The sequence below is a fragment of the Nothobranchius furzeri genome, chromosome 14 (assembly GCF_043380555.1).
Source record: "Nothobranchius furzeri strain GRZ-AD chromosome 14, NfurGRZ-RIMD1, whole genome shotgun sequence".
Classification (NCBI taxonomy): domain Eukaryota; kingdom Metazoa; phylum Chordata; class Actinopteri; order Cyprinodontiformes; family Nothobranchiidae; genus Nothobranchius; species Nothobranchius furzeri.
This window is the reverse complement of record NC_091754.1, coordinates 59,151,026-59,266,025: the sequence shown is the minus strand read 5'-3', so window position 1 is coordinate 59,266,025 and position 115,000 is coordinate 59,151,026. Positions and strand designations below refer to the sequence as shown.

At 43.4% G+C, this 115,000-nt stretch overlaps 1 protein-coding gene across 1 annotated transcript; it reads left to right on the top strand.

The window, feature by feature from the left end:
* Positions 1-33,362: 33,362 nt before the first annotated feature.
* Positions 33,363-84,039, top strand: LOC107380960 (fidgetin). Its single transcript, XM_054743249.2, has 3 exons — positions 33,363-33,653; positions 34,135-34,165; positions 78,014-84,039. Exons 2-3 carry the CDS (start codon positions 34,141-34,143, stop codon positions 80,281-80,283), a joined length of 2,295 nt encoding a protein of 764 aa, XP_054599224.2. The 5' UTR covers positions 33,363-33,653; positions 34,135-34,140; the 3' UTR covers positions 80,284-84,039.
* The last annotated feature ends 30,961 nt before the right edge of the window (positions 84,040-115,000 follow it).

Below are 115,000 nucleotides of genomic sequence, written 5' to 3'. Positions count from 1 at the left end.
CCTCTGCTCTTCGCCCTGTACACCAACGGCTGCGCCTCCAACCGCGAGTCTGTCAATCTCATCAAGTTTGCAGACGACACCACCGTCATCGTACTCATGTCTGACGGGGATGAGTCTGCCTACAGAATGGAGGTCGAACGGCTGAAGTCCATGTGCAGCCACAACAACCTGGTGCTAACTGCACAGAAGACAGCAGAGGTCAGTCTGAGGCAGCTGAAGGCATTCAACCTGCCAGCACAGTGGATGAGGTAGTTCTACACCGCAGTCATCGAGTCCATCCTCACCTCTTCAGTCACTGTGTGGTATGCTGGAGCTACCAGCAGGGACAAGAAGAAGCTGCAGCGTGTTGTACGTTCTGCTGAGAAGGTCACCGGCTGCAAACTCCCCTCCACACAGGACCCGAACACCTCCAGGACATCGAGGCGTGCAGGTCGGATCAGTGGCATGTCCAGATCTTTTAAAATGGGGTGGCCCAGGTGAGGCACAACTTTGTGCATGGGTGGCACCAATGGTTATGCTTTTTTTGTTTTACCCCCAAGCCTTTTGTGGACAATGAAAAGCCTATTTAAAGGTAAATTAGTGTGGTGGCACCTGGGGTGGCCAATCAGATTCCAAGGGTGGCATGTGCTACCCCAGGCCACTCCCTGGACACGCCCCTGGGTCGGATCACAGCTGACCCGTCTCACCCTGGACACAGTCTCTTCGACTCGCTCCCATCTGGCAGGAGGCTCCGATGCATTCGGACCAGAACCTCTCGCCACAAAAACACATTCTTCCCCTCTGCGGTCGGACTCATGAGTGACAACCATAGACCTGCCCACAGTTGTTTCAGTCACATGACCCAGTGTTGTGTTTGCACCTGAACTGACAGTACCTACCCTGACTTGTATAAAGTAGCTGCTTCTCTAATTATTGATTCCCTATATTATTATCATTTCATTGTTTATTTCTTAATTCTAATTTTGCTCATCATTTATCTTTTCTTGCACCAAGTACCGCAGCAATGCTCTAATGCTGCGATTCTCGCACATATGCTAATAAAACCTCCTGATTCTGATTCTGACGATGTAAAAAAGAAGGTCCAACCCACTACTAGTAAGGTGGACCTAATAAAGTGGCCGCTGAGTCTATTTTGACGGATAACGAGTAGAAGAAACTAAGGAAGCACAACTCCACCACCGAGCACGTGCGTTAGCCCACAAAGCCAACATGCTTTAATCTTCTTTGCCACTTAATGTCCCATTTAAACGTCGCACCGCCCTCAAGAATGAATCATGAACAGCCGTACCCAGAGGTTGGCCAGAACAGTCTATTAGAATACATCACTGCCCTACCAGGGGACCACTTGGTGCATATCTCTAAAATGTATCATATCTCCACTGTAGAGCGGGAGACATGACTTCATGTGTCTTGTGATGTAAGTATTATTACAATTCATGAAATTCAAACACTTATGGCAGGGCCATTAATTTGAACCATAAGCCATTGGGGAGAGATTTACAGTGGAGTTAAGGGCGATCACACCATTAAAGGACTCGGGAGGAAGACGGAGAGAGATAGCCGGTAGGGGCTACCGCACAGCAGCAGCAGATGTTTGAATTTCTTCCAGCAATTAATATTTCTGTTTTCTTCGCTCTGGGGTCGGCTTTGCTGAGATTTCTGTCCAGATTGGAGCAGAAATCTCTGACTCGTGAAGGTTTACTAGTTAAAACATAACCCCTGCCTCCTGCCTTGGCTTCTTATCAGTGTACATACAAAAGTGCTGAATTTTGCATGAGCGCCGGAGCATATAGCAACTGGAACCCTATAGTGTTGTTTACTGATGCTTCCTTGAGGCGTCTGACTCCACGCAGCCCATTCTGATGAGTGTGAGCAGCTGAGGCCCGCATCCCGTCGGTGCCGTGCGATGGTCTTGTTATACAGCAGAGCATGAAGAAACAGTGGGCAGAGGTCAGAACATGGAGACGTACTCCTCTGCTTCAAAATGACCAATCAGGAAGTGTGCTGTTTATTTTTCCCATAGAACCGGTACAAACTGACATGTGACTCACAGCAGAAATAGACTGGGCAGTCTTTCAAGCCCAGTTACTGCAACTAAATGTGTTCCTCTAGTCCAGGAACTCGATGAGGGCTCAGTGTGGTATGATGGAAACGTTTTAATTTTGTGTGACAAATAAATCCTTTCCATTCGCTAGATTTACAACTTGTGTTGCTAGGCCCAAGAAAAGAAATGGAGAAACCTTTTGGTCAGGACGTCGATGCCATGGCTGAGAATTTCTGCCAAGACATCCGAAAGTACGCAAGTTCTTCAGGACATCCATCCATCCATCATGACTGATCCATCCGTCCATCCGTCCGTCCATCCATCCATCCATCCATCCATCATGACTGATCCATCCGTCCATCCGTCCGTCCATCCATCCATCATGACTGATCCATCCATCCGTCCGTCCATCCGTCCATCCGTGCATCCATCCATCCATCCATCCATCATGACTGATCCATCCATCCGTCCGTCCATCCGTGCATCCATCCATCCATCCATCCATCTATCCATCTATCCATCCATCCATCCATCATGACTGATCCATCCGTCCATCCGTCCATCTGTCCATCCGTCCGTCCATCCATCCATCCATCCATCCATCTATCTATCCATCAATCCATCTATCCATCCATCCATCCATCCATCCATCATGACTGATCCATCCGTCCATCCGTCCGTCCATCCATCCATCCATCCATCCATCCATCCATCCATCCATCATGACTGATCCATCCATCCGTCCGTCCATCCGTGCATCCATCTGTGCATCCATCCATCCATCCATCTATCCATCCATCCATCCATCTATCCATCCATCCATCCATCCATCCATCCATCCATCATGACTGATCCATCCATCCATCCATCCATCCATCCATCATCACTGATCCATCCATCCATCCATCATGACTGATCCATCTATCCATCCATCCATCCATCCATCCATCCATCCATCCATCCATCCATCCATCCATCCATCCATCATGACTGATCCATCCATCCGTCCGTCCATCCATCCATCCATCATCACTGATCCATCCATCCATCCATCATGACTGATCCATCCATCTATCCATCCATCCATCCATCCATCCATCCATCCATCCATCATGACTGATCCATCCATTCATCATGACTGATCCATACGTCCGTCCATCCATCCATCCATCCATCCATCCATCCATCCATCCATCATGACTGATCCATCCATCATGACTGATCCATCCATCCATCCATCCATCCATCCATCCATCCATCATGACTGATCCGTCCGTCCGTCCATCCATCCATCCATCCATCCATCATGACTGATCCATCCATCCATCATGACTGATCCATCCATCCATCCGTCCATCCGTGCATCCATCCATCCATCCATCTATCCATCCATCCATCCATCCATCCATCCATCCATCCATCCATCCATCATGACTGATCCATCCATCCATCCATCAACACTGATCCATCCATGCATCCATCATGACTGATCCATCCATCCATCCATCCATCCATCCATCATGACTGATCCATCCATCCGTCCATCCATCCATCATGACTGATCCATCCATTCATCATGACTGATCCATCCGTCCGTCCATCCATCCATCCATCCATCCATCATGACTGATCCATCCATCATGACTGATCCATCCATCCATCCATCCATCCATCCATCCATCCATCCATCCATCCATCCATCATGACTGATCCATCCGTCCGTCCGTCCATCCATCCATCATGACTGATCCATCCATCCATCATGACTGATCCATCCATCCGTCCATCCATCCATCCACCCATCCATCCATACATCCATCCATCATGACTGATCCATCCATCCGTCCATCCGTCCATCCATCCATCCATCCACCCATCCATCCATCCATCCATCATGACTGATCCATCCATCCATCCATCATTGCTAGGTCCAAGGAAAGAAATGGAGAAACCTTTTGGTCAGAACATTGATGCCATGGCTGAGAATTTCTGCTAAGACATCCGACAGTACCCAAGTTCTTCAGGACATTCATTCGTTCGTTTGTTCGTTCGTTCGTTCGTTCATTCTCATCCGCTTTTTCTGAGTCAGGTCACGGGGGCAGTAGATTTAAGTCGAGAGGCCTAGACATCCCTCTGCCCAGCCACTTGGGCCAGCTCTTTCGGGGGAATCCCAAAGTGTTCCCTGGCCAGGTGAGAGACGTACTCCCTCTAACGTGTCCTGGGTCTCCCTTTAGGCCTCCTCCCAGTTGGACATGCCCGGAAAACCTCATCAGGGAGGCGTCCAGGAGGCATCCTGACCAGATGCCCGAGCCATCTCAACTGGCATAAGACTGTAACGTGATGAAGGAGCTATTCCTCCAAGGTATTTAATCTTTATCCACAGTTCCCTTTGACACAGCGCCAGAGTGCAAGAAACAGCCTCAAGGTCATGCATTCGCTCATTACAAGATGTAGGGAAACAAAACTCATTACATATTTTGTAGGAATTTATTGCTAGTTATTAGAAATGTTCTGCTTTTCAATGCAAAGCTAGCATGTTCTTCCCATGAACATGTAAATTATCTCTGGGTAAGAAATAAACAAGGAAAATAAAAAGATTTTTTATAGCGCATCTCAAGTTGAAACCACGTATCCAGGTATCTTCCCACAAGCCTTAAACCTGGGGGTTCTAGGGGTGAGGCCACACAAGCATTGGCTCCTGCTTAAATCTGATTGGTCCTTGAAATGCTGCAATCCTGTCACTCATCTGCCTTTTGCAATGATCAGATTTTAGGTGGATGCAAATCCAAGTCCAAACACTAGTAGTGCTAATGAGCAAATTCAAATTTGTGTTTTTTCTTTCACCAACAAATCAACTTTAAACTGTTACTATTTTTAGCTTTAAAAATGAATACAATGCTGACACTTCTCAGATGCTGTGTGTTTGTAAGGTCAACTTCACTGAAAAAACATTTTTTTAAATATTATTTCTGATTATCATCGGCCACTCTGGGTGTAAGAACACCAAATCTCCTGCACTAGCTTATGAAAGAAAATAGATGACAAAACTCTAAACTTTGAAAGACATGACAGATCTATGTCACATTGTCACTGAATGTTCATGGACTCACCCATCTTGACTCGTGACGAGGAAGGCTGTTGTTGGTCAAGGAAACAGCAGAGAACTTCTCGATTAACAAAAGCTAACTGCTAGCATTAGCAACTCCACTAACATGGTGAGAGTGGTGATAAGTATCTAACTTATCAAAACCGAAGATTGTGTGTAAGTAAGTTGGACCAACACTTGGCCTCTCAATAAATATTTTGGTCCTTTGGTGGCTCCATAGTCAGAAAAATCCTACATCTGCCACTGCCCAAAACATGCACGCTAATTTAATTGAAGACTCTTTATCATCGCTAGGTATGAGTGACTCTGTGATGGACTGGATGGACCTCTCACCGTGTGACTAACTAACTGTAACTGTTAAACCTCATCTGTGTTGATCCAGTAGAGCTTTCAGAGTTATGAAAAATATTAGCTTCATCTTAACCTTCAACTTGGATTTTAGATCCAATCCCAACCAAATTATTTAAAGATGCATTTCATTTGACCACCGTCCCCATTTTAGATATAATCAATCTATCCTTAGTAAATGGATACGTACCACAGGATTTTAAGGTTGCTGTAATCAAACTTCTACTTAAAAAACCTTCTCTGGATCCAGATGACCCAATGAATTATAGACCAATATCTAACCTTCCATTTTTATCTAAAGTCCTGGAGAAAATAGTGGCCAACCAAGGATGTGAACATTTAAACACTAATGCTCTGTCTGAGGAATTTCAGTCTGGTTTTAGAGAGTATCACAGCACTGACACTGCATTAGTGAGAGTTACAAATGATATTCTCATGGCCTCAGATAAGAATCTTGTGTCTGTTCTAGTCTTGTTAGATCTCAGTGCTGCCTTTGACACAGTTGATCACAATGTTCTTTTAGAAAGACTTGAACATGTTGTAAGGATCAAAAGAACAGCGCTAGGCTGGTTTAAATCCTACCTGTCTGATAGATTTCATTTTGTAAATGTACATGACAAATCCTCTTCATACTCCAGGGTTACTTGTGGAGTACCACAAGGTTCAGTGCTTGAACCTGTTCTTTTTACTATATATATATGCTCCCAATTGGTAAAATCATTAGACAGCATGGGATAAACTTCCACTGTTATGCTGACAATACTCAGTTATATTTATTCATTAACCCTGCTGACCCTAATAGGTAGATTACAGGCTTGTCTTGAATACATAAAATATTGGAGGACTGTAAACTTTCGGCTGGTAAATCAAGGCAAGACTGAAGTTATCAGAGAACTCAGAAAAGGAAACTGCTTAGTTAATCACCTGATCTGAACGACATTAAATTATAGGGATGCAAGAAAATATCGATATGGCAATATATCGTGATATTTTTTCCAGCAATATTTTATCGATATTCAAAAGCCGTGTATCGGAAATATCGATATGGCAATATATCGTGATATTTTTCCAGCAATAATATATCGATATTCAAAAGCCGTGTATCGGAAATATCGATATGGCAATATATCGTGATATTTTTCCTGCGATTATTACATCGATTTTCAAAAGCCGTGTATCTAATTCTTGAAAGAATTTACATGCAAACATTTGTGTATTTTCTTTTCGTTTTGTGCAATTCAATCGCCACCCGCTAGTTGGCAGCAGTGTGCAACGAGTTTTGTTTCCACCATTGAAATGTAAATCCCTCCATCATGGTTAAGATACCTTATGTTAAACATGTTACGTATCAGTTTGGACTGTTTATTGAACATTCTTACAATAAATTCAGTAAAAAAAATTGCTTGTAACGTCTAACTGAATGTATCACAATATATCGTATCGTCTCCCCTGTATCGTGATATATATCGTATCGCCAGAATTTCAAAAATACACATCTGTTCAATTAGTCTCTGAGAACAAAGTAAGGAACCTTTGTGTTATCTTTGACCAGGACATGTTATTCAAATCCCACATTAAACAGGTTTGCAGGATTTCTTTCTTCCACCTCCAGAATATTGCTAAAATTAGAAGCATCCTGTCCAGGGGTGATGGTGAAAAACTAGTTCATGCATTTATTACATCAAGACTGGATTACTGTAATTCATTACTCTCAGGAAGTCCACAGAATGTAGTTAAAAGTCTTCAGCTTGTCCAAAATGCTGCAGCTAGAGTTCTGGTGAGAATTAAAAAGAGAGATCATATCTCTCCTGTCTTAGCTTCCCTACATTGGCTACCTGTTAAATTCAGAATAGATTTTAAGATCCTTCTTCTCACATATAAAGCTCTTAATAATCAAGGTCCATCATACATCAGTAATCTGATTGTTCCATGCGTTCCTAACCGAGCACTTTGCTTTCAGACTGCAGGTCTACTGGTGGTTCCCAGAATATCTAAAATTAGGATAGGAGGCAGATCTTTTAGCTGTCAGGCTCCTCTCTTGTGGAACCAGTTCCCAGCTTTAGTCCGTGAGGTGGACACTTTGTCTACTTTTAAGACTAGGCTTAAAACATTTTTATTTGATAGGGTCTATGGTTAAAATCTGATGTTAGCCTAGATCTGGACAAGTGGGGGAGTACAGGGAGGTGGAGTGTACAGCGGGGAATACAGTCACTAAAGATTATTCTCCCTTGCTCTGCCTACAACATGCTTCCATCTAAAAGGCTAGGTTATCCAGAGTAATCTCTGTAGTTATGCTGCTATAGGCTTAGACTGCTGGAGGACACACTGACCACTTTCCTTACTCTACTACTTTCTTCTACAGCTACTCTCTAATTGCATTATTTCTTGTTATTTCTGTTGTCAACTTTATTTTCTCTCTAAGGGGTTTTCTCCTCAGAAGTTACAATGGTGTTCTGATGAGCTGTGGTAGCCTCATGGAGGAGGTCATCAGCTGGCCCCCTCCTAATAATAACATTTTACTTTCTTTGACGTGGAATGTGCTACTACTAGTTCACCTTTTGAGCTAGTTACAGTAAATATTCACTAAGATAGACAATTAAGTTTCTTACCAAATAAAATATCTACTAAGAAATCACAATTTAGCCATACAACAAACAAGAACCAGAAGTTTTATTTGCCAGTATACCAGCATCCCAGTTCAACAGGAGGACTGTTTCAGAACAACCCATCCACGATTTGACATACAATAACAAAAACAAGACATAACATAAAAGAATCAGGATGAACTGTGACCATGCACTTTCATGGTGCTCCCATATGCAGGAGTGAAAAAAGTTACATGAGGAAAGTAAAGGTTGGTTTATGCTTGACGCATCCGCGATATCCGCACGGCTCCGCGCGGAAAAGTTCCGTCATTTTGCGTAATTTTAACAACCACGCCCCTCCACCGCGCCTCTGCACGGCCCAGAATTTCTGCAACGCGCACCTCGGAAATTTTCTAACCACGCGGACGGACGGACGGACGGACGTGGAAAAACATGGCGGACCGGCAAGAACTAGTATGGCAGAGGTTCGTAAATACAGACTTTTGTATGATTCAGCTTTCAGAGATCACCGTGATCAACATGCTGTAAATAATTCTTGGAGAGAAATAGCTCGCACTGTCGGAAAAGACGGGGACGCTGTTAAAAATGCTGAAATGCCATGTTGTAAACAGTAATTTCTACTTCTACTATGGTGTAGTGTTGGGTGCATGCCATAGAGCTCCATGCTGCCCCCTACAGTTTGGGAGAATAATGGCTCACCGCAGAGACGAGCCGCATGAACCATAAACGCTGCGAGTTGTGAAGCGCGTTCCATCCGCGAGCCACATCACCGCGCGGAAAGTGAATGTGTCAAGCATAAACCAAGTTTAAGTGGAGGAGGGGGGGGGGGGGGGCATTCTAGAGTTACCCCTGACTAGTGGTAGCTTTGCTATGCAAAAATCCCTCTCAACATATAAGCACAAAAACATCAGACACATGAGTTCACCTCAGAGAGATCTCAGCAACTCATTGCACATGCTCTATCCCTGTAGTTCACACACTTTTCATTATCCAGAGCTACTGCTTCCCTGCGTTACAATCACTAAATATTACAATACATTTTTTTGTTCAATGCCCAAACATTTTGATATCAATACATTTTATCCAAAAGAAATGTGAAATATCTTAAAGAAACTAAATATCTCACTGTGGGGTACCTACATACACTCACCCAAAGGATTATCAGGAACAGCATACTAATATGGTGTTCGACCCCATTTCGCCTTCACAACTGCCTTAATTCTTCGTGGCAGTGATTCAACAAGGTGCTGAAAGCGTTCTTTAGAAATGTTGGCCCATATTGATAGGATAGCATCTTGCAGTTAAAAGAGATTTGTGGGATGCACATCCAGGGCATGAGACTTGATGCCCAATTGGCACTAAGGGACCTAAAGTGTACCATGAAAACATCCCCCACACCATTACACCACCACCACCAGCCTGCACAGTGGTAACAAGGCATGATGGATCCATGTTCTCATTCTGTTTACGCCAAATTCCGACTCTACCGTTTGAACGTCTCAACAGAAATCGTGATTCATCAGATTAGGCAACATTTTTCCAGTCTTCAACTCTCCACTGTTTGTGAGCTGGTGCAAACTCTAGCCTCTTGTTCCTGTTTGTAGTGGAGATGAGTGGTACCCGGTGGGGTCTTCTGCTGTTGTAGCCCCTCCGCCTCAAGACTGTGCGTGTTGTGGCTTCACAAACGTTTTGCTGCATTCCTCGGTTGTAACAAGTGCTTATTTCAGTCAAAGTTGCTCTTCTATCAGCTTGAATCAGTCGGCCCATTCTCCTCTGACCTCTAGCAACAACAAGGCATTTTTGCCCACAGGACTGCTGCATACTGGATGTTTTCCCTTTTCACACCATTCTTTGTAAACCCTAGAAATGGTTGTGGGTGAAGATCCCAGTAACTGAGCAGATTGTGAAATACTCAGACCGGCCCGTCTGGCACCAACAACCATTCCACGCTCAAAATAGCTTAAATCACCTTTCTTTCCCATTCTGACCTTCAGTTTGGAGTTCAGGAGATGGTCTTGACCAGGACCACACCCCTAAATGCATCAAAGCGACCGCCATGTGATTGGTTGATGAGATAATTGCATTAAAGAGAAGTTGAACAGGCGTTCCTAATAATCCTTTAGGTGAGGAATTGAACTGGGCAAACCCCTGGATTCCCCACATGAGCTGACACTCTCATGGCCACTGTGGGTAGTTTTTGGGTAGGTCCTACTGAAGAATGCCCAAAGAAACAATGAAAGGTAATGCACAAGGGCAAACATCCATTAGGCGGGTCCAGGGCAACCCACAAGGATGGACTTGGGCAGATTCATTTGTGGGTTGCCCTTAAATAAATCTAAAAGGGGCCTATGTGGGAAAACGTATATGGGCCCCATTCGTGAAAATGTGCGCAAGATCCTTGCGGGTGATCTCTGGAGTAATTGTGGGTTTGCCCTGCCCACACTACCCCAGAAACAGCCCGCAAAGCCCATCCACGGTGGGCCCAACTGGGTAGGTTTGCCTTCATTGCTCCTGCTTGTAGCTCACTCATCACTGCCTGCCGTTATCCACGGAGCGCCGCGGCCTAGGCAGCAACCAGCACCTAGCTGCGGGCTGCCACATGCGGCAGTCAGCTACGGGCCACCGCTGCCACCGCCCGCGAGTCACGAGCGACAAGCTAAAAGCAGCCCATTACTTCCAAATTTGAATTTTTCTCCATTTCCTCTTTTTTCCTTAACAGACCAGATGGAGCGGAATCACATGACTCCATGTGACTAGCTGTGACACGGGCTCCACCGGTCTGTGCCACAGCTTCTTAAAGGGACACGAACATCAGTAACCTATTCACGTCTTTTAATTTTTTTATTACCAAATTTACCAACATGGGAAAAATGTCATCTGTTAAGCTTGGTTTATGCTTGACGCATTCACTTTCCGTGCGGTGATGCGGCTCGCGGCTGGAACGCGCTTCACAACTCGCAGCGTTTATGGTTTGTGCGGCTTGTCTCTGCAGTGAGCCAATATTCTCCCAAACTGTAGGGGGCAGCATGGAGCTCTACAGCATGCACCCAACACTACACCATAGTAGAAGTAGAAATCACTGTTTACAACATGGCATTTCAGCATTTTTAACAGCGTTCTCGTCTTTTCCGACAGTGCGAGCTATTTCTCTCCAAGAATTATTAACAACACGTTGATCACGGTGACCTCTGAGAGCTGAATCATACAAATGTCTGTATTTACGAACCTCTGCCGTGCCGGTCCGCCATGTTTTTCCGCGTCCGTCCGTCCGCGTGGTTAGAAATTTTCCGAGGTGCGCGTTGCGGAAATCTTGAGCCGTGCGGAGACGCGGTGGAGGGGTGTGGTTGTTAAAATGACGCAAAATGACGCAACTTTTCCGCGCGGAGCCGTGCGGACCTCGCGGACGCGTCAAGCATAAACCAACCTTAAGAGTCATACCTTTTGGTAATGATACATTTTTGGTTTATTGCCCAGCTCTACTGCAAATACTCACCTGCTATACAGTTTTTGAAAGTTGTACTTGTATCCAGATGGTTACTCTGATGGCTTTGTGAAAAAACACACATTAATATTCAGGTTGTGACTCTAAAGGACCTACACTGGTTCAAGGATCTTGTTCCTCATAAAATTATTTTTTTAAATACATGCTACTGACTTTATCTTCACTTATAGAGACTCCTGTAAACACTCCAGAACACAAAAAGGTTGGCCGATTAACACGAGGATCATCACAAGGACATTCACGAGTCACTTCCACCATGACAATCAGCCTTGGTAGCTTCTCTGTTTACGCTCAAAGACTAACTTTATATTGTGCAAATTCTCATTTCAGCTGTCACAAAAGCGTCACTTATGGCATGTGATGGAAAATACATCAGGTTGAAATAAACTGAAATTATCCCTGAAGGTTACCTGACTTGATGGGTTGTTGCAGAAATACAAATAGACTCTGGTCAGCTGAACAGGAGCTGGAAAGTAATTGGAAACATGAACAGTGAAAACCTCAAACTGGAGAAAGAAAGCACCTTTATGAAGGTGTGTGTGTGCGTGCGTGTGTGTGTGTGTTGGAGGAGGGGGGGTCAGTTTGAGTCCAGCTGACTATAATCTTCCTCGAATGGCTCAGGCTCTGTGTTTGCTATCATTTGTCACATGGGCCCGGTGTTATGGGTTCAAACAGAAATTTGCAATGGCTGAGTGCACTCCAACAGCACGGTTTTCCATCTCCGCTCTCCTCTGGCCCAGTTTCATTATCTTCAAGGTATTCACGCAGTAATGGCTTCTAGGGGTACAAACCTATTGGCCATTTCAAGTTCTTTTGGCCAGACCTTCAAAGTCGTTGTTCAGTACCGGCACGCGAGTCTCTGGACGGGCCGGCTAACTACAGCTGGACATTGCTGGAACCTTTCAGAGCTTTGGAGGTAAATAAGGTTGCTCTTTAATCAGCCACTTTCCGGTCTGTGTGAAACGTGTAATTATGCAACTAATCTTCCACGTCCACTAGCAACACTCCAACTACACAACAATAAGTACGGTTTTGTGTCCGGTAAAACCTTTTGATGTGGCTGCTGCTGTGTCTTTCCATGCAAACGTCGTCAGAGAACAAGTCTGTCTTTTCCTCCGAGGAGCTGCTGTGGAGTACCTTCAGCTCCAATGAACAGCACCCTTCACTGGGTCCTCGGCATCTGATTGAGTCCATCCGTCTGGAGCACTATTGAATCAAAAGAGTAAACCTCGAGTGCATGGTCCAACTCACACACATAAACTGTGGGAGGGAGAGAAAAAGTTATTTGCTCGTGCAGCTAAGAGCCCACAAGACGCTGTGTATGTAACAGGTACAGCGCAGAGAGACCGGGATCCGGAGCAGCTTTGATGGTTTTTACTATCAGAAAACCACTGAAGTGTAGGAGTTGTGTCCACAGATGTCGTTTTACCAGTTTGATTGCAGATTTTAGAGTTTTACAATATATTACGTGCAGCCACCTGTAATGGAAACTCATTTAGTCCACCAACGTTTTGATCTGTCATTCATTGGCTGGAGGGACTGGTGGGTGACTGGTTGTGTTGTGAAGCACCTTGGGGAGGTTGTACAACCCTGGTCGGCGCTGTGCAAATATAGGCAAATTACTACTCATTCATTCGGCCAGCGCACACTAATGAACATCTGTTCAAACATCAACAAACACAAATACACCTGATCATAGAAGAAATGCTAGTTAACATCCTAGGCAAGTCCAGTACTACACTGCAGGACGCAGAACAAGGCAGCGGTTACAACAGCACCCGTCACATTTTATACATCATGACACCATCCAAAGCTCATGGCCATAAGCAGTGGCAGTTCTACATGGAATTACTCCCCGGGCGAGGCCCCCTTTGAGCCCCCACCCCCCCACCCACCCACCTGCACGCACACACGCATGTTTTCTACAAACAGTCATGTTTTATTGGAACGACTATTGAACATTCATTTTTCTAAGTTGCACATATTTACATTAATTACCATTAAGTTGTCAGAATGTAAAGCAATACACATTATATACTGTATCAAAATATATAGAATCAAATATACAAAAACAAACAATAACTAAATATTAACAATATATGAACATAATATATAATAAATATTCTAAATAGCAAAAAATATTTCACACATGACAAACTAAAGATAATCACTACAGCAGTGGTTCCTAACCTGGGGGTCCGGACCCCCACAAGGGGGCGCCAAAGCCTCTCAGTGGGTCGCCAGGACCTCTCCACTTTAAGGGGTTAAAACTTCATTTATTACTTGTTTATAGCCTACATTGTGCTCACATTTTTTTCATGAGTGAAAAGTTTACTTATATTAAGACAGGAAATAATTAGTACAGAAAGAGTAACACACTTTTAAGAACATTTTGCTCAGCTCACTGTTTTATTTTCAAGTGTCAAAAGTTCATTAAAGATAGGACTGGTTGATTAATCACAGCCTTTACAGTAAATAATCTAGTATAAACAGTAATATACACATTTAAGTACATTTTGCTCAGTGTATTTTGTCTCTGGCTGGGCATTTCTGTTAAGTTATATTATTAATATTCTCCATCCAGTCTGTCTAAATATTAAATAACCCAAAAAGGCCACTAGATGATGTATCACAATACAAAGAAAGAAGGTTCCAGACTTTTGCTGAACAGTTTAATTATTTACTGTTTACGATTTCCTTTTGGTAGCACAAAGCTGGAGTTTAAAGTAACCTTAACCCTAACCCAAGCAAGCAGTATTTTTGTGTTGGAGTAAGACCTTACCACCGGATGGCCATTAGGGTGAAAAATCTCCGGGAGCCAAGTGCAGAGGTAAATGTGTAAAACGATGTTTATGAATGGAGAAAGTTTTGTAACCATTTGTTACAAATCAGTAAATGCATTATGTCCTCATGGGCTCCCGTAGAAGGAAACATGGTTTCTAATATGGTGTCGCCCATGTCAAGGAGCCTTGCCTTGATGTCTTGGCCCCGCCCCGGTGGCCTAGGAGATACGTCATCAGGAACCGCCAAGACGTGTTCCAATGTTTATGTTCTACAGAGGCGTGTTTCTGTTTGTTAGCTGTTTAGCTAGCTGAGCGAGGATACACGGGAGGTGTCTTGTAGCCTAGCCTTGGCCAAAAATTACCCAGAATACACCGCTGTATTTACAAAAGGACGGCGGATCAGAAGCCGGCAGCTACTTCGGGGGTAAATTTCAGTCAACTAATTTAAAATGTTTTTTTTTTTAGATCCAAAGAAGTTATGGTTGGTTAGTTGCTTAGTAGTTGCAGCTTCGGTGGCTAGCGGGTAGTAACTCACTTACATATTTAATTCAACAAATATACACAATTTAAAAAGTAAAAGGCTCGTTATATATTTATATTGACACTAATACGTATAAAATATAACCTGATCTCCCGTGTCACGTGACGTGATGCAAGTCTGTTCAATTTAACAGTTTTCTTTGACCGAGGAAGGACCGTGTCCTCGTAAGACATCGCCTTGACATCGAGAAACAGCTTAAGACCCGCTCCCATGCATTTTAGACCCGATTTTTATGGTTTTATGTTCCGAAGCCGCTGATATTTTTCAACAACTGGGTATCATTTAATTCCTTTTAAACATTTCAATGGATATTTCCAGAGAATAATGGTAAGAACTACACATTGTCTCTTTAATGGCAACAAACTCAGCGAGAAAAAAAAACTCTTTTTCACACGAGGAATCTAAAATGTAGGTTTTTAAAATTCATTCTCTCACCAAAAACTTGATTTGCATATTAACAGGAGGTCAAAACAGTCTTCCATGCAGGCCTGCGTTGGCTGAATATAAACCTTATTCTAAATCTTTTTGTCTCTTGCTCTTAAAACAGTAAATAAATAGAGAGGCAAGTGATTTATCATTTAATCCCAGCATGTCTAATCTGCTCCTCTGTAACCCTGGTGTGATGAATTTATGATAATTACATTACCCTTGATTGTCACATGTTGGTTCGCGTTAGTGGCAGGAAAGGCATGTTCCTGCCCGGAGAGGGATTTGTCTCATCTCAAAGAGCCTGCGGAGCGAGATGCTGAGAGATGGAGCGGTCAGCAACAACAACCCTGCTCTCGCCACTGCAGGACGCAAAGCCGGACCGCCGCAGACTGGGCTACACCTCTCCAGTGGTTAATTAAACGAGTCCACGCACAGAGCCGGCGCACTACGCTTGGTTCACCATAAACAATGTGATTAAAGCGTCCGTGGGCCAGCCAGAATGTAGAGTTGGTGGAAAAAAGGAATTCAGATCACCATGGAGATGTGTGAGAAAGAGAGGTATGAATGCAGGCGGCGATGCCATTATTACTTTTTCTTCATTATTCTCATAATGACTGTCATTATGCGGAGGCTCTGATTGAATTCTATTCTGTTAGTCAGGTTTGTGGCGGGCAGAATAATTATCACTTAAGTGATATTAAGAAACATGCAGCACATTTTCATAGTCGGAGACGGCAGAAACTGTTTTTTTATCAGTCGGGAAAGAAAAAATAACCACTGGTTATAGCTAGTCTGACATCACAGATGACTCCAAATGGATGTAAATTTGACTTTAACGTCTTAATATAAGTTCATGTGCAAAACTAAATACAGTCAATCACTTTCAATTGGAGGATGACATCATTGGGGATGGAATCATCAGTGGACTGATTCGGTTAGAGCGTGTAAAATATAACGATTGATTAAATCTGAGCAACCGTAAAATTCACCAATAACACCTTCCAGCCACCAAGAGCCTGGGTCTAAGAATTGGAAACAGTTATTTATGAACTTCTTACATGTGGATTATATCACCGTACGATAATGTTTGCTCAACTTTGTTAAAGCAGCAATTGATTAAATCAGGGAAGCCATGAAAAAAGATCAATAAGGCCCCTTGAGCCTCGAAGAAACTTGGTTTTAAGAACAATCCAATGAAAACAGTTATTTATGAGCTTCTTATGTGCAGATTATAACAGATTATAAATTTAACTTAATCCAAAAAGCTGTTGGATAAATCTGTGCAGCCATAAAGCAGAACAAGACTGTTGGCCCTGAGAAGAACGTTGGGGAAGGCTGGTTTAGTGTTCACGAAACAGCAGAGAATGTCCCGGCTAAGCTAACTGTTAGCATTAGCAACTCCACCACACAGCAGAACTCCTCCAGGCTAGTGATACTTGTGGAGATAAACATCAGTCACGCTCCGTGTCCTTGTCTCCTGTTTCATGTCTCCCCTCTTTATCATTGAGGTGGCCCGCGGCCTTTGGTTCCTGTCTCTTTAGTTAATCAGCCGAGTGTCTCTAGTTTCTTATCCTAGAGTTTCAGTTGTCATTTAGATATATCAGGTATTTATTCTATCCCCTGTCCTTCGGTCTCTTTAGCTCTGTAATTTTTCAGGTCCATTAGTTTATTGATCTTCCATCCTCCATTGTTGTCTGTGGTTTTGTTCTTAGTTTTCAGTTCTCTTGGACTTACATTCAGTAGCAGCTCCGAAACTTTGCAACAACTCACCACTTCACCTACACATGACTACTGATTTTAATGTATTTAAGTCTGGATTAAAAGCGTACCTCCTTCATCTGGCTTTTAAAAATCCATGGGTGTTTCAATCTGCATTGAGATGTGTGTTTTGCTCGTACATCTTGATTGTTATTTAAAATAGAGATGATTTGATTAGGTTTGTTTCAATGACTCAGATTCTATTTTCTTTTATACCAGCTTTACATTTTATGATTCATTCTATTGTCGATTTATTGTTTCTACTTTTAATGTTGAGCACTTTGGTCACCCTCTGGGTAGTGTAAAGCGCTAAATACTGTAAATAAACGTTGGTTGGTTGGTTGGTTGGTTGGTTGATTACTTCCAAACACTCCAGTTGATGTTGTTCAGTGGGTTTTGATTTCCACATCTACTTAGTTCCTTCTTTAGCTTTCTGATTTGCTTCCCCACTCGGTTGCAAAGGTGTGACCAAGTCACTGCTTTGCAAGTCACAAGTAAGTCACAAGTCTTTCCAGGCAAGTTAAGTACAAGTCAGAGACAACCAAGTCCAAGTTGAGTCCAAAGTCAATGATGTGGAAGTCCAAGTCCTTAACTTAGAATTTTCAAGTCATAATCAAGTCAACGGTCCAACTTCAAGTTAATGATGATGAGAATAAATAAATTCCAGAAGTAAGGCTTCATAGAGTTTAATTTATTTGCTCAAACCAGCAGAAAGTGCGACTGAAATGTCGTGCACTTTGTCCTAAAATATTAAATATGTTCAAGTCACCATCAAGTCAACAGATGCAAGTTGATTCAAGTCGCAAGTCTTCGGTATTCAAGTCCGAGTCAAGTTGTAAGTCTTTATAGATTTTATCAAGTCAAGTCAGAAGTCATTGAAATAATGACTCGAGTCTAACTCGAGTCCAAGTCATGTGACTCGCGTCTACACCTCTATTCAGTTGATTAGTCCCACCTGCCTCCCATCAGCAATCACTTCCTCACACACCTGCTTGTGTCTTGATCACCCCTTCTGGTCATTTACACCCCACCTTGTCTCTGTGTTTTTTGGTTCATTGTCTCTTGTCAGCATTGCTAGTCGTCTCCTGAGTTTTCTTCCAATCAGTTTTCTAGTTTGCGTCCTGTGTTTTGGGATTGTTTGAATATCAGGAAAAAGACTCCAAAGCCTGCCATCTTTTGCCACTTTCTCCTCCAGCTGATTTCTACTCCTCAAACAGGAGCGTCTGAGCTTTTGTCGCCTCCAGTATGGCCTATAAGGCATTCATTCCTACTAGAGACCACCGCAAATGTTCTTTTAACCCTCCCACTGTCCTAATGGGTGTGACCCCACGAGGAAGGTTGACCATTGAGCAGGGTTGATGGTTTATCCCTTGAGGTCCATGAGGCAGGGGTGAGGAGTGAGCACCGCCTCACCCCTGCCACGTGGACCTCAAGGGATAAACCATCAACCCTGCTCAATGGTCAACCTTCCTCGCGGGTTCACCCATAAAGACAGTGGGAGGGTTAATTTAATCAAAATAATGTTAAATGAAACCTGGGCATCAATAAAAAGTCACAAACAATGGAATACAGTTATTAATCAACCTCTTCTTTGTGGATTTTCTCACAATATTTTCATTCAACTTTGTTTAGACAGCAACTGATTAAATGGTCAATAAAGTTTTGAGTGGAAACAAGAATAATCGAATGTAAAACCGTTATTTATAAACTTTTTATTTGTGGATTAGATCACATTCAGAATTTCATTTAGAAATAACTCAAATAACAACTAATGAAGTCTGGTCAGCCACAAAAACACCCGAATGTCAATGAGAGAGTGGTTTTTCACCTTTAGCCACAAAGAGACTTGGTATTCATGAACTCTATAAATGTGGATTATCTCACCTTGTAATTAGGTCTTATCAACTAACGTGGAAAGCATTTAGCTTCGAGCGCAGATTATTTTTTATATCATTTCCTTTTTATTGGTTGAAGCGAGGTACAAATTATTACATTTGTCACGCTCTATTACCTTTTGGGATTTAGGTGGAGCTTTCATGGCAGTGAGAACGGGAAATCCTTAAAGTCTGCGTTATCACCCGGACTTTAAGGGATGTTTTCTGTCGGGCAGCAGTGAGTGTGCTCTTAGTTTAGAAAAGCAGCAAGGCTTTGTGATGTGGGCTCCAAGTTTACTGCTGCCTAGAACACAAATATGAAGGAGTGAACCTTTCCAACCATCTAAATACAAAAACGACGTTGGGATGCTGTTAGCTTACCCGTTAGCTCCTTAAACAACATCTGCTCGGAGAAACTGAATTTGACAAGCTAGCCATTATGAGATCTGACAGTTTCAAAACATCTTTAAGCATTTTCATCACCATCAGTTTGTCAATAAATTATTATTGTTATAAATTATTATTGTTATTGAAGAAGCTAGTTGTTGCTATTCTCTTTAGCGCTTGCACATGGCCACAACATCTGTGTGAGCGAGCAGGGGCGGGCTAGCTGTGGGGCGTTTCTGTTTGAGCTACAAAAACGCCTCTGTGGGGGTTAATGTACAGTGTAGTATGTCACCAACCAATCAGAATGGGCATCAAAATACTTCATTTTTGCTGCTGGACATGTGTCAAAGTAAAATTCTACACAATACGTCCATAATATCCACATCACACTGTCCGATTTTTGGCCGTCGCACACGATTGTTCACGTCGCACTGTGAGAACTCCAGAAAGGTGGCACACGGTGAGGCAGGACACGCTACTTCATGAGCGCATCTCCCGAAAACGTACGTCACTAGCAGACCACCACTAACCAAAACTGAGCTGAAAAGACAAAATAAAGCGCCGTGGTTAACACTTCTTTTTAGAGTGAGCTCGTGATCCAGCTCATCTTCCTCAAAGAGGAGGGATCCTTTTCAAAACCGCTTTGGCCTCAGTCTCCAGCTGCGAGCTTCTTTTTCACGTCTTGCAGCTAAACAGCTGAGCTGTCTGCTGGACATTCATGCTTCTCATCCTCCTTTATACGTAAAACCCAGTAAACCACAGAGGAGTAACAGCCCGTCACAGATCGCTCCAACATCTGAGGTTTTACCGTGAGTTCGGTCTCACTGTTTACTCCACAGCTCCGTGACATCTCATCACATCTGCTGTCACGGATGGAGCTTCCTCTGTCCCTCTGCAACAAAACGCCATCTTTATCAGAGATTTCCACCCACAGCAAAGGTACGTTTAAACATTGTTAATCTATTCAAAATTATTACAATATTTTTTAAATAAAAAATTTTCAACATCCATCCTTTTCTTCCACTTGTCCGGAGTCGGGTCACCGGGGCAGTAGCCTAAGGCGAGAGGCCCAGACTTCCCTCTCCCCAGCCACTTGGGCCAGCTCCTCCGGGGGAATCCCAAGGCGTTCCCTGGCCAGACGAGAGACATAGTCCCTCCACTGTGTCCTGGGTCTACCTTTACGTCTCCTCCCGGTTGGATGTGCCCAGAAAACCTCACCAGGGAGGCGTCCTGGAGGCATCCTGACCAGATGCCCGAGCCACCTTAACTGGCTCCTCTCGATGTGGAGGAGCAGCAGGTCTACTCCGAGCCCCTCCCAGATGACCGAGCTTCTCACCCTATCTCTAAGGGAGAGCCCAGATACTCTGCAAAGAAAACTCATTTCGGCCGCTTGTATCTGCGATCTCGTTCTTTCGGTCACTACCCAAAGCTCGTGACCATAGGTGAGGGTAGGAACGTAGATCGACCGGTAAATTGAGAGCTTCGCCTTCTGACTCACCTCTCTCCTCACCACGACAGACCGGTACAACGCCCGCATCACTGCAGACGCAGCACCAATCCACCTATCGATCTCACTCTCCAGTTTTCCCTCGCTCGTGAACAAGACCCCGAGATACTTAAACTCCTCTGCTTGGGGCAGGACCTCATCCCTGACCCGGAGAAGGCATTCTACCCTTTTCTGAATTAAGACCATGGTCTCAGATTTGGAGGAGCTGATTCTCATATTTTCAATATTTTTTAAAATAATCTAAATGATCACTATCGTCATCGTCGTCGTCTTCCTCCGCTTATCCGGGTCCGGGTCGCGGGGGCCGCATCCCAACTAGGGAGCTCCAGACTGTCCTCTCCCCGGCCACCTCCACCAGCTCCTCCGGCAGGACCCCAAGGCGTTCCCGGACCAGATTGGAGATGTAACCTCTCCAACGTGTCCTGGGTCGACCCGGGGGCCTCCTGCCGGCAGGACATGCCCAAAACACCTCCCCAGGGAGGCGTCCAGGAGGCATACTGACCAGATGCCCAAACCACCTCAACTGACTCCTTTCGATCCGGAGGAGCAGCGGTTCTACTCCGAGTCCCTCCCGAATGTCCGAGCTCCTCACCCTATCTCTAAGGCCGAGCCCGGCCACCCTACGGAGGAAACCCATTTTGGCCGCTTGTATCCGCGATCTCGTTCTTTCAAATTATCACTATCTTATTTTGAAATGTCGACTGAGACCGGATGTGAAGTAACAATTCAGGAGCGAATAGGAAGAAGGGGGCGTTCCCGTTTACAAACCAAAACGCCCCTTTCAGCTGCTGGCTGGATAATATTGATGTAAACAACAGTGAGAGAAACCGCTGTTTAACTGCCTAGAGCCCTTTGAGACTGGAGTTGTTTTAGGAAGGAATTAGTTTACTTCGGCCACATCCAGACTAGCTGTTAGCATGTCAGTCATTTCATCCTTAAATATACACATTAGCAAAATAAAGCAAAGGGAGGTTTTCCTTTAAACACTTCTTAAAACATTGTGGTTAAAAATGGCCAGAATTGTGTTTATTGAAACATACCAAGAGCTTTTAGGTTCTTGTTTCCAGTTATAGTATCTGACTTGTTAGGTAACTAAAACAGCTTGTGTTTGGAGCTAGTCTAACACAGCAGCTAATCTTAAATCTTAACACTGCAGTAAACTGTAAAATCAGAAATCTGTGATAGAAGTGACTTTTTTCACAAACTTTTACAAAACCATAAAAGTTACAAAATATTCTGTGGTTATTTGTAGCAGACATTAGCTTTGTAGCTAACTCCTACTGCGTTTCTGGATTTTTATCTCATAATCTACTGGAAAATCTTTCAAATGTGAAACATAAAGGCATTTAAAGCTGATTAAAAACACATGAAGGGTTGCAAAGCATAAGAGATTAGACTTGTTTTAAGGCCTGATTTTGACTAGCCGTTAGCTTGTCAATCTGATTAAAGCTAATCTATATTTCTCCAAACTAAGTCTGTACAGAGCAAACTTAACCTTTTTTGATTGTGAACAAGCATCTTGGAACTTTTCCACTTAAAAAGATAAACACAAATCATTCCATTCTTCACTCATCTTAGTGAGCTTAGCTTAGTTTAGCTTAGCTTAGCTTAGCTAAATCACCTGTTGATCCTGAAGTAAACACTGTTATGTGTCATTTCTGCCACAGTTACTGTCTTTTACATGCACATGTTAGACATTTACACAACGTTTCGTGTGTTTTGTGGGAGCCCTTATTTATTTATTTGCTTGGTTTAATTTCTTTTTTTGCCAAATAAGCCATAAAAACGAATCACCTTTTAAATTTATAATACAAGATTGTAAGTGTTCTGGGTGTAAAACCGTAGAAAAGATTAATAATTTAATTTTCCATGATGTTTATTAACCTTACAGTCTTTATTCAGTTATTTCTGGTCTTTTTTGTTGTCTGTCTTGCACGGTGACAGCAGCTAGCGGGCCTGTAGCCTACCAACGCTTCCCGACTGGGAGGGGTATTGGGCCGGACTCTAATCAATCACTGACAGATTACCTCCAAAGCCACTTCCACGGCCATTAAAGCAGGACAAATGCAGAATTGCAGCTGAACAAGTTGGAGTTTTAAGCCAATACCAGGACTTCCTGGTTATTTGTCAAAGTCAGTGCCGCTGAGCCGCATGAGTGGCCGCGAGAGAGAGAGAGAGTGAGTGTGTGTGTGTGTGTGTGTGTTTGGGGTGGTGAATCGAGCTGGCCGACCGTTCGCACTGAGCGTCAGGGAGAATGAAGGAGAGAGCACAAGACAGTAACAAAGTGAGGGAGTTATTGTTAGTGCGTGTTTTCATGCACTCAGGTGTGTGTGTGTGTGTGTGTGTGTGTGTGTGTGTGTGTGTGTGTGTGTGTGTGTGTGTGTGAGAGAGAGAGAGAGAGAGACTTGGCCCACTGGAGCTTACAGTAAATCACATTCCCCGTCATCGCCAAATTTAGCAGCTTACGCTCAATAGGCTCTGCTCAAATCTACGCCGTGTCCCATCAGGGCGCTAGTCTCGGCTCATAAAGGAGGATTGGCCACACTTGAGCCTCTGAACACAGCCGACTCACCCCTCCTCTTCTATTTTCTTACATTACTCCTTCTCTTCTTCATCTAAACCACTGGAAACACCGTCCAAGCTTTTCTAATCCCTCCTTTTTTCTCCCCGTGGAATTCCCGGCTTAGAGATTCCTCCTCCATTGTCCCCCCTAATTCACAAGGGGCTTTGTTTACATCGGGGTATATTTGATAGAGGACGCTATGAAATTGGATCTCATCATTTTCATTGGCCATATTACCAAGGGAACACAGTCAATTTCAAATGGAAAGCAGAGAATGTAAGCTTTTCCCTCTTTATCCAAATGGATTCTGGCATTTCGACGTCTTGCCAGACATGGCAGGTTAAGTGCTGATAATTATTGGGAAGATGAATAGAAAAGATGAAAGAAAAAAAAACAGAGAAGAGGTTAGATCAAAGCAGTGGGTTTTGTTGCATGTTCTGCCTCTCATACGTGCGGTCTGGTGGTATGGGTTTGATTAGCGGGACGTTCGGGGATTAGACGTTTAGTTTCTGCCTCCTGTTAAAGAACCAGCCCCGTTCTCCGTTTAAAGCACTGATTTCATAAATAGGAAATTAGCTTTGCTGGTATCTCTGCTTCTTTAGATAATCTTCAGCAGTCACGTGGCTCAACCCCCTCCCCTCTTTCATGTGACCCCAGTCTGAAAGGAGGTAGAGGAAGGATAAAGAAAAAAAAACACCACAGGAGTCTGGATTGTATCTGTAGGTGTGTGTGTTTTTGTGGGGGTGTCCATGCTGTGTTCAGTTATGTCTAAATATATCTGTGTGTGTGTGTGTGTTCCTCTACCCCCCCCCCCCCCCCCGTCCTATTCAATTAAGAGCTTAAGCTCATTAGTGGCAGACTTACATCATTACCTCTCCAATGGCTAATGAGTTAAAATCTATTTAGATTTATGTTGCTGTTAAATCACATACACACACACACACACACCTACACACACACACACACACACACCTACACACACACACACACACACACACCTGAACATCTTGCACTAGGTTGTGTTTTTCATATACCTGTGTGGGAGCCTTTCGTGGCATAAATGCATATTCAACACTCTTGAATTACCTTTTACCTTCTGTATGGAAATCAGAGGGATGTACTCTGTAGTACAACACAAAGAAGCTGCTTTTCCTCTCACTTAAACATTTCAGACCCATCACATTGAACACTGGCTAATATTTAGCTACGCTGAACAAAAAAACCACCCCTCCCACCCCCGTCTTCCTGAAGCTATTACACGGCCATTAACTGGGTTTTCAATCACCTTTAATTACAAACAAATCTTTGTTTACGTTGTCAGCCTGGCTAATTTAAATATACTTGTAGAAAAGTAATGATATAAAAGCTTAGTGGAAGACAGACCTGAATGGACTAGAAGACCATAGAAAACAGATGAATGAAAACACTTAACGTCTACTGATGGGTACCTTGAGCTTCTGACCGCTTCAGTCCTGTCGGTGTTTTAGTACGACTTTGTAGCCTGGTAACTTTTATGTTTTCAGACCAAACTCATGCTGACGTTAACCAACCCAACACACAGGAACAAAAAGGATAGTTTGATTTCATCAGTATTTAATATGTTAGCTGGTAAGCTCTGACTGGACAGATGAGCTAACGGCTAGCTCAAAGGAAAACAAGGCTGTTTGAATTCAGAGGCAGCATCCTAGTACTCATCCAGCCAATCCGGTCTACGTAGGCCAGGTCCTTCATCAACCACAAAGGCGAAGTGGAAGTGAGTGGCTGTGAATTTGGTTGGTCAAGCCCATTCCCATCCTCACCTCAGCATATATCCCGTCACCCATCAACCGTGACGACGCTAAAGGTAAAGCTAAACTTAGCACCAATAAGGGACCTGTCGAACACACTTCTCCGTGATGATTTCTCTTATGACATTAGACAAAATTATTTAGAAAAACAACAATATAGATGACCAAAGCCTACAACACAACTGCTATAAGCCTTTGAGATTTTCCATGGCAAGATATCAATACACCTACACTTAAAACTGCAGTCTTCGTCCACCATTAATGCAACAACAAAAATCTCCTGTTTGACCTGCAATGAGTCTTCGGAGAGGTTGGCCAGTGAGGATACACTGGACCTTTCCATCAAACTCAGGGAGAATAGCAGCTTGAGGAGCCTTCAAAATTTGATAGCCTTGTTTTGCTGTGGCCTAATCTGCGTTAAGGTCTTCTTTTTTGTTGATTTCATTCATGTCGTGGCTTTTAGTATGAATGGGTGATTTGTGAGTCGTTTTCTGTGAAAATGAAGCTCTTGTCCTCCTGTTTCACGGGCAGAACTTTGTCAGAATGGTAGGTGGGTAGAAAACACGTTTTGCAGGTCTTATTTGTTAAACAATGCCCTCAATTAGTTGCTACGCCGATGTCGGCATCGGTTTTATTGCGATAAAACCCATGCTCATTACATTGTTTAACAAGGTGTCTGTCCTCCACAGTCTCTGGTGATCTGACATCCAGCTCCAACGGAGAGAAGCTCCTGGAGTGCTGGATTGCTCCAAATTATCATCAAAGCTGGTTCTGTTTACAAAACCAAAACTTACAGCCCATTCCATTTCCAATATAGTGGCCGGCTGGGGCTCGATAGTAGCTCCCCACGTGATCAAGACACCTCGCTCTGTTGCACCAAGGCATAATCGTAACCCTCCCCCATGCCGTTTATAAGACAGACAGTTACCGCAATATTACTGCCAAGCAAGACAAAACGAATGCCGCAAAATTTGTGCATCGCCATGCTGGCATGGTGCGTTTATAAGACCCACCGTTGCTGTAATATTATAGCCTCGCTTGCCGGACTCGTCCTCTGATTCTGCACAGAGATCAAGTCTGGTTACTCACAGGCAGAGGCACATGAGAGGCGGGACAAGCCAGCTCAAAAATAACCAAAATAGTCAGAAAAAAGACGGAAATGCCGACTGTACCGCGTGATGCTGTAGTTTTTTTAGCTGTAGTCAAAAATGGCGTCTGGCAACAAACATCTTCCTTTAGAAGAAAGGCTTTTAGCGCTTCTACTTGTTGTTTTAAAGACGTGTCCAAGTCATTCAGAACAAAGGAAAGAGCCACAGTGAACTCTGCTTCACTCGGCATGTTTATGACAAACTCGGCGTTGTGGTGTGTGACGTACACTGCTCAGCGCTGATTGGCTCGGTTGGATTTCTCAGGGGGCGGGGTTATTTGAATAGGAGAGTTCCCAGATCCTTTCTCTGTGCAAAATCAAACAGAGGAGGAGTCTAGCGGCCAGGCTAGTAATATTTCGCTAATTTGCCGGTAAGGTGTGTCTTTTAAAAAGGGCTTAACCCGTTTAGCCCCACTGGCAACTACTGTTGCCAAAGTGTATCACTGTCATTTTTGACTCACAATAAAAATTACACTGTTACTAATCCAACATTTTCCACTTATTTGCTAGTAAACAACTTAGACGAAAGTTTTGTTTAAAAAAATTTTGTTTCCAAGTGCTTCCTATCGTATGACAGCATCTGCTTCCCGCTGAAGACATGGTGACTGCAAATCATCCTGGAAACAGGTCATTTTTAGACATTTCTGATGAACTGCCCCAAAATATATTTGTAATAATTTACTCATTCAAGTCTCTAGAGTAACCCTCCATCCAAAAGTTATACCAAAAATAAATATTTTTTTCTTAATAAGCTTAGTTCTGTGAGTGGCAACAATAGTTGCCAGTGGACACAAAGCATGTCGCTAACGAAAGGAAAACTCTCTGCAGGATCGCTCCTAATTTGCTTATTTGAAATATTAGAATGATGTACAATGGCTCATTTTAGTCCTCTCAGAACACTTTTCCAAGCTAAATAACTTCGCAGGTATTCAAGGCCTGTGTGTCTAGGATTTTTATACGTTACCATACATCATTTTCTTGCTAGCAAACATTAGCTTGTATCTCACAGTCTAATGACAGCTAGCTAGCTGAAAAGCTAGTGAAGATGTTGATGTACAGCTGGGGGTGCACTTTCCTTTGCACATAAGAGCTTACATAACCAGTACACACACCTACCCCCCCCCCCACCCCACCCCACCCCGTGGTGATATCCATCATCACAAACTCAAGTGTGATATTGCTTTTACAGAACGTTCTACATATGGAACATGACCATGTACAAGGGATGATATTGAAGATTGAGTAATAGCATAATATGCATGTTTTGACATTGATTTAGGTCCTGGAAAAACGGGCAGATGGGTCTCCTCTCATTCCAGAGGCTGATAGCCCAGACCCTCCTCCAGCGCCATGGAACACAGCCAAGTAGGCAAGGCAGAAAATCTGCAATGGCGGTGGCGATACGTGATGTCACCAGGTGTGACAGGTTGAATCGCTGGTCCAGCAACATTGGTAGCAGGTACAAGTGGTGCAAGAACTGTGGTGGACGCACACCATTTGCGTGCGAAAATGTGATGTGCCACTACATGTGGAGTGCTTCACAAAGTACCACAATGAGTAGTACATCCATACCAAATGATGGATTGTGTGGGAACTATGTCATATACGTAAATATGTGTTAGATGTTCTAAAAAACATGTTTGTTGTAATTTTGAGTTTTAAAAATGTGAGTAAAGGAAACAGTTCAAATTGTGTCTTGTTTTGAATTTCATACAGGGGAACCTGAGTCCTTCCTTATTTTTATGACATACTACTAGGCTATTACTTTGTTATGACCAGGGCTGGGCCTTGAACAGCCATTGGGGGAGGTATTGCTGCAGTGAGGTGCGCCAAAATAACAGAGCAGTGTTCTGTTTGTGGGATGCATGGGTGAGGTTACAGGTGTGTGTGTGTGTGTGTGTGTGTGTGTGTGTGGGGGGGGGGGGGGGTTGCAGGGGTGTGAGGAAAAATTTTGCCCAGTGAAAATAATGCCCCAGGGTCGGCCCTGGTTATAACGATATTATTATTACTTCTCTACTCCTATGATTAGGTGACATTTCACCTACTGACAAGCTGTGTGTGACAATAGTTGCCAGTGATAAATATGCCATTTTCTTCCTAAAAACAGTATATGATTGAAAAAAAAATTATGTAACATGATTCAGAGGGACTTAACTGATAAAATGATATGCATTACGACTCTGAAAAAAATTGGGCACAAATGGGTTAATATTAGTGATGCACTGATATGAAATTTTTTGGCCGATACCAATATTAAGATCAGTGTTATGGCCGATAACCGATATTTGCCGATACTGATATACTGACGTTAATGCTTAAAAAATCAGCAATTTTGTATCAAATGAAAACTATTAAAGCCAAATTTATTATGTACACACACATTCATGGTTCTCAGATGATTTCATTCCTTGTTCACATGATGAAACAATTACACATCACCCCCCTTACCCTCTGAAACAGGCAAAAAAAATGGAGACGAGATGGAAAAAATAGTAGTTGTTAATACTGGCCCAGTTTTATTTATCGGACCGATACCGATATTTAAAAAAAACGACTAACAATGGCCGATACTGATATTGATGCCAATATATTGTCCATCCCTACTTAATATTCGAAATATGGAAATATCTCACTGCTGACTGGCTAATAATAAAGCAACGCCCCTGTCTTCATTCACTCTTTTCTTTGGTGAAAAATGCAACATTCATGTGTTATCTCACAACTGGCAGAACCCTGAACACGTTTTGCCATGTTGTAGAAATTCTAACTGTTAGCTTCTATTAGCCAAGATGCACCCTGCTCTGTCCTGGCCACTAAATCAACACAGCCCTCAGCGGTCGCAAGTGTAACGGAATTGAAGTGATGTAACTATCTAAAGTTGTATTTTAATACACTGTTAGTAGTTCACTTTTTATAAACAGAAGAATAGGCAGTTTTTATCATCAGGGAGTTTAATTAAACACTCTGTATTGACTTTGAGACAAGAAAAGAGAGAGAGTTGGGATCGTTTGGGAATCTTTAATTTCTTAATTATAAATTCTAAACAATCTACCAGGACTAACTCTGTGATGGATGAAAATGGATTCGGATGTTGTGTTGGTGCGTGTGTGTGTGTGTGTGTGCGTGTGCGTGTGTGTGGTTCAGACTCCTTAGGCTGACGTCAAAGAATCTGGTCGTCTTTGTTATGACTAGATATCACGAGGCTTATAAAGTGATGACATGAGCCGCTATTTTGCCGTGTACGTACCCAGTGGGGGTCTCCCAGGTAGATCAGGAAATGCCAGGTCTGGAGGCCTCGGATGTACGATGGAGCTGTCGGTGCAGCGATCACAACGTTTCAAAGCCCGTCTGGAGGGTCGACCCCGGTACCGTTCGTCGGCGTCAGCAGGTGCTCTTATTTTGAAAGGACGTCGTCTGGTTGTTAAACGACGAAAATCTCCCGCTTCACAGTTCTTAGTTTAAAGAAGAAAACACATCTGGCCAGGCTGCGCTTTTCTTTAGGATGATGGTGAATAGAACTGAAGTCAAAATGGAACTGACTTAAAATGGCGTTGCCTTGTTTTATATCTCTGAATTGTTGATAAGTTGGAGTAAAGTGGATTGGACACTTGAAGTCAACACCAGATTCTCCTGCGGCAGCCGAAAGCTCTGATTGGTTGGAACAATGTGTCATGCATTTCTATGGAGATGAGAATCAGTCTGTCTGTGTAATAGTCCTGTTTTCATTAAACATAACTCATGACATATTTATTTCACAGATCATTCACTTGATTATTATTGATCAACATCTGTTTTGCTTAATAATTTTAATCACAAATAAAGTACTTTGATTAAGTAAAGCTTCTTCTTCTCCTTCGGACTCTTCTCCTGGAATGTAAACAGTCTGAGGAACACCCGACCTTGGTTTTTCTACACGGTGTTGTTGTGCACAGGGGGCAGCTGTGTGGAGTTGAAAACCATGAACTTCATAACCTTACATATCCCCCCTTTTCAAGGTCAATGTGGTCCTTCAAGAGACCACTTGGTCGTTGAACAAACCCAAGTTATGAAGAATCTTGACAACCGAACCGGAAGCGATCCCAAGGGAACAGCCGTCTGTGGTGAGGCACGAACCACACGCCGGAGAACAGTCTCGCATACTCCTCAGGAAGAACACAAGTCAGCAGGTTATTAATCATTCCCCATGGAAGCCATAAACGAAGCAACAGCAAAGTCATATCCCCACGGGCAATAAAGCAAAGCAAGAGCAAATCTTGAACGTATCCACGAACAGGGTAGTATTCCAATTAAAAATTGAACTTTGAAGGAGTACTTATCGTAATCCACAAAAAGGGAAGAGCAGTTGACAGTAATCCCAACGAATGAGGTGTCCCAGCAGCCATGCCGGAATCACAGTTGTCCAAGGCCAACGAGCCGGAGCACCACCCAGGAGTAGTCGATGCAGATGACGAGTCACGGATCCACCCCCAGGACGCAGGATCCTCACCAGCTCAGCAGAGGAGAGAGAGCACAGTGTAGGCACTTCAATGTAGACACGACAAAAGTGCATTTCATGTCATCAAAGAAATAAAAATAATAAAAACCTAACTCTATGAGTGCCTTTTGTACTATGTGTTAGTTTTAAGTGTAATTACCCATTAAGTGAAGAAATGGATGCAGCCCTGACTGTGTAAGATGCAAAAAGGGATGATGCGAGAAGCAGAAAAATGAAAGAAACCTTACACAAGCCAAGGTGGTCAAGGCCACAAATACAAATTTTACATGTTACATAGTTTATTTCTGGCGCAAATGCTGTCCCATCTATTTTGTTTTCTGCGGTTAATGCAGGCAATGGGGTTGAAGAAAATGTTCATCGTGAATGAAACCTTTAAGAAGCCACCTTTGAGAATGTCCCCCTGAATTTGAGGATGATTGGCACTACTTTAAAAAAATGTTGATTTACCTGAACATTTCATAAACCAGTACATCTTCCAGTGTCAACTATTTAAAAACAATTACGGCTAACTAGAAGTGCTACAGCTAGCTGCTGCAATGTGTAAACAGCCACAGAATTCATTGTCAATAACAGGTTTGTGAAAATAACTTATTAATTTTAAGTCAGCAGCAAACCAAATTGCCACTCAAACTAGCCATTAGCTTATCAACCTCACCACTAATCCTTTCTCCAGAGGTGTGACCAAGTCACTGCTTTGCAAGTCCCAAGTAGGTCACAAGTCTTTCCAGTCAAGTCTCGAATCAAGTCCAAGTCAATGTTGTGGAAATCCAAGTCAAGTCCAAGTCCTTCACTTTGAATTTTCAAGTCATAATCAAGTCATCTGTCCAACTTCAATTTAATGACAATGATGATAATAAATTCCAGAAATAAAGCTTCTTAAAGCTTCGTTTATTTGCTCAAACAAGCAGAAAGTGCAACTGAAACTGATTATAAACAAAGTGCTGCTGCATTTAGCAGAAAATCAAACCCAAAACGAATAATTATTCATGATTTTTGTCCATGTCGTGCCAGTTTTGTGCTGAAATATCAAATATGTTCAAGTCATCATCAAGTCAACAGATGCAAGTTGATTCAAGTCGCAAGTCATTGGTGTTCAAGTCCGAGTCAAGTTGGCAGTCTTTCTAGATTTTATCAAGTCATGTCAATAGCCATTAAAATAATGACTCGAGTCAAGTCATGTGACTCGATTCCGCACTTCCGCCTTTCTCCCATCTGAGTTTGTTCACAAACTTATTTGCAACCGGTGAAACATGAATTACTTGCTGCTGCTTTAGTGAGATGAAGTTTACTATACTATAGTAAAGAATACTACAGAAAGGTAATTGCTACTTTAAACCTGCGGTCAACAGCCCAGTCAGCTTTCCCACTGACTGGTGGGGGAGGGGCCAACCAAGCACACGACAAATCATAACAAAGTGCACATTATGCTAACTTTTACAGTTACTGAACTGTGAAGATCATGCCCTTCAGTATTACTATTGTTTTCTAGTAATGTGAATAATAACTGTAAAAGTAAATAACCTGAAGGGATTTTTAAAAATACAAAGCCCCACACACAGACTAATGTGTAAAAAAATGCTTGTATCAAATGAAATGAACATTTGCAACCAGCTACGTGAATTAGCGTGTCGGTCACCAAGCTAACACACGTGAACTTTCTACTTAGGCTAACAACAGGGCTAATTTAGCCGCTAACGTCGACGAATCAACCCCTGGAGATCTGCCTCGACAAAAAGATAGCAGAAACCTTAGAAGAGAAAAACACTTAGCTGGTACTGTGTTTAGTAGAATATTAATAATAAATCTGTGTAAGATTTGTGTGTGTGTGTGGATAAATGTTATGTGTGTCAAACAGTTGTAATAAACAGTGCCACTGCCCAAGTCTGAATGCTTGTATGAACCAAACCACAGACGATGGAGGATGAAAGCAGGAGGAAAACGTCCACCAGTGGTAATTCAAGGACATCGTGGAGAGGTGAGCCTGTATGAATGCTGACCTCAGCATGGATACACAGTTGGCCTGGTGGTGTGTGTTTTATCTCACTGTACAGTTTTAGCTGTTTTCTTCACCCTTACTTTTAGAATTTGCAACTCCTTTTCTCTCAGCACCCACGTGTCGCCCTAATGGAGGTGTTACTCCCACCAATGAACTGACAGCTCCTCCGTCTTTGATATCTTGTTCAAACCTGATCTCCCTGCTGATGCTTTGATAAGACACTAACTGGGACATTTCCATTCTAATTAGAGCCTCATTTGCTAATTTCATATTGCCGGGCCGTTAATTATCGCAGCTAAATATAAGAATCCAGGCGATTTTTGTCACTCTGATTAAAGGTAAGCGCTTTAGGTGATCACTTTTCGCAGAAACGTGCTTTAAATTGAGGGAAATTTTAAGTTAAAGTCAGATTATTTGTTTATTCTCGGGTTTTGGACACAAACCAGCTGGTTCACCCACCCCTTTGCACCTTTCTCTCTCCCCCCACCTCGCTCCTTGGCGTGAGCGCATGCGCAGTGGGGGGATCGAACTGGTCAGCGAGAGAAGCAGCTGTTCGGGGGGCTGCTGCTGAAATTCCAACATGGCAGTGGCTGTGGTCAGTGTTTCCGGCGTTAACTTGGGATGGTTTCAGCTCGCGCGCAGCCCGGCTTAACCTCGAGACCGACAGAACCCCCTTCATCATCGGGATCGATGCGACCCTAAATCCCCCCAGCCCCCCCTCCCTACGTGAGGGGTCAACCTGTCGCTAACTAAAACAAAAAGAAGAGGAAACAAATCCAGGTAAGGGATGAAGGAAGGGAGAGGAGAGTCCGGCGGGGCATCCGCAGCTGCGGATGCAATTAGCGAGCGCGCGCGCCAGGGGCAACACATGAGCTCGGAGCAGCACGCGGCTTTTAGAAACGCACGCGCGGGTTGAGAAGTTTCCTCTCGCTGTCGGATATTTTATTATCATCACGCTTCCCGTGCTGCTTTCAACCCGGCGCACCTGCGCGGCGGCCGAATAAGCTCGGCTCTGTGTTGTGGTTCGGCCGTCTCGCGCACGGACCGAAAACATTCAAATAAATACGCAACTTGTAGCGGGCGCGGAGGTTTCACCGGCGGCGGGCGGCGACAAGTTGTCCCGGTGTCCCCGCCGCAGCGAGGCTGGAGCACCGGCGTCACGAGCCGCGTTACCTCCACCAGCTGATGGTCGACCGCTGCTCGGCCAGCGGCCACATGCCTGCTGTTATTGTGATTTAATTCTAGTTTTCTCCTCCTGCAGCACGACATGATCAGCAGCAGCAGCGTCTATGGTAAGCCATTATTCATTATAAGATTATATTCACCTGCACACTTTATTCACGCTATTTAATTTTCTGCTGTTGGCTTTAAAATGATGTCACCTCACCAGCCGGTGCCACTTTTTAAATTCATTTATGGCGTAATTATCAACAATTAGTTGTGGTTTATTATTTCTCATTTGTTAGACATATTTTTGGCCATACACCAAAAAAACGTCAATCTGCCCCACACAATCTGGTGATTAATATTTCAGTAAACGTGCTGCTCTTAAATTACAGATGGCTTCGTTTTCACGAATCCTAATTAGGTTTTGTAATTCCCAAATATATTAAATAATGTTCTTGAACTTTAATGATCCACACACCTGTGCAAAAGTGTTTTTGTTTCTTTTCTTTTTTTTAATCAGGAAAATTAGATTAATTATTTTATTAGGAGTGAAAGGCCTCAGTCAGATCTGGAGTTGTATAGATGTGATGATTTATTGCATAGACACACCGGCTCAGTGATGATTCCTGATTGGAGGATTGATGATGGAGACGGAGACATTTACAAACAGCTCGAGACAACAAAATTATAAAATATCTTAAAGCTTTTAATTGCAGGTTTTAGAGTCTTCGCTGGAGCTATTAGCAAGAACTCGACCTTTCACCTTTTGATCTCTCCATACCTTCACACACACACACACTTTCATTTATTTACACTCTTCTGTTTTTATTTGCACGCTTTCATCCGTGTCTTGCACTAACGTTAAACTCGGATCTTTTTTTAACAACATGGCAGGTTTGTGTTTTATTATAAAAACACAGTTAGGATCTGCCGGTTTAAACGGTGCAGCTTCGTCTAGCAAACAGGTGAGATGGAGCCGAGGATGATGAGCCAATATTGGTGTTTTTGCAGCTTTACGTAAATAATCTTGCATTAATTCTCTAACTCTCTTATCGACCAAATTATACACACAACGTGTTGCCTCACGCCTCTCCGGGACCCCCATTCGGTGCCCATACAGCTAATGGGGACAGATAGAGGAGAGATAATAGGGGTGGAAGAAAAAGTGCTTTACGAGTCGGCTCCCCTTTACTCGGCCTGTATTTATCTAAATGCAGACCTTCAAATGAACACCGAGAGAGCCGGGGAGCAGCGAGGGTGGCTTGGCTACTCCCAACGGGGCTGTATAAATAAATTATCCTGACACTTTCCATCACTCCGTAATGTTTACCATTAAAAGCTGTTTTACTGTTGCGGAGCCGGTGGCGTGCCATCTAGCTCGCGCCCTGTGGGACTTGTGCTAGTCCCGGAGAAATGCTGTTTGGGTTTTCGACACGCAGAGGAAGTATTATTACAAAAACAACATTTGTTAGTTCGCAGCACGTCCACATCAGTGGATCCCTCCTGTCGGAGCGTCCTGACAAAGGCCCTCTTCAAACGAGACCCAGGCAGGGTTGTCATCTTTTAGCAAATATGTTAAGTGTTATCTTTTGTGCTCCCGGCTCGCCGAGCCGGACCCCCATGGGAGCCCCGGCACATGCAAATGGAACAAATCCCTCTCGGAGCTGTCTGTCTGTTTCACTCTCCTCCACACTCCCCCCTCCTCCCCCTCTTTCCTCCATGTTTGCTCGACAGCGCATCAGCCTGTCTTGTCTCCTCGCTCTCCGTCCACTCTCCCCTTCCCTCTGTCCATCCCAGAAGACGGCGCTGGGGCTTTTGTGTCAGCTAACTGCACCGAGCCCGTGTAGTCTTTGTGCGTTGTTCCCTGCATCTTGCGGTTACCTCCCCCCCCCCCCCCCCCACCACCCCCACCCCACCACCTCCCATTCCTCCTCCTCCTCCTCGCTGATCTAAGTTCTTCTTCCCAGAGATGGCAAGCAGCTGTCGGTAGCGCCGCTGCCTGCGTTTCTCCGCAGATGAGCGGGCGCCAATTCCTGAAAATCCTTGACACCGTGATCCTCTCTCCCTGCTACACTGGCTGCATTTGATTTAGTTTCCTGTGGGGGTTTGTTTGTCACAGCAGTCGCTGGTTGATGAAATCCTTTTTTTTTCTTCTTCGTGCTGCAACTAAAACCTTTTTCAGTGGTCCTTTCCCTGCGCGCCGATCCCTGCCGTCCTCACGCCTCGTTCTCTCAGGTCAAAGTCTGATGGAAGTACTTAAATCAGAGGCCTCTCCACAAGTCAAACACCAGGATTAAATAATACTGTCATGGTGGCGTCAGACTGACCGTGACCCTAAATGGATAACAGAGACTTGGTTGGGCTTTTGTGAAAGTCGGACTAAATAACACGTGCGCCGTACCGTTGGTGCTCCCGTGACCTCCTACAGACGTACCTGGAGAAACCGCGTCCCGACAGAAATATTCTGATATTTAAAAATCCGTTTCAGACGAGTTGTTGAACGCGAGAGAGCAGGATGAAAACAAGCGAACAGAAATCAGCAGCTGGGAGGTCAGCTAAGGTTCCCGCAACAGCTGAGATCCCATTGAGCCAGAACTGATCTAAGATCAGTGTCACGAGATTTTTTTAAGCTTTTTTTTTTTTTTTTCTTAAGTACAAGATTTATTTCCATGTTAATTTCCAGCATTAAAAGCCTTATCTCCCTTTCTTTGAACTCCGGATCCCTCTGAAATATTTGAAGTCTGATGTTTTATGTAATGCTTCATTCCGGCTGTTTTTTTTTTAATCAAATCAAAGCTGTGGATATTTTATACTTTTACTCCCTCCTACCTTCGTTTGCAATCTGCTGCCCTCTTCTCTGCATTTTAAACAGACCCCTGCTCACCTCTCTGTACTCTGTACCAGCAATCTGCACCACCCAGGGCCCGGGTTCTCCGGCAGATATTAAACGCTCGGCTCGTGTTAAATATGCTAAGGACTTATTAAAAAAGAGGGAAAAAGTCTTGCACATTAGAATATTTCACGCTATTAGTCTTCAATAGACATGGCGGCCTACAGCTTCATCCTTTACATTGTGCCTTCAAATGACAAGGAGCCGTTTCTAATTAGGTTATTGCCATGGAAGTCTTAAGTTAAATTGCCCATTGATATGCGTAAGAGCTCGCCGGTCATCTTTCTCAGCGGCGGAGGAGGCCGTGGAGAGGAATTTTTATTTTATTTCATATTTTTGAAACCGAGGGCCCCACAGGAAGAGACTAGAAGAAGGGAGATGGCTGTAATATCCGCTGCGCTTCTTTGCGGCTCTGGCTCGACGGCTGAGTGATCTGATGAGCAGCGAGCCTCGGAGAGATGGTGGCCGTCTGGTGCCCCCCCCTTTCCCTCCACCCCCCCCACCCCCCATTGCCAGTGTAACGTCTTGATTAGCGAGGACTCTAACAGTAAAGTAAGTTGGGGCTCTTTTTCTTTCTCGCCCGCAAAACGGCAAAGGTGTGCGTGAATCCTAATGAACATTGGCTCATTGGGTGTGGGAGTGAATTTGCGTTTGCTCTTGGACGGCTGCCAGCGGTTGGACACAAAGGATGTTGAGTGGCTGGGCGTGTGCCACCGGTGGCCCTGCAGATGTAGGCGAAACTGGGAGTAGAAGGACACCACTGGTTTTCTGATCGACTCCCATGTGTTCAGTTTAAAGGTTTCCAAGAAGTCCACTGTAGGGTGATCACTATTATATATATGTAATGTGTGTGTGTGTGTGTGTGTGTGTGTGTGTGTTTATAAAATTATTTGTTTTGGTCAAGAGCTTGACCACCCAATTCCGTAACCTCAGATTTTTACTATTTGTTTAATTTTTACAAGAAAAGGAAAAAAAAGGCAGCAAATCTGCCTCATTTCCACGATCAACGCTGGATAAGAACTCAACATTCCCCCTAAACCGTTAGATTATTATTATTATTATTAGAACTACTTCAGCTGTCCCCTATAGGCGGGCGATATGGCGATCTTAGACCACGAACGATCTTTAGAGCATTTATAGGGTACTTACTGAAAAATTATGGTTTAAAATCTGTTCAAAAAATGTTATTAGTGTCTAATAAGTGATATATTTTTAATTAGTTTGCCCTAAATGAAAATCCTTGAGCACAGGATCACTGAAGCAGAGAAACATCCAACCGCCATACGGAGTTGAGATGATCACGGTTCTCGTCACCCTTTGACCGTTGTGCATGTCATCCGTCTGAAGTCTGCACACATCGACGACGAGTTGCACCTAAAACCACTTTAAAACCTTAGTTTTATTATTATTATTTATTATGTTTGTGCAGCTTTTTACGCCTAAACCGCGTTTTTCAGTTCACTTCGCCTCATCTTGAACTGCAGCCGCAACAAAAAATTCAGGATCAACTTTTTAATCGCTTTGTCTGACAAAGAAACGTGAACTTAAAGTTTTTAGCAGAAAACATCCTAAACATTCTCCTTGTTTTCAAGTTTGAACATTTTATGATTTTCTGGGAGAGTGATGTGTGTGTGTGTGTGTGTGTATACGTGTGATTAGGTTGTGTGTGTTGGCCAAGTTTCCCCACAGGAAGCAGGCAAGAGCATCAGGATGTTGCTTGCATGGCTCTGCTGGCAGGACGGACACATGTGGTACATAGCTAATGATAGCACGCAGCGCATAATGAGATCCTGTTCTCCGTCTGTCTCCCCTACCTGGCATCATGCATTAACCATACAAGAGGAAGAGGAGGCACGCATGGTATTGACTTTTGAGTGGGCGTCTGCTTGTCCGTTGTTGGTTTTTTGTTCGGCGCTCGGAGGTCAGCATGGCTGCAAGCGCCGCACATTTATAACAAGTTTGTATTTTTTCTTCTTTTGCTTTTATTTATGTGTTTTTCTTTTTTTTGTTGTTTTGTGAGGCGAGAACCTCTCCTCATCTGCACCCCCCTGAGCTCAGTTAAATGGTTGTAAATTGATTTTGGATGTGTACACTTAACAAGCCAAATGGGTTCAGTTTGTGGGTTAGTTTGTGTGGTCGGAAGATTATTCCATTAATGTATTCCGCGTACTGTAATCCACAATATGTTGTGTGAAGGAGGGAGGCTCTGGCAGCGGGCCACCTCCTTGCCCAGTAACATATATTTATCCTCTTCACTACACAATCCTCTAGGCTGCTGAAATCCCCCAGGGGGTCCCGATGACATGCCTTCTAATGTGTGCTTTGGAAACAGAGGGCTATTGTATCCCCTAAATCTCACAAAGCACTGTATGATTTGCCCATTGTCGTTAAATCGCCTCGCTTGTGCCAAGTACTTGCATCTCACAAAGGCTTAATGCTTTGAGGGTTTCAGGGACAGTTTTCGAGTTCCTCTTTTGTCGGTTTCGGGGAAAAGTGCCAAGACTGCTGCGCTGAATATTGTTTCGAGTACGGAGGAGGGAGGGGGAAGGAAGGGCCACTGCCAAGAGACGGCATTGAGTCCCCGTGAATGGGCCATTCATATTTAGGAGAATCACCCAGATGCCATATTGTTGGCTCAACAACGCTAAATGTCCTCCAACAAGGATGGGGTTGTAACTGGTCTTCGACGGCGAAAACGGAAAAGAGACGCGGAGAAGCTGGGAAGGAGAAGTTGCTCAAGGTGTTTCCGAGCTTCTTGTGAAGTGCTCGTCTTCCAGAACGTCGGCTACTTTTGGTTTTAGGAGGTTTCTGCAACTTTTGATCTTAAAGCCTTTCCTCTTGAATACAAGAGTTTTTTTTTATTTCTGTTAGAAAGTTACAGCCTTATAATGGACCGCTCTTTTCTTTAACAAGCTGACGATGGCATGTAGCCAAAACATGTTCATTTATCCCACATTAGATAATATGAAACCCCACAGAAGGTGTGTAGATATTCAGACCCCTGCATCTATCTCTGTTTTTTACCTTGCAGCTGCGTGCGTCGGCCCATCTTATGTTGAAGCTCAAATGCTCTAAAATCTGGGCGTGTCTCTACTCTTGAAATCCAGTGGCGTGTCTAGATCTATTAAAATGGGGTGGCCCAGGTGAGGCACAACTTTGTGCATGGGTGGCACCAATGGTTATGCTTTTTTTGTTTTATCCTCAAGCCTTTTGTAGACAATGAAAAGCCTATTCAAAGGGAAATTAGTGTGGTGGCACCTGAGGTGGCCAATCAGATTCCAAGGGTGGCATGTGCTACCCCAGGCCACCCCCTGGACACGCCCCTGTTGAAATCTGACCCCAAACCACCCGGAATGAGCAACATGAAGCCCGCTAATTCCTCCTCGCAGCTCCTAAAAAACAAGGCAACCTTGAAACAACCATCTTTTGTCCCCACATCGTTCCACGGGTCTCAAACGAGTCTCGGCAAAATGTCATTGTGGACTTTTTACGTCCTGCATGCACCGGGTATTAATCACGGCTGGATCTGCGCCTGAGAGGCTGATCAAATTTATTGTTGGGCTGCACGGGACAGTAATGGGTGTTTAATTACTCAATAAAAGCCCTTTTATAGATTCCCAGGCCTCCTGTGTGTTGAGCAAATGGTATTGATCCGTCTCCGGGCTGCAACACGATAGCCTGTGAAGGAGAATTAGAGCCGTTAGCCTGCTAGCATTTTCTCATTCATTAGTTGCATTAGCCAGAGGGTGGTTAAGACGTAGCATCGTTGTTAATGCCCGCGTCTCGAGGGTTTTTTTGTGTTTGCCGTGTGTTGTAAAGCTCCCTGCAGCTCATTTACACAAATATGGATTAGATGGAAGATAACGTTGTGGAAGAAGGTAAATACGTTTTCAGAGGAGTGTTTTTTTTCCTTTAAACCATGCTGTCAGGACGGTTTTGTCAGCACGCTGTAATCCACGCAGAACTAAATGCGATAAAGCCCAGCTGTATTAGCTGGGCCACCTTCTCATCCGTATGTTTAATCCCACCACTTCCCCACCCTCTAATCTGTAATCTGACTCCTCCTCCTCCTCCTAAATCCGGATCTTTTTCTTCTGCGGTAGAGAATAAAGCTGAGTGATACAGGCAGCCTCTTGTGTTTCCGTTTGGTCATTTCCAAGCGTACATTCGGGGTTCTTATAAGCTGGTCCTGCCTGGGTCCACTTTGTCCTTTTATTTATTTTATTTTATTTTGGACCCATCTGCACCAGCCTTGCATCCATTGTTCTTTTATGTTCAGAGCATACGCTTCCTCTGTGAACCAGCTCCACTTCTCTTGATGCGCAGCGACACGCCACCGCGACATCCCCCTTGATGTGTCTATATCAAATGAATGTGGCCTATTACAGACGTGGCGGAGTCAGTTGGGTGGCTTTGTGGACAAAAAAGGGCCAGCGAGGGATCATGAAAGAGACATTGTCCAGTACAGACCATACAGTCGCTCTGTAGATAAATGGATTATCATGCTTCTCAAGTGGGACAGCGACATGAATGAAAACTGTGAAGAATGTGGAATTGTACTCTCCGTTCTCCGGTACGCATGGATAACTTTAGCTTCAAGTTTGTGTGTGGTCTTTCATTGTTCTAAAGTTCTTTTTTCCCGTTTTTTGAGTGCAATTTTCAAAACTTTAACAATAAAGGCGCATTATTTCAACAAATGTTTTATTATGTTAAATATAGGAATAGAATACAAGCTCAAACCTGTTGGGTTGGAACATTTCATACAGCCTGAATTTATTATTCTAGACTGACGTCAGCTTTCTTGAATGTCATCTGTAGGGCTGCAGCTATCGAACATTTTTGTAATCGAGTACTCTATCGAATCTTTTATCGATTAATCAAGTACTCTAATAAATTACCCTTCAGTTTTTGTAAACCATTATATCGAATAGCATGTTATAAAATATGAAAGACCTCTTAAAATGAGCAAGCAATTGCCAGTTATTCAAGTTTTATTCAAAATTAGTTTTCAAAACTTCAGCACTTCAACTTTACTTCACAGTAGGGATGGGTACCGAATTCGGTACTTTTTAAGGTACCGACCGAATTCCACAGTACCGACTGAGCACTTATTCACGTCATTTGAAACGGATCCTCGTTTCGGTACCCGTCCTTCACAACGAGAACTTGCCTAGACAGCTGCACATACGCAAGAGCGTTATGTCATCGGTCGCTGCGAGCCAGTTGTAAACAGAGCAGCATGGTAGAAAGAACGCACGCTAACGCTTGGGTCCACTTCACTAAATGTGATGGGTAACTGGGTGATGATGAAACCAGCGACAACGATCTAAGTGAGACATCCTCATCTTAATCTGCTCCGGTAGGTAAATAAAATGTAAGATAACGTTAGCTTGATATGTTAGCTTCCGTTCCGCTAATGGTGCGTTCGCTTTCTCCTCGGAACTCCGAATTTCTGACTAGAAGAACATGAACGCGCTCTAAAGTTTGGCTTCACTTTACTAAATGCGACGGGTGATTGGGTGAAGATGAAACCAGTGACAATAATCTAAGTGTGAGGCATCATCGTTTTAATCTGCTCCAGCAGCTAAATGAACTGTTTAAGATAACGTTAGCTTGATATGTTAGCTTCCTATGCCACCTTTGTTATCATCTAATGGTGCGCTCGCTTTCTCCTCGGAAATTCTAACTTCCCAGTAGGAAAAATCAAATGAAAAAGGACGGCAAAAGGAATGAAGATACACAGTAAATTTAGTTCACAGTAAAGATGTTTGCTTCAGTTTAATTATCAGCTTATAAAACTACAAGGACGATATTAAAATACAAACAGTTGTATGTTATTTATCGTGATATTTATCAAATATTGTTATATATTGAGAAAATATATATTCAATAATAAAAGAGAAATAAAAATATTAAACACTCAAAAGTATCGAAAATTGGTACCGTTAAGTACCGGTATCGATTCGTAGGTACCGGGAATTAGTACCGGATCGATTCAAATGTCAACGGTACCCATCCCTACTTCACAGTAAACAAATATCTGTGCATAAATGAGTAAACAACCTGAGCCGATTTTCCCCTCGTGCGAGAAGTAGCGCTGCGAGCGGCTGCGGCCCAAACTGCACCAGAACCGCTCACGGCGCATGCGCAAACATGGCTCGCCAGCTGTTTCCCTATTAACACACGCCCGTTTTAATTTCTACACTTTTTTTCTCACACAATAACAAGGATCGTTGAGAAAGCATGTTTGCAGTGTTATGTCAAATTATACTGATCATAAAACGTTCATTTCCTATATTTCGTTTTCCTTTCATAAGTACCTGTGTCCTCCTGCAGCAATCCCGAGGGACAACGGACATCAATAACAACGCAATAAAAAGTCACAATGTGAGCTAAAACTGAGTGCTACAAATGAAAGACGCACAGTATCCGCAGAATATATAGCAGACCTCCGAGTCCGCTTGCAGAAGTGACATTTACATGTGTAAACGCCTTACGACGTGAAAAATGGTCCCACACCTTTGACATTTTCTCTTTTTCGCACTCCACCGGGGTCCACGTTGTCCGCCATGGCTTAAGAGAAAGTTAAGTTACATTCACTACTCACGTGTGCATTCAGTGCAGTGCGTATGTGCGTCACTTTTTTCGGTCCGGGGGAAACATGACCCCGGGCGATTGCAAAGCCATGAATTAATAAACATGAATTAAACGAAGCCTCGAGGATTTTTTGTACTCGAATTATTCGAGGTACACGAGGAATCGTTTCAGCCCTAGTTACCTGTGTAGGTGGAAACTAAATTAAACCAGACAGATCTAGCTTCATCCATTTTGTGGTAAAGAAAACAATAAATCAGTGCCACATTTAGTTTTTATTATAATTCTAAGTTGTGTAAAGGTTGGTTTATGCTTGACGCGTCCGCGAGGTCCGCACGGCTCCGCGCGGAAAAGTTGCGTCATTTTGCGTCATTTTAACAACCACGCCCCTCCACCGCGTCTCCGCACGGCCCAAGATTTCCGCAACGTGCACCTCGGAAAATTTCTAACCACGCGGACGGTCGGACGCGGAAAAGCATGGCGGACCGGCACGGCAGAGGTTCGTAAATACAGACATTTGTATGATTCAGCTCTCAGAGATCACCGTGATCAACATGTTTTTAATAATTGTTGGAGAGAAATACCTCGCACTGTCAGAAAAGACAAGAACGCTGTTAAAAATGCTGAAATACCATGTTGTAAACACTGATTTCTACTTCTACTATGGTGTAGTGTTGGATGCATGCTGTAGAGCTCCATGCTGCCCCCTACAGTTTGGGAGAATATTGGCTCACCGCAGAGACAAGCCGCATGAACCATAAACGCTGCGAGTTGTGAAGCGCGTTCCAGCCGCGAGCCGCGCGGAAAGTGAATGCGTCAAGCATAAACCAAGCTTAAAAGTAGCTGTTGCTAATTAACATATAGCCAGTACCTTACAGGGTAGAGTTTTTTTTATCGATGCCATAGTCGATTCTTCAGTCTATCAATCCTGTTCCTCATCAGTTCCCGAGTAGTTCAGTAGGTGGCTAAAAACTAATTACACACAGTCTGCTGCATTATAACTGTCAGTTTATTTATGATAAACAATCAATTACACCTGGTATTGGTTGGAAGATCATCCCGAATGTTCTCCTTTATGCTCCTTGTGAAGGAAGAGTCATCTTCCTGTTCGCTGAAGTGTTGCTGTAGCTTTTGCAAAATGGACAAAATCTCACCATGGGTCAGATTTTAGTGGCTTGAGGCTGCTAGTGAGGAGGTGTGTAACAGGATAGGTGGCGTTAGCTGGCTAGTTACCTGCAGTATTAACAGGAGAGGGCGTGCGAACGTCATCACTGCTGCTGCGTTGAAATTCACCAGTTCGGAGCGGCTCAAAAACACAACATTCGCTTATTGTTGTTCATCTGTGTGCCAACGCTTTTGTATATTCGTAATGTTTCCTCTCTTCAATGAAATATCTGCTTTGCAAGTATTGCTAGTTGTCCTGTTGGCACCCTTTCTCGTAAAGGATAACCAAACTTTTGAGTTTTTGCGCCTCTTAGGCGCCATGTTTTCGTCACGGTGACGTCATTGATGCCCACTGGAACTGATAATGATTGCAAAAATGGCAAATGATTCCTAGGAAGTTATGCAGTCGGAACCAGTTCCCAATAAGTACCAGTATTTCCCCACCCTAGTTGAGACGGGTGGTAACCAAAATCTGAGGGGCTTTGGGGTATTTTCTGAAAGGTCTTGAAACCTTCAGTTTCCTCATGTGAGTACCACTGGAGTCGTACTAGATTCATGAAGGAGACTAGTGGTGGTCAAGGGTGTCATTTTTGTTCCTAAGAGTTGGAAAAAGTGTGTGGTGCAACTCATCGTCATTGACCACAGGGAGGAGTTTGGTGAACAAAGTCCAAATAATATAAGGGCCGAATGCCTCACCTGATGGATTTGAGTAAAGATGTGAATTGCGTCCAATTTGGCAACAGTTGTAATTTCAATATGATCAGCACAATATTTAATATACAGTAACATTTACAAACAAGACAGAAAATGACACCAAACTATTAGTTTTTGAAAAAAGAGGAGACTTTAGAGTAGCCATATTGTTATGACGTAAATTTATTTCAGCTGTGAGGGACGGTAAATGAGCTATAGATGACCACAACCTGAATAATATTGACCGTAGTGGTGCCGGCAAAAGAGGAAAACCAACCAAATGCAATGCTCCGTCAGCTCAAGCATCAGCCCCCCCCACCCCCACCCCCACCCCCCACCCCCCCAGCTCTTGCTAACACTGTAACACTTTTAAAAATGATTAAACTGCGAAAAACCCTGGATGTGTGAAGTAGTTGGCACAGTCGATCCTGGGTCGGTCAGGACCGCAGCTTTGACATTAACTCATTCACTGCCAGCCATTTCCTGATCGCTAACGGCCTTCGCTGCCAGCGTTTCTCACCGTTTTTACTGTTTTTTAAGAGTCGCAGAACGTTGCGCGCTAGGATGATGTCGACGCCAAAACAACCAAAACAAAGCGGAGACTCACCTCTTACATCAGGAAGAATCCACGCGTTTTGAGCGTTATCCGTTCTTTCATAATCCGTTGTCGAATTGTGATCGGCAGACGCTTTTCCGGTTTGCGCCTCACTTTTTTTACAGGAACGACCCAAAATGATCTCCTAACACATGGATGTTCTGCTTCCTGATCACGTAACGTGTGACGTATGTGGATGAAGATCGGCTTCAGAGCTGAGATGTTTGTTCTCTCGGCGCGGGGGCTCGTTCCGATGCTCAAAGAGTAAAAAAATGCAAATGACGACTTTAGTCGTCAATGGCAGTGAATGAGTTAACAGGGTTGCATTGTCTGAAACTGCAGTTAGGAGCAGAAAATGATTTGACATTATTTCGCATCACAATAGGGCTGAGCAATAAATCAAATTTATCGTTATTGAAATTTCGGACTCTTATCAATAATTTCTCATGCCAATAAATGTAATAATGAAAAAATGAAAAGGTGTGTGTGTAAGTTGGCATCATGTCTCTTTAAGAAGCTGTACCACCTTGAGTCACAGGAAAATGTGACTCTGCGTAACACATGTGACAGCCCCATCTAGTGGACAACCTTTGTTTCTGGGCAAACCTGTAGTTATCGTCCATTTATCGTCCAGGTGAAATCCTCAATATGTCGTGATAATGATTTTAGATCAGGGGTGTCAAACTCATTTTAGCTCAGGGGCCACATTGAGGGAAATCTAGTCCCAAGTGGGCCGGACCGGTAAATTAAAAAAATACTTCATATTGTTTTCTTTGTTTTAATACAATCAATATAAAACAAGGCTGGAGCCTGGGGACAGTGTATCCAAAATAGTACAAGTACAACACCTGAAGTGTATTTGAAAATTTGAAAAAAAAAAATTAAAAAATTAAATCTACAAATAAAAAAACATTCCTTAGTGATTCAAAGAGCTTACAGATCACATGGCTAGATCAGTTTCATGCAGCACTTAAAGTATATTTGACTCATTTTACTTTACATCTTTTAGCTTTCACCAGCACATCAATATCAGAAGTCACATCCTGAGTGGCGGCCAACTTCAGGATGGGATTCAAGTTCTTGTGTGAGCCTTGAGCGCAGCTTTGTTTTATTTATACTCATTACAGAGAAAACTTGCTCACAAAGATAAGTTTATTTTCACTCTACATTGTAAAGTATGAAAATAAAGTTTACACAACCATCTCGCGGGCTGGATTTAATCCGCTTGCGGGCCGAATCCGGCCCGCGGGCTGCATGTTTGACACCCCTGTTTTAGACCATATCGCCCAGCCCTACGTCACCATTTCATCTGCAGCAGTCTCCGTCCAGATGAAACAAACTGAAATCTGTTTGCTCCAACTACAGGTCAGAGACGTGGTAAAAAGAATATTTAACAGTCAAATTGTAGCTCATTGGAACATTTATTTAAACAGTTTCACGTTGGTTTAAACCCGTAGGTTTAAATAGGTAAAAATATTTAGTTTTGCAGGCATAATATTTTTTTATGGTACAATTATTATCCTTAAATTAGAAATACTACCTAGTTTATGGTAACATTGTGCTGTTTGGAGCGTGGAAGACAACCGGGGTATCCGGAGAACACCTGCACTCCGGCCAAAACTCCAAAGGGGAAACTGATGTAGACCCTAGACTTGTGGCTTATCTTGTGTCTTACACAAGTACTTTTCTACCACGTCTAACGCTGAGTACAGCAACAAAGCTGCATCTTTTTTTATGTGAAAATCAAAAAAGGGCATAAGCAAAGTTATTACCGGTTCCAAAACCGTGTTGGTCAAGAACACGGTGTAATCCCAGGAGCACGTGTGCATAAATGCCAGCTTGCTCACAAGTTAAACCCTGTTCATGTCCTGTTGGCTGCCGGGTACGAATTAGAAGCGATGTCTACTCGATGCTCAGCCACTGATCTGGGTAATCTGCCTGTGCTGCGGGACAGGTCTATTGGTCCACAAATCAATTGGCTTCACGTCCGTACCATTAGGCTAACATTGTGCTGTTGAGGCGCTGAGAGCAGTAAACAGACTGTTTAATTCCCCTGGACGCAGGCCAGGTGGACACTCCTCCTCCTGCTTCCTCCTGATCCCTTTGCTTTTTTATTTTCTCCTTCCACTCCTGGTCCTATCATCCTCTTTCTCCTCTCCACTTCAGTCAGTGCGGTTATTCTCAGCGGACAAGTGCTTACAGGAATATTGCTTGCAGGGATTGTGCGTGTAAAGAGGCGAGATTTTGGCCAATGAAGCCTTGTGGTGCTCTGTCCTGCAGTATTGTGTCTATACCGAGTAAGTGATCCCTTGGGATGCAGAACACACATCCAGCATGTGCCTTCACCCCCACATCATCCTCTCACTGTATGAGTCTTTGTTTCTCTCTCCGTTTATCTGCTTGGCATTCCGTTTCTGCCTCTTTCTTTAGATTTTCCTCCCTGTTGTGTGTTTCTTTTCAGACAGGGGGCAAATGACTACAGTAAGGTGAGGGAGGGGCGTGCATCAAAAACCTACGGTCTCTCACATTCATGATTAGAAAAATGCAGATCTACGTCTAGGCCACGCAAAGTTGACCAGCCGGTCTGCGACGCAGCTACGCCACATAAAACAACCCCGTCGTCCTCTTGGTTTTCTATACGGCTGCAGCTAATGGCTTTGCTTGTATCGTGTCAGCTATTCAATTTGTCCTCTTCACCACATCGCCGTGCATCCTGCTCTGCACGAGCCGGCCTGCAACGGTATGGTAATTGAGCCGGCGGTGTCTTGACAGATGAGTGTTGTTGGCAGTGTTGCTCTTGCGAGTCTCATTTCCTGCACACTGTTGCAGATTGACCGATGAGATAAGAGGCCTGTGGCGATGTCTCGGAGCAACAAACAGCCTGATGAACACCCAAGCGAAGGCCGTGATTAAGTCAAGGACGAGGAAGGGTGGGGTTAGGCAGACAAACGGGTAAAAGTCGGTGCAACAAATGGCAGCGAGTACTACGTATGCAAAGATACGATTCAAAACTACATTAGTTAAAGATCTGCTGGTCGGTAACAAATGACATGGTGTAAAAATCTGGATTGAAGTTTCAGAATCGCCTGTTGTGCCAGAACATTTTACAGTTGCTAGGAGACGCTGCAACCCTTGGACACATCTGGTCAGCGGTTAGTACAAGTTGTTGGCAATAGCCGGGGCACCCGCAGCAGCATGATGCTGTTTACAAAATGAAACCATCTATAGACCGAATGCCAATCAGGGTCACTAACCCAGATTATGCTGCTCGCTCAGGCTGGATAGGAGAAATGGTTGCAGTCATTAAGACCTCGAGCAAAGGGAGCAACACAAACCCGATTTACAATAAGAGGAAATAACCAGACTCTTCAAAATGAAAATATCAGCCTGAACTTCGTTCTGTCAGTTCGTTGTTGCTCAGCCTCGACCCAGCTCCCCTCTGGGACCTCGGTGCTGGAATGACATTCATTTCAGAGCCGGGCGTCGTAGTCTCTGGTTATGTTATGTCCCAACTCATCTCTTTAATAAATGCAACCTTTTCTCCCTCCTTTGCACGGTTCTTCTCTACCCGATCGTATCCCAATCTTCTTTACAGTTCAGAGTACACCCATTAAATGTCTAAGTTCAGACTGGAAACGGCAAAAAAAATGGCTCGAACAAAGGTTTCACCGTGAGAAACAGATCCATGAGAATATTTGGCTTCCACACGTAGACGTCGAGGTCTTCGTAATCTAAAGGAACAAAGCTCAATCTGCATCTGTTTGCTTCACATCTCCTGGTTATTAAAGCCTCTCTTGACTAAGACGCTGTTGCTGCTTGTGTTCATTCAGACAAAACATTTCCCCAAACTCACCATCATGCACCAGTGAGGGTTTTATTAATACGCTGAATAAAACTCTGATAAATTAACACATTTCGTCTTCATAAAATTTCTTTGAACATTTTGGAGTTTTACAAACAAATCAGTAAAGTTTTTGAACGGATGCAAGAATTTTTTTTATTACCACTGATTCAACATACTTTAGTATTTTAACACTTGGTCTGTTAAACCTGAAAATAATAACTCCGCCGGTCTGGATCGTTTGCTGGACCTTGTAAACGGATCAGCCTTGGGTTTTCCAAAGCAAAGATCATTTAGTTATATTTTGACATCTTTTTTAATTGAATTTTTTTTCAGTCTTACTGCTCAGCCAAAGTTTTTTTTCAAGGTAGTTTAAAAGTGAGTTTACACCTGAAATTCTTTTTAAGTAGTCTGAAATGACAAATTTGCATAATTACTTTTTAAAAGCAGATTTCACAGTAGTTAAATGAGCAGGGAGTCGAATGTTGTGAAGAGCTAGAAAAGTAACATATTGTTGAATCTTCAAGATGTTCACATTTCCTGCAGATCTACCAATAAAAACCGGATGCTGATTGGTAATCAGATTTAGGGATTTTTAAATAACAGGTATAGTAGTTCTTCTATGAACTAGTGGAGAATCTAGCTTTGATACGAGTTAAACACCAACTAGCCTCTTGATAATTCTCCTGCTTTTTGAGGCATCAAAGTCGTTTGGGAAAGGAAAAATTCAATTCAATTCAATTCAAAAATACTTTATTGATCCCAGAGGGAAATTGGTTGCTGTAGTAGCTCAGAATAATAATAATAATCAAGTCATCAAAGAGTTGTTGTATATTACAATGGCTGTTGGCAGGAAGGATCTCCAGTAGCGGTCAGTGTTGCAGCCAAACTGAAGAAGCCTCTGACTGAAGACACTCTTCCGTTGTCGGACAGTCTTGTGAAGAGAATGCTCAGGGTTGTCCATCATTTTCTTGATTCTCTGGAGAATCCTTCTTTGCATTATCTCCTCCAGTGGTTCCGAAACTGCCGAAACTCTGGCTGAGTCCCTGAAAGGGCTTGGAGTTCCTCCATCTTGTTGGCCAGTGATCTCCCATTGCCCGTTATGATCGATGGAAGAGATGGTTTGAATTTCCTCTTTCTCTGTCTCCGTTTTGCTCCCGCCCTGCATCCACGCTTCTTGCGTTTTAGGTCATTTGAGATTTGTGGCTTCAGTTGAGGTATCATTTCAGCCTTTCCAATGTTAATCAGCAGCTCCCGATTGTAAACCAGACTGTTGCCATGGTTACACATCATAACAAATGCTCAAACAGTGAGAAAAGCTAAAAAATAGCAGTAAAAATCCTCCAAGCTTCACAGCACCAGAAACAGAAAAGTAAAGTGTCCAAAAAAATGCAGTTTTTCTTGAGAAACTAGAAGAAAAAATGCCCAAGAAAAGACAAAACTTACATATAGTCAACAGAGCTACTCCAACATGCAGCCACCCAGAGCAGCGCAGTTCCGGAAAGCTGAATGAGGTCTGTTGACCTGTTTTCTACGTAAACCAGCCATGTCCAGCCTTAAATGGAGCTGATATCTACTTACAGGGTATCCGCGGGTCCTTAAAAAGTCTTAAATTTGCTTTTCCAAATTTAAGGCCTTAAAAATCCTTAAAAATTACAAATAATCCTTAAATACAGTTTCCAGAGGTCTTAAATTACCAAAGACCCAATAAACAACGGTATTGTATTTCTATAAAATTTTTGTGAATTTCTAGTTAGTGTTCAGCATTTTTTGTGTACGACATTGGCATAAACGGAACCGTACACGTTCAGTTGGTTGTGAAAGGGGGCTATTTTCAGATGAGCATGTTAGCTGGTTAAGCTAGTGGGAGCTTGCGCCGTGGGGAAGTGCAAGTTTAATGATAACTGGATGGCTAATCCCACGTTCGCGGCGTGGTTAGCACCGGTTCCAGGCAATAGCTGGAAATTATAGTTTAAATTTAATTTTTAAAAATGATAAATGACCCGCACTTGCATAGCGCCTCTCAGAGTAAGGACTCCAAACGCTTTACACTACAGTGAATCATTGATCCATTCACACACTGATGGTGATGAGCTACAATGTAGCCACAGCTGCCCTGGGGCGCACTGACAGAGGCGCCACCGGTCCCTCCGACCACCACCAGCAGGCAAGGTGGGTTAAGTGTCTTGCCCAAGGACACAACAGCAGAATTCTCTGTCCGGAGCCGGGATTGAACCTGCAACTTTCCGATTACTGGACTACCCGCTCAACCTGTTGAGCTACTGCTGCCCTGCTTAAACAGCTTAAATTTGGTCAAAGTGGCCTTAAAAAAGGTCTTAAAAAGTCTTAAATGTGGCTCCCTTAACCCTGCAGATACGAAATGAGTCCATGTATTAAAACTGGACTAATACTTGGATATTTGAACCACAAACTAAAGTAAACGTTTCCACGCACGTCACACCTGTGGTTTTTGTTTGCTGTATTATTTTTTTTTTTTGGTGAAGTTTCACCGACGCCTCTGTTGTTTCCATTCCTCACGAGTCCGTTCCAGTCGGTGCCCGCGTGTGTCTGCTTCTGTAAAGACACGAGTCCTTACTTACTCGGAGAAAAAGCACATCTACATTGAGCGGGAGCACAGCTGACGGTGGTAGTCGTTTTAGCCCGTCTGAAAAACCGAGACGCCCGTGTTCACAAGCCCACTGCTGTGTTCGCTGCCCGTGAATGTGATTACAGCTTCTGATCGATAAACAATGACACGATGCTGCTGGATGTCACCTAGTGTGTAGAGTGTTTGGGCGTGTGTGTGTGGGCGCCCGGAGAGAGGAAGAGAGCGGTGTGTGTGAGCCCATATGCTGTGTGTTAATCCATATGCCAGTGTCCGTGCATGTGTTCCTGCTGTACGTGCGTGTGTGTGTGTGTGTGTGTGTGTGTTAAACTCTCATCCAGCGTGGTAATGTGAGATCAGACGTAGCCTGTTAGCTGGAGCCTTACATCTGCTGTCAGCCACTCGCTGTAACTCTGTTAAGGACGTTATTGATTGCTCATTATTACCCCGTTCCCTGAAAGATGAGCGTCCCCTATGATCACATTAAATCTCTCCCTTGTCCAATTCTCCTGAGATGCCTTCTGCTCATCGGTGCCCATCAAATTTCTCCTCCGAGATCTGGTATCAAGCAGCCTGAAGTCCTTTATTGCCTCTGGTTGTCTTAGCGTCCCGTTTGATTTATTCCCAATAACTGTCTCTCTTTTCTCTCGTGGTCTTTTCTTTTTAATTGTTAAAAAAAACTGACACGGTTTAACTAATTGATGTCTGTGTAATGGAAATCGGCAAGCGCAGAGGAGCAACATTTGAGATGATTTGTTTTCCTTTTGTTGGCGCAGACCGAGGCTTCAGGATTCTGTGTTAACTTTGTGATCTGTGTTTATTCAATTGATGGCAAACAAGAGGAGCCGACAAGAAAGCCATTATGCTCTTTATCTATCATCCGGACTATTTCTCTACTCTGCTGTGCTTCGTTTAAAGCACAGCTGCAGTAAAACAATGCCTCATAGATAACGGACAAAACTGTGGACACATTCCTCCCCTCTCCCCTCCTCCTTTGAAGTTCCATGCCCTTTCTCGTGCCTGACGTTGTCATTTTTGCTGACGATAAACAGTTGTTGAAGGTGTCACGCGTCCGCCAGCCCCAGTAAAGTTTGGGGCAGTTGATATCCAGCCCTCAGCGAGAGGCCATCTCATCGGCCCCCGCCGTCCCCACATGAATTATGCAGAGCTATCGACTGTGTCAGTTGAGCGCGGGGAGACGTGGCGGCAGCCAGCTTGGTATTCAGCTGCTGAAGCTGACTGGATGCCCTCACTTTGAGACAAACTGCTGGCAGACTGCTCTGACTCGAGCAGACAGGACCTGAATCTGCTCAGATGAGATGTGCGCCGCTGTCGGCGCGGGCCCGGACGTGTCCTTAAAGGGCCCAGCCTTTTTTCTGAGCGCGTGCGCAAACGTTTCCGGTCAAACGCGCGTTAATGAGTTCATTTGTGTACAAAGATTGTAAATGAGTGTGCGTTCGTCCTCCAGTTGTAGTGAGAATCTCCTGCCCCCTCGACACGACCAGTTCAGTCTCAACGCCACCGATCGATAGTCGTATTGATCTACTGTTTGACTGTTTAGACCACCTGTGTGAATTCCAGCATACTGCAGAGCAGCGGTGGATTCAGAAACGCCCGTCCGTCTCACCTGAGCTCGTCTTCCTCCTAATGTTTCAGAACGTGAGCATCTACAGTCGTGTTGAGTTCAGCATTTCCTTTTGGTCATTAATGCATTTTGTCAAGCAGCATTATGTTTTCAGTGGTTGCTGTTTTATTTTATATGAAAACTAATGTGATATAATATATTTCTAGCTTTTATCTTGTTTTATACCTTACATTTGTCTTGTTTTTATTGTGCTGTGGTCTTAGGTTTGAATAAATGCCTTGAGTCATTTTTGTGGAATAAAAGCTGTGGCGCTCCTGTTTCAGGGAGAGTTGTTTCGGCAAAAAACGACGAGATTCCGAGTCTTACTCCTTAATTTTCATGCTATGTAATAGGAATGTAAGAAAATATCGATAAAGCAATATATCGCGATATTTTTTTCCTGCGATATATCGATGTTCAAAAGCTGTGTATCGACTTTTTTGGAAGAATTTACATGCAAACATTTGTGTATTTTCTTTTCTTTTGGTGCAAATCAAATGCCGTCCGCTAGTCAGCAGTAGGGTGCAATGGAGTTTGTTTCCACCACTGAAATGTAAATCCCTCTATTATGGTTCAGATACCTCATGCTAATCATTTTAAGTATCAGTTTGGACCATTTATTGAATTTTCCTATAATAATTTTAGTCTAAAAAAATCGCTATAATTGTCCGACTGAATGTATCGCAATATATCGTGATATATCGTATCGTCTCCCCTGTATCGTGATAAGTATCGTATCGCCAGAATTTCACAAATACATTTCCCTTTTATGTAAACATCTTTCTCTGGTTGGTCACCGGCCTTTGTTACCAACATGCAGAACACAACGAGTTATCTCCACAAACAACAAAGGCCTGAACATGTTGTGGAGATGCTGCCGAGTCTTCCGCGGTCACAAGCCAAGGTGGACAGTGCCAGGAATACTATTTTTCTCTGTGACGTAGAAGTGGCTGGCTTTTTCTGACCCGATTGTTTTCGTTTCCTTTCTCTGGCTAATGTAGGTGATGGAGGTTGAAGTTCAGCATGCATGTGAACAAGACCTTTAAGAGCTAAACTTCTAATACATTTTTTCAGTGAGAGGGACAAGCAAAGGTCTCGCACATAAGAGAGCTGAACTTGGCCATGTGGCTCAGTCTTTATATAATACCAGGGATGGATACCTTTGACATTTGAATCGATTCGGTACTAATTCCCGTTACCTACGAATCGATACCGGTACTTAACGGTACCAGTTTTCGATACTTTTGAGTGTTTATCATTTTAATTCTTTTATAATTAAATATATATTTTTCTCAATATAGAACAATATTTGATAAATATCACGATAAATAACATACACCTGTTTGTATTTTAACATCGTCCTCGTAGTTTTATAAGCTGATAATTAAACTGAAGCAAACATCTTTACTGTGAACTAAATTTACTGTGTATCTTCATTCCTTTTGCCGTCCTTTTTCATTTGATTTTTCCTACTGGGAAGTTAGAATTTCCGAGGAGAAAGCGAATGCATCATTAGCTGATAACAATGGTGGCAATGGAAGCTAACATATCAAGCTAACGTTATCTTAAACAGTTTATTTAGCTGCTGGAGCAGATTAAAACGATGATGCCTCACACTTAGATCGTTGTCGCTGGTTTCATCTTCACCCAATCACCCGTCGCATTTAGTAAAGTGAAGCCAAACTTTAGAGCGCGTTCATGTTCTTCTAGTCAGAAATTCGGAGTTCCGAGGAGAAAGCGAACGCACCATTAGCGGAACAGAAGCTAACATATCAAGCTAACGTTATCTTAAACATTTTATTTGTCTACCGGAGCAGATTAAGATGCGGATGTCTCACTTAGATCGTTGTCGCTGGTTTCATCATCACCCAGTTACCCATCACATTTAGTGAAGTGGACCCAAGCGTTAGCGTGCGTTCTTTCTACCATGCTGCTCTGTTTACAACTGGCTCGCAGCGACCGACGACATAACGCTCTTACGCATGCGCAGCTGTCTAGGCAAGTTCTCGTTATGAAGGACGGGTACCGAAACGAGGCACCGTTTCAAATGACGTGAATCGGTGCTCGGTCGGTACTGTGGAATTCGGTCGGTACCTTAAAAAGTACCGAATTCGGTACCCATCCCTATATAATACAGCAGGACTTTTATAGTCGTTTTGGTTCCAGTTAACCATGATTTTCTTTTTCTTTTATGCTCATCATGTCTTTTTCATTCAAATGAATAATCGGCTTCAGTCAAAACACATTATTGCATGAATAGAACCAAAGCATGAACACCATACATGCTACAGCAGGTTCATCATTTCTCTACATTTGCTGGTGTGCTGGGAACGGCGGCGTTGAGGTTGGAGTCGGCCTCCATAAACACTGGACTAAGACTTGGGGTTAATTGAGCAAAAAGTTAAACATGACCTCATGACGAAGTCAAAAGTCTGTAATAATCCCAAATAAATGAATAATGCAAAAAACATCTTTCATTTCTTTTTCTTTGGTCTTGGACAAAAAAAAAAACATTAAATCAAACGCTATTTTCAAAGTTGTTATATTCAACATTATTAAAGGCATACTATGCAACTTTTTCAGATTTGTCATCACTTACTCGAGCCAGTTTGAGCTAAAATGCCAGCACAGCAGTCTCGCTTCCTGCATGTTTTAGATCACAGCTGATTTTGTTTTATTTAGTGATGAATCTCTCCTGTAGACACTAACGAAGGCTCGGGAGACATTTCAGCTGTTTGATTAAAGTGTTAAAAAGCGAGGAGATAAGTTTCACTTTTAATTCTACTAAACGGACGATAGGGGGTGCTGACGGCAAACCAGAACCGACTAGTCTCTACGAGCTAAACTAACCCTCGTTTCTCTGTGAGATCCAAACTCACTCTAACATGTGGGATTATGTTCAAGGCCATAAAGATGCACTCAGGAGTGCTTCTATTTTATTTTGAAAGTGAAGGCTGGGAAAAATGGATCTAAATACTCATTTTTGTGGACGACATCTGACGTAAAGTTGTCAAATCTTGCCAGAATCTATACGGAGCGTGCAGGCTCTGACACTTGAAGCATGCTCGTGCGTGAAGGTTGGGGGTGGAGGTTATCCTAGCACGGCTTCTTCAGTAATTCACACACACACACACGCACTGAGGAACATGCTGCTCTGCACGTGCGCCACTCAGGCCGGCGTTAATCTCCTCCAACTGCCGTGGAACGCTAATCTGGCTCGCTTGCCAGGTGTTTTTTGATAGTCTGCAAAACCTTCTTAACGAGTTGTTACGAACTGAAAGTCCTCGTGTTTTTTTATTAGCTCACACGGGGAAAAGAAAGGTGTTTTACTTTATCGGTTTAAGCACTGGGAAAACATCGTTTTATATTTCTTGTTTTGAATAAAGTCAGAAAGTTTTGTATAAAGTTTTTAACCGTAATTATCCGGCTCAGAGTCGGCTCGCTGTTGTTAGGGTAGAAAAACCAGGAGCTGTGGTCCAGTCTGCTGTCTGTGTACACCACCTCTACACACACACACACACACACACACACACACACACACACACACACACACACACACACACACACACACACACACACACACACACACACACACATAAGCAGTGAGACCCACACAGCCTGCTGCAGACAGACATAAATGCATCCACAGATGGTGACTCTCCGGCAGTCACTCCTGGACTGTCTGTCTATGTGCCAGCAACGCGCGCGCGCACACACACACACACACACACACACACACACACACACACACACACACACACACACACACACACACACACACACACACACACACACACACACACACACACACACACACACACACACACACACACACGCTCACAGCCTGGCGGCAACAAACACAGTGATGCATCATTGAGCATCGGCTGGTTTTCCTCTAACTGCTGAGGGGGAAATCAGTGTGGTGTTAAGTAAGCGCTCATGTGGAGCCGAGACCACACACAAACAAACACACAACTAAAAATACACCCCCCACTTCAGAATAATAGAATATGATTGAATAAAATGAAAGTTTTCCCTCTCTCCAGACCACTACTTTCCCCACAAGTGATCATTAATATGTTAATGCGGCTCAAGTGTCACTCTTTCATTCTAGTGACAAATATCTCGTGTAGGCTTTCAAACTCTTACTTGGATTGTGATATATTCATTTGTTGAATCATTGTTAATGTCCCCACTGTGGTTCGGAGCATGCTGTGTAGATAATCGCCCACTCCGAGGCTGCCGCGACGCTGTTTGTGATGTGGATCTTTCTGAGGATTGGATTTGAATAATGAGGGAGGCTGGAGCGTTCTCTTGTGCCGAGTGTCTCGGAGCTGCCGCTGCAAATGACCTCTGAATAGTTGTTTGGGATTAGCCATCAAAGTCTTCTCTCCAAGTGGCCAATAGACAGGTACTTCCAGAAATGAGTCACTTGAAAATGATCATTGCCGCCGTTTGCTGTATAAGATAATGGATAACCATTACACTCCATTTTCCCCCAGCTCCTCACCCACACAACGCCTGCTCTTGAAATATGATGCATCCACTGTGCTTAGTGAGCACTTAATGTCCAAAAGCACCGTGTTTGTTGAGATTTACAACTGTGCCGGTTGGAGGGGGGTAGAGAAGGAGAGCGTCGTCGGCGTATAATGTTGTTCGCTCAATAATTATCTCATTTTATTTACGAAGACAGACAGCTTTAGACGGGTTAGAGGCTTCCTCTCTGTCTCCACCTGCCACCCCTCCGCTGCTACCCCTCCTCCCCAACGCTCCTAAACGGCGCCCTTCATGTCGAGGACTTTCCAAAGTTTACACGCAGAAGGAAGGAGCATGGGGAGGGGGGAAAGGATGACAAAATTACACCCCTGCTCTGGTGGATTGGAAGTCGGATCAATGTCATTTCTAAAAGGATTAAACCTCCTCTCAGAAATCTATTTTAATTACTGAACACACAGGTAAACAAAGTGCTGGTTCTTCACAGGTATGGATCCAACCGTCCGGGAGGTATTGATGGCGTGCGGCCCCATGTTAACCCCGGGGCCGCTCTGAAAGATCCTGCTGGTTTCACCTCAGGTGGATGTATCAGAGGGCTGTTTGTAGAAAAACGCCGATGTGTGTGTAGAAATGTTCCTACTGTCACCGGAGAGTCACTACGGCCTCGAGGGGATGGGTTTAACTGACACTAGAGTCAGTGGGTGCAAGTCTCACGGGTCATTACGTAGAGGAAAAACAGTCAGCTGGCTTAATTTGTCTGGTAATATTTACGTTGTTAATCTTCATCAGTGTTTCTACCTCTTTTACTGCCAGTCTTACAGAGTAACCAGTTATTTATCCCGTGCTTTACGCTTGTGTGTGTGTGTGTGTGTGTGTGTGTGTGTGTGTTACATTTTATGTAAAATATTCTAGAAAAGCATCTACAGAAGTTTTTAATACTCAAACCCTTATAACTCTAAATGAGATTTACTTGTGTCTTTCATGGGGATGTTATCAGTTATTGAAGCATAATTATCAAGTAATAAAAGGTAAAAAGCTGTCAGTGAAAAGTTATGAAAGCATAACAAAATCCATATTTTCAGTGGTATTGATATGGTTTTATATTGGAGACTAGTTAAGAGTCTGAAACATATCTTAAGTCTTATTCTGGGATCAACACAACCCAGTCCTGGAGAGGAATCTACAGTTGTCTTTCAAACTGTCTCCACTTGCAGTTGGACAGCACTAGGACCAATCAGAGCGACGAACAGCAAGACCTATTGATCATTAGGAAAATCAAATCAACGGGGCAATCCACAGTCGAAGACGGAGCAAAAGAAGCTCTACCTGCTTGTGTCTCAAAAACAGGCTTAAAGTGACAGTGTGTAGTTTCCCTGGTGATAGGGGGCAGTAGCTACCTAAATTGTTGCAAGCAAGCGGTATTTTTGTGTTAGGGTTACAACCTTACCAACGGATGCCCATTAGGATCAAAAAGCCCTGGGGAGTGCAAACTTTAGCAAAATAACAAGCACATCGGACTCCTTTTCATCACTGGCAACTATGGTTGTCACGGTAACCAGTGTAGAGGTAAAGAAAAGTTGACAATAATAATAACAGTCTTGTTTTTTAAAAAATATATTACCTCGGTGGATTACCGTGGCTTCGGTGTAGGCGCGGTGACCCTTACCAGCCACCGTATCATCTGCTGAAGTTGCCGGGGCACATGCGCACTTTGTTGTTTACAACCAAAACTTTCTTGAAGCTAAAGCTGAAATAATGGCCAAAGGAGGAGACGGCAGCACTCAGGACATTTATTATCCCTCAAAGAAGACAAAGTCGGAAGTACGGGCATTTTCTGGATATCTGAAGAATGCCGAGGGACAGCTGATAGAAGACGGCTATCCTGTTTGCAGCACGTGCAGAAAAAGTGTCTGTGAAAGGCAGCAACGCTTCAAATCTCATGACACATCTGCGTGACCATCACCCACAACTCTACAGTCAACGCAAGGCAAGCTAACGTTAGCGTTTTAGCTCAAACGCGTGATCCGAGGATTTGGGTTGAGGGAGAATGCAACGAGTCGCTATATAAAGCAGCCGCAGCGCCGCTACCTGCATATAAACCGTGTCGCGGACACCGCCATGTTGAAATGACGCTATGCATTACGGGGCTCCCAGGGGCAGATAAGAGTTGGTCTCTCTCCGAGAATAATTATGAATTTAACAACGATTACTGCCTGATGACATTTTCCCACATCTGCAAAGCTCACTGGAAGGACACAAACCGAGGACGATATTTTCCTGATATAGGGTTTATTACTCAAGTAAGGGTAAAAAAGTATCTGATTAGAAGGCTACTTGAGTACTGAGTATCATCTGATCTAATATTTTTAAGATGATGACATCAAACAGACAAAAATAAGAAGTTATGGGCAAATATTGGTATTTTAAACACTAAAGGGGAAAAATGTAAACAAATAAACAACAATTACAAAATAACACATTTTAGGCTAAATTTAGACACAAACTGAGGACAAAATTTTCCTGATATACAGGGTTTATTTAATTGTGTGAAAATGTAACACGTTTAAAAAAAATACAGTGATAATACCGAAAACGTGATAATTTTGGTCACAATTAAAGTTAAGTTAAAGTTAAAGTCCCATTAGTTGTCATACACACAGGTGTGTGTGCGAAATTTGTTCTCCACATTTGACCCATCCCCTGGGGGAGCGGTGAGCTGCAGACACAGCCGCGATCGGGAACCATTTGGTGGTTTAACCCCCCAATCCAACCCCTTAATGCTGAGTGTCAAGCAGGGAGGCATTGGGTCCCATTTTTTCAAAGTCTTTGGTATGACCCGACCAGGAATCGAACCCTGATCTCCCAGTCTCAGGGCGGACACTCTACCACTAGGCCACTGAGCCGGTCATTTAACCGTGAGGTTAAATTTTCACACCGTGACAACCCTACTGGCAACAAGTGAAGAGGTAAATTTGTAAAAATACAAAGTTTAAGAATGACAACCGTTTTGTAACCGTTTGTTACAAATCAGTAAATGCATTTTGTCCTCATGGGCTCCCGTAGAAGGAAACATGGCATCTAATATAGCGTGGCCCAGAAACTTAGACCTGCTCCCGTATATTTTAGACCTGATTTCTATGGTTATATGTTACGAAGCCGCCAATATTTTTCAACAACTGTGTCATTTAATTCATTTTCAGCAACATTTTGATGGGTATTTCCAGACATTAATTGTAAAAACTACACATTGTCTCTTTAAGCCGTATCAAATGAGCACCGTTGTGAGCCGACACGATGTCTGCAGTTTTTCTTTGTGACAGCTCTTCTGCTAAGCCGCGCAACAAACGCAGAGCGCTGTGATTGGTAAGACACAAGATCAGTTCAGTGATCGACCTGCTGAGGAGTGTGGCTAGTCCCACTTACAGAGCAAAATCTTTTGCTGCTGCCATGGTCCAGATTTCTTGGCTAGTTAGGTCATGGTTTTATTTAGAGATGAACTAGAATGGATTTTCATGTTGGTGGTCTTGTGGGTGACGGATGTTCCCCACTGATGTTCTGACAACAATAACATCAATGTGGCATTGCTTATTATTTAAAAAGTACAATATATTGGTGGAAAAATTAGAATAAGTCATTAGTTGATGAGTTTTTTCAATCGATTAAATGGATGTTTAAATAACCAGTCCAAAGAACTGTGGCTGAACTGGTTTTCTATACAAATACAGACCATTTACCACCAGTTCATTGATAGAATAACTATAATTTTGATCATATGATCAGTCGATGAGATGATCAGTTCATTAATTGTCTGCCTTGGCTAACTAGTTGGTTGATCATTCAGCCACTTGATTAATCAGTAAGTTAATTTATCAACCAGTTGATTGAATGATTAATCAGGGTTAGGGTTAACGGTTAACTAAGTTGTTGTTCAGTGGGTAAATCAGTTGACCAAACAGTTAACTATAAAGCAGATCAATGAATGGGTGGAGTGATTATTTAGTGGAGGGTCATGCTGCCATGGTAACGTTGCGCGTTTACCTTGAGCAGCTTCTAACTGTGATAAGTTATGGAGTTTTAAAAGTTTTTATCGGTAGTTTATGTTGATAAATTATTCATCAGATCTTTCCAGACCAGCAGTCAGAGGTCAAAGATCAGGTTTCGACTTGTTTCTTGAAGAGGTTTTGTGTGAATTTACATAAAACACAAGTCTGTGTGTATTTTTCATGTGATAAAGTAAACTTTCATTGTTATCCAGTCAGATGTGGTTTTTCTGGCGCGTGAGACGGGTTTCTTTCCGAGTGATGAAAGTCAACCTGTGGCGCTGCTGCGGGGGGGTCGTGACACCGTTAGAGCTCCGTTATGTAGAGTCTTTGCAGATGTTTTGTCCACCGGGTGAGAATCCTCCCGTTTGCCTCAGCGGGCATGACGCTTCCATGTGTCTATCTTCATTTTTCCTTGTGTGTGTGTGTGTGTGTGTGTGTGTGTGTGTGTGTTTGTGCTGCGCTCTTTGAGGAAAGAAACCCTGTGTGGCGGCGGGTGATTAGGCACGCTGCGCTAGTCACAGGAAATGGAGTATCTGACGGACAGGCCGAGTGCATTATAGATGAATGCCATGCGTTAGCAGCTCGGGGCCCAGCCGAATATCTCTCAATTTCCCTTCTGAATGACAAAAGAAGCCACGCACAATTTCCTTGATCCGGAGCATTTGTTTAACTGCGCCCTACCCATTTAACCCACCCATTCAATAGTCTGTCTAGTAAAAGGAAATTTAGACTGTGTCAATTTATACAGCTCCATGGAAGATCTGATCCTCGGCGTCGGGGCCAACAATGATACGCCGCCAGAATCAAGATACGCATTTATCGTGGTTAAGTCTGATTTCCTTCTACAAGCTCAGCTATTAAAAATGATGTTTTTAAAGCTCTCCCATTATCAAAAATCCTGCCTCACAAACATTTCAAAGTTTTCTGGTCAAAGCTGTGCAAACTTACCACACGGTCAAAGTTCACTGATTACAATGAATATTTGATTTTCTTTCTTTAAAGCTGCTGTCATTTGTCAGATGCTCTTATACGGCAGCTCCGAGCTGTCATCTCTACAGCAGCCCCCCCCTCCTTTTTACCGTCTTTGAGTTAGTGACAGCTCATCTCTCCTGGTCACTGCTCGCTGCCTAGACTTTGAACTCCCTATGCTTACTCCCTCTTCCCTTGTTGTTGTTGTTGCTTTGCAACAGACTAGTCTTTGGGAATGTGAGCAGTGGCTGAGCTTGAATCGGAGGCTTCAAAGATGCAAATTCGGGTTGTTTTCAGAGGAGGAAATCTGGCGTGGAGCACTGTTTTGTTGGCTGTCGCAAAGAAAATGATGCAGTTTTGTTTTTCTGGTCGGGTGTTTGTTTAGTATTTGTTCTCATGTGTGTGAATGGATGTGTTTGTTCTTTTCGCTGTTTAATTCATGATTAGAAAATCATTTGGGCTCCAAATGATCACAAATAACATAACTGACTTTTATTTGCTTGGTTTTGTCACGGTCCACACGGTTCGTCTGAAGACTAAACTCCCGTGGAAGAATAAAGGCAAAACACACCGGCAGCATATGTCTTGTCCCAAAACCTGATTCCATAATTAGACGTGATTGTGGTCATCAGGGCCGACGCTGAGTGCTGATTCTTGACCTACCGATACCTATTTGGCTCACATTTCAAACTATGATCAACATAGTCTTTTTGCCAATTTCTGTTCAACTGGAAAATTCCCGTTTTTTGCGTAAAAACTTCAACATGCAAGTTCTGTTATATCTAGAAATGAATGGGTTGGTAACCTGCCAGTTTTAAACCTGATCAGCTTGATTCATAATCAATCTGAAACTCAAAGTTCTGATTTAAAAAGCTGTAGGGGCCTGTAAATGTACGTGTGTACCAAGGAGCATTAGCGAATGTGAATCAAAAATGGTCATCTTTTTCAAGTCGGTCAGAAACTGGATGTATACAAGAGTCTGTATCAGCAGTTGAGACCTAAACAAGACCGATGTGTGTGAATTAGTGCTTAATGTTTTTTGGGTTTCAATATGGTCGGTCATCGATTGATCCAATTGCTAAATACTTGTCAATTCCATCACCAGCTAACTTTTTGGCTAGTCTTTATCTCACATTTTCAAACAAAATCCATATACAGTGATCCCTTGCTACTTCGCAGTTCATTTATCGCAGATTCACGACTTCGCGGATTTTTTCTTTGGAACCTTATTCAAGGGAAATTCGCCGATTCACGTTATTTTTCACCGATTTGCGTTATTTTTCTTTGCGAAATATCAAGAAATTCCTGTTTTTTTCCATCAATTTAATCATAAAATGCACTTTTTGTAATAAAACTATAAAAAAACCAAGTAAAAAATTTTTTTCTTGAGTTTTACCCACAAAAAGAGAATGTGATCATACGATAATTCAATATAGTACTGTACTGTAAATATGGTGTCCCTACTTCGCAGATTTTAACCTATCGCGGCCAGGTCTGGAACGCATCTACCGCGATAAACGAGGGATCACTGTAGTTGCATGTAGTTTTATATTTATCAGCACTCCTGAAGAAACTGTCTTTGTGCACTGACTCGTTGTTTGCACCTCTAGTTTTCTATAGCAGCTCTTCGCTGCTTTTATAGCATCACTGTCGGTTTCAGTTGGACTGGAGAGTCAAAGATAAAATGTATTAAGTTTACATTGTAAAGTGTTTGCAATGATCTCAGTATAACCTCCTGTTGGTTTGAGGCAGTTCCTACAGTCTCTTCAGATGTGATCTCTAGGTTGTGCTCCCAACTTGATGATCCTTGACTAAATCTGGGATTGTTTTCTATAACTGAGCTGCCCTATGTTCTTTTTTGGCTTGCGGTTGTTGCTCTGGTTAAATCTAGGTTTGATTGTAGGTGTGTGTGTGTGTGTGTGTGTGTGTGTGTGTGTGTCGCACACACACACACACACACACACACACACACACATGACTAATTTGATAATTAATTGCCTTTTGGAAGACCTAATCACATTATTTGACTCTACTGTAGGTTGTGTTCTAGCGAAACGTAGCCCATGGCTTAGTCACAGTGTGCGGGACTCATTAACAAGGCAGTCTGGAGGTTGTCCCACACAAACGCGCGTGCGTGCGCACACACGCACACATCATTAAACTACAGCTACGTATGCCTCACGTAGAGGTGCGGTGATTGAGAGGTTAGGAGATGCCCTCTGGTGTGTTTGATAAGGATTTGAATAACTGGCTGCTTAGATTTCCCAGGTGGTGTGTGAAACCAGGTCTCTGTTGATGAAGTTATCGCTTGTCATGCTGCTCCTCCGCCGCCTCCTCCTCCTCCTCCTCCTCCTCTCCTGAACGCTCACCCAGAAACACCACAGCAGATTTTTTTTATAAGCAAAACCAACATAGTTTGTTTTGAAGGTCTCCTGCGTCTGTTTATGTTAGAGACCAGCATTGTGTGTGTGTGTGTGTTCTCCTTCCAGCACACTCACACATACGACTTAATTATGACGTTACCAAAATGGGCAGTTTGCTCCGACTCCCCGCTTGCAGAATCACACAGCAGACAGACTTAAAAGAGCTCATTAGCTCTCTCTAAAGAGCTGTTTACTGCAGATACACACAAACGCACAGTAATGGGCAGCTCTGTGGATGCAGATGGATGCAGAGCATAATGAGAATGATTAGGCTTCTCTGTGCGGAGGCCGGAGGAGGAGGACGAGAAAACACTGGCAGGCTTGACGCTTCAGAAGGTGGGGGAGATTTCGGTTGGCTGTTTCAGCTGAGTGCATGATCTCACTCCCTCCCTTTTCCCTCGTTTTTCCTCCCGCCGCACACCCTTTGCCATCCTTCTCTCCTTCAAGCTCACACGCTTTACAGCATGTGTCTGCTTGTAAGAGTTGCTTGGATAAAAGCAAAACTATAAGATGCATTAATGTCCGGGGAAACTAGCATTTTTGAACATTTATTAAAGAGAGCCACTGCCCAAATAATCGGGTTAGGTTTGGGGTGAGTTGTATTGTAACAAAAGATCACCAGTGTCACCTTGAAAGTTCTTGAAAAGTCAGATTCAGGTGAGCTTGTAGGAACCCAACGTCTTTAACGTTTTTTAACCTCACATTAAATTAGAGGCTCCGCCCCTGAACGATCTCAAAGTCAGCCATCCTCCATATGTTTTTGGAGGAGCAGCGAGTTCAAAGCTCCCAGTTCAAAGCATCCGTCCTCATTTGAATAACGTGGAGTAATCGCTATTACCTTATTTAAATAGTGCAAGTTATCATTTGGCCTTCATTTGCATTGCTGGGGTAATCACGGCGTCTCTGCATTAACCTCATTATAGAAGAGATGAAAGTCCTGATGGAGGTTGACGCACGCTTTTCCATACATTTTCTTTGATAATGGTGGAATTAGGACTTGTTTGTTTAAACAATGCTCAAAATGGAGTTTGATGGACTGTGACAAAGTGGGGTTTGTTTCTCCACCCTGGTTCTTTCACTCTATTTGTAAACTGTTGTGACCTGAGCGTTGTGTTCGGAGGTCCTAGGTTTATCACCGAAAGCTCCCATTGTTTTTAAAGAGCAAGTCACCCCCTACCAGAGACTTACTCCCCTCCCACTTCATATTTGAAAAATGCAACAAATGCTGTTTGCAGGCAGACCAAGAGGGCGGAGCCGCTAACAAATACACACAGAGGCTCACAACGACATTTATACATCATAATGTACCACCTAACTTCATTGTGTACCTCTTAGCCAATAGGGACGGCAGATTTAAATCCACATGTAGTGCAGAGTTTTTACCTGACGACGGTGCAACATTGACAGTTTTAGGCAGAATATGTAAATTTTATCGAAGATGCACTAGAGTGCCAAATTTCTGACGCGTGTCTACAGCACATACGCTCATTTATATAGTTTATCAGCAAACAAAAGTAGATTTGGGGGTGACTTGCTCTTTAAGTCACTTTGAAAGATTAGTTCCTTCTTAAATGGGAGTACCTCAGAACAGTCGATGCATTTGCAGTTTCACGTAGGGCTGGAAATAGTTCAATAATGGTTCAATCAATGGTTTGAAAAATTAGCAGAGAACTGATAAAAACCAAATCTGGTAACGCAACCAACTTGTTTTTATGATAAAGTAATGACATGGCCAGAGCTGCACTTAAAATGTATTTTCTACATTTTTCATAGAATTTTCAATACTTATTGACATCAATTGATAAGTTATTATTATTTTTTTATCTATGGGATTTTTTCCTATGTCATCCAGCCCTAGTTTTCCAGCTTATTCTCACTTTCGTTGTTGGGGTTGCAGGGCCTTGTGATGTCACAGGAAGTTTCCTCCTAAAGCAGAGTTGACTCAACCACCTCTGACCCTTCTCGGTTTAGTTTTACGAGTCAAAAGGTCAACTGGTCTGTTCCACCGAAACATAGTTGAAACACTCTGGGGTCAAATTTCGGCAATTTTTTCACAACTGTTAACCACATGACCAACGTAGTCCAGAAATATGTAAAGTTACTTTGTGGCAAAGGTGTCGTACGTACCCATTCAGTGTGATTTCAGCAGTTGTTGTATAATTTTTAGTTTTGTGTGTTTTTGAGGGTTTGCAGGGCCTAACATGGACACAACGTGGAATTTGTTTATACATCTAACAAGTATGGGTCCATCCTGACAATCATTGTGCTTGTCGCACTCTGAAAAGACGTGTACAATACCTAGCCGGTCTTTGTTATTTGAAGATGACATTTAAATGACTATAGCTCTTGCCCTTCCTCCCATTCCGTAAGGAGCTGAAAGCCACACCTCAAATTCTACGGAGTCAAAGTCAGTGCATTTTCATGCACATCAGAAAACTGAAGTTTCGCTCTAAAGATTTGCGTTGTTTTTTTTTTATTGCATGTAAAAGCGTTGGTCTGGTTGAAGGCGAACTGGCTCTAATCGAGCTGTAGCACCCAGATAATGTGGTAGCAATCCGATTACATTCTGCAGGTGAACGAGTCAGCAGAGCTAAACCGGTAGGACGCTCACGTTCCAGAAGTGGCGAGACCACGGAAGTGGTCTTCTGACAAAACCATTGTCACAAAGCAGCACGCGGAACACCATAAAACAGGACGGTACATACCAAATAAGCTGTGCTGCAGCATCGTTGTTGTACATTCCCTCAGCCATTGTCCATATCCTGTTTCAATTCCGTCTGCGTCACTCCCGCCAGCCTCTGTTTACTGCGTCTGTTGCTATAAGCTATCTGGAAGAATGCCGACATGAAAAGGCGCCTGTCGCCATCTACTGTACCGGAGTGGATCAAACTTTATTTGAGAGGCCGGTTTTCTAATGCACATGTAAACTAGGATAGCTCATTACAATAAGATCGACCTGGATGGACTTGGATGTGGGTCAGTGTGCATGTAACCACACTGAGAGAGATCTAAAATGATAGTCCAATGCAGAGCAAGGTTGCATGCTATACTAATAACTTAGCTACAATACACAGAAGATAGATCCTATTTGGTCCCCTCCACCCTCTTCCATGATAGCTTGAAGTTTTCAGATTGACAATAATTTAGTGTATATCGATTATGTTAGCATTCACGCTAGTGCCATTAAACAGCAGAGCTGTAGAGCATGTTAGGGCTGGGCAATAAATCCAGAATTTATCATTATCGAAGTTTCTGACTCATCGTGATCATTTTCCCCATGTCAGTAAATTAGATAATAAAAAATAAAAAGATGCGTGTAGGTTGGTAACGTTCATGTCTCTTTAAGAAGCTGTACCACCTTGGGTCACGTAAAAATGTGACTCAACGTAATACATGTGACAGCCCCATCTAGTGGACAATAGGGCTGCAACTAACGACTATTTTAATAGTCGACTAGTCACCGACTATTGAACCGATTAGTCGACTAATCGGATAATTATTAAATTTTTCTTAAATTTAGAATGAGATTGCTTTAATTACGTGAAAACTGATACTAAACACAAGAAAGATGGGCACTTCAATGGAAAATGCATATTTTATTGAACTTTGCTGCTGATAGGCCGATTAATACTAAAAGTAAATAAAAATGCCCCGTCTAACACCCTTTCTCCCTATCCCAGCCTGGGCGGGACTGTGACCGGTGAAGGCCGTGGAACCGTATCTAACCCATTATCTCCCTCCCCTGTCCAAATGGAGGTGATGAGCGCTGCCCCATGCGGCTGCACGCGTTGAAGTGAGGAGAGTCCCAACACTACCTCCCAAACCTAGTGGACACTTATGTTGTGAATCGTCTGAAGTCTGTGTGCATTTCTGTCTGAGGTGTTTTTTTGCATAGCAAAGCTGCCCTCTCTGTAGAGGATAACTCTGAAGTGCCTTTTTTCCCCTCCCCCGACTATCCTCATATAGTGCTGGCCAGTAAATTAGAATATCATCAAAAGGTTGAAAATATTTCAGTAATTCCATTCAAAACGTGAAACTTGTACATTATATTCATGCAATGCACACAGACCAATGTATTTCCGATGTTTATTACGTTTAATTTTGATATTTATAGGTGACAACCAATGAAAACATCAAATCTGGTATCTCAGAAAATTAGAATATTCTAAAGGCCAATGAAAAAATGTTTGTTTCTCTAATGTTGGCCAACTGAAAAGAATGAACATGAAAAGAATGTGCATGTATAGCACTCAATACTTAGTCGGGGCTCCTTTTGCCTCAATAACTGCAGTAATGCGGCGTGGCATGGACTCGATCAGTCTGTGGCACTGCTCAGGTGTTATGAGAGCCCAGGTTGCTCTGATAGTCGTCTTCAGCTCCTCTGCATTGTTGGGTCTAGCGTATTGCATCCTCCGCTTCACAATACCCCATAGATTTTCTATGGGGTTAAGGTCAGGCGAGTTTGCTGGCCAATCAAGGACAGGGATACCATGGTCCTTGAACCAGGTGCTGGTGGTTTTGGCACTGTGTGCAGGTGCCAAGTCCTGTTGAAAGGTGAAGTCTGCATCCCCATAAAGTTGGTCAGCAGCAGGAAGCATGAAGTGCTCTAAAACTTCCTGGTAGACGGCTGCATTGACCCTGGACCTCAGGAAACAGAGTGGGCCAACACCGGCAGATGACATGGCACCCCACACCATCACTGACGGTGGAAACTTTACACTGGACCTCATGCAACGTGGATTCTGTGCTTCTCCGCTCTTCCTCCAGACTCTGGGTCCTTGATTTCCAAAGGAAATGCAGAACTTGCTTTCATCAGAAAACATAACTTTGGACCACTCAGCATCAGTCCAGTCCTTTTTGTCCTTGGTCCAGGCGAGACGCTTCTTGCGCTGTTTCATGTTCAAGAGTGGCTTGACACACGGAATGCGACACCTGAATCCCATGTCTTTCATGAATCTCCTCGTGGTGGTTCTTGAAGCGCTGACTCCAGCTGCAGTCCACTCTTTGTGGATCTCCCCCACATTTTTGAATGGGTTTGTCGTCACAATTCTCTGCAGGGTGCGGTTATCCCTAGAGCTTGTACACTTTTTTCTACCACATTTTTTCCGTCCCTTCGCCTGTCTGTTAATGTGCTTGGACACAGAGCTCTGCGAACAGCCAGCTTCTTTAGCAATCACCTTTTGTGTCTTGCCCTCCTTGTGCAAGGTGTCAATGATTGTCTTTTGGACAGCTGTTAAGTCAGAAGTCTTCCCCATGATTGTGGTGCCTTCAAAACAAGACTGAGGGACCTTTTAAAGGCCTTTGCAGGTGTTTTGAGTAAATCAGCTGATTAGAGTGGCAGCAGGTGTCTTCTATATTCAGCCTTTTCAGAATATTCTAATTTTTTGAGATACCAAATTTGGAGTTTTCATTAGTTGTCACTTATGAATATCAAATTTAAATGTAATGAACATTGGAAATACATTGGTCTGTGTGCATTGCATGAATATAATGTACAAGTTTCACGTTTTGAATGGAATTACTGAAATATTTTCAACCTTTTGATGATATTCTAATTTACTGGCTAGCACCTGTAAACCCTCTTGATCTATAATGGTAGCGCGACTCGGGTTGCGAATGACCACAGTCACCAATTCTTGTCATGTGTCTATGTATGTGTCTGATCCCAGAATTGTGTCTACTGAAACTCTAATTTCCCTCTGGGATTAATAAAGTACTTTTGAATTGAATTGAACTAGGCACAGTGCTCAGTCAGTATAGACATAAATGCATAAATAAAATTAAAATACTTTTGTCAGGCACAGTCGGGCATACCATTAAATCTCTTTTTTTAAAAGTGAAAATATGTTTTAAAAATGTACAACGTACATCCAAAACAAAACGTATTGGCTTTCGTGTTATTTAAATCTTACCGAGGTGAGTCAGACTCTGTTTCATTCAACTGTCCGACGTGCATCCTCTTAAAGTGTTCATGCATCACAGAGGTGCTGCCGTGATACGCGAGGACTGCTTTGCAAATAATGCAGGTCATCTTTTTATTCGCCGTATCTAGGCTAGAATGCTCCCAGACTTTAGATGATTTGGTACGCGTAGCTGCTGTGTTGAACGCCGCCATTTCTGTTAGTTGGTGCTCAGCAGAGAAGCTATTGCGCATGTGCGACTCTCTGCAGATATTTTAATAAAGTGAGATGCCTCACTCGGTCGGAAAAAACACGTCTGGCGACAACGTCGGCAACGAAATTCATTGTCGACTATTTCTATTGTCGATATTTGTCGACAACGTCCACGAAACGTTGCAGCCCTAGTGGACAACTTTTGTTTCTGCGTACACCTGTAATTATCGTCATTTGTCATTATCGAGGTGAAATCCTCAATATATCGTGATACTGATTTTAGGCCATATCGCCCAGCCCTAGAGCCTGTGCTCAAAGAAAAGTGGTTCTCTCCAACGCCCAATCCCAATCCCCGCTCTGCGCCGTACGGTCTTCTGTGAAGTGCACTTGGAGGAAGTGCGCTGTAAAGCTTCGAGTGCGTAGTACACAAGTGTGCAAATAATTAACGAATTGGGGCAGTAAACATTGTGTCATCGACCGCAATGCATGCCGGGGCTACTTAAAAAAATTAAACAAAAACCTTTATTAACAACAACCAAACTATTATTTGATGAGGTTCTTTTTTTATTCGAAATAAATTTACATTCATTGCTGCTTTGTTTAAAACATTCAGAGAATCAATTAACTGTCCCGAAATGAACTACTTTTATTAGAAAATACATATTTTCAAAAAAGGCACATGATCGTTTTCTCACGCAGCAACGGATTGTGGGTAATACACTTCACCAAGGCCACATCGATGCGGCATGATCGCACCGCCGGTCGGGATCAATTGAAGGGCACAAGTGTGAGAGAGTGAGTGGGATTAGGCCTAAGTAGTGTTATTCTGTTGCTTTCTATGTAAAATAGTAATAATTTCTTCAACCATATCGGAAGACTTTGGCTTGCTTTGCTTTGGTTTCCTGGTTTTAATCCTTCTGCTACATGTTTGGTGTTTTCCTGAGTAAATAAATGTTCTGGTGGCAGAGTGTCCAGGGACCTTTCACACGCTCTCTTTCACACGTTCCAGCCAAGAGCTGAAGTTTATTTTCCCTTCTGTTTTGGTGGTTTACTTTTCCTTTTTTAGGATTTTCTGCTGCTCTGTAAATCCCAGCAGCCCTGAAGGGCATCACTTCTCATGAGTGTTGTCAATAATAAAATAAAACCGTGATAAACAATAATGTGTTTAAACCCCTCCAGATTTCTTATGTTTCAGCCTTTTTGTCACTTACAGTAAGTGTTCCAGATCGGCAAACAAATGTAAAATTCAGAGACCATCGGTGGTAAAGAGCTTTAATTGTTTGGTTCAGACATTATGGAGGCTCTTCCAGCATGAACAGCCTGTTTAAAGTCAAGTGTCAAACATTTTTCTGTCTGTTAGAGCAGAATTCAGGATTTATCTAAGTGATCCAGGTCCTGAGGCAGCAGTGCACCCCCAGACCATCACACTACCAACACCATGCCTAACTGTTGGTTTGTTGTTAATTTTACTCCACATTAAACAGAACATACACCCTCCAGAGAAAATGGCCCTAAAATATCTAGATGATTAGTTTTGGTTTTTTTTGTTGGGGGGGTAATGTGAGATGGGTCTTCATGTTTTGTTCAGTAGAGGTTTTTAGCCTTAGAAGGTTCCCATGGAGGCCGTTTATCTTCCCCCCTCCCCACACAGGGCCAGGTTGTTTGGATTGGTTTCTTCCTCTGATAAATAAAAGCATCACTTTAAAACGACATTACGTATTTACTCGGCTTACGTGTGACTAATATTGAAATGTGTGCTGATCCGGAACAAGTAGGTAACAGAAACAAAACATCCGTCACAGCTCTGTTGGTATTTTTGGTTCAGTAGAGAAATGTGTTCCTGGGGCTGGCTGGTTTAAATGTATTCGTACATTTCTAGGCTGGTTTGTAATCTAAAGTGTGGGATTACATACACGGAAATAATTTGCCATCTTATTTTTTTATTAGATTGTGATCATTTTTTTCTTATCCAGTAATCTATGTGGAGAATAAGGCTTAATTCTTATTTTTCTATACGTAAGAGGCCAAGTAGCTGATGGTGTCAGTCCTGATCGACGGAGGTCTACACAAGATGTAAGAGTGGAGGATCGTGAGGATGGATGTTTCTGCCACAGAACCACTCTGCAGATTGATGTAGCACCACGTAAAGGTGCTCTAAAGCAGGTGTGTGTGTGTGTGTGTGTGTGTGCAGTCAGTCAGTCGCGGAGAGAACACATGCAGTTAATTTAGCTCCCGAGTCAGAGGAGGTCCACGCTGTTGGTTTGGAGGAGAACGTATATTTACTGATGTAGAAGACGAGGCTGAATCAGCTGAGAGCATCTTTAAGTGAACGTTGCCTTTGCTGTCTGCTGCTATTATTTATTTAGGGATGCTGAAAAGTTAAAGTAGAAACAATTCCTGTGCTCAAGCAAACCAACACTTAGCTGCTGGCTACAGATCAGACTTGGAGGTCCTAGACGTGCTTCGCTCTTTTGGGTGAAGTAAAGTACCGTAAGTGATGTGTTCTTTGTTGTTCGTTAGAAGTGAACCCTCTAAGGACCGACTGAAGGTTCCTGTATCTAAAGCCGTCCATTGGGAGTGATGTTTCCAAACTCCCATCGGGATAGTTCAGAGGAAACAAAAGAAAGTGTTTTATGTCCGTCTGTGACCTGGGTGGAAAGTCCTTTCTGCATTTGTATTCATCCAACCAGAAATCTGTCAAAATAAATGTCACACATTACTTCTAACAGAATGTTTGTTGCTCATTTGCAAACATTTTTGTTGTGATTAAGGTTTTTAGCATACCTTCTATTTTATAGTTTAAGTATTTGTTTCCATTTTACGACGACTTCTGTAATTTACTGAACCTTCTGGGCCACCATAGTATAGATGTTATCAATCTATATCTACTTAAATCTATTTGCCAAAATAGTTTTTATTCAATTTATTTATTTTATACTCAACCGGAAAAGGGTGGCTTGCCAACTCCGGGTCGGGAGAGAGGTCCAACCTCAAGTAGAGGAGTTTAAGCATCTCGGGGTCTTGTTCACGAGTGAGGGTAGGAGGGATCGGGAGATCGACAGGCGGATCGGCTCAGCGTCTGCAGCGATGCAGACGCTGAGCCGATCCGTCGTGGTGAAGAGGGAGCTGAGCCAGAAAGCCAGGCTCTCGATTTACCGGTCGATCTACGTCCCAATCCTCACCTATGGTCATGAGCTTTGGGTAATGACCGAAAGAACGAGATTGCGGATACAAGCGGCCCAAATGAGTTTCCTCCGTAGGGTGGCCGGGCTCAGCCTTAGAGATAGGGTGAGGAGCTCGGACATTCGGGAGGGACTCGGAGTAGAACCGCTGCTCCTCCGGATCAAAAGGAGTCAGTTGAGGTGGTTTGGGCATCTGGTCAGGATGCCTCCTGAATGCCTCCCTGGGGAGGTGTTTCGGGCATGTCCTGCCGGCAGGAGGCCCCCGGGTCGACCCAGGACTCGTTGGAGAGGTTACATCTCCAATCTGGTCCGGGAACGCCTTGGGGTCCTGCCGGAGGAGCTGGTGGAGGTGGCCGGGGAGAGGACGGTCTGGAGCTCCCTAGTTGGGATGCTGCCCCCGCGACCCGGACCCGGATAAGCGGAGGAAGACGACGACGTTTTTATTTAGATATTAAAACCAGCATTTCACTGTGTTCCAGCTGTATGACAGGAAGTGTGTGGCTTTTCACTAGTTTTAAAGGTTTTATGACTATTTGCTACTTTTTTCCCAGAAAAGGGCCGTCTGGATGAATGTGAGATGACTTTAAGACGTGTTGGAGAGCAAATGGCAAATACCGTCAATGTAAATTTTAAATAAATGGAGGAGTCATTTAGATACTTTCACTAATTTGCAACAAGATTTGACCTAAAATGATTACCTGACAAGTTGTTAAAGTGTTTGCATGTTTTATTACCAAAAGACGTTGGTTTGTGATTCAGTGCCGCTCTGGCGTTTGGTAAGGATGGGCGGTGCGACGGGTGGAAGGTATTAATAACCTGCCAAGGCTAACGGGTCGTAGTATCCTCTGTAGGGCTTGTCCAATAAAAAAAAACAGCAAAGAGATGAAAATCTGTTCTGGAATCTGATTTTATCTCATTTCTCTGTCGTCTAATATATCAAGTTGTTCCTCAAAGTTGAGAGAAATATTTAAACCTTGCAGCCTTTCTACTGAGAAGTCCTGTTGAGAATAAAGTCTCTTCGTTTTTCTTAGATTTGCTCCAGGAGATGCTTCCTGAACACATTCCTTCATATTAAACAAGCGCAGCCTGTAATAGAAAAGTTTCCTCGGCTCAGCTCTTTGTCTGAGGCTTCCTCGGTGCACCAGGAGGGTGACGGGCTTGCCAGCCCCTGCAAGATTCCCGTCGGCTAAAATGTTGTAAATTAACACAATTAGCGGATCGCCATTCTGCTAATTAGCCACTGGTGTCTGTTGAGAGACGGCGGGAGAAGAGAATCAGAGAGGAAATAGGAGTCTAGGGATTCCCCCCCCTCCCTGTTTGTGTTGTTACCAAACAAACAGGGCCTTGGATAAGAGCGCAAAAGAGTGTCGACGTGGAGGCTCTCCTCCCTCGTGAATGTGTTTGCAGAAGCATAAATGGATGACAGGAAATTCTGCTCATCCATGGATGGGTTTCATTTTCTCCTTTATCCGCAAAAACACGCACAATTGTGAAGCAGGGATTGCTCAGCAGACCCCCAGCTGTGGGTCTCCCTGCATGCAACTGCCGCCAGTCAATAAGTCGCAGGAAGAAGCCTAAATGACACCGATATTATCCTTTATTTGTGTGCACTAAGTCAAATCAAACAGGGTTCAATCTGCCACGCGGCTGCTGTGATTACGTCCCGTCCAGCCTTTGATAGCATCAAGGCTTTGATGGTGAGACAGCGATGAAGTCGCTGTGCGACTGTCAGTGTTTGCAGATGGCATTGGCTGGGATTAAAGGAAACAGTGACTCTCCAGCCTCCCGAGGCAATAAAGAGGAGCGCCAGGTGAGCGTGTCTGAGATGAGATGGAGCAAGTAAGGAGGGTAGGGGGAGGAGGCGAGGGGAGCACAGGTGGAGTAAATAAGAGGAGGGGAGAGAGAGAGAGAGAGAGAGAGGGAATGAAAGGAGGAGATATATATCGAAATAGATTGAGTCAGAATAAAAGGAGGGGACGAAGAAATAAAGGCGGGAGGTGGGAAATGGATGACCAAAAGAAAAAAAGGAAAGTGAGGAGAGGAGGCAACAAGAAAGGAGGCAGACAGAGAAGAGGATGGTAGAGAGAGGAGGTCAAGGTGGAGCCGTGCAGACAGGAACTGAGCTCGAGACACAATGTGTTGTAATTCATAGCTCGCCACAGCTGCTGTGTGCGTGCCTGTGTTTGTCCGTCTGGGTCAGTGGATGGGAGTGTGTGTGTGTGTGTGTGTGTGTGTGTGTGTGTGTGTGTGTGTGTGTGTGTGCGCTACAGCTCGCTCCAGTGCAGCTTTTTTTTTAGAGGTCTGTGTATGAGCACAGGTTTGTGTGTGCTGAATGAAAGCACAATGAGCAGAAGGGAATAGGTGTGTGTGTGTGTGTGTGTGTGTGTGTGTGTGTGTGTGTGTGTGTGTGTGTGTGTGTGTTGCTTTGTGGAACTGTGAGGCACATTTTCAAACCCATCTCCAGCCACCTCAGATGAGCTGGGGATTATAGAGTGACCCTCCATGCCTCTGTCTTATTGGTCTGGCCGTGGTGCATTAGGCTGCTGAAACCAGCCGTCCTACTGTCCGTCTGTACTGCACAATACCTGCCGACGCTCTCAGAGCAAGTACGAGATGAAGACGTTAACACTGTGTAGCAGCATGCCCAGCCCACACGACGCACCAAACGAGCCTCCACATAACCATCACCCTTAACTGTATCACATGATTTAGGCTAACGTCAGCATCTTTCTCATTCTTCTAGGCTTAAAGATGCAGTGGACCCCCGAGCATAGCCAGTGGGCCGAGCAGCACTTCGACATCTCATCCACCACCCGCTCACCTGCCCATAAGGCTGAGGCCTACCGGGCGGTGTCCGGCCACCTGCAGCGTTCTGCCACCTACCAGTACGCCTGGGCGAACGACGACATCTCCGCCCTCACTGCCTCCAACCTACTCAAGAAGTACGCCGAGAAGTACTCCGGTATCCTCGAGATGCCGGCATCGTACTCAGAGGGGCCTGGGGTCCCTGGAGGGATGAATGGACGGAAAGGCGAGTCGGAGCCCTGGCAGGATGGCGTCTACCCGATGAGCTGCATCCCAGAGGGAGTTTCTGTCAGGAAGGGCGGTGTGGCGGCGGCGTCTGAAGTGGTGTCTGGCATCTGTAGCTCCCCGGGCCTGGCCTCCAGTACCCTGAGTGAGCCCAGTTACTCCAGCAGCAGCTGTGGGAGCCACTCAGCCACGGCACTCCACTCCTCTTCCCTTGCCTCTCAGGAATACGGACCCACCTACAGCGGCTCGTACCTGCACAGTAGTTACAGCTCCCAGTCTGCCCTTGCCCCGTCACTTCCCTCCCCACTGCACAGCTCTGGGCTTCTGCAGCCCCCTCCTCCACCTTCCCACCCCACCTTAGTCCCAGCATACAACGGAGGCTCCCCCAACTTGTCTAGTTATAATTACCCCCCAGCAGGCTACCCAGCTCAGAGCTCAGTCGGACCAGGATACAGCCCTGGAGGAGCTCCCCCTCCCTCCTCCTACCTCCCTTCAGGAATTGCTGCTCCCACACCTCTTCCCCCCTCCTCTGCTTTACCTGGATACCCATACCAGAGCCACAACCTGACCCCAATTGCCCCCACCCCCCTTAACAGTAGCTCCTCTAACACATTAAAGAGGAAAGCCTTCTACATGACGGGCCAGGGAGAGATCGACTCATCTTATGGTAACTTTGGTTATGCCCGGAGCTCGGCAGAGAGCCCTATGTACAGGGTCGCTGACAGCAGCAGTGCTAACGGGGGCTCCAACAGCACCGGTGGGAGTGGGTTTGACAGGAGTTCTGAGAAGTCGTCTTTATCTTTTAACCCCCAGAAACAGTCCACGATGGCTTCAGAGCAGCAGAGGAAGTACGGCAGTCAGGCAGCAGGTGGACCTCTGACCCCACCGACCTATGTATCCTCCACCCTGGGGGGCTCTCGCTCAGCAGAATCTCTTGCCAGCTTCACTTCCCCCTCCCTTAGTGAACAAGGTGCTGAAGATCCCCGTCTCCATCTGTCCCACTCGGCACCAGGGCCTACCTCCTCTTCATCCACCTCCTCCTCCCGGCCTGCAGAAGAGCAGCTTAAAACCTGTGACCCCCACCTTCTTGACCTGGTGACCTCAGAAATCATTCAGCAGGGCCCTCCAGTGGATTGGTGTGACATCGCAGGTCTAGAACTGGCCAAGGCTACCCTGAAGGAGGAGATTCTGTGGCCTATTCTTCGTCCAGACATGTTCAGCAATTTGGGACCGTCCCCACGCTGCGTGTTGCTCTTTGGGCCCAGAGGCAGTGGTAGGACGTTGCTGGGCCGCTGCCTAGCCAGTCAACTGGGAGCACAGTTTCTCCAGCTCAGTGGCTCCACCTTAGCCACCAAGTGGCTGGCTGATGGGGACGAAATCATCCGAGCATCATTCCTGGTGGCGCGTTGCCGGCAACCCTCGGTACTCTTCATAAGTGAAGTGGACATGCTCCTGTCAGCTCACCTCAGTGAAGAGAGCCCAGTCAACCGACTGAAGGGGGAACTACTCGCCCAACTGGACTCGCTCCTAATGAGCTCAGGTGAGGACGGAGGCAACCAAGTCTTGGTTGTTAGCTCCACAAGTAGACCACAAGACATGGAGGAAGGCTTGCGCAGATACTTTTCTCGGAGAATACTGGTGCCCCTCCCAGATAGCGCTGCCCGACACCAGATCATGAACCAAGTCCTGGCCCAGTCTCAGCACAAATTCTGCTTAAGCGAGGAGGACCTGGCGTTGCTGGTGCAGCGTACTGAGGGTTTCTCTGGACTGGATCTGGCCAGACTCTGCCAGGAGGCCCTTGTAGGTCTTTTGCATGTCTCAGCACAGGGCATGGACATGACGGGTATGATGCCCCGAGGCCAGATCAGGCCCCTCACCTACCAGGACATCGAGAGTGTCTGCTGTAAATTCCAAGCCAGTATTTCACAGAAAGAGATTGACACTTACGCTGAGTGGAACAAAATGTTTGGCTGCAGCCAGTGAAAAATAGGCACTGCCCTCGAGAAAAAGAGGCTCCCACAATTCCTTCCCTCTGGGCAAAAGCATTGTGCTAGAAGGAAGGCACACAGAAGGCCAACTCGCAAGCCCGCTGTGATCCAACCAACGGGTTTAGATGCACCCAGAAACACGGTTTGATGAGACAACAAGCAGTTCTGCATTTAATGAGCAAGAGTTGAAATCGAAATGCTTGACAAGCCAATCGTCGTTTACATGGGACGCCCCAGTGTCTCTGTATATAATGTTACATTGTTGTTCTTGAGATTTAGTTGGCTATCCAAGTGCCTGAAGTGGTGCTTTCTGATTTCTCTTAATTTGCTTCACAATCTCCATTCATGGCACGAGCTGATGCTTATTAAGAGCTTTAAACCTTCAGCAGTGGGTCTGAAACACAGACTGACAGCTGCATTCAGTGGCGGTTATCCATCCTTTTGTCTTGCTTGCAGCAGTAATCCATCAGGGTGGCAGTAGTCTGGACCCTGTCTCACATTCATCCCCTCAGATCCCGTTTCCGCAAAGCTAAACAAACAAACGAAACAAACAAGCAAACAACACTCAGGAAAGCGTTTGTAAATTGTACAGTACCTCAAGATGTATCGACAAAAAGCACTAAGATTTGAGAGGAGAATCTGTCAGTTAGACGTACCTCAAGTGGCAGAAAAAAATAGCAAAGAGGTGACGATGAATGTACCAGACGTGCTCTCGATCGATGGAGCGTATACTCTGCAGTGAGAGTAAACCATTGTCTTTTTTCTCATCACAGCAGGTGCTTTAGCTACCTGTTTTTACTTGACCAGTCATGAAACTTATATCCATTGCTCTTGAAAATGTAATCCAGTGTTTTTGCCCAGCTTTGGGGGGGGGGGGGTTACAGGTGGTAAGGTGTTGTACAAATATTAATACTTTTTAAAACCTGGTTTTGATTACACAATCTAGGCTGTGCAGTCAGCCTGCGTGGGAGCTCCATCGGTTTATCTGTTCATTCGTTAGACTGCGCAACTTTTTGAATACATTGTTAATTAGCTAAAATGTTATTAATAAACATGTACTTATTTGCGTTCTTACAGAGTTTTACATAACGTGCTAAATGCTAAAGCTAATAATGTTTCCAGTTCTTTTAGGGCAAGAGAAATCATCTTATTTGCTCAAATCTACAAAAAAACTAACTCGCATGTAGATTTGTAGAGTTAGCTAATCAGCTAATTGTAGCCACGAAGTTTAATCAAGCCTATTTTGGGGGAGGAAATATTCTGCTGTGACATCATATATGCGACGTCTGATTTGTAATCTTTTTAATTACGAATTTTTACGAGCAAAGAAATCTTAAATCACGTGACGGACATAGTCGAAATGATCATTCATCATTTAAATTGAAGTAGTCCATGTGTGATTGAGGACGTAAGGCAAAGAGGACCAGAAAAATGTTTGTCCCCGTTTGTTTACATTTAATTTTTATGTTCAGGGGACCCGTGAGCCGGAGACTTAGGCTCCATATTAACGCCCCTGAAATCTGACTATTTAGCTCAGTTTAACCATCCTTGTCGCAGAAAGGACAAAAACCCGCAACATATCAAAATATAGGGAAAGAACGTTCTAAAGGTGGCAAAAGATAAATCCTAATTGTCGATTTTTGTAAACATTTCTTTTTTTCACCGGAAATTTAATGGCAATAAAATCAGGATAAACCAAGACAAACAGAAAAACAGTATTTGTTTAGCGGGCAGGTGTGAAATGAGCTGCTGCATCATTACTCTGTTACAAGAACACGAGGAAGCACAAAGAACAGGTTGGCTGAGGCTCAGCTGGAAATCACCGGACTCCGGTGTTGTGCGGACAGGCCCTTAGTATCATGGTTGTCACGCGGTCCCGTCAACAGGCACGTCTACTGCGGCGTATTAGGGTCACTTGATAGAAGAAAATAGGAAGAAATGTGTAGATTAAAATATTTCAAAAATAAAGTCAGAATGCATTTCCACGATAAAGAAAAAACGTTGAGAAAAAAGTCTAAAATAAGAATCAATTTGTGATTTCAAAGAAAATCAAAAACTGAACTAAGAAAATTCAAATGAAAACCGATTTAGTCTGTAAAACACTGGGCTACTAAATATAAAGCTGATAGTTGGGTTCTGTAGCACGATGGGGCGAAGCCGCCTACTGAAGACTTATTCTGGTAATGGTAGTTTTGCCATTTTTCATGAAGTTGAAGCAATATAAAAAAACTCATTTCATTTTTGATAGTTGGGATTTTTTTTTCCCCGCTTGACGCTTCCTCTGTACATTATTTGAGTGACCCTAATAAGCTGCAGCACAATTCCTATAAATATAAGCTAATGATTAGCAGTGTGTTGAAGCTTATAATTGTATTATAATTTTATCAGTATTTTACACAAACTGAAGCATTTGGTGATGTCGGGGGCTGACGGTTTCTGTTGTTTTACACTGGAAGGATTTTTGACTTTCATTCCATGTTTTAGAAGCTTTGTGCTCGTCTGGAATAATTTATTGCACATGCACTAATGTATCTTTGTGTGCACGATTTTGTTTATGCCGCCGGCAGCACCTTCTTGTTGTGTTGGATGTTCAACCAAACTTTTACTCGAATCCCAAAAATATGAACATGAATTTCGGGCGTATTTTCAGACTAACTTCGAGTTCGTGATCACCATCAGTGCAGCACCTGATGTGAACGGGAGGTCTGGGGGAGCGGGTGGGGGAGGGGAGCTGTGCTGAGCATCAGCAAGTCTGATGGAAATCGGAGAGAGAGGCAGGTAGCATGGCAGCAGCACAAGAGGGGGAGCAAAGTAGTACGTCAGAAAAACCACCCTCAAAACAATCTGTGCCAGAATTCCTTCTGTCAGCAAATCCTCTAGAGAATGAGTCTCATCGGACAGAAATCCCACTAATGCACTTCAGAGCGCAACAACAGCAGTGCAGGCGTTCTCCTTTTTCTTTTCCTCCCTGTTCAACAATCGACTTGAAACACGGCGGTCAATGTTACACTTTGTGATGTGTTTTGCAATCCTCCTTTTGTGTCCTTTTCTTGTCCTACATGGTGTGCGAACCAAAGTTTTTCTTTAAATTTTGTTATTTTAAGCATTTCTACCTCATAGCTACGAAACCTGTGGTCTTTGATTTCTATAATCCTCTCAGCATTTCTCAAAAATATACACAAAAAAGAACCGGAGAGAGTACCACCGTGAAGTTCGTGCAGTCGACCTCAGATGACTGTACCTAAAACATTTAGCTGATGGTGCAACCGCAGGCTGCAGCATAGCCTAGACTGTGTGCGTGTGTGCGTGTGTGTGTGTGTGTGTGTGCCATTCAAGCTATTTTCAAAACACACATGGACTTAAAAAAGTCACTCGCTAATATTTTGCGAGTAGTTACAGGGGTCAGCCTAAAAATATGGCCTGGAAATGTATAATCCAATACATTTGCTTTAATCCTTTGTGATCTGTGGTCGTGTGAATGTGTATATACGTGGGCACACTCTTCATTTTTTGTTTTCAATTTAGTGTGTTGACTTTTCTAAAATGTTAGTATATATAACACACTTGCACAAGTTTAAACCAGAGTGTAACGTGTTTCTGTTGTACATATCTATACATACAATACAAATGCACCACTTGTTTATACGTGTGAATATGTTGCCATACTTGCAGTCAACTTTAAATGTATTTTCATGTAATCTGAGGTACAAGAAGCAGCAACAAACGATTCATTAAAGACGTTTTCTTGGGAGATTGTCACTTGTTTTTTTGTTTTGGCGTAACGGGATGCTCCAAGGGATGAACTAGGGGAAGAAAAGATTAATAACCGAATGTATTAATCAGTACAATGGATAAATAAATGTATTGTCCTGCCAAAAATATAGCTTAGCTGATAAATCGCCTTAATGAGCCTTGAGTAAGTCACCCTTGTGTGCAATTATAAAATCATCCGTGTTGCGCAGGAAGCTGTCGCTTCTCTCATTAAAATGTAACAATTCATTTCTCTTGCTGCGCGAAGAGTGGCAAGACCAAAAAAAACATTAAAGCATTAATTATATTTCCTCACACACAAAGAGTTTGGATTATGCAAGCCCTCTTAATGAAAATGATGTGCATTTGCCCACTCCATTTCCAGTGTATCATTATATAGCTGCCGCTGAGGTGTGGGAAGCTGCCGTATAGCCTCTATAATTATCTGTGAAAACTCGGAGCGCTTCACGAGAGGTCAGAGTTCACAGAGTGCTGCTGTTTTCTTTATTTTCTCTACTTTGAAATATGCTATAGCCATCAGAAATCATTCATGACAAGTTTCTAAGTTGAGGCGGATCTGGGCAGAGGCGGATTTAGTATTTCTGTGGGGCCCAGGGCGAAACACAAACATGGCCACCCCTCATTTCATTAGCTCGTTATTTTTACTGGTAATTGCTACTTTGTTATTCATTTGAAATGAACCTTTTTGTATATTGTTAGTCGGTAACAAAGACAAATTGTTTTTTAAATTTCTGATTACCTTGGAAAAATATTAAGTCAAAAGTTCCACATTAAGATCTATATTAGGCATAATTTAGCTCTTAAGTGATGGTGAGCTCAGACCACCGGGTGGTTTTATTCCATATAACGCTGATAACCATCAACTTAGCATTAGTGATGCTAACATAGGTGCCTTAGTTAGCTGCGTACACAAGTAGATCCCTATTCCGTTTTGTGTTTTAGTTGCTCAAGTAAAAATTCATATTTTGGGGGGGTAGTTTTGCTAAAAAGGATGTCGTCCACCCATTCACACACTGATGATGACCTGTAGCCACAGCTGCCCTGGGTCTGCCCTACATTGGTGCCGCAGGTCCATCTGACCACCACCAGCAGGAAATGCAGGCTAAGTGTCTTGCCCAAAGAGACATCAGCAGTATGCTACGGTGGGAGCCAGGATCAAACATGCACCCTGGACTTCCTGAGCCACATGCGGTCCACATATGAAAAAAAAAAATTCTGGGTATTATAAAATGTCATGTTATGTCATCTTTTTCCAGGTCAATGTTTAGTTAAATTGGGGCAAGACCAAGTTAAGTCTAAGGTCCAAGTCTTATGGTGTGTTCCAGTTGTCCTCGGAACTCATTTTTACAAGATAAGTCAGCCGGAAAGACACAATGAACTCTAAAACCTACGAGCTTGCAGCTCAGAATTCTGAGAACCTTGAGATCCCAAATTTAAAGATTGCTGCACCCGTTGCTACCAGGAAGTAATTATCGTCTTTATCTTTTTGTCATTTATATGTTCTGTTTTCTTTCTTTTTGCTATCAACAGCACCAAGTAGTTGTTTATTGTTATCAATAGTTACATTGTTATTCAACATTGCTGCCAAAATTGAATGGCGTTTATGGTTTTTACTTTTCCTGGTGTTCATATATTTACATTTGAAATGTGTTTTTCTGGCTGAAAATGGCAACTGTCAAATCAAATAGAAATTTTATTTGTCACATACATAGTCATACACAGTGTGAAATGCTTATACGACCGCCAGTGACCTTAAAAAAAGAGAAATACTAAAGACAATAAATTTCACTTGTGAAATAAACTGTACAATAAGGGCATGATAAAAAATATTACAAATATAAAAATATATAAGAAGACAAATGTCGAAGAGCGTGTGTGTCACTATTATTTAAGTGCAGAGAATAGGTCATAATTTTGAACACTGGTGGCGTCCATTTTTTCCGAGTTAATGAGCCTGTTGCGTAATTTCCTGCTCGGAAATTCTGAATTCTGAGGACAACTGGAATGAAGCGTTAAGCCTGATTCATGCTTCTCCGTCTGCGTCAGTGCGGAGACACGCAACGTCCTTGCGGGCCTGCCGGAGAGCTCCGCAAGGGCGGACGGAGTCGAGCTCTCTTTTCTAAACATCTGTCAGTCGAGACGGACAACGCAAGCTTGTGATTGGTCAGGACGCCGCTGTCGTCTACACCGCCGCCATTGCGCCCTTAAAAACATAAAGAGAGCTGAGGATAACTAGCGGCAGACACGGACAAGCTTGAAGAATACCTCGCGAAAAAACTAAAAATATGAACGTTTAATTCCCCGTGACTGGAGGAGTGAAAAGATACGCAGCAAGCATTTTATTTGTGGACGGAAATTACAGGAAACGTGGTTTTAGAGGTGGCGAGCGCATGAAGAGGTGGAGGAGGATGAGAGACAAATTTGTCTGTGTTAAAAAGTCTCTTATATACAAAAAACCCCAATATAAACACACTTTCTTGGACGATACATGACAGGATACCACAGAACAGCGCTACGCCCTCTGCTGTCCTGCCGGGGAATTGCTTTGCAACACTCTCCAGGAGACGGAGAAGTAAAGAGCAAAACGCTTCAGTCAATCCGTGCGTGTCTGTCCCTTGCGGAGCTGACGGAGAAGCATGAATCAGGCTTTAGTCTTGAAGAGGCATATTCAGTTATCATGTCTTTGGAGGGCAACTGGAGCCAGCCCGCGGAGGAAAGGGATAAAAAACAAGTCATCCAACGATGCAAACTCGGCCACCCCTCACGGAACAGAACCCCTCCTCACACACACCCAGTCAGACATTGTCCAAGCAGCTAGCTCCTCACACACGCACACGAAAATTTATGATGGGCCTCAAAAAAAAGTTTCTGCTTAGGTTCACGAAGTGGCAAGGAATGGGTCTGGGTCCAAGGCAAGTCTCAGTTCCCCTTAACCATGGATGTCATTTTCGCTTTAGAAGTGGGGGGGGGCACAGGGAGTGTGTGTGTGTGTGGGGGGGGGGGGGGGGGAATCTTTACAATATGCTCTAATGGGAAAGGCTTCAACACAAATGGTTGTTTTCCACTTGGTGCTACAGCTCAACCAGTGTCAATTTAATATAGTGTAATATTGTTTTTGGATGGTAAAAAGTGCAGGGGTCAAAACTTGACTTTGGAAAAAGTGGGGGGGACATGTCCCCCCTGTCCCCCCCCAAAATTACGTCCATGCCCTTAACTCTTCCTTATTCAGAGCAGCAGCTGGAGCTCCGGATTGAGTCTCGAGCTTTAGTCCCAGTTTTAGGGTTGCCCGTCATGACACCGTTGTGTCCTTTTCACATTGAAGGCGCTCCACTCCCGGAGCTTTGCCTCGCCCCTCTGCTCGCTGCTTTTGCACAACAATTAAAAAATGCTAAGTGATCATTTTCCTTAAGTAGTCTTAAATGTGCAATCTATTCAAATATGAGAGGAAATTGCCCACAGCTCAGAAAGAAAAAATACAGAGGTGGTAAAACAGGGGGGCAAAGCCAGAATAAATTATGCAAATAACACAAAGGGCTTTAACACTTGAAAGCCTAATTTTCCTATAATCAGCACACTGTCGCCTAATATTTTTTTCTCACCTCTTATTAAAAGTGACTGTTCTTTTCTCGCCGACCATCAGACGGCTTTATCTGTCTAGCAGCTCCGTGAAAATGTCTGCAGCCCGCCAGAGTAAATGCTAAAGCATTTTGCCGGAGCTTTTAGATGATGGTTACATTCCCACACAAGTAATTATGCGAACGGCGAGCCCAGAAAGAAGGTTTAATTATACAGTAATCGTCGGTGATGGACACTAGGAAGTGGCGAGAAGCGCCAGCCTGCAATCCATCAATGCCAAACCTCTGGCCGGTTTTAATTCCTCCTCATTTGCATCCTAACCTCCACACCAAGTTGCGCAAATGCTGTTAAATGTTAATAGGACCTGTCTCGCGGCTCAAAAATGAACGCTAAAGTCATTTTTTTTGTCATTTGCCTGCCTTCTTCTTGCCGTTCTTTCATGCCACCATCTTCACGCCATTCTCTCTCTTTTCCCTCACATCTTTCAGCCCACCCCCCCTTCCCTCATTTCCCATCCATTCCCTCGCAGGCCTCACCATGGAGGAGGAGGCACCGAGCGGTCACTGATGCACTAATTGGGAGCAACACTTACAGTTTTATCTCCCCCCGCCACTAATAGCGGTCTGCACTGAAGCAACTCACCTTAGCATGAGGAATGGGTGGATGAGCTGGAGGTAGGAGGTGGTGGAAAGCAGATGGGGGGTAGAGGAGAGGGGGTAGCCGAGGCCTTGAATGAAAAATTCCTCCACGCAGACCACAGCGGAGACTCGGTGTGAGATTGGGCCCTCGAGCCATCATGGTTAATCCATATCCCGCTGGACCTCGGACTCAATTCCCTGCTTCATTAATTGAAAACGATGGCTTTTTATGTGTGTGTGTGCAAATAAAACAAGGAGACGTTTAAAAAAAAACAACATTTTGTCTGGTTTTGTTCCTCAAGTAGCAGCAATCTCATTATGCCTCTGTGCTGCATTTCAAAATCATCTTTGTCTTGATTGTCTGGCGGCGGCGGGAGAGATAAATACACACACGGCGCTTTGCTGTGCTCATGCCAGGACTGTTTTTCAGTGAATCATTTGAAGTCTTATCAGCCTTTATGGAAATAAAGCCTTTGCTTAATAAACTGTTTCACAGGCTTTGGGAGAGTAGCACATAAACACCTTTTTTCTCCCGACAACGCCATCATTAGCGCATCTTGTTCAATGCTTTACGCATAATTGGAATCAACATCTATTGTTCGTGCTCTTGACCTTCCACTTGTTTTCCAGCAGACACTCAGAAACATGGTATTACCGGAGAAAGGAAATCTTAACTAGGACAAAGCATGCTAAGTGCCTTTGCTTTGTTTTATCAGGGGCACACTGCTTCTCTTTGAATATAACTTGAAAACTAATACTGTTCTGATTTAATGACTAAAATACCACGTGTGTTTGTGCAGAGTCTGATGTGCAACTGAAATGGACCATATTCCCCATCTCTCACCGCAAATTGATGACATCCGTCTCTGGACGACAACAACGTGGATTGATAATGGTGTAAAAGAAAAGAATGGTTTCAATTCTAACACCATACATAACCCTAATCCTTTCATCGTTGCTGTCATCCTCTTCCTGTAAATCCAGACCTCTCTCCCAAGCCAACCAGCTCCTCCAATGGGACGTTCCCAGGAGATAGAATTTGTCCAAATTCAGGGGCTGTCACAAGCAACAAGGTTGTTCAAATTCAAAACACATATGCATCCTCATAGGTCCCCAAATTTTGTGGATGGTTCTGGTGTATCCTTCGTGACCCAGCAGCCCATGGACGTAGCCCCCCCCCCCCCCCCCAGCGTGGGTTTTTATTTACTCTGGCAACACTCCATTGATGGCTCGGTCGTGGGGCGAGTTCTATCGTTGTCTCCGTCGATCTTCGCATGCTAGTGGACAATGAACGACGTGACATCCTCACTGCAACCGATGACGGTAAACGAGGCGGTCCGCAGTTGAAGAAGGCAAAAATGCATCTTTTTTTCTAAAAAAAAAGAACTTAAATACATCTATCTGCTCCTGAATCTAATAAAGCCCAAGTCATAATAGTGCTAAATTAACATAAAATCCGTTTCAATTCAATGATACTTTATTAATCCCAGAGGGAAATTAGAGTTTCAGTACACACGATTCAGAGATCAGACATACATGGGCAAGACACATGACAAGAATTGGTGACTGTGGCCAATTGCAACCCTGAGTCGCGCTACCTTAATAGAGATAAGAGGGTAAGATGAGGATTGGCTCAGGTGGAGGGAAAAAAGGCACTTCATAGCTACTCTCTCACCAGGAGGGCAGCTTTGCTCTGCAAAAAATAAAAAAAACACCTCAGACAGATAAGCAAAAGACTTCAGACAACACAACATAGATACTCCGATAGGAAGGCAGGGGGGGGGGGGGGGGGGGGGGGTTTCTCGGGAGAAGCGCAGAGCACATTGACTCCTGCAGGTTGATGACCTCGCCAGGCTGAAGTCCACCAATCCGAAGGCGGGGGGGGGGGGGGGGGGGGTCGGGTTTTCACAGCATCTGTCTGTATTCCTTCGTGGGGGTTTGTTCCTAGCCTCTCAAGGCTGCTAGTGCATCAGATTCAGATAACAAGACTTTGTTTGGGTCAGGCTGAGATAAATTTCCTCTCTGCCTTCAGTCTTTAAACTGATCATTCCAGTCCTTCAGTGAAGCCAATTTTGTGTTTTTAAACCTGTCCATACCGTCCGGTGACTCTCTCCGAGATAACATCCATTTTGCGCACTAATACCGGTATCGCAGCTAGAACATTGTCCAGCTTACGATTCACCTCGAGTAACGTCCCAGTCTGAGAAGTCTCCACACAGACGGTGCTTTCCTTGGGTGCGGGTCGCCCTCCAATTGCTCACGTCTTCCCAAATTTCCAGAAAACCAGATATCCTCCCACTCCAATCAGGAAAAATCCAGTGATCATCAGACCGAATATCCACACGTCTTCGATGTCCTCAATGGACAGCTGGCTGAGGCATATGATCTTCCATTCTCTCCAGGAATCCAGCATATATCCCACCGGGTGCGTCCACTGTGGGCATGTGGGAGCCCCCTGCTCCGTTCTCATAGTTGAAAAAATCTTATCAATCGCGTTGAATGACCAATTCCTCATATCCATAGTTAAAAATAGGGGTTTTCAGAAGAAATGCAGAGAAGCGCTCTGTGGGCAGACAGGACAAAGAGCCTTGGGGAAAAAAAGGTAAGGGAGCAAAAAGAGAAGCGTCTGTACTCTGTGAGTGCCAGGAAGAATCAAAACGAATCCAAATGAGCTGTCGCCATCTTGTTCTACTCCAGGGTTTTTCCTGCATGCAAATTTGCGTGGCGGCCGCCTCCAGCTAATTTTGTGCCGCCCCAGCCTGATTTCACTCTGCCCCCAGCTTTATGGATGTTATTTTAACTGCAGTTGCAACGTTGCACCACTACGGGGCGCTGTGTCAGCAGCGGCGCACCGAAAAGCACTAAAACCGCTGCAGAAAAAGATCAAAAATAGCTTTTCTCGCTAGTTGGTACATATCTATGGTTGGTGCTGTTAACGTCCTGATTTCCCCTTGGGCTCTTCAGTATCAGAGCAGGGCTGTACAGTGGTGTCTGTGCGTGTCTGTCTATTTTTAAACGTAGCACTGGTGCAACACCTTTGAATTACTATTTTCTCCAGAACTTTATTGAACAAAAGTAAGTTACGTGTAAGAAAAATGCTTTTTACTGGCGCACAGTGTGGTAATCTGGATGCAGTGGAGGAAAATGAAGGAACCAGCAAAGGCACAAAGGCAGAACCGGTCCAAAGTTTGGGATCAAAAGTGCAGCTACACGCAGATTGGCTAATGCTAAAGCTAACGGGTAGCAGTCTCACGATCAAGTGGCGCACAGAAAAACATATGATGATTGCAAAACTAAGAAAAACTAAACTCTACAAGCGGATGAAAAGTCCCCACCATCCTGTTTACTCTGCATCTTGCAGCGCTACGGATCAGAACCGCTGCAGACACGAGTCACATTACTGCTAGCGCAGGTATTTGTAGACTGACTTATACGGCCCTCGCTCTTCATCTTGATCAGAAACACCTGAAGGAAATTGAAAAGATTTAACTAAATTTTGTATGGAAAAATAAGTCGTACCAGTTACATGAGACAATACTCATGAATTCCTATGAAAACGGAGGGTTACATTTCCTAAACTTTGAAACGCTGCATAAGGCCGGGGACGCACCGGCCGCCGAAGCGCCGGCAGTCAAAGCGCTCACGAAATTCGGCCGCTGCTCGCTGCTCCTCAGTTCAGACCAGACGCTTGTTTCTTCACTCCGGTCGAGGCGCGCCTCGTAGTTTTTTTTAACCACTTGGTGTCCTCCATTTCCTCTCCGCCTTTTCTCTGCTCTTTTCCTCTACACCCCCCTCCCCCTTGCTGTTTGTGTGTGTGTTTGTACGCGTGTGTGTGAACCTATGGTGTGAATTTCTCACCTTCATCACGAGAGTCCACAGGAGGAGCTAGGCTGATCGGCAGTTATTTTCTCAGCAGATGGCAGCCGAAGCATCATAGCAGACCTCGGCTCAGTGTCGGGCCAAGATGAAGAAATTAAAGCCCAACTTAGCTAATAGTTAAGGACAGAAAGAGCCAGAGTGGATGTATTTTTATTTTATTTTTTCAGATGGGAGAAATACAGGGAGTTGCTATGACGCGCTGGATGCTATTTATACCCAAGGCAGGCTTCTGGACTTAGCGACTGCACTCTGGAGTCACATGTGGAGGCTGTGGTAAGCATTTCGTTTTTGTCTTTAGCTCTGTAGGCCAGTTATTGCAGCACAGACATACTGAATAGTTTCACAACTTTTAAAATCGCTCATGATGGTTCGTTTAACCCCACCTGCCGACCTGATGGCCCAAACTGCGATTGAAACGCTCGTCTGAAAATTCCATACCGGAACATACCGGTCTAAAAATAACCAGACCGGACCGTTCCAGACTTGGCGATGGAAAAGAGGCTATAGTCCCTCCAGCGTGTCCTGGGTCTACCTTTAGGCCTCCTCCCGGTCGGACGTGCCTGGAAAACCTCGCCAGGGAGGTGTCCAGGAGGCATCCTGACCAGATGCCTGAGCCACCTCAACTGGCTCATCTCGGTGTAGAGGATCAGCGAATCTACTCCGAGCCCCTCCTGGATGACCGAGCTTCTCCCCCATCTCTAAAGGTTGGTTTATGCTTGAAGCGTCCGCGAGGTTCACGGCTCCGCGCAGCAAAATTGCGTCGTTTTAACAATTACGGCCCTCCACCGCGCCTCCGCACGGCCCAAACTTTCCACACAGCGCACCTAGGTAATATTCTAACCACGCAGATGGTCGTATGCGGAAAAACATGGCGGACTGGCAAGAACTAGTATGGCAGAGGTTCGTAAATACAGACATTTGATTCAGCTCTCAGAGATCACCGTGATCAACATGTTGTTAATAATTCTTGGAGAGAAATAGCTCGCACTGTCGGAAAAGACGAGGACGCTGTTAAAAATGCTGGAATGCCATGTTGTAAACACCAGTAATGTTTACTTCTACTATGGTGTAGTGTTGGATGCATGCCGTAGATCTCCATGCTGCCCCCTACAGTTTGGGAGAATATTGGCTCACCGCAGAGACAAGCCGCATGAACCATAAACGCTGCGAGTTGTGAAGCGCGTTCCATCCGTGAGCCGCATCACCGCGCGGAAAATAAATGCGTCCAGCATAAACCAAGCTTAAGGGAGATAATCTTTGTTTTCTATATAGGGTGGTGCACCCCACCCCCACCCATAACAGCTGTTAGGGTACTTGTCACTCAGCAGGAAATCACCTTGTATAGGTTTACAACTGTCTTCTAAATTTGTCTAATTTGCATCTGGTACCCTGGTTAAGCTGTAAAATCTATGGTTTGATTATAATAAAAACAATTCTAACTAAATAATGATTTTATGCGTTTACACTAATTACACATGTCATTAGGAACACCAGGAGATGAAATAAAAATACTCACTTACAGCAGCACTCAGCAGTAGGTTGGAGATATAAAGAGCAGCAAGTGAGTAATTAGGTTGTTGATGTTAAAAGGGAAACGAGTCATAATGTGTCCAAAACTACAGCTCTTGAGGATTGCTCCTGCTGAAGTACACCCACAAGAATGTGGTCCATTGGGGAAAAACTCAACTGGCTTATTGATGGAAGTAGGGAAAGAAAGCCCACCTTATGTTGTCCAGTCCAGTAGAAGAGCTACCGCAGCTCAGTTCACTAAAACATCTGACTGTGTTTCAGGAAGAAAGGTGTCAGAAAAACACAGTGAAGTGGTTGTAGAGGATGTGTGGCCATGCTTACTCATGCCCAGAGCCAGAAGCACCAGTGGGGTTTTCTACTGGCTGCTTTGTCAAAGGTTGTTTTAAAATACAAGTGAGCAAAACAGTGGCCCTTTGTGGTAAATGTTGGTAGACATGGCTGATCCACACAGGGAGAAACATTCGATAGCATATTAGTGCCTGTGAAAAAAACACGAAGACGTGTTAAAGTCAAAATATTGAGAGACACGTCTGAAGTGGGCCATCACATGAACCTTGAAACCAACTGTAAACTTTGCCAAAATTGGGTATTTTACTGAATGTACTGTAAGGTGTAGACTTTGGGTACTTCCACTGTTTGAAACTTCCTTTATTCCTTCACAATAAGAGTCTCAATTACATTCACATGTACTGTGAGACATCTGAAGCTAATTTAAAATTCCCTGATGAAAATTAAACTGTTTACGCTATAAACAAATACAGCACATACCATCCAGCTTAGGAGCAAGAGTTTTGAATTGGTCCAAGCACTGAACCCTGTGGTACTCCACAAGTAACCCTAGAGTATGAAGAAGATTTGTCATATGCAAATAAAAAAAATGAAATCTGTCAGACAGGTATGATTTAAACCAGCCTACTGCTGTTCCTTTGATTCTTACAACATGTAGGAAATATTTCTAGCATAATAAACTAGTAACACTCTTGAGACGAATTTGGACCAGTTAGATTTGTCAAACAATGTTTAAAATGCAGTGCCTTCGTCGTTTGACCATCTTTGCTTCCATAAAAAACCAGGAGGATGATTGTTTCTTTCCCCATAATTATTTGGAGTTATTTTAACAATTTTTAACCCTTTGATGCATACTGGTCACTACATTGGACAGGTACTCAGAATTATTTATTTATCGTTTGCTATTAAGCACAGCTGTTGAAGACTTTATTGCATTTGAGCCCCTCCATTTGGACTTCAGTGAGTCAACCCAACATATTTCATGTTCAGAACGCACTGAGGTGGACATGTAATAAATTATTTGTAAATTATTAAATGTTACAAAAAATATTGTTGAAATTTGTTTTATTGACACCTAAAGATGAATGAAAAACGTTTAAAAAATCATAGCTGAAGATTTCATAATTCATGCATCAAAGGGTTAAAGAGCAAATCACTAGATCAGCTTTTTTGCTGATAAACTATATAAATGAGTGTCTCATCATGCTGGAGATACTTACAGGCAATAATTTGGCGCTTTAGTGCATCTTAGTTCAAATTTAAACATTCTGCCTAAAACTGTCAGTGTTGCCCTCGTCGGAGGGCAACATTGTGGAGTACTTTACAACAGACATTACGACACGGAACGGCTTTATGGCACAACCCCAACCGCCGGCAGAAACCCAACCGCTGTATTGATCACTTTAAAGTACTATCGATCTTAAAATATTCTAATAAATAGCGTACTTACCCATTTTTAATGATTTAGTCTCATAAAACATGACGGCAAGTCTGATCACATAAAAACAAATTAGTAACTTTCGCCTCCCTCGTGATATTGTGAATATCGCATGACTATTATTATTATTATAATTAATGATATTATTATTGTTATTATTATTATTATTATTATTATTAATGATATTATTTTTATTTTTATTTTTAGTAGCATTATTGTTGTTAATATTATTAGTATTGTTAGTGATATTATTATTATTATTATCATTATTATTACTAATGATATTATTATTATTATTATTATTATTATTATTATTATTATTATTATTATTATTATTATTAATATTGCCCCTTGCTTTATACAGATTTGTCTTTTCCACATTTTGGTGCAAAGCTCTTAGATGTGCAGTGTAGCAGCTGATTATTCATAAACATTATTACTTTATTGGCGAGTTTTTCAATGATGGAAGGAAATTTCCAAACCTGATCTACCTTCAAAAAGTAAAAAGAAGGTGAAGTAAGATGCTCAAAACTAACCGTTTAAACTGTAAAATACCCAGAGCGGAGAAATCTCTGTTTTTCCTCACCAAGAACATGTTTTGCACAATATGACGAAGCAGTGTAAACACAGCAGAAGTTTGTTTAGCTAAATATTGGTGTTACAAGGTCTGAAAGGGCGCCACCGTCTGCTGATGCACAGAGATCCTCCACAGTTCACCGCAGCATCTCCCTTGCAAATAGTGGTGTTGATTATGCTAATTTATTATTATGTTAATGGATGTTGATCTTTATTAATGCAAGATGTTGGCATATTGATAATGCATAGCATTTATTGTAATGCAAATGAACATCTAGAAGCGTAGTAGATGACATTCTGAGTCGGAAACGGGAACCGGTTTGGATTTAGAAAAATCACACGGTTCTTTTAATAAACCGCGTTCTCCCATTTTCCCTCAGATCTTTCATGTTGGCTGATCTTTTTTTTATCTACGGGGTCTCATTGGTTCTCGATTATCCATCTAAGCGCCAGAAGTCAAATCCATCTAGTGGCGTGGCTGCTTGGCTAACAGTGAATCAATCGTGAGTCATCCTAACTTACCCCCTAAAGAAAGAGAATAAAAGGACCTGAAAGCAGGTCTTCTTAGATGTCACCAGAGCGTACCTTCAGAAACCCTTTTTTTCTTTGTTGTTGTTGTTGTTGTTGTTGTCAGACTGGAAGAGTGTTCACAGGCGCTCGGGGACGGGCTGTCGTGTTACCGGTGAGTGGCAGACCGACCGACTGACAGCCTGTGAAGTCGTCTCTGGAGGATTTCTACCGAGGAGGTGTCGCTGAATGAACTATCAGGGACTGTGATGTGCATTAGGCTCTGCACGAGACCCCCACAAAGACAGCATCTTTTATCCTTGGGTGGGACTTTATGAAAGATTGCTACCCATCAGCAGTGATGGACAGGTTGATGTGACTCAATTTCTGTCGGCTGGCTTGTTTTATTCCATCTCAACACGTGACGATCTGATGACGATCTGATGCTTTCCGGTATTCCCTCTCCGGTGTTTTTTCTCCACAGAGTTGAAGGTGTCATTTCCTGTTTGATTCTTCTCTCTCGACCGTAAAGCCAACAGCGTTTATAGCAGCCGATGGAGACATCCAATTAGCAGCAGTCAGGCTGCGTTAGCCTAGTTAGGAACACACACGTTTTAGGGATGCACACGGAAAACTCACGCAGCCTCTTGCTGGTTCCACATGAGTACACTTAGAGGGGAAGGAGGTGGGGGAGGGGGGTGGGAGACATCTGTGAGTCTCCACCACCGCAGCCGGCGCTGCTGTGGTGGTGGCAATTCTATGGCAATCTCACCCAATCATGTGTTCAGGGAATTACTTCATTAGGAGCCCCCCGCGTAGAAGTCCGGTCCCTGGGAATTGCGTTTGCGATGGGGACAGGAGGAAAGAACGGAGCAGTTGGGAGAAGCATGGCTGAGTCCTGAATCCCTCCTATCTGGCAGGTGATGGAGAGATTCAAATCAACAGCTGTCAGTCAGCTGTGTCTCAGGGCCAAGGCCTCCAGCGACGGGGGAAGGGGGGGTGGAGGTGGTGGAGGGATGAGGGGGGAGGTCAGGAGAGGGCCTGACTGATGAGGTGGGTGTCAAACCCGGGTTACACTTCATTTCCTGAATCATCGAAGCTAGTTTTCATCTTTACCCATCAAACCACTTCTCACACATCTCTGATCTAATTAATGCGACTGAAACTAAAGCATCGCTCTGATATCCACACCATGCATCTGGCAACATAAACAAGCCTTTAACATAAACAATCCATACGTCCAGCTGTAACTATGGAGATATGTTTCCAATTATTTTTATCCAGTAATTTAGGCACCAATTCAGCGACAGCATCTGTCGTGCTCGAGTTGTTTTTATTCCATTAGTTAGTTTAAATGCAATTAATTAGTTTGGATTATTTGTGACTTTTTATGAAGCATCTATTTCTATTTTAGCTGCTTTAACACTTAAAACTGTTGTTTATCAATACTTTTATCTAAGCGTTAATTATCAGCCCACGTTTCAGATGGATTTGGCGTTTGTTTTTATTTGATTTAATTTCAGCCATGGATTCAATAAATAATATAATTTTTTGCAAATTTTTTAAATGTCCATTTTTTTTGGCTTGTTTTAGTGTTTTGATTGTGTAAATTGTGTAACTAAAATTTGAAGTATCCTAATTTTTAGTTTTAGGTTAAGATTAGCTGCTCGTAAACTAATAATCAGGAATTTTCATTATTCCATTTAATTTCAGCCCCTTTTCTCGAAATTGTTACAAAATATAGATTTAATATTTTACAGTGATAAATTCTTCATCATCGTCACCATCTTTTAAACAGCCATTAAGGATGACCAAAGTGCTGAAAAGTAACAGTAAATGAAAACCATCCAATCACAATATGTAGTACCATTCAGCTTGGGTAAGTTATAAAGTTAATAACTACGTTCAAATAGAATTAAAACAATAAAACCACATTAAAACAGCACCAGCAAGATAACCAATAGGTAGGGATGTGTATTGGTGAAATTCTGGCAATACGTATCACGATACAAGGGAGACTATACAATGTACCACCATATATTGCAATTAGGGATGGGTACCTTTGACATTAGAATCGATTCGGTACTAATTCCCAGTACCTAGGAATCTATACCGGTACGTAACGGTACCAATTTGAGATACTTTTGAGTGTTTAATATTTAAATTCTCTTTTATAATTAAATATATATTTTTCTCAATATATAACCATATTTGATAAATATCATGATAAATAACATACAACTGTTTGTATTTTAACATGGTCCTTGTAGTTTTATAAGCTGATAATTAAACTGAAGCAAACATCTTTACTGTGAACTAAATTTACTGTGTATCTTCATTCCTTTTGCCGTCCTTTTTCATTGATTTTTCCTACTGGGAAGTTAGAAACTCCGAGGAGAAAGTGAACGCACCATTAGCTGATAACAATGGTGGCAATGGAAGCTAACATATCAAGCTACGTTATCTTAAACAGTTTATTTAGCTGCTGGAGCAGATTAAAACGATGATGCCTCACACTTAGATCGTTGTCGCTGGTTTCTTCACCCAATCACCCGTCGCATTTAGTAAAGTGAAGCCAAACTTTAGAGCGCGTTCATGTTCTTCTAGTCGGAAATTCGGAGTTCCGATGAGAAAGTGAAAGCACCATTAGCAAAACGGAAGCTAACATATCAAGCTAACGTTATCGTAAACATTTTATTTACCTACCGGAGCAGATTAAGATGAGGATGTCTCACTTAGATCATTGTCGCTGGTTTCATCATCACCCAGTTACCCATCACATTTAGTGAAGTGGACCCAAGCCTTATGGGCTCGACACACGGGAGGCGGCAAATGACCACGATCAGCGAAATTAGTCGCTGTCGCTTTTCTTACCTGACACACGGGAGGCGACCCGCGGCAGCGGCAAAGCCATCTACGCGTTCTGTTCCATGGCGAAATTGAAACTTCCGTTGTTTTGCTTGGCTGTGTCGGGTTGGAGGGAATTAAGGTTATTTAAGCTGTTCAGAGTTAATAAAGTGGTAGATATGATATTTCACAAGGTGCTGCTAGAGTTATGTGAAATCTTACTTTTGATTTTACTATAAAACATAATAATAATCAACTTCTCCTCCATGTTTGCTCGGAGATGTACGGAGCATCCTTCCCGCTCATTGGTCAGTGAATGAAACCTCCATTGATTGGTCCTCATCCGAGCGACAGCGATGAAAAGTTGAAAATATTTCAACTTTCTGGGATCACGTCACTGTGTCGCCTGTGCACGACACGTGCACGAGCGCAATTTTTCACACGCACATTTTTTGCATTTCGCTTAGCAGGAGGGGGACCCGCAATGATCGCTTTGTCGCACATGTCTCATTGAAAATGAATGGAGGAGAGGCGATGTCGCCTCCCGTGTGTCGAGCCCATTAGCATGCGTTCTTTCTACCATGCTGCTCTGTTTACAACTGGCTCGCAGCGACCGACGACATAACGCTCTTACGCATGCGCAGCTGCCTAGGCAAGTTCTAGTTATGAAGGACGGGTACCGAAACGAGGCACCGTTTCAAATGACGTGAATCGGTGCTCAGTCGGTACTGTGGAATTCGGTCGGTACCTTAAAAAGTACCGAATTCGGTACCCATCGCTAATTGCAATATATTCAGTCAGACAGCATTAGCGATTACTTTAGACTGAATTTACTGTAGGAAAATTCAACAAATAGTCCAAAGTGATAAGTAACATGTTTAACGAGATATCTGAACCATAATACAGGGATTTACATTTCAATTGTGGAAACAAAAACCAGTGCACACTGCTGCTAACTAGCTGTTGGTGTTTGAATTACACCAAAATAAAAGAAAATACACAAATGTTTGCATGTAAATTCTTCCAAAAATGTGATACATGGCTTTGAATATTGATATAATATTGCAGGAAAAATTTCACACAAACATTTCCACATTGATATTTTCTTACATCCTTACCAAACAGTAAAAGTGGGTTTTCGGGGAGGCTTTACAACTCAGGACCAACAGCTAGTTAGCTGCTAACTCATTGGCAATGAGTTCCATCACTTTTGCACCAAAACAGCAAAAAATCAATCCATACTGGACTTCATTAAGATGAAAGCATCAACAACCCCCATTCAGCTGTTTTACAAACTGGATTTACTCTATCCAATTTTACAAAGTAAAAACTCAACAAAAGCTAAACATTTTATAGATGTTTTATTTTGTCTTCATCAAAATTCTTAAATCGTGAAAGGTTGTTTAAACTGTTGACATCACTTACAAATTGGCACGGATATGAAATGAGGAAGATTTTTTTTTAAATTTTGCTTCCCCTAGTGGCTGGCTGCAGTATAAGCTTTAAGTCCCGCCCCTCCATGTAAATAAATGGGACATTAAGGCACTGTTTTGTCCAAAATGTCTTGGAAACTTATTTACTGCCGCATTTCTACCTTCTGTCCAAATTTGAGATTTAGGTAAGATATCAAATTTGTACAACTTAATTTTACTCTTTTTTATTTATTTATTTATTTTATATGTTTTTCCATGAAACCCAAATAAAACTTTTGTCAAAAGGAGGACGTAGCAGTAAATTTCACACACTCCCACTACCACTGTGTCCTAAAAACAACAAAAAAAGCAATGGAGTTATTTTTTCCAAATTATTTTAATTTTGATACCAATACATTTTTTTAAACTGTGCAAAATTTTATAGCTTTTGTAACATGTTTATGATTATATATATATGTAAAAAAACTGTTTTGAGCAAATCTTCAGTGTAAGCCTGTCCGTTCTTTGCACTAGTGTGTTTTCATGTCATTATGGACCTTCTAGTCACTCAACCTTCAGCACCATTGTTAGAATCATGTGCACAAAGTTTTTTTATTGACATTTTTGTGAGTGGACAAAAAAGATGCAGAGAAGTAATTAGTCTGAACCAGCTAGAATAAATTTGCATTTAAAATGGCCACCAAGTCATTATTTCCCAGCAGCATTATTGTACATAAACAGACCATTTTGCAAGTAGCTCAAATGTTTCAACTCCATTTGGTGAAGACATAGGCCCTGTTCACACGTGGCGATCACAAATCCCGGATGTGACACAGTTGGTCCAACAGTGTGTGGTGTACCATCACACGGCAAAGATAAAACACCACACACAAATCTTTTTCACTCATGAACATTCCCAGGTCAGATGGGAAATCTCACAAAACCTCTCAGGATCTAACATGACTGTAGTAAACATTTATGGCAGATGAGGAGGTTTTAGATTCCCCTCGCTTCATGCAGAATGCTTTTGTCACCTCGCTCTCTGATTGGCCACACATCACATTCAACAGGCAGCACTTGATATTGAGCCTAGATGATGCAACACGTTGAATTTCTGTGATTTATCAGTTCCATAGTCACTTGGAGCAGACCTGAGCACTCTTAACACACCACACACAGTAAGATTATCTGATCAGATTATCTTTAGAGCCATTTTGCTCATCTGGGTTTTCATAGGATTGTTGGAATGGGAGAATCTGGTCAAAAATTGGCATAATTATCTTGCTGTGTGAACCAGGCCTGAGTCAGCTAATAGTCAGGGACAACAGTGACTGGAGAGTAGGTTAATAATAAAGTTTATTTAAATGTGACAACATTATCAGTCTGTGAACTCTTAGTAGTCCTAATATGTCCAAATGATGTCAAATTATATAAAAGATATGAAAGAAAAGCCACATTTACTCAAGCCAGTACTACCACTCTGTCAGAAGTGATTGCTTCCCAGGTTTCTTATTCCCTTCCCCATCTCCTCCTCACCCATGACTTCTCTCCCCTACATCTCCCTCCGCCACCTCCTTTAATCACCACCAACAACACAACTCACCCCTCCCCCTCGTCTTCCAGCTTCATGCTTACATGGCTGTCCTGCAAAAGGTGAGAGCTTCGAGGGACGAGGGAGAGCGAGCAGAGAGGAAGAAGCTGGACCTGGATTTAACGAGATTAAACATGGTTTTTATGCTCAATAAGAGGCCTGTATTATGATTGATCCAGGACAGTCAACACTTTATCTAGACACAAATGGAATCGTCTGTCACAGAGTCTATTGAGTCATCAATATCTGCTGTAGTTATTTCTCTTTTCCCCCCTCTCTCCTGGATCGTTTACAGTGAGTAATCATCTGTCTGGTCGCTCGCGTCTCGGGGGTTTGATCGGATAGCGCTTTTGAACAGTGGCGGAAACCTGCCTGACAATCCAACAAGCCACTCACCGAAGATTGAGAGGGCCCCATTATGTCGGCTGCCTGTGGCCATATCAGAAGGCTTTTCTTCTCTCTCCTCTCGCCTCTACATAACACACAGCGGTAAATAAATCACAGCTCCGACTCTGCTTATCGATCGGCCCCGCTCCGAGCTTCTTCTTCTGTTTTTTCCCCCCCTTTTTTCTCTCTGAGTCTGCTTGTTCTTCTCCGCAGAATGAATTGTTGCTTTGTGTATCGAGGACTGTCAAAACACTGAGGTGTGGGGTCAAAACAGAGAGGAGTCTGGGAGAACACTCCGACTGCATGACCCACCATGATGCAATGTGCTTAGCCTCGATTAGCCTCAGTGTTAATTGACATATTTCAATTAATATCAGAGTTTTGCATTTTTGTCACTGGAGAGGAAACCCTTGTGTTGTTGAGACTCCTGATGGAATGTTTGACTCAATCAATCATGCTGGATTTTGATATTCCCATCCCTACTGATTACCTTTACAGCAAGGTATAACCCATTACCTTTATGTGTTTGTTTAGCCAATACCCATTCTACTGTTAGACGATTCATAAGTTTGTCACAATAAAGGTGACTAATTCAATGATCTACAATTTATTACCAGTAATAAATGTTTAATTCTGAACAATTCGAGGACCCCTCGGCCTGGACCATCTCAAATTAAAAGGATTTTCCTGCAAAGGTTGGCCATGCTCAGCGTTACCCCTACTGCTCACTGGAAGCATCACCGGCGCAGATCGTCACTGCTTCACATAGACTCCATTATAGAGCTCCGGGAGTTGACGTCACATCTCCCGGCATGCAACAGTTAAAATCAAAACGGCGCCATATTGGCAGGCAGAAGCCCGCAGCTGGACTGTTTGTTATTGTCAGGAAACTCAATCAAACGGGAAATATGGTAGATTCCTGTTTTGCCCCAGGATGCAGAACAGACACGGACGACATAAGGAATGAGTCATCTACAGGATTCCCCAAGATCCGGAGTGCCGCAAACGTTGGATCATTGTAATAAAACGTGCTAGTGACCGGGCTAAAATTAAACAGTGGGATCCCGAGAGTAAAGGTTTTCGCTTATGCAGCGACCGCTTCATATCAGGTACTTAAACCAATGTTTCCTCACCTGTGTTAGTATTTATTTTAAATGTTTTTATTACGATGCTTAGTGGGCTTCCTAAACTTATTCTGGCGTGGCTTTTTCTGTCTTATTACTCACAGCAACAAGTAAACGTCACGTAAAACGTTGCCTCGTGAGTTCTGCGTGCTGCCGTTTACGTGTTTTATGATCACAGCAATTAACCGGCTACGCTGTATTTAATTTTTAAGCAATGGTTGATCAATTGTCAGATCACACATAAAAAGCACTTAGGATTGCTATTATCTGTCTCACCGAGACAGATCTCAGACAGATCATACATCAGTGATCTGATTGTTCCATACGTTCCTAACCGAGCACTTCGCTCCCAGACTGCAGGTTTACTGGTGGTTCCCAGAATATCTAAAATTAGGATGGGAGGCAGATCTTTTAGTTATCAGGCTCCTCTCCTGTGGAACCAGCTCCCAGTCTTAGTCTGTGAGGCAGACACCTTGTCTACTTTTAAGAATAGGCTTAAAGCATTTTTATTTGATAGGGCCTATGGTTAAAATCTGATGCTAGCTTAGATCTGGACAAGTGGGGCAGTAGAGGGAGGTGGAGTGTACAGTCGGTAAAGACGGCTCTTCCTTGCCCTGCCTCCAACATGCCTTAATCTAAATAGGATAGGTTATCCAGAGTTTTCTCTGTAGTTATGCTGCTATAGGCTTAGACTGCTGGAGGACACACTGACCACTTTTAACACTCTACTACTTTCTTCTACAATCTGCTCTTTAACTGTATTATTTCCTGCAATTTCAGCTGTTAACTTTATTTTTTCTCTAAGTGTTTTTCTCCCCAGAAGAAGCTACAACGATGTTCTGCTGAGCTGTGGTGGCCTCATGGAGGGGGCCATCGTCTAGCACTGCTGCTAACCACTTAAACTTTCTCCCTCTCCTGATAATAACTTTTTGATTCCTTGACGTTGAATGTGCTACTACTAGTTTACCCGTTTAACAATAGATTCACTAGGATAAATACAATAAAGTTTATCTCTCACCAAATAGAATATTTACTGAGAAATCACGGTGAAACCATGGACACATTGCTTTGTGTGTGTGTGTGTGTGTGTGTGTGTGTGTGTGTGTGTGTGTGTGTGTGTGTGTGTGTGTGTGTGTGTGTGTGTGTGTGTGTGTGTGTGTGTGTGTGTGTGCCAGGATTCTCTGGAGGTTTCTTCCTGTTAAAAGTAGGGATGGGTACCTTTGACATTTGAATCGATCCGGTACTAATTCCCGGTACCTACGAGTCGATACCGGTACTTAACGGTACCAATTTTCGATACTTTTGAGTGTTTATTATTTTAATTCTCTTTTATAATTAAATATATATTTTTCTCAATATATAACTATATTTGATAAATATCACGATAAATAACATACAAGTTTGTATTTTAACATCGTCCTTGTAGTTTTATAAGCTGATAATTAAACTGAAGCAAACATCTTTACTGTGAACTAAATTTACTGTGTATCTTCATTCCTTTTGCCGTCCTTTTTCATTTGATTTTTCCTACTGGGAAGATAGAATTTCTGAGGAGAAAACGAACGCACCATTAGCTGGTAACAACGGTGGCAATGGAAGCTAACATATCAAGCTAACGTTATCTTTAACAGTTTATTTAGCTGCTGGAGCAGATTAAAACGATGATGCCTCAAACTTAGATCGTTGTCGCTGGTTTTACCTTCACCCAATCACCCGTCGCATTTAGTAAAGTAAAGCCAAACTTTAGAGCGCGTTCATGTTCTTCTAGTCGGAAATTCGGAGTTCCGAGGAGAAAGCGAACGCACCATTAGCGAAACAGAAGCTAACAAATCAAGGTAACGTCATCTTAAACATTTTATTTACCTACTGGAGCAGATTAAGATGAGGATGTCTCACTTAGATCGTTGTCTGTCTCTAGTTTCATCACCCAGTTACCCATCACATTTAGTGAAGTGGACCCAAGCTTTAGCGTGCGTTCTTTCTACCATGCTTGCTCTGTTTACAACGGGCTCGCAGGGACCGGCGACATAACGCTCTTGCGCATGCGCAACTGTCTTGGCAGTACCGAAACGAGGCACCGTTTGAAATGACGTGAATCGGTGTTCGGTCGGTACTATGGAATTCGGTCGGTACCTTAAAAAGTACCGAATTCGGTACTCATCCCTAGTTAAAAGGGAGTTTTCCTCTCCACTGTCGCTTTATGCTTGCTTAGTATGAGGATTGCTGTATAGTCACTGACACTAGTCAGTGACTTGATGCAATTTGCTGGGTTCCTTATATAGGAAGCATTTTTTCTGATTGGCTTAATGAACTGACCTGAATTGGAATGTTTATTATGTGAAGTGCCTCGAGACGACTCTTGTCGTGATTTGGCGCTATATAAATAAACTTGAATTGAATTGAATCTTATTTTCCTTTCGGAAACTTCAGCCAAGTACCTGTAAATACTGCAGTGCATTACAACACTGGTCTTAACTTAGTCTAGAATTCTCTGGGTTGGGGTGTGGATGGACCCACACAGTAGTACACAGCATCTGTGATAATACAATTGGGTCTTCTATGTTTTGTGAGAGATGGATGCTGTGTGCTCTGGCCCGAGGGCAGAAGGAACCATCAGACTGAAGCCCTGAAGCCGGACTGTGATAGACCTTGTTTCTACCTCTGTGGTGGCAGCATCAAGTCTAGCATTAAAGCACCGACATGTTTCTAAGGACGGACACACATCTTTCAACAACACAAGGTAAAACGACTGCATGTACACATTATAAACATGTTTTTATTGGCAGTAATGTGATTAGGGAGTGAAATCCAAGGCTTTATGAGTTTTTTTATGAACATTATCAAACATAGCCATCCTCTGCCTTGCTCTAGTCCTTGTTCATCTGTGAAAGGGTTCACTAAGGTGGATTTCCAGGGAAGAAAACATCCTACGACTAGCAATCAGCACTAATAAGATCCATCTTTCCCTAAAAGACTCAGTGGAAAGCCTTAAATCCATTCCGAACACACTCAAAGGACGGACAGAAAAAGAAGAAACGAGCCGTGGTGTTTTCTTGCACCTCCTCCTCTCTCTCTGCCTCATTCTGTCTTGTTCCTTCCCCTTTCCTCTTCATTATCATTCCCAAGTTATCCCAGCAGGCAAGTGAATCTAAAGCACAAATGAATTAGGTGAGAATTACGGAGCCGGTGCAAAGTGAAGCCTTTCCAAAGCTCAGAGCAGATGAAAGGTGGGCCTGCTTATACATGTGCCCACACTCAGTCATGTGCTCACACGTGTCCACAGCGCTCATCCTCTCCAGACACCTGCACACAGATGCACACAGAGGGTACTGTGAAGCAGGACGATGGATTTGTGGATGGAGCTGAGAGCTTGTTGTGTTTGTCCTCACCTTGCTTCTGGGCCCCGTGCCAAGAACAGATTCCTACAGTCCAGAACTAAGGTAATGCAGTGGCACCTAATGTAGCACAACATCTCCTGGAATATTACATCAAGGAGGGGTCAAGAAGAGAAGGGTGCATTGCATTTTAAAGAAATGTGTGTAGGTGATGGGGTGTGAAGCCAGGTGAAAACAAGCATGTGTGCTCTGGGGTCATCTTTAGAAGTTAATGCAGGTGTGTCCAAAGTGCTGGCTGAGGGGCCATTTGAGGCCCATTTACATTTCTAGACTGTTGGCATTTTGTCATATGTAACAGAATGAAATGACTGTTTTCCACCAAAAGTCATTTTCCCCTCTCCTCTGACACAGAACTAGTCTGCATGAGATATGGCCTCAAGGTCTCATGCATTTGTTATAAACTGCTTCTTTCCAGCTCAAGAGAAGAATGAACTCTCTCCTTTTAATAAATCAAAGAACTCTATTTTAATAAAGCTAATCAAACAAAGTGTTAGTCAATAAATAAGATGTGACCAATCTGTGAAATCATAATATTAATTACTTTATTATAATCCTATAGAATATAATAAGTAATATGACTTTAAATGTTCCAACAGGACTGATCTCACGTAGCGTTAAAAGACATGACACATTACTTTCACTGATCCAATCAGAATCTGCCAGATCTGATGGAGGCGTGGTTTTGGTGGTGCTTGGTAAATCTGTCATCTTTTCATTCGACCGTAAACCAAAACATCAGAAGTATAAAACTATGCCCACGCCATCTTTAACGCCAGTTCAAAGCGTTCTAGAGAAGTTGTCGGAGTGGCCCATCCGTAACTTTCCTCTTCAGCCAAGAGAACCGACGACAAGCTGGATAAAACCTGTTGCTGTTCCACCTGCTGCAACAGTTCCTTTCAGAATAAAAGCGGAACCATCAAGACCCAGGTTTGGGTCTCGCTAGATGCCAACAAAACCGTCGTGACCCAGAAGTATCTCAAGACTGGTCTGGTCGGCTGCCACGGCTGTTTCTACAGGCTTCGGTTCCAGAGGGTCCAGCTGGACCTCGACATTCCTGATCTAACGGGGACTTCCAAAAGGGTACGTAGACCAACAGAATGGCGTCTCAATGTGTTTATGAATCTCCTAACCAAAGCTTAGAGCGAAGACATCACCTTCATTTCCCACCAGAACGAATCGCTTCTTTGGATTTGCTGGTTCTGAACAACATTCCACACTACACCGTTCTCCGTCTCACTTCACCTTAGTTACACCATACATTTAGTGTTAAAGTTAGTCTAGTTTTAATTTGTTTAGTAATAAATCTTCAAACTTTTAAAACCTGACTCTCTCTTCTGTTGTCTCTGAGAGAATACGAGGTTGTTATAATCTCTGCAATAAAAAGTTCCAATCTTCTGGTTAAACAGTACCCAACAGATCCATAAGGTTGATTTCACGTTTGCTATGGAATCTTAATTTTCTTCCTCCGGAACTTCCGGGAGGGAAGCTTTTTATTGTAACACAGACTCCGGCATAAAAATCCGGCAGTTGGCACAGCGATTTATCCACCGAGCCTGTAGGGCTGTTTAAAAGATATCCTAATTGCTAAAGTAAGTAAGTGTGTTGTTTGCTTGTGTGTTTAAGTGTGTTTGAACGTTTATTCACCACCTAGGTTGACACGTAATGTCTCCGGAGAGAGAATTCATTCTCTCTCTTCAAGCCAGCAAAGCTAGTAGCTAAGCGGCCGACAACGGCAAGAATAGCAACCTTTTTCTGATAGCTTAACCGGACTTTTCCGAGCTTTCGGAAACACTCAGACTTAGTCTGAATGAGTGGTTGTGAACAAAATTCGCCACACCACTCCTGCGCGCACCTGCTTAGCTTAAAACGAACAAGGTGTTACATTTTTAGGCAAGATAACAGAAGAACCTCCGTGTCTGAACGCCGCGAAATATAGCTTAACGAGCTTAAGTCAACGCTAAACCAGTGCACGGTACGTTGCCGCTGAAGGGGATTCCCCATATTGATGGGAAATACCTATATGTCCTGAGACCGTTCAACTCGAGGCGCTGCCAACGAAGCTAAAAAATAGTGACGTTGTGCAGGGGATAGGTCATACTTAGGTAAAACCGAGCGATCAAGGTCGCCGCTGACAGTAGCGTCCCCGCAAAAATCCTTTTGGGTAAATATTCGGTCTTAAATCCACCGTGTTTTTAGCCAAATGTGTAAATATAATACGATGAGCCACAGATCATCTCATACAAGCAGAATTACGTTTTTTCTTCTCATGTTTTTGCTATCCGGACAGCAAGGGGGTGATGACAGTAGCTGAGAGGGGGGCTGGGCCACCTGTGGTCAACAGCAATATTGCATCAGCATCTATAAAACCCCAAAAACGAGTTGCTTAAGTGTATAAAGACTCATTATATTACGTTAAGGTCACTGAGTCAGCAACACTACTTTTGATTTCCCACGTCATCGTCGTCGTCGTCACCATCCTCATCTTTAACAAACAGTGAAAAGGCAATCACTTCCAGAGACTTTAAAATAATTTATTAATGATAATTGAGCAGAAGTAACCATAACTTTTTAACATTTGCTGAGACAACTGAGCCTATGCATTTTATAATTGAAAATCTACAATTTTGCAGTACTAATGAACAACTGTAGCTTGGAAATGTTGCCCAACCATCGCAGTCACAAAAGATTGAGCTCTGCAGGTCTCAATAGCCACGCCCTATTGTAGCCTCAGCTTGTCTACCATTGGCCCGATCAGTTTTGTGTCTGTCCAATCACTCCACAGAGAGATGAAGAAACCACCCTTTGTCACCATTTTTGACAGGTCTATTGTTCTTTGACCTTTATGACCTTTCCCCCAAACCACCTTACGTCAAACTTGACAGGTGTATTGTTTTATGACCTTTAGTGTTATGACCTTGAATGACCCCATATGTCAAGAAATGAATTGATGACTGTTGTGACCCATGAAGATATTGATTGTAGTCCACTTCTGTCAAGATGTATATTGATGATCTGCTTTGATGTATTCAATCTGCACCACTTTACGTCAAGTTAGGCTTGATAACTCTTTTGTGTTAGGATACCTCATCCCACAGTTCCCACAGCCCCTCCCTTTCATACGTGAGTCCCTCCAACCCTGCACACACACACACACACACACACACACACACACACACACACACACACACACACACACACACACACACACACACGCTTGGCTCCCAATCACTTCACATACCGTTGTTCGGTAAATGCATCCAATGCATGGGAATCAGTGGTGGGTGGTTGCTGCCAAGCAACTAACAGCTCATTCTCTTTCTAAGCAGTGTCAGGAAGTATTTGGGTGGACAGGCTCAGTTTACCAGATGCAAGACATCAACCAAACACATTCCATTTAGGTTGGCTTCGCATGTAAATGAAGGCATCAGTGGACAAAGCTCAGCCACCCCCCCATCAACCAATGATTGCTGCCTTTATTTACAAGCAGAAGCCAACAGTTATCTGACAAAGCTCTGCCAGAAAATGCTGGGGGTATCAGTTTACAATCAAAGAAAGAAGTTCCACTTTTAAGGCTAGCTGATCACTTATATCCATTCAGCAAACAGATTTTACGGTCAGTGTGTTTACATGCAGCCAGTAACCCTTTTAAAACCTGAATATTCACAATAACCCGGTTCCGCAGGTCCATGTAAACACCGCCAAAAACCCGGATATGCTCATAACCGGTTTTTAAAAACCCGGTAACTACACCTGGGGTAACCCTTTTCTAACCCGAATGTTCGGTCGTGTAAACGCATACCGGGATATCCCCATCAAAGCGTGTGTTCTGCGCATGCTCTGTTCGCAAGGAATCTTGGTCTTTTGAGTAGCGAGACGTCTTGTACGCGCCAGAACTCCGGAAGTAAACAACAAGTTGGGGGCAACATGGCGAGTCGCGGCACAGCACCACACTTTGAGTGACGAGGAAACTAAAGCGCAAACAAACGCGGTCGCTATCTCTTCCGAACTGGGAAACATGTTGTTGTTTTCACGGATACCGGAACAAGAAGAACCGGAAATGACGCATATTGCGTCTGGACGTAGTCCACACGTCCTGACGCTACCCCAACGTCCGCATTTAAATCGGGTTATGCAAGTTAGGGGTAACTCTTTCTATTTATGCTTGTAAACGGGTTATTCTGATCAACTCAGAAACCCGAATCCCGACCTTAACCCGATCATAACCCGGATGTTGGCTGCATGTAAACGTAGTCAGTGCCTCCCCTCACCCCCCACTCCTTTCTGTCTCTTCATTCTTATTGTCTCTTCCTGCTGACCATCTTTGCTTTCATAAACAAGTGAGCCACCCTGAAAGACTGACTCATACCCAACCCCATTCTTTCTGTCTCTTCCTGGCTGGCTGGCTTTTCATCTCCCACTTTTCCAGCTGTAACTAGCCCATATCAAGGAAAGAAGAGAAATGAGTTTTAATCTGAAAAAACCTCAAGCTAGTCTGCTGAGAACTACGTTTGAATTACGTTGTGATGAGAAAGACTTATCAACGCAACAGAGTTTTCATAAATGCTTTAAGGAGCAAGTTACAGGGACACAGCCAATAATCCGTTATGTGGTGGACGATCAAGGCGCGTGTAGGGCCGTGGTAAATTCACGTGTGGGCTTGTAAGAAGAGCCGATACACACACACACACACACACACACACACACACACACACACACCTGGAATCAAAGGCACTGAGAACAGAGACGGGGATGAGGGAGGAGAAACCTTTCCCTCTTGCATGTAAAATGCTGACTCTAACAAATCCCGTTTTTCTTTTACATTCTCTGCATGTTTTCTTTGTTTTGATTTATTATAATCTGTGTTGTTCCTCCCGTTGTTATTTTCTCATCTCCTCATCATGCTTTCGAAAGGTCCAGAAAAGCTGCCACATCGATTCCGGCCAAACGCGGATTGATCCGGCCGCATTTGCATGGGAATCCATTCCGTTTGAACTGAGAGATCATAATCGATCAGACGGGATAAAGCCTGTATCTGGACCCCGGAAGGTTAAGGTGAAAATTAATTTGCTTGTTTGTTAGGCACATTTCAGTGTTGTAATTAAGTCTTGCAAATGAATAAAGTGTAAAAACAATGGAGCCATGAATGTGACTTTGATTGCTTCGGTGTGTTTGGCCGTGCTTCCAGCATGCTAATGAAACTAAAACCACCATAGATCTCCGTTTCACGTAGGATCCGCCTGTAAAACCCCAATCCTGACCAGACCTGTTGAAGAACTTGTTTAGACAAAAGTCCAATCTTTATCCAAACAAAACGGCTGAAAAACCCAATAAGGACACACCAGTAGACAGGCAAAACTAGAAAAACGGTTTCAGTAATTGAGAAGCAGAAACAACTGAAGAAGGCGCGATCTTGTGTGACCCGCATCCAGGTTTAGAGCGCAACACCGTTCAGCGCCAGAGCGTTTCACCAGAGCTTGTGTTATCGACAGCTGGACCGAGGCCACGTGCTTGCAGAGACGCTCCGCCGTGTGAATGCACATCTGTGCACGTCCATGTGCACGTCGGGAGAGTTTGCGCACCAGCTCGAAGCCTTCTGGACAGGGCCGAGGGTGACTCTCCTTGTCAGCGGCAAGGGTAATTACTCCTGGCTGAAATTACTCAACATTTGTTTATAAGCTCCCCTGAGCGCACTGTAAATAGATTGTCTGCTCAATGCCACCGCTGTCCCCAGCAAAAACACGAAGGCTTTAAATCCACTTCAGCGCCAACAACAAGACAAAATCTCCGCTTTCTTTTCATTTTCTCTGGAACTTCTGTTACAATAACTCAGTTCCTGCGTTCCTTTGATATCCAGTGACTTCCTTTGTCATCCCACTGGAGGGTTTCTTTATTAAAGCCCTCCGTTCTTTCTCTTGTCGTATAACTTTACGTGTGGTTGAGTTTAATCTGTTAAACGAGTATTGATCTCCCTCGGTTTGTGCCGACAACAGCCGAAGTCTTTGTCGGCATGCATATGAAGAGAGGAGAGAGAAAGGGGATGAAGAAGAGTAAAATCATAAAGCGTTGTAAGCCAAGGTCCCTCCACGTAGTTATTGTATGAGATGGTTCCTGTCAAAAATGACAGTTTGAAACACTTGACCCACAAAAATGAATTCTTGGCCAGGGCCAAATGACAGCCCAAAAGTAATTCATTCTTTTGAAATGGGGAGGGGGGCTGGAGAGCGAGGGGGGGGGGTGACATGGAGAGTGATGGAGAGCGAGACAGAGACGGGGGAGACAACAAGGTGAGAAAGAGTTGCATAAAAGAAAAGGAGAGTGGTGAATAAATTAACAAGAGTGAGGCAGAATATCAGCTTTATGATCATCTTAAGCCGGGCCTACGCTGTGCGACTTTTTCACTTTTTTGAGCCGATTTTCCACTCGTGCGAGAATCCACGACATCGGGGCGAGTTTTGCGCCGAGCGGTCGTGTAGTGTACAGGGGGTTACGAGAGGCGATTAACACCACGTGACCAGCTGCCGATCAGCAGTCGTGAGGTCGCACGGACTTCTGGCGTGTTTGATATTTTGCTCGTCCCTCGTGAGGGTATCGCACTGTTGAAGCGGCGCTGCGAGCAGCTGCGACCCAAAATGTATCAGAACTGCTCACGGCGCATGCGCAGTCCTGCATCAACGCCGCTCCCCGCTATTTCCCTAATAACACACGTTGTTCGTTTTTGTTTCTACACGTTTTTTTACTCACAAAGATTGTCAAGAAAGCGTGTTTGTCGTGTTCATGTCAAATTAAACTGATCACAAAACACAGATTTACTTTCTTTATTTCGTTTTCCTCATCCAACCCCCATAAATCCCTGTGTGTCCTCCTGCAGCACTCCCGAAGGACAACAGGCAAGACAAGATAAAAAAGTCTGACGTGTTGAGTAAAAACTGCTATTTTTAGCACATTTTTAGGGCCGACGTGTTGCTACCAGACGTACAGTGTGAGCGCCTGGCTCGTGAGATCTGCTCTGCGAGGAAGTCGTACAGTTAGAGCTGAAGCTGAGTGCTACGAGTGAAAAAGTCACACAGTGTCCGCCCGGCTTTAATGTTCAGGATATTCAAAAACCGTCGGCTTAACACAGCTGGTTTCTGTCCAGAAGCACAGCTAGCTGCTGCCGCTATTAGCGCTATTAGCGCTATTAGCGCTAGCAGTTATAACAGTATGATGCAAAGCTTAAATTATGATATTTCAATTAGAGCAGTTATGTGATCCACTAATGCAGACTAGCAGTTAGCAAAGATGTGGACTCGAATCGCATGACTTGGACTCGAGTCAGACTCGAGTCATTATTTTAATGACTTCTGACTTGACTTGATAAAGACTTATGGCTTGACTCGCACTTGAATGCCAATGACTTGCAACTTGAATCGACTTGCATCTGCTGACTTGATGATGACTTGAGCATATTTGATATTTTAGCACAAAAGTGAAACGACACGGGCAGAAATCATCGATCATTCTTCGTTCTGGGTTTATTTGCTGCTGAATGCAGCAGCAGTTTGTTTATGATCAGTTTCACTTCCTGCTGTTTGAGCAACTAAACGAAGCTTTAAGAAGCTTTAATTCTGGAATTTATTCATTATCATCATCATTAAAGTTGGAAAGATGACTTGAATTTCACTTGAAAATTCAAAGTTAAGGACTTGGACTTGACTCGAGACTTGACTGGAAGACTTGACTTGGTCACTCCTTTGGCAGTTGGTTTGTCAGTCTC

Excerpts from the sequence above, each read along its gene's own strand:
- LOC107380960 (XM_054743249.2), top strand. The coding sequence starts at position 34,141 with ATGATCAGCAGCAGCAGCGTCTATG. Across the intron at positions 34,166-78,013 it reads CAGCAGCAGCAGCGTCTATG|GCTTAAAGATGCAGTGGACC; the intron begins GTAAGCCATTAT and ends TCATTCTTCTAG.